Source organism: Pieris napi, chromosome 15, assembly GCF_905475465.1.
Source record: "Pieris napi chromosome 15, ilPieNapi1.2, whole genome shotgun sequence".
NCBI classification, from domain to species: domain Eukaryota; kingdom Metazoa; phylum Arthropoda; class Insecta; order Lepidoptera; family Pieridae; genus Pieris; species Pieris napi.
Window position 1 is genome coordinate 644674 of NC_062248.1, and position 144179 is coordinate 788852.

At 34.1% G+C, this 144179-nt stretch overlaps 10 protein-coding genes and 1 long non-coding RNA gene across 25 annotated transcripts in view; 5 read left to right on the forward strand and 6 right to left on the reverse strand.

The window, feature by feature from the left end:
- Positions 1-7864: 7864 nt before the first annotated feature.
- On the forward strand, positions 7865-17850 carry LOC125056928 (tubulin alpha-8 chain-like). Of its 3 annotated transcripts, none has more exons than XM_047660286.1 (9): positions 7865-8034; positions 8529-8757; positions 9044-9216; positions 10445-10573; positions 11599-11769; positions 12339-12479; positions 13296-13526; positions 15933-16096; positions 17177-17850. In XM_047660286.1, exons 1-9 carry the CDS (start codon positions 8029-8031, stop codon positions 17307-17309), a joined length of 1377 nt encoding a protein of 458 aa, XP_047516242.1. In that variant the 5' UTR covers positions 7865-8028; the 3' UTR covers positions 17310-17850. The 3 variants fall into 3 exon arrangements, with proteins under 3 accessions (XP_047516242.1, XP_047516243.1, XP_047516244.1); XM_047660287.1 differs by having other exon boundaries at positions 8532-8757; XM_047660288.1 differs by having other exon boundaries at positions 7866-8034; positions 13311-13526.
- A 67-nt stretch (positions 17851-17917) lies between these two features.
- LOC125056930 (uncharacterized protein ZK1073.1) lies at positions 17918-70945 on the reverse strand. Of its 12 annotated transcripts, none has more exons than XM_047660297.1 (11): positions 66343-66486; positions 65734-65818; positions 46218-46268; positions 44350-44373; positions 44149-44212; positions 43359-43476; positions 29258-29406; positions 27407-27582; positions 23786-23907; positions 22577-22739; positions 17920-18683 (listed from the first exon to the last, which is right to left on the reverse strand). In XM_047660297.1, exons 1-11 carry the CDS (start codon positions 66354-66356, stop codon positions 18495-18497), a joined length of 1155 nt encoding a protein of 384 aa, XP_047516253.1. In that variant the 5' UTR covers positions 66357-66486; the 3' UTR covers positions 17920-18494. The 12 variants fall into 12 exon arrangements, with proteins under 12 accessions (XP_047516246.1, XP_047516253.1, XP_047516252.1 ...); XM_047660296.1 differs by having other exon boundaries at positions 65683-65818; XM_047660292.1 differs by having other exon boundaries at positions 65734-65899.
- On the reverse strand, positions 19576-21325 carry LOC125056931 (retinol dehydrogenase 11-like). Its single transcript, XM_047660302.1, has one exon. The coding sequence runs from the start codon at positions 20905-20907 to the stop codon at positions 19915-19917; it is 993 nt and encodes a 330-aa protein (XP_047516258.1). The 5' UTR covers positions 20908-21325; the 3' UTR covers positions 19576-19914.
- Positions 66537-67355, forward strand: LOC125056933. Its single transcript, XR_007118135.1, has 2 exons — positions 66537-66662; positions 67321-67355. It is a non-coding gene; the product is annotated as an uncharacterized LOC125056933 (long non-coding RNA).
- A 1976-nt stretch (positions 70946-72921) lies between the features above and the next one.
- LOC125056582 (E3 SUMO-protein ligase NSE2-like) lies at positions 72922-91413 on the reverse strand. The gene is made up of 7 exons (XM_047659752.1): positions 91064-91413; positions 90683-90833; positions 90568-90617; positions 90355-90478; positions 89787-89946; positions 80389-80395; positions 72922-72934 (listed from the first exon to the last, which is right to left on the reverse strand). Exons 1-5 carry the CDS (start codon positions 91253-91255, stop codon positions 89813-89815), a joined length of 651 nt encoding a protein of 216 aa, XP_047515708.1. The 5' UTR covers positions 91256-91413; the 3' UTR covers positions 72922-72934; positions 80389-80395; positions 89787-89812.
- LOC125056583 lies at positions 75329-76809 on the reverse strand. The gene is made up of 3 exons (XM_047659753.1): positions 76591-76809; positions 76049-76253; positions 75329-75520 (listed from the first exon to the last, which is right to left on the reverse strand). Exons 1-3 carry the CDS (start codon positions 76689-76691, stop codon positions 75368-75370), a joined length of 459 nt encoding a protein of 152 aa, XP_047515709.1. The 5' UTR covers positions 76692-76809; the 3' UTR covers positions 75329-75367.
- LOC125056580 (rap1 GTPase-GDP dissociation stimulator 1-B) lies at positions 77860-84748 on the forward strand. Its single transcript, XM_047659751.1, has 7 exons — positions 77860-78128; positions 78200-78952; positions 79071-79238; positions 79598-79780; positions 81138-81392; positions 82398-82552; positions 84293-84748. Exons 1-7 carry the CDS (start codon positions 78122-78124, stop codon positions 84686-84688), a joined length of 1917 nt encoding a protein of 638 aa, XP_047515707.1. The 5' UTR covers positions 77860-78121; the 3' UTR covers positions 84689-84748.
- Positions 91414-101520: 10107 nt separating the features above from the next.
- Positions 101521-117942, reverse strand: LOC125056709 (exocyst complex component 4). Its single transcript, XM_047659987.1, has 18 exons — positions 117698-117942; positions 117308-117469; positions 116759-116928; positions 116258-116411; positions 115744-115867; positions 115287-115444; positions 114685-114890; positions 113666-113762; positions 112089-112248; positions 111281-111416; positions 110128-110277; positions 109117-109247; positions 108493-108653; positions 106235-106366; positions 104885-105037; positions 103823-103978; positions 102752-102988; positions 101521-102072 (listed from the first exon to the last, which is right to left on the reverse strand). Exons 1-18 carry the CDS (start codon positions 117752-117754, stop codon positions 101908-101910), a joined length of 2709 nt encoding a protein of 902 aa, XP_047515943.1. The 5' UTR covers positions 117755-117942; the 3' UTR covers positions 101521-101907.
- Positions 117943-118189: 247 nt separating this feature from the next.
- LOC125056824 (protein Spindly-like) lies at positions 118190-122752 on the forward strand. The gene is made up of 5 exons (XM_047660124.1): positions 118190-118983; positions 119059-119147; positions 119636-119750; positions 121208-121340; positions 122469-122752. Exons 1-5 carry the CDS (start codon positions 118311-118313, stop codon positions 122689-122691), a joined length of 1233 nt encoding a protein of 410 aa, XP_047516080.1. The 5' UTR covers positions 118190-118310; the 3' UTR covers positions 122692-122752.
- Positions 122753-123241: 489 nt separating this feature from the next.
- LOC125056491 lies at positions 123242-141530 on the reverse strand. Its single transcript, XM_047659615.1, has 5 exons — positions 141392-141530; positions 129316-129452; positions 128553-128692; positions 124381-124544; positions 123242-123966 (listed from the first exon to the last, which is right to left on the reverse strand). The coding sequence occupies exons 2-5, from the start codon at positions 129430-129432 to the stop codon at positions 123797-123799; spliced, it is 591 nt and encodes a 196-aa protein (XP_047515571.1). The 5' UTR covers positions 129433-129452; positions 141392-141530; the 3' UTR covers positions 123242-123796.
- Positions 140156-144179, forward strand: part of LOC125056490 — a 14120-nt gene continuing 10096 nt past the window's right edge. For both annotated transcript variants that reach the window (XM_047659612.1, XM_047659613.1), the window contains exon 1: positions 140156-140286. In XM_047659612.1, the coding sequence (XP_047515568.1) occupies positions 140161-140286 (126 nt within the window). In that variant the 5' untranslated portion in view covers positions 140156-140160. The remainder of the gene's footprint in view (positions 140287-144179) is intronic.

A 144179-nucleotide genomic window follows, 5' to 3' on the forward strand; every position in this document is an offset into this window, starting at 1 on the left:
ATTCTTCACTCACACTAACTAGTTAAAATAAAATTAATAGTTTACTAATCATTTAACGTGCGTGGTATTGGTTGTTTCGTCACGCGTCACGATTTCACGCCGAGTTTATACACACAATTTGATGCTTGTCACAAACCTATTAGAAACAGTTTCTGGGGGACACATTTTACATTGACGTAAAATTTTAAATAATATTGTTTCCTGGAAGTAATTGAAAGATTTGTTTAACTTTTTAAGATTTTAATTTGAACAGTTTAATAGATCATCTGATTTTTAATCTATGTAAGTGATTACCTTTTTGTGCCTGCCGATCCAAAACAATTGTAGCAGAACTCAGATCAAGTACATAATACATAATGACGTAGTTATTATAGGTACGAGGAATGCAAAAGAAATCATAAATTATATAGAAGGTAGAAATTATAAAAAGTCAAAGTCAAAATAACTTTATCCATATAGGTTAACAAGTACACTTACACAAGCGTCAGAAAAAAATAATTAATTCTTTCATAAATTAATTCTAAATTTACATTTACTACCAGTTTGCAAGTCCAGGGCGTAGAGTGGGCAAGAAGAACTGGCAAGAAACTTTCCGCCACTCTTTTTAATCGCAAAGTTTTCTTCGACACAAATTGTTTGAACTGGAGCAAATCAATCCCAAGATTTAGGATAATTTAAATATTCGTTAAATTTATAAAAAGCTTTATTGATTAGTTTACGTTTAACGAGAGCTTTGAATTTATTTAGTGATAATTTCGCTAGGGACTTTGTTGTAGAAACTAATACAATTTCCACCATTTGTTTTAAAATCGTTTACATTTTTTTGTACATACAACAAGGCTTCAAGAATATATTGACCAGATAGTGTCATAATATCATAATATAATCGCATATGATTTAAATTCCATTCAATTATTATTACACTTTATTCTTTACAAGTGACAAATGAGTTAATAAACTATTTGAAGTGTCCATGGTGTCAGCACACTCCTGGCACGCGTCTACACTCTGCAATCTGTGGTAATATCATGACGACGGACACGTGGCGGCGTAGAAGCGCTACGGTAATTGCTACGGAAATATTATTTGATATGTTCTTCTTTTAAATTTTGTAATATGCCATAGGATAATTTACTTATTGAATTGCGTTAACGAAATATGTTTTATAAGACAAAAAGGTCTCTCACTCTATACCAGAGACGCACGCGCAGTACAGGATAGATCTGCAGCATGGGAAGACGATATAAAACTAAATGGTAATGGCTTTCCACCATGATGTTGGTGACAAGGCGAAGAAATAAAAGAATAGTTTGGTAAAATCGTAAAGCTACGGAATCAGTGACGTGCGGCGTGTGGTGTGGTCAGTGAATGCTGAATTAACGACACGTTAGCTATACGAGACGTAAATGACGTATACTCCGGCAACGCACCCACTAAAATGGGTGTCAATAGGCTGCTATGCATTTGCCCTTTTCCTATAAAAAAAATAGGAAGAGCTTCTGTCACTGCACTATGTTAGCGAAGGTCAATGCCAAGACATAACACTGACTAAAGTAATTATTACTAATTATAAGTCTAGATCAATTTAATATAACGAACCAAGAACTCTGTATGAAAGGCCAATCATTAATTAAAATCGAGGAAACGTAAGTTAACATTTAACTTAACTAAGGCGAGCAACCAACTTAAAAATTAGTCAAAGGAAAGATTTTAAAACTATATTCCCTTTTTAATATCATAAAAAATAACCCCAATTATCTCTGACACCCGCTGCAATTGAAAGCGTGTTTTTCGGTTAGAAATGCATTTTTTCGATAAAAAGCTCGCATGAATGAACTGCATTGTTCACGAATGCACAGATGGGGACTTGATAAGGGTAAACGGTTTGACACCGCACCGGGGCGATCGGTCAATATTTCGCTTTGAACAAACAATTTTGACATTTCATACAAGTTCTTGTGCTAGTTACATACATCCAGTCGCTTTACAATTCTTTGCCTCTTAGACTAGTACCCATTTATTTCTACACTTTTCTTTATAGCTATGCAACTTATAGGCCGGACACACGTTGACAATTACGTTATCTTAATACCTTATCCAGCAAGCATTAATTTTACGCTAAGAAATATAAACCCATTAATTAGCCGGTATTTAAACTCACGACCTAAGGGGTGATAATGGTACACCAGTCAAATAATTTTTATTTAAAAAACGATGGGAGTTTCTTGCCAGCTCTTATTGCCCCTCCCACGCCCTGAACTTACCGCCATTTTAAATTGACATTTACCACCAGTAAAAAATATTTATTAATATTTTTATAACTTGTTACCTGCACTAATATATATATATTTCTTTCAATTTTAATTTTCAATTTTAATTATCACTTTTAGTATTATTAACAAGTATCTGTAACAATACTACAAAGACGAATAATTATTATTTCAATTTGGTTATAATGATAAATAATAATAAACTCTAAAAGTTTATATTACAATTAGAATTTTATTTTAACTCTGGGCAGAATGTAGAAAATCTTTATTATCTTAATATATATAAATTACGTGTCACGTTGTTTGTCCACGATGGACTCCTAAACTACCGAACCGATATCAATCAAATTTGCACACCGTGTGTAGTTTGATCCAATTTAAAAGATAGGATAGCTTACATGTCAATTTATACCCGCAATATTATTTTATTGCAAAATATTTGTTTATTATTTGATAGTCACAATTTTAACAGATGGCGCTGTGTTGAAAGTACCAACGTTTCACATAAGCTACAATTTAATGGTATTACCACCAAAAAAGCATGGTGGTCCCCATGGCTGGTGTTCTCCTACCGTTTCTCTGGAATAGTTTGCTACTATGTAAAATAACAAAAACCTTATAGCCATTAGCCACAGCAACGCTTGGCCGGTCTGCTAGTATATAATAAAAAAGGATGTTAAGTTAAAAATAAAGTGTTAGCTAGTTTCTTCCATTTGAATTGTTAACCGTACTTGACATAACAATTAAGACATAACACTTACATTTTGTACATGTTGTATTTAAAATTGAGAATATAAAAATTTAAAGATATCTTTTATAAATAAATCAAATTCATCACCTATACGTTACCAAATGCAGCTGGACCATTTCGTACCCTACCCTCGGTTTCTAAGATTTAATTACTGCACATTATTGTTACTGACAGTTATTCCTACCATTCGATTCCTAGTTGATTTTATTATAGAGTCGTAAATGCTAAATGTTCTTCTGTAGTTTTCATACAATGGGAGCAATTTTGGAACTTTCTCGCTCAAACGTTGGTATATTATTTTTAGACATCATATTATGTTTTATGCTATCATTGTTATTAGAGTACTGGAATATAATATATTTTTTTATGTTCTATATGTTAATTTGAATATTTTTATTTTGAATTTGAAAATTAACTTTTCACGGTTTTATCATAAATGTACTAAAAAAAAGTTTTTTTTACAATACAACCTACTTGGCCCTATACAATTAATATGTTTTAGCTTATCCGATATTTATTAAAAATTATAAAGCGATATTTGTGTTAGACAAAAAGCTTTTACAGTCCTTTAAGAAACTTGATATACAGTAATATGGTATTCCCAAATCCCTGTTGATCATGAATATCAAACGGGCATCGCATTGGGGAGGTTATCTGATCCGGATTAAGCCGGTAAAAAGCGGTTATTATTCCGCCTCCCTGGACAAATGGGATTTTTCGTTTGGCCCACACCTCGGGGCATTGTCGCAGGATTGTCACTGAACTGTGTGATTCGAATTTTTGTATGAAAAAAATTAAGACAATCTAGGAATTATTGTGAAAAAACATTTTTTTATTCCGTGTTATCGCCACTTAAAATTAATTTGACACACTCTTATTACACTATTTTTACTTTGTTTTGTCTTTAAATATCACAGCGTTTATTTGTATTAATAAAAAGTAGTATAAGTCTTAGAAAAATAAGTGAAAAGTAGATACATTATTAATTGGATACAAATTGTATGCTTAAACTCTAGCTTGTGTGTATTCGTTTAAAAATTTGTAATCAATGTCTTATTTTAATGACTCTTCTCAAACCGACTTAGTGCCTCGAGACGGTATATTTATACATATAAATTAATATATACGTAAATATTTAGTTATGCATACGTATTGTCTAATTACTATGCTATTTGCTTATAGTACTATACGTATGGATATATTTTAGATTTTTATATAGAATAGTTCGCAACTGAGTCAGTTGTTTGCAACGAAGGTAAATCTCTCCGGTGTTATCTCCCAGTATTAGTGGTAACATAAACGAGTGGCGCTACAACCTTTTTGGTCTGGCTATCTGTTTCGTCATTTTTTGTTTTTTCACAAACACGCCGTTGACATTTTGTGTCTAAAACATAGACAGAAACGCCATTAGTGCACAGGTGAGGTTCGAACCTATGACCTCAGGGATGAGATTTTCTTTAAAAAGTTTGTGTCTGAATTAGACATACTACTATTTCGGCCTTCTATCACTAATTGAATGTATTTCTTACTCTGTTCGTTTTTAAAGTCAAAATATTAATATAATTTATTCGAAAGAGGAAAATACGATTCAATATTTTTCTATCTCAACTTCAATATATTTTTTGTTACTCTGTTAGTTTTAATTGACTTAAATAACTTTATTCTAAAGATAAAAATTAGCTAGAAATTTTAAATGGTTCAAGCAGCGCAGCAAACAATTTTAAGCACAAAAACAGCTTTATAAAAGCTGTCGGCGATGTTATCTCCCAGTATTAGTGGTAATGGAACAGATACCATCTCCCGCTATCTTTGATCTACCCTTATAACAGTTATTTGTCAAGCTTGACAAGAGGATAAGATGAGAGGGATAAGTACGCTAGTTTAATCCACCAGCTGATTCTGTGAGTGTTCTTCCAACTCACCAAACGATTACAAATCATGAAAATATAGGGCAGTCAAATTATAGCAAATTTGAATTGAAATATACGCTTTTTTAACTTGCATTCTGTGCGGAAAGAGAACCGGCGTGGCAGTTAATTAACTTATCACCTCGATAACCGTGGAAACAGCTGCCCACTGAAGTATTTCCGAACCAATTCGACTAAGGGTCCTTCAAGAAAAGAGCGTACCAATTCTTAAAAGGCCGGCAACGAGCGAGCAACGTGAGTGTCCATGGGCAGCAGTATCACTTAACATCAGGTGAGCCTCCTGCCCGTTTGCCTTCTATTACATTAATAAACTATTATATTTTTAATTATTTCATATTATGATATAACGAAGTATAATGGCGTAACAGTGTTGTCAATTACATTTGCTACGTTTTAAAAGTTTACGGAGTGAGTATTATATAATGTATATAATGTCATATACATTATATAATATGTTTTGTGAAAGATACGTAATCATTTTATTTTTTAATTCTTTGTTCGAATATGTTAAGATAAATATTTTATTACACATACTATGTATATTGTACGTTTATATACAGTATACACTATACAATATACATATACATATATTACAAAAAACGTACATCCAATCAATTATGTTTATTATTCGTTATTATTTTTATTATACTTTTATATGTTGCGAGCCAGTAGCGACATTATATATAATTGGCTATGCCTAATATTAATATGGAAATGTATAGAGAAAACACCTTTTGTATGGCAATCAAGGTATATAATAATTTACCAATAACATTAAAAAATCTATATTATATTTCCACTAGAGTTTTTAAAAATCGACTTATGGAAAAAAATATTATTCTATTAATGATTATTTGCGTGAAACATTATAATTAATATTAATTTGATAATTTAATAATATACTTTAATAATGTGATGATGTAGTGATTAAATAATATAAGACATGATAATGATATAACTCATAATGTAATTGTAACTTCTTTTCTACCTTTTAAGACAAATTTGCACGCCATTTTGTATGGTATTTAGATTGTACCACCATAACAGTTTTGTACGATATTCTTGCAAATAAATTAGTATTATTATATGAATAAAGAAATCAATTCTTTGTTCTATTGTGTTATGATGAAAAAAGTTTTTTAAACTAAGGTCCGTTTCCACACTCCGTATCAACCAAACGAATATAATAACCATAGCGAATAGATTGTCACTCGTTTTATTTACACAATGTCATGCAATTAAATATTCAAAATACTTGAAGGGATTACTTAACATATGAATGTGTGTTTACAGGATAAATGCCGCGGTTGTGCGTGACCAACTTAATTAAAACTTAAATTTATTAGTTTGACTTAAAAATATATATTTAATTTAGTATGGTATTTTTTTATAAACTGTTAACGTTATTGGGTTTGCACCTTTTAATACTCGGAGTAGGTAAAAAATTCAATGAAACATAAGATTAACGTCTTTGATTTTATTTTAGGGTCTGAGAGTCTGCTTAAAGGAATTCTTTTGCTTCAACATTTTTTTGGCCAAACTGGCAGGTTTATCTGATGTTAAGGGATACCGCTGCCCATGGACACTCTCAATGCCAGAGGGCTCGCGAGTGCGTTGCCGGTCTTTTAAGAATTGGTACGCTCTTTTATTGAAGGACCCAAGCCGGTTCAGAAATACTTCAGTGAACATCTTTATACAGTACTGAATTAAAAATACTTGCCCATATATAGTTGTACTCATAAAGATTCCATTTTTTTAATTTTTTTCTTAAGGTCTTGCAATAAAAAATCGCATTTATTACAATATATAGAAGAACCAAAAATTCACGCCTTTGAAAATATTTTAGCAATATCACAAAGTCAGTAAACAGAAAAATGCAAATTAACATAGTCTACCAGCATGTCAAAATCCTAGGGAATGAAATGGGGTCGCTATTGTCCTCTAATAGCTCGGACTGTAGGGTGCAACCCCACCCCGGCACCCTTATGACGTACTTGCCACCCTCGTGTTACTATAAAGATTTATAGTAGAATTTTTAAAGTTATACGTAACCTAGAAAGAGTCAACTGAAGTAGTTAATAAATCTAGGACTTTCTGAGGAAAGTTTGCCCTAAATAATATTATTATAAAATAATTTCAAACTTAGTATAACTATTTGTATTGTTGCGCGTACATTGATGACAGACCCGCTAAAGCTATTACTAAGGTAAAAGCCCCAATAGATGATCATGTACCAGTATATGATCACCCTATGTATTTGCATATCTATATTTACACACTGTATACGTGCTAATGAATAAATAAATAAAAAATCTGCGTTTACTGCACAAGACGTTATGCGACAGAATTGCCATCTAAAGTTCTAATATTTAACTACTAAACGAATACATCAACCAATAGCGTGTATTTTTCTCGATTTCTCTTACTCTCTCTCTCAATCTTTCTCACTATAGCATTCTCCCACCTCTCGCTCCATGGCACTATGCTTAATGCTACGTTCGCCCTTTCTCACTCTCTCTTAATTGGTCTCAATCGCTCTCTCCCATTTCTTCGATAAAAACGCTGCACATCTTCGTGACGCTAATATTATTATTATTGCGTTTCATCCGTAAACATTTTTGCCTTCATGCGCCTAAAGAAGTTTCACTTCAAAAATAACCTTATAGAACTTTTATTATTCACAACACAACAATGTTGTTCCTAGCAAACAGTTCATTTTATTTTTATATTATGATTAAATATATTATGTGTAAGTAAATATTATTATACTGTTTGCGTGGAAACTTATTAAATTATGCCTACATTATATATATAACCTTCTTCGTTTTATTTAACCTCCTTACAAACCCTGGCAGTCGAGACATTTGAATCAAATTTCAAAAAAAGAAATTTTATCATGGAATGGAACAATTTTGAAGTTTTTACAATAGATCTGAGCTGCCCATCAGACGGGCGCTGATTTGTATTTTTTTTATCAAAATTTCAGTTCCAACAAAATTTTTGTAAAACTGTTTTAGTTTAATTTACACGAGTTTTTTTATATATTTTTACATCGGATTTACCAAAATTCCTAGTATCTATGATGGTAAGTGCTTTAAAGAATTTATTTAGCCCAAGGATATACGCATAACTGTATTCCTACAGGACCTGTATTGATGGCTCCTGTGACAAAATTTTCGTATATTTGTCCTTTCTTTCTCTGTAAAGAAAATTTGTTTGTAAAACCAACTTCTATACTGTCTTCATTATGGAACTGTTACCAATTTAGTAACTATTATAATTTCTTATTTGCTTTGGCGTTATTCGAAACACATTACCACTAGGAAAAAGAGAAAAGTTTTTCAACATTTTCTTTTCATTGACATGTTAGCTTTATTGACAATGCCAATTGAATCGTTAATTGTTTATAAAGTATTTTTACATAGCATTTGTGGGTAAAGATCGACAGTTTGACATCAAATTATATTTTGTTACCGTCCATCAGAACCATTGCTTTGAACCACTCCTGATTCTATGTTGGTAATTGACATTGGAGCTCGTTTTACTGTCTTTAAAGATAAGTTTGATTGTGTCCTTGAGCAGAGGGAGTGCATCTCAGTCCACGTGGGTCAGGCGGGAGTGCAGATGGGCGTAGCCTGCTGGCAGCTGTACTGCTTAGAGCATGGAATCCGCCCAGATGGGACCCTGCCTTTTTGTGAGACCGACGTCAATCCTTCGGACTCCTGCTTCAATACGTTCTTCTCGGAAGCAGACCGGGGCAAGATGGTGCCCAGGGTTGTGATGGTGGATTTGGAGCCTACTGTAATCGGTAATGCACTGTTGCTATGAAAATTACAATACAATACATCTATCATATTTGTTTGGAAAATTTTACAGCGAATTGGGGCGATAGAGACCAAAAACAGGGTTGTAGTACATAAATATTTGACAGATTTTGCGATGGCGTTTAATACTTTCTAATTCATGGTTGACAAATTAAATTTAGCGCATATTGTCAGTTTGACATTTGACGATTTTTCAGAAATAACATTATTATTGACATTGATATTACAAGTAGCTCCTGAAGCGAAACTAAACCTAAATCTTATGTCTAGATGAAGTACGATCTGGTGAGTACCGACAGCTTTATCACCCGGAACAACTAATTACTGGCAAAGAAGATGCAGCTAATAACTACGCACGGGGTCACTACTCTACAGGACGAGAGGTTCTGGGTCCGGTTATGGAGAGAGTGCGAAAACTGGCTGATCAGTGTACTGGATTACAGGTAGGAATAATTTAGTGTGATTGCAACCTTAGGCCCCTTGGATTAAGAGTATAATAATAATAAAAGCCCGTTTAAAGGTACGGACAGACGTGCTCATTACTAGCACGAAAGCATGCTTTTATTGAGCAAGTGCTCATTAGTAGCACGTGTGTAATGTAATGAGCATGCTTATTTAGAGCGTGCTCAAAAATCAAACGACGTTTGATTTTCGATGATTGAATGATTTGATGTAATTTATTAAAATTAAACCCGCAATATGTCGCGTTGGGGAGAAGAAAAATCTTTGCTTTTTGTGTCACATTATAGAAGATACGAATGTCTGTGGAACACACATTCTCCTTTATATAAAAATAATATTGCACGTAATAATGCTTATTACGTGCGGATAGCACTGTACGGATAGCACTGTCACTATATATACTTGTACATCCATTTTGGCCTAGAGCCTTGTGCCAAATAGCACGTCTGTCCGTACGTTTGCTTGCTTTAAATCAAGCTTGCTTATTTCTGGAAAATGTGAACAGTTTGCAGAGCATGCTAATTTTAAGCAAGCTTATTAGCATGCTTTTTTTGAGCACCTTTATTTCTAATCATCACAAAAAAAAGAATATACAGCTTAGATTTTTTACATATTTATTTCTTGCTATCTATATCTTAGCTGTCTTCACTACCGTCAATTGGAACCCCTTCACGGGTAAAGGCCTCCTCCAGCTTTTTCCAACTGTCTATTGTCCCTCGGCTTCCTTTCTCCATTCGCATTCGCTTCTTCGACCTTTTATTTGTGCAAGTACAGCAATACTGATTGAATCAGGCTTGTTTGCAAACATATATTGAAATCGTCTGTTATCCAATCTTGGAGCCGGGTTGGCCGTCTCATGTGTGTTAAATCCAATGCGTTTCTGATAAGGATAGTCAGTGTTAGTTGCGTCGTTATAATCCAAGATTTGGTTTATTAGAATCAACTGTAGTGTTTTTTTAGAAAATATTTAATTTATCATTTAACGGGCGATATGGGCTTTTTGATGTCCTTTCCTATAAAAATCTATAAGTTCCATCATACTGTTAGATTGACGTAGGGGTGAAAGTATGCTTTCCGACCTAAATGCAACGCGGTTCACTGCCGATAATTGAATCCACGGCTTTAGGCATGATTCGCATAATTCACTACTGAGCTTATAGCTAGCTTATTTGAAATTATGTAATTGCATTTGCGGTGTCAATATTTCAGGGCTTTTTCGTTTTCCACTCGTTTGGCGGCGGCACAGGCTCAGGTTTCACATCATTACTCATGGAGAAGCTTTCTGATGAATTTGGCAAGAAAAGCAAACTGGAGTTCGCTATCTACCCAGCTCCACAGGTAATAAATATTATCAGCACACAGGCCTCTACGTGGCAGTTTTTGATCAGAAGAATTTAATTGAGATTCTAGTTAAACCCAGGACGGCAGTATTGTGATTTTCGATTGCGCGGTAGCAATTGTACTCCAGACTAAAAAAAATAGTTTTTTTATTGAGCGATTCTATGTGTGACATCAGTGCGATGGATATTGAGGGAACTATATCGGGCTTGCATACCAAAATGTCAGAATTAGAATATAAATTGATTTTAATTTAATTTTTTTTAAAAGCATAGAAATGTTTACATACTGACATATAAGCAGAAGCGACTACATTATACTGGATGACTCGTAACAGATATAATATAATGATTCACGGTACACTGCCATTGGACAGGGTTATGTACCTCAAGTAATAGTATTTACAAATTTTGCTCATACATCAAAGTCAAAATCATTTATTCACTCCATCAGCTGCCGCAAACTCACTACCTTGAAGACTTATTTTTTTCATGCCTTACAGTTAAAAGCCGTTATGCCAGCACGTGCAGTTACGCGATTTATGCGAAATGCATAATATAATCGAGTAAATTATATTTTAAAAACCTGCCTATAATAATATTAATAATATTATATAGTAATAATGTTTAATTAGTTATCTACGTCAGTTTACGAATTAAATATTCAATGTCAGATATCGGATCTTTGTAAGTTCAAGGTCTTATAAATTGGAATTAGAATATTGTTAATTAGTTTTGTGAATTGAAATGTTTTTTCTGTAGAAAATACTAACTTCAAACTTAATTGGAACATTGTGTAATTTAATTTATGTTTTTGAATATATTTTTTTAATTCGGATTTGAAGTTAATGTACAGCTTTACATGAAGATTCGTTTCCTGAATCAAAAATTTGTTTATTTCAGTACTTTTAAGTAAACTTATTACGAAACCCAATCTTTAAATGTTGGTCAAACTCAATAGTAAATTTGGATTACTAAGTGACAGGGTAAGCATGCTGACTTCATTGTAACTATTTAAATTTACAGGTGTCTACCGCAGTAGTGGAGCCCTACAACGCAGTATTGACAACTCACGCGACGATCGGGCATTCTGACTGCGCGTTTATGGTTGACAATGAAGCTATATACGACATTTGTAGGCGACGACTTTCGATCGAGAGGCCATCGTATGCCAATCTAAATAGGCTTATATCACAGGTATATTCCATTAACATCTCTAGTACATAGTATTGTCTTTTATTGACATGACCTTTACACATTTAAAGAAAAAACTTTTTAACCGGATTGAACCGTGACCACGCACGCTGTATAGCACGCGTAACGTCGGATTAATTTAAAATTATGTTAAATAATTGTAAATTATAATACAACTTTAATCCGGTTAAAAAGTTTTTTCTTTAAATCTCTAGTACATTAATAGAAAAACAGTAACTGAAACACGAAGGTCGATAAAGTACAGTCCACCAACCACAAGTCATTAATCACTGTTGTGGTTATTACAAAATATACACGAACACTTAAACAGAAAAGGCCGGGTTTCATCTATAAAAACATGAACGAACCTATAGTTTGGAAAGGCCAATAAGGCTTATGTTAAAACAAATTATGCAACCCATGTATTAGGTACTATTCCAGTGTCGTGATAAAATATTGGTTTTAAAGTTGTTTTTGTTATTAACAAATAAAATAAACTCAAATCTAAATAAACGGTTTCTTTCATCGATTTCTAAAGGCATTGGGATAGTTTTGATGAATAATGAATTCAGGTGGTATCTTCAATCACGGCCTCACTGCGATTCGACGGAGCTTTGAATGTGGACCTGACGGAGTTTCAGACAAACTTGGTGCCATACCCGCGGATACACTTTCCTCTCGCTGCCTATGCGCCGGTAGTCTCTGCTGATAAGGTAATACACTATGTAGTTGAATGTTATTTAGTATAGATTCAAATGAGCTAAAACCAAGAAAGGTCCAGAACTCTGTACATGCTGTCATTAGATTTTGATGATTGTGACGCCCTCTTTAGAATTTAGTTAAAATTTAAATTTACATTCCGTGGAAAATGGTTCCAAAAGTTTTCGTGTTAACCACCATAAAGGTCGATTCACACATATCAGTGAGCTCACAGTTCCGGCACAGTACCGCATCAGTGATAATTATTCTTTCAAACATTCTCTATAGATGTATTCACACTTGTCAATGTCAGTGTCGTCTCAGTACCGTCAGTGTCAGTGCCGGCACCGGCCATTACGGACGTGATCGGCGACAACGATATTTTATCACGGATCACTGACGCCGCTGCATCGAAAACAAAATAATTAATATTCAAAATACTTTCTTTCGTCTTTAATTAATTCTTTGTATAATGTCACGAATTCTCCTTCTGTTTCTCTTAACTTCCATGCTTCATGTACCCATTTTCTTTTTTTTCCTCGATTCTCTTCTTCTTCGTCTAAAGCATCTGGCTATCATAGCTAATTCTGTGTTATTGAAGAGTGCCATCAAAACAATCGACGTCAACGCTAGTCTGAAGGGAACGTCGTGCACGAAGACCCGCAGAGATCTGTACTGATATGTGTGAATTGACGCACCACTGTAGCACGGATACGGAACTGTAACGGTACTGTGCCGGAACTGTGGGTTCACTGATATGTGTGAATCGACCTTTAAGCTTTGGTATAAATTAAAGATAGAACATAAAGGCAATAATATTATCACATTAGGTGTCTCAATTCCAGGCATACCACGAAGGGATGTCCGTGTCGGAGATCACGTCCGAGCTCTTCGAGCCCCAGAATCAGATGGTGAAGTGTGACCCAAGGGACGGCAAATACATGGCCTGCTGTCTACTGTACCGTGGTGATGTGGTTCCAAAAGACGTGAATGCGGCCATCGCGGCCATGAAAGGGAGAGCTGGGATACGATTTGTCGACTGGTGTCCTACTGGCTTCAAAGTGAGTGATCTAAATGCAATTTTCCAAATAGTACGTATAAAGTTATGCGTACTATTTGGAAATATTGTTATTATTATATGTTATGTTGTATTCTCGCGTTAAAGATGTGCATGCAATGCCTATGTTTGGAATTTATATCGGTAATATTTTATAATTAAAGTAGCTGATTGATAACACTGCGTGAAGGTTTACCAATGAACTCCTGTCTTATGTTCTGAGATCTCTTCAATGATCTTTTTAATCTTTCCCTCGCGAGGGGGTTCTTTGGACCCGTTCCACTTTTCGTTCCCGAAGGCGACAGCGAAGCAGCGATAGATCACGGCGTAAGAGGCCGGCGACGCGTTCGCTGCAACTTGCGGCGTTCTTTTCCTACGATGTCGGCGATAAGTTGGCACAGGCGGCTCGCTCTAGTGGCGATTGTTATACACTTTATTTATATTTTATTTATTTATTTATACTTCATTGCCATAATACACATACTTATCCATATAGAAAAAAAAAGTAAGAAGGTTACATAAATTATTAGGGAATGGGCGGCCTTATCGCTAACAAGCGATTTCTTCCAGGCAACCCTAAAATGGATCAATAGAAAAAAAAGAAACACCTACAGAGGGTAAAGTACAAGAGATGCATAATTAATTAACAAAAAGATACTAAAAATAACATGCAACTCTAACTAAAATTAATTAAAATAAAATCTAAAAAAAATATTGGTTGTTTGTAAAGTAGGTTTACGATCGAGATGTTTACGTGATAACGTCTTATTGGTGATATAAGTTTTTTATCATAACATAACCTCTAAATTTCGTTTGTTTACACGTGTCTTTTTTCCATCTTTCATTACTTTTACAAGTTTATTCAAAAATGTTAATTGTAAGTAGGCTATTTTATTTTATTCACCTTTTTTTGTTGCAATTGTTGTAACACTTCACTTGCACTTCACATTTTGTTTCACTGTTAAACATTCAACGAAAACTTAACCGTACGAGAAAATCTCCATTCGTTTGTATGCCGCTAGAGTGAGATGAGACGGGAGATCGGTCCGTCTCTCTCTCGTTATACCTGCGATCGCGCTCGTGAGGTTTTGGTGTGACACAAGTTTCTGAACATGTCACCCGACTAAAACGATTTTAAAGACGTTATCACGTCAAAAGTATAAATAATAGTATGTATAAACAGACATGTAAAAGCTCAGCCTAAGGTTAATTGACTCACAATGAATATATATAAGTAGTAGCTAATCACGAGGCAGAAAAAAGATGATAAAAAAGGAGATTTTTAAATAAATTTAAAGATTGAGCTCGTCTGATAGGTAAGGAATTCCATAACAGGATACTTTGCACGGTGAGGTGAGGAGTGATAAAACTCAGTTTTATGAGTGGGAGTTTCAAGAATTAGATTGTCTAAGGAACGCAAATCAAAAATACCGCCAGAGAGGAACATAAAATTTTGCTTTACGTAACTTGGAGTTTTAGGATTAAAAAGAACATTATAGAGAAGACACTTTAATTAATTTTAAAGTGATAACAACTCTTAGCGTATGCTAGATAAGGTGGCAGACGGCTTGCCCTTCTAAGATCCAAAGTCTTAATCTCAGTAGAAGCCATGGCGGTCGGGGTACACGTGCGTCCATATGGTCCATATGGTCAATATGGTCTACCCATTGCTGGTATTTTGTAGCTAAAATTATATATCGTATATAATTACCAAATATACTTATTCGTAAAAAATATCAATCCACTATATTGAAAAGGTTAATAGCCAAAGGTTAATTACCAAAATTTATGCAAAGTACAAAACATTTACTATGAATTTTAATTTGTGTCGCTGCGTGTTAACTATTCGAGTGACATAAATGCTAGTCAAAGTAAATTGTTAGTTACGAGAATGTTTTCTTTCATTGATTTTAATAATTATTCTACATTATTAAAATTTAAATAAAAAAATAAACACTTAAAATTGCTATTATTATTAGTTTAAATTTACTATCACAAATTCAAACTTACGTAACATGAATGTTAAAGTAGAATTCAAGACCAAATAATAAACGATAAATTTGTCTAATTTATATCGTAAACGCGGTAATCAATTGATTTTAAATGAAAAATAATCAAAATTGTTTAAGAACCTGGAGTATTATTCATTGTGATTTATATATATTTAATTAAAAATTTTAAAATATTATGTTCTTTAAAAAAAATATTTTTTGACCTCAAAGGGCTTGAGCTCCAAGATATAGGAACACCCCTTTATTGCAATGTAAAAATTTAAGCTGTATATTATAATTTGTTTTTGTCATGATCGGAAACAAAACGGGCTTTATTATTATTAAGCTCAAAGTTAATTATCCCATAACAGTTTAACTCCAAGCCTGAAGTCCGTATAGAAATATAGTTTAATTTCCAGGTTGGTATAAATTACCAGCCACCATCAGTGGTGGCGGGAGGAGACCTTGCGCAAGTGAAGAGAGCCGCGTCGATGTTGAGCAACACTACGGCTATTGCGGAGGCGTGGGGCAAGCTCGACAACAAATTCGACCTTATGTACTCCAAACGGGCCTTTGTGCATTGGTCAGTATTATTGAAGACCCCATTTGGGACAAACATTAGTATTTTTTTAATTTATTTATTAGTAATCTTACAGCTAAAATACATATTAAAGCTAGCACACACACAAAAAGCAGCTGAAACAAAACACTAACAATATACAAAGTCAAAACATATAACATAGATAAACAATAGAGAAGCACAAATTAACGCGTGTCTTGCGCGCCCTAAATATAATTGCAGGTGAGACGGATATAGTTGCTGAATTCACAAGGATTGCATTATTTATAATTAGTTATAAATAGGTTTAGGTTTTAAGTTTTTACTTGTGTTTATATTATGTTTTTGATAGAAAACATAAGTAGGTACATTAATAGACAAAAATATAAAAAAAGAAAAGAGAACTGAATTTTAACATTAGACAAACGACAATTAATACTTAATATTTTAAATTAAACTAGCTTGTTACTGCTAAACAGTTTTAACAATGATATTGACTCTGTAGGAATATAATATGCATATCGGTACATTGTGAAACAAATATCACCTGGCATAGAACCTGAGCAAATTTTTTTTAAATCCGGTTTTAGACACTTGGAATTGACTAAGGGATGTATCGGAAGTTGATATTAACATATTACGCATGCTGTACGCACAGCATGTAACTATTATATATATATAATTGTTTTTATAGTATATCAAATCTCGTAGGCCTATTCTAAAGGCATATGTTTAAAAAAAAATCTATAGAAATAATAAACGATAACGTTTATACAATTTGACAAATTCACTATTTTTATCTTATATTGCTCGTTTTCTTATAACTTGGTGAAGTAATGTATAACCTACTAGTTAACTTGTTGGAGCCTAGTAGATAGTACCTACCGGTGACCCCAGAGCTAGTGATTTCCTCACTCAACGAATGTGTCGCAAATCGCAATATATCGAGGAAATGCTGCCAAACTTTTTAAATTTGTTTTAATTTTCTTTTTATTATTTTTATTATATATAGGTTAAGAAAATTGTAAATACTGTATATTTCATTGTGGTTTTAATAAAAATTTACTTACTAGATAATAGTACAGTTGAATCTTGTTGCTTCAGGTACGTCGGCGAAGGCATGGAAGAAGGCGAATTCACAGAAGCGCGGGAAGACTTGGCGGCACTTGAACGTGACTACGATGAAGTAGCCATCGAAACATCGGACATGCCGCCCGGTTGTGACGACGAACTATGACGTCATTGTTAAAACTGTGACGTCACTTCCACGCGCTCACCGTTCGACACGTGCTTACGAACACTTGCAACGAATTTGCGTTGCCCTTTGACATTTGCATTTTGCAAGGATTACCTGCTTTCTGCAATTATTTTGGCTCAATGGTTGATTGTAGGTAATTTGGCAAGCGAAGCATAATTGAGCGGTAATAGAGCGTCGACGGCAAAGCGGACGCCAGAAAACCGCGGCCCTTTGGTTATAATGTTAATTATGGCAGCACTTGTTGAAATTTTATTAAAGGTTCGAAAATGTCCGCCGAGGTCGGGCGATGCTCAACTTGCCTCATGTCGATATTCTAGTCTATGGGTTATAACGACCTCTTATAAAAGGATGTTTCTCCCTCTTTTCTCTTTTCCTCATTTGGAAGCACATTCTCGATTAATATTGGATTTTGAGCCGTGGGAGTGCTTATAATGTAAGCGTAATTGTTTTGTATGTCTGTTATCGTGTTGTTAAATTTTTAAAAAGTTTTGTCTGTTTTAATAAATTTATTTACTTTCAATAACTTTGTTTTATATTCTTAAATCTATAGCTTATTGCTAAATTTAACATTAAATATATTTGAAAACGTTATAATTTAAAACGTACATATTTTCAACAACATTTTAACTAAATTAAAAACAGAGGTGACTTCCTTGGGCTTCACAAAAAAATATGCAAATTAACACGTAAATACCGTCTCTGCGTGAGACGTAACAACCAAAAACACGTTTTCTTTAATCATACGAATTAAATAACGTATACAAATATGATTTATAGCTACTAGAACGGCCTTAGCACAAACAATACGCAAAATCAAATGGCTATCGTAATATAATAAATAGGTTTTTGTATAAGACTTCATGGACGCTGTTTAAAAAGAGCGCTTTAAAATGCCTATCGTATCCTAGCTCTACTGCTCTAAACGGAAGCACATCGTTCCAATATAATAGTGTAGTAAACTAAACATATTGTATGGAAAGCCTATACGAATACTCGACACCGTCGCAGTTCACGATAGCTCCATAGTTTAACCAAACATCATATTTGTATGAAAAATCGACTAGTGTTCGAACTTAAGAATTTTCATAGAAACGTGAAATTTTGTACGTAATTTTAAACTTTGCCCATCTCAAGCTAATAAAGGTCTATCTGTCTATAGTAATCCTACACTTTACGTGGTGGTGGAGACTCTGACATATTCGGTGTGAGCGACAACCGCCTAATGTTAGGCTTATCATACTCCTCCATAGACATGGCGCGTGACATCCGCCGCTCTACTCCAGGTGGGGGAAGGGAAGTCAGTAGTCCCTGGCCTTGACAGAAGAGGAGCAGGGACTGGGCGACCTTGGCTGGCTGAAATGAAATCACAGGAAAGCATTACTAACTTAACTATAAATAGAATGAAGTCCCACAGACGTTTCGTTTTTAGTTTTCGATTTTATTAATGCCTGGTACCAGTGCATAGATTAAATTTGGGGTTTCTCGTGCTTTATCAGAGTTCATAAAAACAACTCTCTAGAGTTTACCGAACATTGAAAAACATTTTTTCAGCATATACATAAATTCATCGGTAAGTAAAAACTGGTAAAGCTCATAATAATTATACTTATCTAAAAAAGATTAGATTTCTTCCAAAAATAATCTGCAAGGTCAGTTTTTTGACGCGTGTTTATTACGAAGTACGTGTTACTCAACGTATTAATGATATTTATTATTCCGTTGACATTGCTCTTTTTAAATCAATTTTACCAACTTTATTACCGGTTTGTTCATTCAAAGCGTTTTACCTGAAAGTGGATTTGATTTCCGGCAATATTTTTAAAGATGTATTTACCTTTTAAATTATGTTGTAAATAGCGATTAACTAATGGGATATATTTTTTTATACGTCAATAATATATTACCTACTCAAAGTAGAATAATTTTTTTTATTGACGTTTCTAAGTATTAATATATCCTTTAAACTCATGTAGCAATGAGTCTTGTTGAGACAAATTAGTGAATAAATTTAATAATAACTAGATATGTACATTTTTATACAGCTGTTTAAAATATCATTTTATTGAATGATATTTTAAACAGCTGGTCCATTTAAGCAACTTAAAAACTTTAAACAAAGATAATATAAATCTCTATATTCAGATATCGCAGATAGCCTAAAAGAGGTAGATAATATAGAACATAGTACAAACTAAATATAAATGCCGTGTTTAATGTGGGTCATAAATAATGAATAATAAATACACTGAATTGAAACGTTTATTGATCACAAATTTCCAATATTTAACATTATAAATGTGGACATGCTCGCTTAAATAAAATACATTATCAATTACATCGTCTTAAATTATTATTAGAAACAACATTTCTAACTAACAACGCAAAGAAAATAAATATTATTGTAAACATCACTTAATTGTTTATACACAAAATAACTAATCACCATTAGCCTAGCTATTAGCTTTAGTTACATACAAATTAAGTAACCTACACCATTACTAATTAGCTCGGGTCCTGTGCCTATACCATTCGTAATTATTACGAATCGTTTTTTAATAAAAATAGAGGGGCGTAAAAACACTTGTTAACTTAAAGGTTGTAAACACTGGTACACTTCGTCTTGATCCATTTTCACTAAGCGAATAGATTCCTCCCAAAGTTGTACAGCGATTTTGTCATCATACCCCGCTTGTTTGGCTCTAGACAGTTTGCAATTTTTGAAAAATTGACCGCTAACTTCCCCTGCTTTCTTATCCAACGCCACATGGATCGCGGTCTGTGCACCTTCCCAGGGTGTTTTGAAGAAGTTCTTGAAGAAGTAAGTGATGATTCCGCCTAAGAACCAGCCCACGCAGTTAAATATAGGAGTACCAACTGCTCCAGGGTCCACACAATTAATTACAACGTTCTTGTTGTTTAACCTCTTTGTTAACTCGTGTGCGAATAGAACTAGACACAGTTTGCTGTTTCCATAACATTGTATGCCGTACCAGTAGTTTAAACGATTTATGTTCGTAAAGTCGACTACACCGATGTTGTGAAGAACCGATGATGTATTCACGATACGCGCGGGCTCTCCTGGTTTACCAGTCTTCAGTAACAACGGAAGTAAGAGGATAGTGAGTAGGAAACTACCAAAATAATTAACTTGCATGATAAAATTCATTCCATCCTTCGTGAGATAGTCAAAACCGATACCAACACCGGCGTTATTCACTAGGATATCCAAACGCTCCTCAGTTTGAAGAATCTCGCTGGAGAACTTCCGTATCGATGTTATAGACGATAGATCGAGTAGTTTGAAGATCACTTTCTCATTTCCAGTTCTCTCTATAATATGTTTACGTCCGTTAGTACCTTCATCTATAAAGGGACAAGCAACTATGACCTTTGCGCCTCTACTCGCAAAATCAGTAGCTATCCGGAGGCCCATACCGGAAGTCCCACCGGTGACGATCGCCGTTTTCCCTTCAAGATTCTTCTTCGACTTGCACAGAACATTTGTGTTCTTCTGCCACAGTCCGACTAGGACCGCGACGATCGAAGTTATAAAAATAAAATAAATCAGCCCGAGCATTGCTATACGCTCTATGGTTGGATAATGAATGGTTAATAATTTTAAATGTTTGAGTTGATACTATGACAACATACGTAGTTTTTAATTATTTCGTCTCGTAATCCATGATTCATAAAAAAATATGAATATGTTTACGTTTAGAGTTTGTTACGTCATGTAAACATTACTTTCACTCGCGATGGTCGGTTCTTAACTATGACTTGTGTTCGGTATACACGGGCCTCGGTTGCTCGGATTGATTTCGCGTTTGATTTCTTGTACTTAAGCAATATCCGACGACGAAACTAACTTGTCTATATTTGCAATCGGGCTGTTAATTATTAGGCCTTGAAATTCGAGTAACCGATTACTTAGTACATTTAAGTAAGGCGATAACAGTTTAAATGTTAAATAATGTTAACTTCCGCAAATCATTGCTTTCTATATTTTAAGAATATAGAGCGAAAGATAAGAATATCTATTAAAGTATATAATTGTAAATTGAATAGCTGATATTTTAATTGATAGACATTTTTATTAATACAAAATATTATGGACTAGAAAATATTAGCGCAATTTTATTTTAAATAATCGACAAATACTGTACGTTTATGAGTTTTTGAAGATAATTGATAGTTTTGTAGCCGTGATAAACCAATCAAAATATTTATGACACTAGCACTTAGCAATCAAAGAAAATCTAAATTAAAGAAAGATTAAAAAATGTAATGCGTTTTTTATTTAATTCATTATTAATATTATTATTTATTTATTGAATTTACCATCTTTGTATATTTTTATACATAGTATTATATTAGGGTATCTGGAACACACTAGCATTTTTATTTATTTATTAACACTTCGACACCTTTTACAACAACATACAAATAAAAAAGCAGGTTACATAAATTTTTGGGCAACGGGCGGCCTTATCGCTAACAAGCGATTTCTTCCAGACAACTCTAGTATGGAACAATAAAAAAAAACACCTACAGAGGGTAAAGTACAAGAAGTGGATAAACAATTAACAAAAAAGTACATAAAATAAAATGTAAAATAATAATATAAAAAAATGTAAAACCTTACTCAATGGTTAAGGATCAATAATAAATATAATATATTATATAAAAGTCGTGGATCAAACGCAACTAGGGGATAGATGAGGGCATCAGCTGCAAAAAATTTTACGGGTCAACCCCTGCAGAGTTTTTTTTGCGTTTTTATAAGAAAATTGGACTTTTTTTACTAATTCTTATAAAAATTCGAAAAAATCTACAACCTGTATCTCTTTCATAATATCCACTAGATTGGTACTGATGAGTCCTTGCGTTAGACATACTATTTATAGTTGTTTATTGAGTGTATTGAAAATAATATCCCCTATTTTCGTTTGATCCACGACTTTTTGGCCACCCTGTATATGTATATATAAGTAGCTAATTAACGAGGCAGAAGATAACTGATCAAAAATAAGATTTTTAAATAAATTTAAAGACTCAGCTTTTCTGATATCAAGAGGTAAGGAGTTCTAAAGGAGGACACTTCGCGAATGATAGAATTTAGTTTTATGTGTAGGGGTTTCAAGAATTATACTGACACGGAAACGCTAATCAAATCTAAAGCTTTTTAGTATCCCAAAATAATATACTATTACTAAGCATACAACAGGTTGTAAAACTCAAGTACTTACAGCTTCAGCTAGAACATCACCAACTTTCTCGATCTTCAGAATCGTCACTTTATCTTTGTCCAATTCCTTGTACATTTTTTCCACGACGCTCATGTATGGGCTCAGCATACCAGTTATGAGGAGAATATCAGGTCGACACCCTCGAAGTATCAGGTCTTTGCGGCTTAAAATCAAAATAATTTCGTTCAATATTTCGGAAGCAAGTTCATGAACGCCCTGCCGCGGCCGTCGGGAAGTGGTCATATATTTGTGTTTCCGTGTATCGACATATATTTTTGCGTTATGAAAACACGTTCGTTCACAGCCCTTCCAAATACATTAAAGTAATCTGATAAATAACCATATTTTTTTAATAGTTAACGGAGAACTCAGCACTTCCTGAGTTCAATTATTTAAACTAAATAAATAAATTCTACATTAATTAAGACTGAATGGCCCCTTTCCCTAGACTTTCTCTTTTCTATGTACTTTTATAACGACAATGAACGTCTATGAAGATAATAAGTGGTTGTATAAGTATTAATTTTAACTGCCGGAAATAAATGTATGTACCATAATAACACGTAATATTGTGGGTAATAGTTTGTTACGTCAATACTATATAAATTGGATACTCTTTATGTTTAAAAGAAACATGAGAAAATGTCCTTCCATAGGACAAGTCGTAAAAACCTAAAGAAATTGTTTAATAATGAGCTTATCAAATCGAAACCTTAAAATCTATATATATAAAAATGTTATGTTGGTTTGTGAGTGAAATTTTAACATGATATATAATCCGCATCAAGGATTGTTTTTATCATTTTTTTATTTTTTTTATTTTATCATTTTTTTTCACAAGTATTGCAAAATTAAACTTATATGAAATGTTTTATTTGTTTTGTTTCTCATTTCTCAACCATTCAATCACAATTTGCACAGCAAAGCATGGCAGGACACAGCTAGTATGTTATATAATTGTTAAAATAGGAAAATTAAATTGTCAACACTAAACACACAGATGGGATTAAGTATATGGTTGATTTTTTTTAAACTTATAATTTTTTTTTGCCTTGAATTGCCTAGGATTGCATTAAATTGCCTAGAATTGCCTAGGATTGCCTAGCAATGCTAAGGATTGTATAGGACTGCCTAGGATTGTCTGGGATTGCCAATTCTGATTTGGATAGATACGTAACATAGCACTTATCATGTAATTCTTACACTTACTGTATAAACGCTCGCACATACTGCTTGATATTGTGTGTATTGAGATTCCCTCTCAATCGAGATCTGTATTCTGCAAGCATTCTCTCCCTCTCGGCCGCCTCACAGGCGTCACTTGATATTTGCTAAAAACAAAAACAAATGTAAACATACATACATTTCGTTTGGAGTTTAGAGTTTAGGGTTCTAGTGCACAGGCGCTAATGAAAGATTTAAGTTGGCGCCTGGTTGATAGTACCGGTGACCCCAGAGCTGGTGCTTTCCTCGCTCAATGAATAAGTATCTCAATACAATGAGAAAATGCTGCCACAATGAAAAAAAAAACACACACCATTTTTTTTTTAAATTAATTATTACTATGTAGGTTAAGAATTTTGAAAATACTGTATATTTGTGTAAACATACGTTTAATGTATATGTTACGAACTGGTCTATTATAACTTCGTCTTTACCGTTCTGAAAAAACAGTATATAATTCCACAACTATGCAGGAAAATATACTAATATAAAGATATGGGTAATAATCTTTGTTCACAAAAAATCAATGGTTATTTTTTGTATCAAATGATTGTTATTAATTAATTTGTGTTTTGATTTTAAACCAGGTTTTCCTGTTAGGTACTTAAAATTTTATCATATTTTAATTTCTATACTTCTTAAACGATGATAGCTGTTATCAATTATTAGTAGTCCAAATTTAATATCATTAATTACTTTTAACTTTAAGTAAAATAAAATAACAATAACGGATAAAAATGTCAACACTATTAAAGCAATTTCTTCCAGACATAATTTGTTATTTAATTCGCTTTAGAAATGACTTTACAAACCAAACGAAAATCATGCAAAATACTTTGACCTTGTTCTTAAATATAAAAATAATAATCTACTTGTGATGTCAATAAGGATACAATAAATATTTTATTAATCGAAAAGGTCGTACTTTTGGTGTTACTCGTATTTAAAATGTCAAAGAATCAAAAATAACTTTTGCATTGGAATTTTTTCGATACTTTTAATTCATTTCATATTTTATGAAATGAATAACAAATAGTTCTTTTAGTATTATATCGACCAATACCACTTGCACACATTTCTCAAAATCAGTGATAATGTAGCAGCACTGAAAGAATTCCTGAAATCGATCAAGTAGTTTCTGAGTTTATTCGTTACAAATATACAAATCTTCATAAGATTAGTATAAATATAATTTAAATTAACAGAATACCGCCTGCATTGTATTAGTCATGCAACTATTAGTACAGACAATTCAATAATTTATTGAGTTATGGACACAATGCGTCATTATTCGAAGAAGATATAATGAAGCAAAAATAACAAGTTAATAAAATTAATAATTTTACAACAAGCAAAAAACATTAAAGGTATGGGAATATTCTACAAGAAGTGTGCGAAGACAATATTCTAAGCTAGTGTCAAGACAAGGAAATAAAGCTAAATAACTTTTATGGCTATTGTAAATACTCGCCGAGAGCCCGAGAAGTCGTATCAGTATAGCCGCCACAAGCGAGATTTATTAGACAGCAATTCTGATGCCAAGATTACGACATCAGCGGTACGGATATTGAGAGATCTACATCGAAAAGCCTCGGAAAGAGCTATAAGCGGCAAGTTACTGAGTACGGGCGCAGGCAAGGCAAGTGTTTACAGCCGCCGTTAAAGCGAATACATTGAATAAGGAACACGCTTTGTACTAAAAACATAGAGGAATTTCAATAATAAATGTTAGTTGAATTAAAACTTGTTCCTTACGTAAGTGTTTGGACATTAATTGAATAGATATTTTGAGTGAATAATAAACATCCGTTTCTTATATTCAAAAATATCAAGAGATATTACTTATATTAAGTGCACAAACAATTAAATCATACGGTCGAACTTAGGTTTATTTTTTAATAGTTTTCCACGCAACGTTCAGGCTATTCAAATTGTATATCATAAGATAAGAACAGTATTAGATTTCTAAATCATTTGTTTTTCTAATAGGCAAGTATGTGATCAGCGTGCTGTGCCTGTCACACACCGCTGACTTTTCCACTGATTCCTCACGGTGTTTTCGTTCACTGTACGTACGAGCGACTGCTTAATGCGCTCATAGGCAGAAAGTCTATTGGTGCACAGAAGGGGATTGAATCTAGGATCTCAAGGTTGAGAAACGTACGCTGAAGCCTGCTTATAATAGATAATCCAAGTTACTCGAATTTATTATTTTTTGTATTTTGCTTCAAATGGGACATATATTTCTAAATAAGAGTGTCTATGTGCGCAATTAAATGAACATTTGCTAATACAATTAAGGAACGTCTTGAGGTGTCTTAAGATAGAAATTTAGAGTCGAATTAAGACCTAACTTTTTTTATTTTGTTATTACCCTTAGTCTTCAAATTCGTCGATGTATATAAGATACATAAAGAGTAGCGCCTTATTAAACTTGTGCTCACGTAATACTTTTCCTAAAAATAACTAATTTGACTAAACTGCTTTAAGACAGAGCATTGATTGGAATAAGAATTGTAATATAAAAGACAATTCATACTCATTTGGTAAAAATTAACTTGTTTTTAGTAACGATCAAAATGCCCAGTTGGCATATTATTGCAAAGAATTTATAGTATACAGTATTTAATCATATTTATGTGACCAAATTCCAAATTCAAATTAAACTTCTAAATCAATTAAAGCAATGCTTGCATGCTTGATTCTAGTCAAAAGACTTATAAAAACGTATTTATTGAACTGCCGCCAAATATTATTAATTTTTATCGTGCCGAATGATTGCCGTACAAACGTTTTATATTTTACGTTAATAAAGCTATTTTCATAGTTGTTCACTAAGTTTATAGACAAGATCAGGCGCGCTCTGTGAGAAATATAGTAAAGAAATAACCAAGAAGCTTGTAGTTAAATTATTTTATAAATAGATTTTTTTTAAAAATCCTTTAACTTATCCTTTTGATGATCTTAATCATTATAATAGGCCTTTGCTATGTTTTGATTAATAATAATAAAAAACCGTACAGCTAGAACCCTATATGGGTTAGGCCACAGATGTCATCAGACCACCATTTCTGGGTTCAAATGCTAAATTCGCTAGGTTATTTGAATTTTTTATCAAGTCAAGTCAAAACTCATTTATTCATATAGGTAACACAATGTACACTTATAAACCTCAAAAATGAAATGTACATTAAATGCTTCTAATTTTACATTTACTGCCAGTTCTCAAATCAAGGGCGTAGAACGGAAGAGAAAAACTGGCAATACTCTCCGCCACTCATTTTAATCGCCAAGTTTTTGTTTTACACAACGTTTATAAGGAGCTGCAACCATTACACCATGTTCCACATGACATCTTAAGTAATAAATAATAATAAAATAAATTAAAAATAAAGATTTGTTCTCTATCAGCAGGAGGCATGGTGAAATAGGAGCACGCACTTACATTCTCGTGGGAACAATACGCAAATACGTAGTAAAAATCACCGCATACACGACTTCAAGTATCGACAACATAATTTTAAAGTTTAAATTTCACTTACATTTTCAAAGTATTATAACAATGTCCAAACACCAATATGAGAATTAGTAACAAAAGAGCAGTACCTGATAGCGATAGTGAGGGATCTCTGGTGGGATATAACTCACGTGTCCGAACTTGTGATAGATGAGGAAATCTTCCTCAGACTGAGATATGTCGGTCCCGCGCCAGCGCGAGAAGCGGGAACGGAAAGCGTCAGCCACAGAGGATGTTGATCCCGTGCAGTTAACCAGAATCAGACCTGTTACAGAAATCTATATAAAACTAGCTGACCCGGCAAACTTTTGTTTTGCCATGTATATTATTTCTAGGAAACATATCAGGGGTAGGTTCATCACGTTTAATGGCTCAAAGTCACGAGGGTTTATAAACACCATATCATCAGAGCTGATATTAAAAAGACAATGTGCGATTGTGTATTCAATTGTTCAATACGAACGAAGTTATGCTGTTTAAATAAAATAAAATTAGCCTGGATTACATCAAGTCCGTGTCATTATGCTTAACATGAGTTCACGACCTCCAACGGAGTGAAGGCATCCTCAAATCCTTCTACTTATGTTATGTAACCAGTTATGTTGGTTTATGAATGCAAAATAATCTTATTTTAGAGATAAATTTTTTATTAAGTAATAATGTCGGACGACGGTAGTGATACCAACTTTGTAATTATTCATCGCGTTGAATCTCTGACATATATAAAACTAGCTGACCCGGCAAACGTTTGTTTTGCCATGTATATTATTTCTAGGAAACATATCAGGGGTAGGTTCATCACGTTTATTGGCTCAAAGTCACGATGGTTTATAAACACCATATCATCAGAGCTGATATTAAAAAGACAATGTGCGATCGTGTATTCAATTGTTCTGTACGAACGAAGTTATGCTGTTTAAATTAAATAAAATTAGCCTGGATTACATCAAGTCCGTGTCATTATGCTTAACATGAGTTCACGACCTCCAACGGAGTAACGGCATCCTCAAATCCTTCTACTTATGTTATGTAACCAGTTATGTTGGTTTATGAATGCAAAATAATCTTATGTTAGAGATAAATTTTTGGTACAAAACTGGTATTCTCTTTTTTTCTTATTAGTAAGGTTGCATTAATACTTTCGGCAAACTGACTAAACCAGTTAGACATTTAATTAGAATATCGAGGAGATACATTTTTCTGTAAAAGGTCACATTTTCACGGCATTTAATTAACCAAATAATTAAATATTTGGGTACAATTTATTCATAACCGCACTAATTAGGTGAATTATGTTTTATCATTTTTATGTATTTTTAATAAATCTATTATATATAATATAATAAGACCATATATATATATCTACTAGCAGACACGGCCAAGCGTTGCTGTGTCTAAGATTTTTCTTATATACTACACAGTAGTAAACTATTCAAGGCAGAACACCAGAAATGGGGCCAACCATGCTTTTTTTGGTGGTTATGCCATTAAATTGTAGCTTATTTGAAACGTTGGTACTTTCAACACAGCGCCATCTGTTAGATTTGTGACTGTCAAATAATAAACAAATAATTTGCAATAAAATAATATTGCGGGTATAAATTGAGATGTAAGCTATCCTATCTTTTAAGTTAGATCAAACTACACACGGTGTGCAAATTTGATTGAAATCGGTTAAGTACTTTAGGAATCCATAGCGGACAAACAACGTGACGCGTAATTTATATATATTAAGATAACCTACAAGGCCGGCAACGCACTCGCAACCCATCTGGGAGAGTGAGTGTCCATAGGCGGTGTCAGTTATTATCGGGTCAGACTCCAGGTCGTTTGCCCACATTATATATACATATATATAGGTAGGAAATTAAAGAAAGTATTATGAATTAAACTTAATTATCCAAGACATTGAGTCAAATTTGATTTTTTCTTGAACACACCTAGAAGGCGTCTAGGATGAGCTTGTCCACAGCGAGCCAGGATATTGGCCCCTGCACCTTCACCAAGGCCGACAGCATAACGCACTTGGAGGAAGTCCAGAACCGTGACCATGTCCTCGCCTAATGTCTGCAGTGATGGGAATGGGTACCTGAAATAGAAATTGGATAGGGTTTTTTTTAGAGCGTATCGTCTCATACAAGGTGAAAGAGAGACCATGCAAATCATAAGAGTCTCAAGAGACTTCTGACAGTGTAAGTATCCCTGGGGGTCAGTATCATCCCGTCTACTTACTGAGTTAGGAAAATAGTTTTCGCTTTATGTACTACGTCTAATTATAAAATTTTTAAAAAACGTCACGAAGATGTGCAGCGTTTTGTCGAAGAAAAGCGAGCGACTGAGACCGATTGAGAGAGAGTGAGAAGGGTGAAGTACCATATAAAAATACTATTTTTAAAATTAAAATTTCGTAAAGAGAATTTATGAAATATTAGTATTGTTGGCGACTCATAAATATAAATATAATATAAATAGTAATATAAGTATGAGCTATAAGTAAAATAAGAATATTGTTGATAGCTCATAAGTAGAAATTAAGTATAAATAAGTTAGATAAAAATATGTAAATAATTTAAGGGAAAAATACAGTAAAATAAATTAATAAAATGCTTCGCCGAATAAAAGGGTCGCGTAGCTCTCGTCGCGGTATACGCGCGCAGATTTCTGTAAGCGCAGCTCTCGTCGCGGTATACTGTTTGAGTACTTAAGCTCGGCGAGATTTACGCAAAATCCTCTTTTTCCTCCGCAACGAACTGGGACCCAAGAATAATCGGTGAAGCAAGAAACAAGAACAAGGCGCAGTTTCATTTCAAGACAACATCCTACAATTACGCACTAGCAGGGGTGCGTGGGTTGAGGCGGTGCCAGCGATACGTCGAACCGTCTTGACAAAACGTACGTAGTCAAACCCCACCGGTATTCAAAGCCGCGCCGAGGTTACTTTGGTTACTGCACGGGTGTTCTCAAACGAACATCTATACGTCTAATCCCGTGCAGGACCGAGTCTCTGAGGCGACGTCGGGATTGGCTACGATAGTAGTACGTACGAAGTCAAACCCCACCGGTATTCAAAGCCGCGCCGAGGTTACTTTGGTTACTGCACGGGTGTTCTCAAACGAACATCTAAACGTCTAATCCCGTGCAGGCCCGAGTCTCTGAGGCGACGTCGGGATTGGCTAGAACAGTAGTACGTACGAAGTCAAACCCCACCGGTATTCAAAGCCGCACCGAGGTACTTTGGTTACTGCACGGGTGTTCTCAAACGAACATCTAAACGTATAATCCTGTGCAGGCCTGAGTCTCTGAGGTGTCGTGGGGGTTGGCATCAACAGTGGTCCTTCGAGCGCCGGATCCTGCAACGGTTGTCATCAAGAAGTGAATACTGCGAAAAGAAAATGCCAGTCACAAGGTCACAGAACGGGATGCAGCGAGGGGAATCGACGACGACTGTTACCTCCGCCACTACGTCCGAAGTCCGGACCACAGGCGAAGAGATAACGATAGAGCAGTCCACGTCGACGAGTGCAGCCAGCCATCCAGATCAAGCATTGACTCTGGCACCAGCGGGTTCCACCCGGCGGGCCGCATCGAGAGCCGTATCCAGAGCCAGCTCAAGAAGACAAGCCGAGGCCAGAGAAGAGCTGGCTCGCTGCGAGCTGCGGGAAGCGCAGGCAGCAGCACGCCTGGCCAGATTACGATTAGAAGCAGAAACGGAAGAGGAAGACTCCTTTATAGAAGATGTCAACGATAACCATGAAGAAAAGGTAGCAAATTGGATGCGCTCTTCGGCACAAAGGCCAGAAGAAATAGAAACAAAGAGCGACATTCGAGCAATAGCTGACGCAATAAAGGAAGCCATGACGACACATGTAGCGCCGCAACCGAAGTACATTCAAGAGCTGCCGATATTTGAAGGCGACAGCTCCGAATGGACGGCGTTTCGAGTCGTATATGAAGACACATCTCCGATGTTCTCTGGCATTCAGAATATGGCGCGGCTACGTAAAGCGATTAAAGGCACAGCGAGAGAAAGCATTAAGAGCCTCTTGTACTCAGAGGCGATGCCAGAAGAAGTTATTAACGCTTTACGCCGAAGATTTGGTAGACCCGACGCGCTGGTGCTAGCTGAACTGGAGAAATTAAAGGCGCTTCCCAGAACGACGGAAAATCCCAGGGACATATGCGTCTTCGCTAGCCAAATAAATAACAGCGTGGCCGCCATAAAGGGATTGAAGAGACCGCAATACCTCTACTCGCCTGAAATCGTGAAACTTATAATAGAGAAGATGCCTCCAATTCTCAGATTCAGATGGTATGATTTCACGGCTGCGAGGGAAGAGGAATCGTTCAGTGATATTCAAACGATAAGCAACTTCCTCAATTTAGAAGCGGACAAATGCGGCGCATTCGCGGTACTCGAAGACAGCAAAAGCGTACGACCGAGCGCAGCGATAAGAAGGCCAGTGAAGCAAGTTACGTATAATATCGCTGAAAGGAGTAGACCTGAAGAAATCAAGTGCCCAGACTGTGAAGGTACACATAAACTGAAAGACTGCCAAAGATTCCTAAAAGCGGCAGTCAACGAGAGATGGGAAACAGTTAAGAGGCTTAAGGTCTGCTTCAAGTGCCTCGCTGGGAAGCACCGGAAAGAAACATGCCGAAGACCACCGTGCAAGTTGTGTCGAAGATGGCACCATAGCCTACTACATGTGACGTCGGAGAGCGAACAATGTCACGAAGAGGCACCGCCCGAGACAGCGACGGTCAATACAATAAGCACACCGAAAGCTATTCTTAAGATGCTCAAGGTGGAGATATACGGACCGGCTGGGAGCAAACAAGTACTGGCGCTGCTAGATGAAGGCTCAACGGTGACACTGCTTGACGAAAACGTGGCTTCGAGCATCGGCATCAAGGGTCCTCGCGAAGCCCTGAATATAGAAACTATCGGCGGAGGGCAAATGAAAAATCACGACTCCATGATTTTAGATATCGAACTGAAAGGGATCAAGGAAAGCGAGAAGAGCACACTTAAGCGGGCAAGAACTATCAAGGAGCTCAAATTAACCCCTCAATTCGTAGATAAAAGCCGACTAAAGAAGTGTCATCACTTGCGGGGCTTACTACAAGACGTGTGCTACGAAGCTGAGGCGCCGAAGCTGCTCATTGGCCAAGACAATTGGGAATATATTGTCTCATTACAAATACGACGTGGAAAGCCAGGGCAGCCGGTGGCGTCACGAACGAAGTTAGGATGGGTTCTCCACGGCTCCGACAGCAGTGGCGTGTCGCCAATCAATTACGTGAACACATGTGCACACGCGAGCATCGTCGAAGATAAAATAGATCAGCTGGTGAGGGAACACTTCACTATTGAGTCTTTGGGGGTTCAGCCGAAGAAGCCTTCAACGGATATCGAACAGCGAGCACTGGACATATTGGAAAGAACCAGCCGACAGTTGGAAGATGGCAGATACGAGGTCGGACTGTTGTGGAAAAAGGAAGATGTATGTCTTCCAAATAATTACGCAGCAGCTTTCAACAGATTTCAAGGGATTGAAAAAAAGCTGCGTAAGGACGCTAAATTAAAAAATGAGTATAGCGCGCAGATAGACAATCTGTTGAAAAGCAACTACGCTGAAGAAGCACCAGCCGACTGCACATCGAACAAAAAATGGTACCTGCCTCACTTCCCAGTGGTTCACCCTCTGAAAAAGAAGCTAAGAATTGTCTTCGACGCTGCGGCCAAATACAACGGAGTCAGCCTCAACGACGTTCTGCTGTCCGGCCCGGACTTACTACAGTCAATATTTGGAGTGCTACTGCGATTCCGTCAAGGCCCTGTAGCAATAGCGGCCGATATAAAAGAGATGTTTCTGCAAGTGAAAATACGTGAAGAAGATAGAGACAGTCTCAGGTTCCTATGGCGAAAAGACAAGGAAGCGCCAGTAAAGGAATATAGAATGACATCAGTTATATTTGGAGCTGCGTCGTCGCCTTGCACCGCTATTTATATAAAAAACAAGAACGCAAAGACCTACTTTCATAAATATCCAGAAGCGGCGCAAGCAATAGAGCGGAATCACTATATGGATGACTATTTGCAAAGTTTCCACAGTGTTGAAGATTGCAAACGAGTAATGCAGCAAGTCGACTTGATCCACCAGAAGGCGCACTTCGAGCTACGAGGATGGGCGTCGAATAAAAAGGAGATCGTAGAAGCCGGCGGCGAACAGGAAGTGCACCTAGGTGAAAACGAAGAAAAGACTCTGGGACTGAGATGGCTGACGTCAGAGGATTGTCTTGGATTTAGAAGTAAATTTAGGAAAATCCCTGACGAGGTAGCGCGAGGCATGCAGACTCCAACAAAACGAGAAGTCACGGGAGCTGTGATGTCTACCTTCGACCCACTCGGACTGCTATCACCCATTCTCATCCAAGGAAAGAAGCTCATCCAAAAGATATGGCGCAGTGGTGTTGGATGGGATGACCAAATCACTGAAGACGACACTGAAGCTTGGAAGAGCTACCTAGAGCATATCGGTAGAATAAAAGACATCCGACTGCCGCGATGCATGTCACCATTCTGCACTGAGGGGGAGCTGCATACTTTCACTGACGCGAGTGAGACAGCGTATGCAGCCGCAGTATACTGGCGAACCAGAGGTAAAGGAAAATACTTGATAAACCTCGTCGCCGCCAAGTCGAGAGTGACGCCTCTGAAACCAACATCTATGCCGAGGCTTGAACTGCAGGCAGCTCTATTAGGTAGTAGACTTGCAGACTCAGTGGCAAAAGAACTCGACCTGCAAGTTACAAGGAAAACGTTTTGGACGGATTCGAGTGTGGTACTTTCCTGGATAAAGGCAGATCCCCGAACGTTTAAGACCTTCGTAGCTCATAGAATTGCGGAGATAGAGGATCTGACAAAACCGCAAGACTGGCGATGGGTGCCTACAGCGCAGAATCCTGCCGATGATGCGACCAGGAGTCCACCGGAAGAATTTAACGCGGAACATCGGTGGTTCAAGGGTCCAGATTTCCTGTCAAAAGGCGAAGAAGAATGGCCAGCTCCACGAAGTTTTAAAAAGGAAAAATGCGACGAAGACAGAACGACTGAGCAGGTGAATACACTTCGCCGCAGTGAAATTACTCCGGTTCCCGAAAACTTATCATCGTGGACAAGATTGTGGAGATCGACTGCCAGGGTACTACAATTCATCGACCTATGTAGAGAAAAGAAGCCGTCGAACCTCGAGCGCTGCAATAAAAGTGCAAAAAAGAGGCGAACTTACCTTCCGATCGGCGAGACACACCTATTGCGAGCGCTGGAAGTTCTAATCGCCCAATGTCAGCAAAGCAGCTTTGAACAAGACATTAAAAATCTCAAACAAGGGCGCAAGACGGAGAATCGAAGCCAATTGAAAAGGCTAGACGTCACTATGAAAGACAATCTCATAAGACTACAAGGTAGAGCAAGAACCGTAGCGGGCGTGGACAACGACTATTTAACGCCCATAGTACTGGATGGCAGGAGCGCCATTGGGAGATTGATGATTAAACATTATCACGAGAAATACAACCATGGTAATCAAGCCACAGTAATGAACGAAATACGGCAAAAATACTGGATGTTAGGCCTGAGATCAGTGCTGCGTAGTATACAACAAAACTGCCAGCACTGCAAGCTGAAGAAGGGTAAACCAGCGGAGCATCCGGCGGGGAACTTACCTCAAGAAAGGCTGAGACATGGTGAGCCCCCTTTCACGTGCACAGGTGTGGACTACTTCGGTCCAATGCTCGTGGCGATCGGCAGACGAAGAGAGAAGAGATGGGGAGCCTTGTTTACCTGCCTGACCACCAGGGCAGTACATATCGAAATAGTGCCCAGCCTGACGACGGACTCTACCATAATGGCGTTAAGGAGATTCGCTGCTCGAAGAGGAATGCCAAAGATAATTTATTCTGATAATGGAACAAACTTTGTCAAGGCCAGCAAAGAACTCCAAACAGCTATTGAAGACCTTAAAAGAGAGGAAATCGTCACAGAAGCAGAGAAGGTTGGCATACAGTGGAAATTTATTCCTCCCGGCGCACCAAATATGGGAGGAGCTTGGGAACGATTGGTGCGCTCTATTAAGGTCGCACTAGACGCTACATTAAAGGAGCGCGTTCCACGAGAGGAAGTTCTGCATACGTTGCTGTTGGAAGCAGAACACATGGTTAATTCCAGACCAATAACGAACCTAGCTGACAATTCGGAAGAGGAGGCGCTAACCCCAAATCACTTTCTCATTGGGCGATCCAGTGGAGCTGCACGCGTTGGGCATTTTCCTGATGCAAAGCTGGTGGGCAGAGAAGATTGGAAGACCGTTCAACGACTCTCTGATCACTTTTGGAGGAGATGGCTACGGGAGTACTTGCCCACGCTACTGCCCAGGAAAACGACAGGACGACGGGAAGGCGAGCAGCTGCAGCCAGGCGATGTGGTTCTTATCGTAGATCGCACGCTACCACGATGCACTTGGCCGAGGGGAATCATCGAAACCACGTACCCCGGGCCCGACGGAAGAACCAGGATCGTGGACGTCGCAACGAAAGGTGGAGTGTTACGAAGACCATCGTCTAGGATCGTCATCTTGGTGCCTGCGAAGTCGCCGTGCAGGAATGACGGTGCTACGCACGAGGGGGAGAATGTTGGCGACTCATAAATATAAATATAATATAAATAGTAATATAAGTATGAGCTATAAGTAAAATAAGAATATTGTTGATAGCTCATAAGTAGAAATTAAGTATAAATAAGTTAGATAAAAATATGTAAATAATTTAAGGGAAAAATACAGTAAAATAAATTAATAAAATGCTTCGCCGAATAAAAGGGTCGCGTAGCTCTCGTCGCGGTATACGCGCGCAGATTTCTGTAAGCGCAGCTCTCGTCGCGGTATACTGTTTGAGTACTTAAGCTCGGCGAGATTTACGCAAAATCCTCTTTTTCCTCCGCAACGAACTGGGACCCAAGAATAATCGGTGAAGCAAGAAACAAGAACAAGGCGCAGTTTCATTTCAAGACAACATCCTACAATTACGCACTAGCAGGGGTGCGTGGGTTGAGGCGGTGCCAGCGATACGTCGAACCGTCTTGACAAAACGTACGTAGTCAAACCCCACCGGTATTCAAAGCCGCGCCGAGGTTACTTTGGTTACTGCACGGGTGTTCTCAAACGAACATCTATACGTCTAATCCCGTGCAGGACCGAGTCTCTGAGGCGACGTCGGGATTGGCTACGATAGTAGTACGTACGAAGTCAAACCCCACCGGTATTCAAAGCCGCGCCGAGGTTACTTTGGTTACTGCACGGGCGTTCTCAAACGAACATCTAAACGTCTAATCCCGTGCAGGCCCGAGTCTCTGAGGCGACGTCGGGATTGGCTAGAACAGTAGTACGTACGAAGTCAAACCCCACCGGTATTCAAAGCCGCACCGAGGTACTTTGGTTACTGCACGGGTGTTCTCAAACGAACATCTAAACGTATAATCCTGTGCAGGCCTGAGTCTCTGAGGTGTCGTGGGGGTTGGCATCAACAAGTATTTTATATTTTATGCAAAACAATTGATCGAAATCTCAAATGACAAATTATAAATTAAAATGGAACGTGTTTTTACTATCGAAAATATAAATAAATAAAAATATAATTTGTATTAATTTTAAAGACTTTTAATCAGTAGAACCTCGTTAAGTCGAACCTCGATAAGTCAAAAACCTCCGAATCTCGAAAAAATGTTTTGTTCCCTTCCCTTAAAACACCAAAACCTCCATTACTTGAAATCTTGACCCTCTGTTAATCGAAATAATCACCGAGTCCCTCCAAGCCATTTTGGTACATATTTTCACTCTATAACTCGAAAAATTAAATTTGACCTCTGTATCTCGAACATAGGAACGTTTTATTTTACAACCTTTACAACTTGATCATTTGGAATTTATTATCTCTATTGTTCGAACAAAAATAAGTTACCGACTTTAAGAACTTGCCGACAATGTGAGTACACTATTGTTTCTTAGAAAACATTTTAACAGTATACAATAATAAATTTATGACTCATGGAAACACGTGTTTGCTTGCTTTGTGTCAGGTGTTCAATTTTGATTCCCTTTGAAATTTAGCTAAGCCAGTCATTTGTTTTCGACTTAAATACTGTCAGAAGTAGTTTGGTTCTACTGCAACACACATCAATTTTTAAGAATCTATCAAAATTTATAAGAATAAACCTCAAACTCTTTATGTCGAATCAAAATCCGTCTAAGTCGAAATCCTCCATAAGTTGAAAACTCTATAACTCGAATTTTTTGGCGTCTCCCTTGATGTTCGACTTATAGAGGTTCTACTGTATTTGAATTACAATTAAATTCATTAAATTCCTAACATATCTTCCCTTTTTCCCTTCTTAGAGGGAGTTTCGGAAATCTAGTTTTAGATTTGTATATATATATGTAAAGAGAATGATCTCTTTAATTTGAATATTCGCGCGCACTGCTAGTTCGTGAGTGAGCCGCGTCGTGTCACGTCAAGCTAGCTGACATTGTCAAAAATGTAAAGAGCAAATATGCTGAGATTGTTGAATTGCATTTTAATTTTATTTGTAAATTATTTTAATACTTAGTTATAGCTTAACATCGAGAGGTGATAACAATGAACTTTTATTGTCGTTTCTTTATTTACAGGTAAGATTGTGTTAGTCTTGTAAGGATTGTATCAGTGTGTAACCCACTCGATAAATAAAATTGCATTCTTTATTTACAGAGAAACAAATAGAAGTTTTATTTAGCCTCTTGCTTGCTATTGAAATACAGACTATTGTCTTATAAAACGACAATACTTGTTTATAATGGCACAAAAATTGCAGTTTGCATTTAAGCTTGAAGCATCACAAACTGACAATAAGACGAGTGTAATTGCCATAACCTCAATTACAACAGAAGATGACAAAAAGTATACACTGTCTGAGACTGATAAATACGCGAGTCGTCACATAGCATTAACAAAAACAGAAACCTACAAAAGAGTGAGAAAAAGTTTAAATCAAAGAGGTCAAGAAAGAACAATATGGATGACATGTACAGAAGAAATGATTCAAGCCTATTTTGATGAAGATAATAATTTAATGTTTAACGACCTATATTTAAAAGAAGAAAAAAAACAAACAGATATTGTAGAATCCACACAGAAGAAAAAGGGTCTACTAAATTTGAAAAATATATCAGAAAGATTCATGATTGAGAAATTTGTATGTAAATTCTCAAATGCGAAACAATGGATAGAAATATTCGAGAATGAATGTAAACGATTTGAGATTGAGGAAGATACAACAAAGGTAGAAATATTAAGATTATTTTTGGACAAAACATGTGCAGATTGGCACTCGGCAACATTGAAGACTTTGAAAATCGAGGCTGGATGGTCCGAGTGGAAAAATAAATTTTTGGACACATTTGCCGATAAAGGATGGAGTTCGGGAATGTATGCCATATTTTACAAATATAAAGAAGGATCACCGATGGAATACGCCATTAGAAAAGAAAAGTTATTATTAGATATGGATGAAAATATTGGCGGGAAAAGTCTGGTCACACTTATAGCAGCCGGCTTACCTGAATTTATTAGAAACAGAATTGATCCTGAAAAGTGTGAAACCTCAACAAGATTGCTTCATGAAATAAGTAAATGTGAAAGTTTGGTAAATAATAAAAACTTCAAAATAAAAAAGGAAGAAAAAGATGACAATAAGAAATACAGTTTAGGAAAAAAACCATGCAAAACCTGTCAGTATTTAAATAAGGGTAATCGATACCACCCAGAACAGTCTTGTTGGTTTAAAAAAGAAGGGGCAGATAACAAAAGGATTGGAAGTAATTCGGTTATAGAAGTAAATCTAAGCGAAGAGACAAAAAACGAGTAATCACACCATTGATAAAAATAAATATGTTATTAGAAGACAAAATACAAATAAATGGAGTATATGATTCAGGCTCACAAGTGTCTCTGATAAACAAAAGGTTAGTTAGAACACAGAATGATTCTGTGGATACAAATAGAATATTATTAAGAACTGTCAATGGTGTGACATACACAAAAGGTTTAATAAGAATAAAAGTAAAGATTTTTGATATAGAAGAATATGTTGATGTTTTTATTGTAGACAAACTGGATTTTGAAGATTTCATTATAGGACTAGATATGATAAAAAAATTTAAATTAGCTCAAAATGAAGATTTAAAAATTTTACAAAAGACAAAGAGGGAGATAAATACTATGAATGCATTTGAAGAGATAGAGGAAATTAAAGTCAATTTTAATGAGCATGTGAATAAAAATGACTTCATAACAAATCTACATCACTTGGACAATATCAAAAAGTCCCGAATACACAATTTAATAGAGAATTATAATACTATATTTGCCAAAGACAAATATGATGTAGGTACAGTAACAGATTATGAAGCCCGGATAGACTTAATGGTGGACAAGTACTGTAGCAAAAGACCATATCGTTGCACATTAGAAGACAAAATAGAAATAGAAAAACAGGTGGGTAATTTACTAAAAAATAACTTAATTGAGGAATCATACAGCCCATTCGCAGCACCAGTTACCTTGGCATTTAAAAGAGACGAAAACACAAAATCGAGACTCTGTATTGATTTTCGTGAACTAAACAAGATAGTCATACCACAAGCACAACCATTTCCATTGATAAGCGACTTGATTGTTAAAGCAAGAAATTGTAAATATTTTACCACACTGGACATAAATTCCGCGTTTTGGTCTATACCACTACGTATTGAGGACAGACAAAAGACAGGATTTGTCACACAGGATGGACATTATCAATGGACTTGCCTACCATTTGGATTGAAAACATCACCTGCCATTTTCCAGAGAATTTTATCAAATATATTAAGAAATAATAACTTGAAAGACTTCACAGAAAATTACATTGATGATATCTTAATATTTTCACAATCGTTTGAAGAACATATAGATCACATAGAAAAAGTACTCAAAGCAATAATAAAAGAAGGATTCAGATTAAAATTTAAAAAATGCACATTTGCAGCAACATCAGTGAAATACCTAGGACATATAATAGGAAATAATACGGTAAAACCGCTCAAAGATAACATTATTTCAATAAGAAATTTCCCAACACCCAAAACCCGAAAGAATATTAGACAGTTTCTGGGAAAGATTAACTTTTACCACGAATACATACCAAATAGTTCGATATTATTGGATCCACTACATAAATTATTGAGGAAAGATGCCCAGTTTATATGGTCAGAAGAATGTGAAGAAACTTTTTCTAATATAAAAAATATATTATGCTCACAACCGGAAATATTTGATAAAGACCTGCCTATTACAATTTACACAGATGCCTCGTTGAATGGTATAGGTGCAATATTAAAACAGATTCAAAAAAATGGTAAAGAAAAACCAGTTGGTTATTTTTCAAAAAAACTCAATGATTCACAAAAAAGAAAGAAGGCAATATACCTTGAATGCTTGGCAATAAAAGAAGCTATCAAATACTGGCAATATTGGTTGATTGGAAGAAAGTTCACCGTTTTTTCGGATCACAAACCACTAGAAAACCTCAACATAAAGGCTAGAACAGACGATGAACTTGGTGAATTAACTTTTTATTTGTCACAATATGACTTCAACATCAAATATATTCCGGGGAAGAATAATACGGAAGCAGACAGTCTCAGTAGAAACCCAGTATTGGAAGATAATGATAATGATGAAGAAATTTTAAAAATGGTGAATCTGATAACAATAGATGATATTAAGGCAGATCAGCAGAAAAACGAGAAAATAAAGGAAAAGAAAACCAAAATAATCGAAAGAAATGGGATACTATACAAAAAATATCGAAACAGAGAAAAAGTTATATTATCTGAAGAAGCGAGTGTGAAATTAATAAAGGAAACACACACCGAATGGTGTCATTTAGGGATCAACCAAATGATAAATAAAATCAGTCCTTATTATACAGCAAAGAATTTAACGAGAAACATTAAAAGAATATGCAAAAATTGTGAAACCTGTATAAAAAATAAATCGAGAGGCCAGGATAAATACGGATTAATGTCACATCTGGGACCAGCCGAAAAACCATTTCAGATAATGTCGATAGATACCATTGGTGGTTTTGGAGGACAAAGATCAACAAAGAAATACCTACATTTGTTAGTTGATCATTTTACAAGATTTGCGTTCATTCTGACATCAAAAACGCAAAATGCTTCAGATTTCATCAAGTTAGTAAAAAAAGTTCTGGAGACGGAAAACATTGAGATATTACTAGCAGATCAGTATCCAGGATTAAATTCAAAAGAATTCAAAGAATTTTTGACAGATAATGATGTAAAACTAATATTTACTGCGGTAGATACACCATTTTCAAACGGACTCAACGAAAGATTGAACCAAACACTGGTTAACAAAATGAGGTGCAGAATAAATCAGAAGAATGAAAAGAAATCCTGGACGTCAATTGCAAGAGAATGTATAGATAAGTATAATGAAACCGAGCACACAGTGACAGGCTTTGCACCAGTATATCTATTAGAAGGAAAAGTCACCAGTATTTTGCCACAAGAACTACGACAACCATTAGATACAGAAACATGGGTTCAAAATAGACAACAAGCACTTGAAAGATCAATTAGATCACATGCATATAATAAGAAATTATTTGATAAAGGCAGAACACAATGGGAATTCAACATAGGAGAACTGGTATATGTTGAAAACGGAAACAAATTAAATAGGAAGAAAATGGACAATTTAAGATTCGGCCCATTTGAAATAACAGACAAAATATCGAATACAATATACAAAATAAACACAGGCAGAACAAAAACTAATACAAGCTTATACCATATAACAAAACTTATTCGAATGGACAGTGGAATAAATGATTGATAACGCTGAATAATATGTACGGCTACCATGAGAATTACTGGAGCAATTCTCATCCTGGAGGAGGGAGATGTAAAGAGAATGATCTCTTTAATTTGAATATTCGCGCGCACTGCTAGTTCGTGAGTGAGCCGCGTCGTGTCACGTCAAGCTAGCTGACATTGTCAAAAATGTAAAGAGCAAATATGCTGAGATTGTTGAATTGCATTTTAATTTTATTTGTAAATTATTTTAATACTTAGTTATAGCTTAACATCGAGAGGTGATAACAATGAACTTTTATTGTCGTTTCTTTATTTACAGGTAAGATTGTGTTAGTCTTGTAAGGATTGTATCAGTGTGTAACCCACTCGATAAATAAAATTGCATTCTTTATTTACAGAGAAACAAATAGAAGTTTTATTTAGCCTCTTGCTTGCTATTGAAATACAGACTATTGTCTTATATATATATATATATAAAAACTTAATAAACAAGACTTAAAAAATTGTTTTCCTAAGAAGTTTCACGTCTGACATGTGTACTTTGTACGCACGCACTTTTTTTATGTAATAAGAGGCAAAAGGGCAGGAGACTCATCTGATGTTAAGTGATCACGCTCATGGACACCCACATTGCCAGAAGGCTCGCAAGTGCGTTGCCGGCCTTATAAGAATTGGTACGCTCTTTATTGAAGGACCCTAAGTGGAATTGGTTCGGAAATACTTCAGTGTTCTCCTGGTTCCACATAGTGATGGTGCGCGGAAAAAACTGCCTTAAGAAACGCTCAGTTGTGGAACGACGGACGTCGAGGTGATACGGATGGTTTTTGTATTTTGCCTTGACGGCCGATGATAAAACTCAGCTGCAGGTATTGGTCGAAACAACTCCTCTGAACATTCTCCATGGTAAATGCGGTAGAAGATGCAGAGAGACCCCACATAGAATTGTGCGTGCGTAGAGACGCAACGCCAAGGGATCAAGCCGCTCGAAAAGTGACTGGTAGTCGATGATTCATAACTCATCTCTCAATTAATAACAATTAAAAACATAAATTTAACTTCTGCTTACGATTCCGGTAGGTCTGGTGAGTTTTCTTCATGCCCCGGAACATCAACGTGAATAAAACACGATCGCTCCTTTATTTCCGTCATAGCTGGACAATTCACGAAGTCAACCATCGATGTATCTGGAACATTACATATTAAATGGCTATCAAACTATTTTATCACCTTCCTAGAAATTATAGATCACTGCCGTAATTTTTTTTTTTTTTAAAGACAATTCACACCAATTCACCTAGTCCCATGCAAAGCTGGTGAAGCTTGTGTTATGGGTACTAGGCAACGGATATACATACATATTATAGATAGATATACATATAAATACATATTTAAACACCCAAGACCTAAGAACAACACCAAATGCTCATCACATCGATGTTCGCCTCAGCCGGGGATCGAACCCGGGACCCATGGATTCGCAGTCAGGGGTACTAACCACTATACCAATGAGTCGTAATGCTTTCAAAGGGAAGGTGATTATTTTTAAAGGTGTTTTTATTAGACCATAAGTTTTGATAGCAATTATATTCACTGTGATATTTAATATGACATTTGCATGCCTATTTTTATATGGCTGATTGTGCGTGTTTTTATAATTAATTAATCTAAATATACCACTTTCTTTGTATATAAGCGATATATTATTTAAAAATCGATTCTTTTGTTGTTTTAAATATGTTTTGTATGCTTGCAGAATCGAATTTTTTAAATAGTTAAATAAATTATTGGGATTATCCCGCTGCATCTAATTGTTGATACGAATCCGGGGAAGGTCGCTAGCAATAGATATAACTTACGATTCGTCCCAAGGTCATGAACTGTGAGGAAAACACATCTTTTATCTTGCTGGCTCAAGTCACCCTGAAAAGTAATTAACGAATATAATGTAATGTATTATCAATATGTAATAAATATTTAATTATATATCTCAGTCATATGTTTATTATTATTAATTTAACATTAACAAAGTTGTTTATACAATTATAACAAATACTCACTGGACTATGAGCTGGAATAATTCCCTTTGGTAGCGTAAAATAAAGCGTTATTATTATAAACAAAAATGTATTTGCTTGGCTCAAACTCAAACTACAGCCTGCGGTCTTACACCGAAATTTTAATAAAAATTCAACTCAAACTTAACAAACAAACTATTGCTTGTACCACATACCACCACTTGCTACATCACCGATAAAGATATTAAAAGAGATACATTAAAAGTGGATTTGAACCATTGAACGAACTGTTGGATTGGTAACTTTGTTAGCAACTCATATTCAGCCAATTATTACAAAACGGAAATCTAGAACAACCGTTGGAACCATGTGACCGGACCTTTATAAAGTCATTTTTAAATTAATAGTGTTAAGATTTTTAAAACTATTAAAGGATGATTCACGGTACACCGTGTCGCGACCGGGCCGGGCCTCGGCCGGGACACGTCCACCGTGCGCCGGCCGGGACAGTGGTTCATGTTACACCGGGCTGTTTGGGTGTACGCACGTACGTGTTTGGACGACTATATATGTTTTTGTCAAAAAAAAAACAAAAAAAAATTTAACCTCACTAAGATTTGACGTTGACTGCTCTGCGGGTACCCGGGCGCCTACGTTCATGTTACGACGTGCCGGGGCCGGACCGTGCCGGAGCCGGGAAACAATACCCAACGACAATACAACGCCGTGCCCAGGCCAGGGCACGGCCCGGTCGAGACACGGTGTAGCGTGAATCATCCTTAACTGTCAGCTCTGGTCAATAGACCCTATTTAAGAGAGGTGACTTAAATTAGCATTCAAAACTCCTGTACAAAAATCTTTTTATTGTGTGCTGTTATTTAAAAGCCTACAAATTATGATCACTTAATTAAACAAGTACCATATTGTTGGTTTCTTAAATAAACGTTGTCTGTTTCGTGGAAACTAGGCATTAAAATTTTTATTGTGTAAGATGTTTTCCTTCCGATATCACTCGCCATCACATAGCGTAGTAAATTTGTTGCAATTCTTGTTTACATATTTTTAAAACGTTTATTTTTTTGTCGTTTTATTCCTAAAACCCTCCTTAGAATGCTAAACGAAAGACAAACTCATTAATTAAGCGTTGCACGTTCGATTATCATTTGTCAAAAGTGACAGACGCGCGATTCTTTCGGTTGGTTGTGATTGGTCAACTACACGTCTAGTCTCTTCACAGACATATTTCATCCTGCGTTAGACCAATCACAATCATTATTTAAAATGAAGTATTTATTATAAAAAAAATATTGGTTGTTTGTAAAGTAGGTTTACGATCGAGATGTTTACGTGATAACGTCTTATTGGTGATATAAGTTTTTGCGAAGTAAGGAATTAATGAAGATAACAATTTTTTCAAATTTTAAATTACATCTATCGTTTTATTCACACTATTGATGATAAATTTCGGGTGTAAAATGACAAGTTTACTTATTCGACTATGATATACATTTTTCTTCATACATTCACGGAATGACTGGCAGCGCTCGAGATGAGACGGGAGATCGGTCCGTCTCTCTCTCGTTATACCTGCGATCGCGCTCGTGAGGTTTTGGTGTGACACAAGTCTCTGAACATGTCACCCAAATATTCATAAGAGATTATTATGAAAGCAAAAATCTAATGAAGATTGTACGCCGTAATAACGCAGTTAACAAGTCTCAGGTAACTATATCTTCAAATAGAGTTTATAGTAGCGACATTATATATCCAGTATAAGAATTTGTAATTGTAGTAATAAATATATACATATATATGTATCTCTTTTTGTAAGGAATTTTATTGCATTACGCTCATGTGCTCATGTATAATGACAGTGTGTATATACTTTCATAAATAGACTAAATAAATACCTGAACGTGAACATGAATATCTCCACTCCGGTCTGTACTGACAACATATTTCTGAAACAAACAATACAAAATATAAGATTGTTTTAAAATAAGACCATTATTATGAAATATAAATTCATCTTTGAGGACAAATATGATATCATAAAGCATTAATAAAAACAAACATATATTTAAATTTCGATATGTAAAAATAAATAATTTGTGTCGGTTTTAATCATTCGAATTTATCCAACATTATTGAACTAACAAATACAGCAATACGCTATTATAAATAGCCACTCAAAAGCAAATTGAGTTGTCGGAAGTTTGCTAGCCTAACCCCATTACGTTTTACGGCTTGTATACTGTTTAAAATAAACGCTCAGTCTATATAATCAAGACATAAATAAAATAGAAAAATTTAATTATTAATAAAGATTCTTAGATTTAAAACGTGTCAGCGCCGTTTTTGTATGCAATTTCGATGCTCTCTTAATATTCGTAACGCTGATGTAGCAACCTTGATTGTTTATCATCACTGAAAATGGGGTCATTATATATTAATACTAGCTGACCCGGCAAACGTTGTTTTGCCTTGCCATAATATAGGTAATAATATTCTAGGAAACATTTTTTAGTTCAATAAAAATAACTATCTACTATAATAAAAAATAGGGGTAGAGGGGTGAAAATTTTGGGTTGTATTTATTTTTCAATGGCACATTATAAAAAAATTAAAATTTCGTCCAAAATAGAAAAATAAAATGTTAGGGGTGGACAACCCTTATCACTTAGGGGTATGAAAAATAGATAGTAGCCGATTCTACCTACTGATAAAAATCGGTCTAGCCGTTTCGGAGGAGTATGGTAACTAACATTGTGACACGAGAATTTTATATAAGATATTTTTAATACAAATAAAAAGTGGACCGTATCGCCCTCCTTCTGGTTTCTTCTATGTTTGCCATAGTCATTTTGTATGATGATTTAATATTTTAAAAGAGTACCGAGAGATTTTTACGCCCGCTTTTTCTCTCGGCCTACACCCTCTGTCTTCTTTGCCGATGAGCAGGGATGTCTACGTATTCAAATTTAGTGATACCTGTATCTTATAATCCATAATAAACGTATTTTTTTATTTTATAGGTATTGGATGAGAGTCCAGCGCAGTTCCTTGAGATGTTTTGCTTCACCTAGCGAGCAAATATCGTCGACAAATGTATCTTACTGCGTTCTCAAACGTCTTCTAATAAGTAATTCTAAAATTATTTATCCCCCATTATCCGGCGTACCTACGGAAAACATTGATTAAAATTTTACATTATAATGTTTTCGGAACTAAACAAAAGCATATTGATTTCCTGTATTTAACATTTTATACGAATATTAAGTTTATAAACTTACAACATCTTGTGTTGTATACGAGATCTTAACACAGTGCTGTATAATATTCATATTAAACAAAAACAGAGCTTAAAACAGCATCTCTTAAAACAGTCTCTTATATTCTCTCCAGTAAAACAAAATTCGTTTGTTTTCCGTCTATTTCCGTACGCGGTGCAAGCGTTGCGTTTTCAGTCGTAAACAATGTAAAGGTCATCTACTGATTGTTTTGAGCACAAAAACAGTTATAAAAACACCGTTTTACATACAACAGTCGACTCCCGATACTTTGAAACTCAACGGACACATACATTTCAAATTATCAACAGTTCAACGGGCGTTTGAATAACGACGAGGGGGGATTCAAGTAAATAAGAGTTTGATCAAAATTCGTGATTCATTATTTTTTGAAAAAAAATAGAAATACCACTATGAATATGGTAACAATTACCAAATAATATAACAAATTAATTATTATCATAATTGCTAACTTATATCCACATTTTCTAAAATACTCAACTGGGTCTTAGCAAAAAAGTCTTGGTTCAGCCCTGCGATTCTGTAACTCACTTTTCGAACTCACACAGCGGTTTTCGGATCGCCGGTCGCTTTCAAATCAGTCGTGAAGCAGTCATTTTATGATTTGGCATTCTAATAAACAATAAACTACAAGCTCCCACCTTTTCAGAATGCCCTTATAAAAGTACAAAACCAACAAAATAAATGCTAATTTAGTTACTTAATAAAATAATAATGATATTGATATGTATTAAAAACAGCATCGGTGTTCATGTATGAATAATTGCACCACAATATTATGCTAGCACATCTTTATATAAAAAAAATTCGACAAAAACCTTCGTGACTTTCCGTAAAAATTTTACCCTCATGCGCCAAGTTTCACTTCAAAAATATATTAGGTTTATAGATAAGGAAAAGCACTTTACCTCTCAGTACCTATAGCGATCTCTATTTTATTATACTTATTTTGCTTTGCAATTCATTACGTTAGTACACATTAGTAATTAATCATTTTACATTGACATTTTATTATTTGTACTTTATTGTCATTACATCTTTTTCCCTTATTAGTATGATTGTAAACTAAGGGAGTTCCTAGATTATTTTTACGATTCACGATTTAGTGAAATTTTCTTTTAGTGTTTAATATATATTTCTGGCTCACAAAAACCCAATGGTGTACCTCTGGGTTAAGGTATGCCTTAAAACGTTCACAATATGAATGATAATACAGTGGTGCTACAACCCTGTATCTTGGCCTCAGATTGCAAACGTTTCTTTGGTTATTTTTATTATATCTATCTGACAAATGTCGTCGATTTTTAACTTGATTTCCTAACAATGTTTTCGTTTCCCGTACGATTGAGTATTACATGTGCACATAGACAACAGGTACTTTGAATCATAGCATGGGGTCAAGCCTTCGACCTTAGGGATGAGGGTCGACTGGTGAAGCCAGTACTCAACACTGCTTCAATTTGTAATATTGGCCTTAAACAAAACGTGAATTCGATAAACGTTGTTAAATATTTCATTATTTATTGAAATTACGTAATGAGTTTTACATTAACTTTTTGCGAGATTATAAATCTGTCAAATCTTCGTATGCTTCAACATTATCAATTACTAAGAGTATAAAGAAGGCAACGCACTCGTGAGCCCTCTGGCATTGAGAGTGTCCATGGGCGGCTGTATCACTTAACATCAGATAAAAAAAAGTATAAGAACCACAAAAACTAAGGGAATTAATATTGGTGACTGAAGGGCTACAGCACAGTATACATTTCTTTAAATACTTTGCAAACTAAAGCATTAAGAAAAAGTTAAAAAATACAATCAAAACAAAAAACTAAACGAAACGAAAACAGTAAACACAGTAGATATAATTATCATCTATCTTTCTTAAATTTATGGAACCAAGCAATTGACCAAAATACCGGTGTTGTTTTGAGATTTGAGGGTAAACAATTATCAAGGCGCGGAACAATATATGTATTAGGTCCTCCATATAATATGTACATTATTTGCGCGCACTGTCAGAAGTTATAGATATATCATAGTTTGGATAAATGTTCTTCAAATTCTGTTTTCGCAGGATCAAAGATTTTTATCAAAAATCTATGTTCGACACAGGTTGTATGGTTATATCTATAATTATCGTGATTCATGTACACTTTTTACTTTTTATTTTTCATGTATCCTTTATTAGTTTAGTTTGTGTTTTTGTTCCTGTTTAGTTTTTTCTAAATATGTATTTTTGCTACCTTTACCTTTTGTCTACCTTATCTAATTTAATAAAAAAAAATTCTCACTGTGGTTGCCTGGAAGAGATCGCTCGAAAACGATAAGGCCGTTAGTTGCTCTCCTTTTCATTTAATTATGTTCAATTTTTATATTGTAATGCAACGAATTGTTAATAAATAAAATATTATTTGGTTCTAGCGCCAGTGGCTTATTATTTATTCATATAGATGAATCTTCAGGTGATACAAGTTTCTTTTGTATTTACAGTTGAGTTTTGAACCCAAACGATCGTTAAATTTATAACTGTAGTCGAATTGTTTACTAACACATTTTGTTTTGATGAAAGCGAATACTCTGCGTCATTATATTATTTATGACCGCTGATGTTTTTCGCTACATACATTTTGTATTTTACACTTTCGATACTTACAGTACATGTATAACAAAACATAGATTCAAGATCAAAATTGTAATTTAAAAAAATATATGTATTAACTTTGATATGGAATTAAGTATTTTTAATTTATTATATACGTTTATTTATATATAATAAATACGTATATTAAATATAAACGGCTCAAACATAAGATTGTTTCCTCCAACTTTGATTTTGTTCCCTTTGGAGTAGACTCTTGGGGCCGTGGGTTTCAAGTGCACAGACGCTAATTAAAGAAATAAGTTGGCGCCTGGTAGATAGTACCGGTGACCACAGAGCTGGTGCTTTCCTCGCTCAATGATTTTTTTAGAAACAATTTTGTTTATAGGATACAACCATCACATGGGACGCCATTTCAGTGGGTGCGCTGCCGGCCCTTCAGGAAGGAGTATGCTCTCTTTTTAAACAATGGGAGGTCCCAGGGAAGACTCCCACCGAAATCAATTCCGCAGTTCGCAATTAAAGAGTTGGTTTTGTGCGTGTGTGTCCCTCATTCCTATTTAGTTACAACTTCAGAGTAACACTGTCGACTACACAAACAAGCTTAAAAATAACTAACAATGAAATAATTACTTCCTAAACGTACACTTGGCATTGGAGTTCACCCACACCGTGCATTTTATCTACGTAAGGGGGTCAATTAATATGACACGACATCAGGGCACCCAGTAATCAATTGCAGTTCTGAGCGTCTCGATTACTTCAAGGTCCATTGAGAACTGTCGATACAGGGTAATATAAATCATAGGAAAAACAAATATATAATTTTATATCTTCTATCCCGAATAACCGAAAAAAACATTACAAACATTTGAACATATTATGCTACTCACGAAAGACTATACGTATAGTTTATTTTGAAGTATAAGTTACTGGTATATTGATGTGAAATAATAATTCAATATTTTTCAGAGCCTATTTAAATAGGCTCAGAAAAATATCGTTTAATGTCAAACAATCTAGATAATTATAATTGCCGTCTATCATCCAAAAAATGATAATGCATCCTTAATCTAAGATTATAAAATCTTGGATTGATTCATATCTAATGATCGATCTCTAATTGTTTATTCGATGAAGCAATCTTTTGCGTGATACTTCCCTCTCGACGGTTTCGTTCTATGCAATATGTTTGTTCAGATATACTGAGAGATTGTTGTTTCTTGTTGTTTTTGGAAGGAAATATATGTATGTATCTATAGTTACAAATATTTCCGACCAAGTCCATGTCAAAATAGTCAAAAAAATTGTCAATGCCTCTATTGCCTGAATCTATAAATTGAGGATATCAAATTTATACAAACACATTATCTAATAATATAAATGCGTATGCGTATGACCTTGATGATATCCATTTTTTGTATATTACGACAATCCTCTTAACACTGAATTATTAGTCGAAAAAAGTTATATAAGTACTTAATTATTTTTTTACTTACAAATTACAATCCTTTTAACTATGATCGCTTCAATTAATATACACCAATTTAAATTTTGAATATGATTACTAAATTTAAAAAAGGGTTTAAATTAAATTCACTCATAAATATTATCGTACTCCTTATAGACCAGTCATTATAGACATTCGAAATCGAAAATTTGATAATAATTCCAAAAGTTTTCAAACTTCGGTCAAGTGAATGGTACATTGGGACGACAATAAATCTCATTTTGCAACCTTGTCCGCAGTCCGGAACATTGTTAAAATTGCAATTAAATTAATTTTTGCTGTATGGTCGTGAAAAAAATTCCAAAAGTTCTGCAAACTTGGGGAAGTTTTCGATATAATATTTCATATCACGTATAAAATTTGCAACCAACCTAAGTGTACGGAACATTTTTTGTTATTTATTTTATTTTCGATATATCTGTCAAATTTGCAGAACTTTTGGAACGTTTTCCTTCAGTTTAATAAAGAAAAACATTAATTTTTAATAACAAAAAATGTTCCGTACACTTAGGTTGGTTGCAAATTTTATACGTGATATGAAATATTATATCGAAAACTTCCCCAAGTTTGCAGAACTTTTGGAATTTTTTTCACGACCAAAACTTATTTTTAACAATGTTCCGGACCGCAGAGCAGGTTGCAAAATTTTATAGTTTGTTTTAATACCACTCCCGACCTTACATCAAAATTTGAAAACTTTTGGAATTATAATGAATTAATTGTCTTGACTGACTGGACTATTATAGGTATAAGTATTTACTGATACCACATATATACTTTCTTATATCTAAAAAATATCAACACTAACCTGAACTAACTTCTCGTCAGTCTCCGTCATGGTTAAATAAAACACAAGCGTTTGGCGAGAATGCTCCCGGTGCAATGGAATTGGGAGCGAGATATAGAAATATTTCAATTCTAGATCGGGAATCGTTTAAACGTCCTGTCCCGTTGAAAACTTTATCCAAAACAGAAATACTTAAGCGTCTAAATTAGCAGTTCAATGGTATAGTCTTATTTTATAAAAGCTATGGTGAATATATAATGGAGTTCAAGTTCCACAAATCTCCCACTGGAATCTTACTGAGACAAACAAGTGGGACACAACAAGATACTCTAATTGAGTCTCGTCAATATAATAATTTGGTATTAACTTAAAGAAACACAAAATGTTTGTTCGTACATATTGTTTACCTATATTTCGTACAATTTGTTCGTATAATTAAACATACTCTGGACTGAAATTTGCTAGGCAACCCATATGCATTATATTTATTGAGATATTAAATTAAATATAAAATACGTTTCATTAAATAAGCATCTCGGTGAAGGTCGTTGTATATCGGGATCTTAGACCACGAGGAAATGCTGCGAGCTTTAAAGGTACACTGCCTGTTTTAATTATTACTATGTAGGTTAAGACAATTGTAAATAATGTATATTTTACATATATTACTAAAATTTAAGCAGATTTTCTATTTCTCACATATTACATTTTCCTTATTCTCCATTTAAATTTTTAATGCTAATTAATCTCGACAAAAAATTGTTATTGAGAAAGATCACAGTACAATCATCGGAAACTGATCAATACAATCATACACAATTAGGGGAATGGGTAATTGCTAAGACCTTCTTATCTAGGCTACTTGTACTTGGCATCCATTTATCACTAAAAAGGTGAATGAAAACTAAAGAAGACTTTAATCTTATCTGGTGATGCCCTCGGGACTTTGGCACCTAATTGCTATTTATAGGAATGATATAAAATTTAAAATATAAATGTATGAGAGTTTTTGTAAAGATTTTTTTTCCTCAATAAATTATTTTAAGTAGCACCAAAAAATTATCTATGTGTGATTAAAGTTATTTTGAAGGTCGCTTTAAAACAACATGTATTTAAAATTATAAATTAATTTTTAACTGCTCGCTTTTATTTTCGGTTATTTCGTTCATGCACGTGCACTTAGAAAAGAGTTATATATTCGTAAATGTTTGCCTTGTCTTTGAATATTTATTTAAAAAATACTTACAAAAAAAATACTTTCCTAAATTAATACGATAATGTCGAAAACAACCAAAGAAAATATAATGAAATATAAAATGTGTCCTGTACACACGTCTTACATACAAAAAATATCTTATGTAAATCATTCTCGACTCCACTCGAACACAAAATTTCATCAAAATCTGTCCAGCCGTTTAGGAGTTCAATAACGAACACAGAATATTTATATACATACCAGCTGTTTATTTGCTGTATAGATAAATAATCTAGATAGCTACTGCAGCGCCATCTGCCGGGCTGATTTGTGAATCTAAACAATCCAGGGCGCCACCCAAACGCATATAAAAAAATCATTCAAATGTAGATTTATATATAAGATACACGTTATCGCTACTGAGAACTCACTCTGCCCACATATATATGTCATGTAGGAGACAACATTCAGTGAACTCAGCGGTAACGGGGACCTGTGCAACAGACTGGTTCTGACCTTGGAGAACACTTGGGTTGCTCAAAAGACTTTACGTGGATAGAAGACCAACTGTAGGTCCATTCTTGTTTCTAATTTATTGTAGACCACCATCCCCAAGACAAATAATGTTGGGTACTTTAAGGGATAGTAGGAATAGATCCTATTTAGTATGTAATAAAGAAAACGAGTATGCGCTCCAACATAAGACTGTATTTAATTTCATGCGGAGCCCAAACAGACGATTTACACTAAAACAATGCGTTGTACAAGCTTGAGACGGCCTTAATGTTAGTAAATGTAAACTTTTTTATAAAGAATAATGTAAAATATAGTTGCAACATATGTAAATATGTGAGTAAATAATTTAGTTATCTGCTGCATTGTTTTTTTTTAACACCATGCGCCTATTTTATTTTAGTATAGTCGGTTTTTTGGACATGATCCTCATATATAATTGTCAAATCAATGTATACAAAATATTGAAAAAACTATTTTAAAGGAGTACCTAAGTATGGAGTTTTTTGTCGATTCTTCTCCATATGAAACTACCTTTTGGAAGGGGCAACTAGAGTATTTTTTTCCTTGTGCCTTTTATAATAGGCCTAATTGAAATTTGTATGACTCAATACTTTGCGATTAAAAAGAGTGGCGGAAAGTTTCTTGCCAGTTCTTCTTACCCACTCTACGCCCTTGACTTGCGAACTGGTAGTAAATTTACAATTAATTTAACTTCTTTTTTGACGTTCATAAGTGTACTTTCCTACTTCTTTCTGCTTTCCTACTTCTCTATGAATCTTCTTTAAACTATAATCAGATGCCTATTTATTACTATTTTAAGATAACCTGAGTGACCTAAAAAAAAAATTTAGCCTTTAGATGGGCTAAAATTTTCGTATTTCATAGAGAAGTAAGGAAGGGGATGACAGGTCTGGGCGTTACTGCATACGATTTTTTGCGTTTTCTGAGAAGATTTACTATGGTAATATATAAATATTTTTTTACCATAGGAAAGTAGAGATTTCAACGAACTGAAAGCACACCAACTTTTTGAAAAAAGCTGAAATTTTGACGTCAGAATTTTCGATTGAAAATTAGGGTGTTTTTTCGATATTAATTCAAAATAAGGTGAACAAATAAATATTTTTAATCAAATAAATTACAGTGTATTTGGGACATAGAAAGGTAAGTTTTCACCAAATTTCGTTAAAAACAAAATAGTTTTGTTAAAGATAAAAGTAAAAAACCAAAAACTTGGTTTTTTGAATTTTTCACATAAATTGTGAGGTTATGTGAAAAATGTGTGAATACAAAAGTTTTAGATCTTTTTATTACCTCCTACTTTGCCATTTAACTTTCTTCGATAGGACTTGTAGTTTTGCCGGAAATCGAGATAAACCGTTTTTTACCCTAAAAACTCCCCCCCTACCCCTTCCCGACCTCAGATCGACCGTAATTTATTTTTTCTTTCATTTTGATCATATTCCCCTGCTTTTCTAATGGGTTTCATCCTACTGTAATTTTTTTCACTTTTTATTTATTTTAAAGGCTATCTGCACTGGTCTATTATGGTAAAAGAATAAAGTGAATATTTAGCATTTTTATAATATTCATTCTGTTTGCTAAGACCTTCGTAGTACATCGTTAAAAAGTCTTGGAACCAGGTCACATATTAAATTATTATCTCCGCTTACAAGCGTGAACAAAGTCTTACAATAATATGAATTAAACTTGGCTTACATGTAATATGTTATATTTTTACCTGTATATTTATTTAGCTACCCACCAGTTTATATAAAATACAAATAGTATATGTCATAAAAAAATAATACATATGAAAGTTTAAAATATAGTGTTAAATTTGGTTATATAAATTCATGACAAAAAATCTAGTATATGAATTTGTTATTTTATTTAAGATATTCCCGCGTTAAATTTATTTTCCAACACACAAACCGTATTGACAATATTATTAACCTACATAGTAAAAATAATAATTAAGAATTTATAATTAAAACAACATATTTTTTTATATAGTCGACATGTAAGCCAATGTCAAAACACAGTTAAGTTAAAAATAACTGCGATTTGTATTAATAAAAGTTGTGTCGTTTCTCTAAATAGATGATGTTGTGGGTGTGTCTTTGAAGTATTAATGTTACATTGAGAAAAAAATCAATAAAACTACAAATATAAATGAAGAATTTTGTCTTATTTTCAGATTGTCTACTAGAGTCAGACACTGGCTCTGCAGTGGATTTTCTTTGCGTGGAATTCGCTCGTAATATGAAGAAAGATATATGGAAATCGACAGAACTATAGCTAACTATATACTTCATGTTTTTGTTAATAAAATTCTTTATATTATACAGCCAAGGGTTGCTGTATCTGGGCAAAGAGACAATCCTTGACACATATTAATTTTTGAGTCTAATGTATGTATGTAATGCTTTTTTTGCGAGCTTTTTAATTGCAAGAGGAATAATTTCTATGACAGGTTTTCAATCGACAACCTCAGTGTTGACTCTAAACCACTAGTCGAACGTTATTCTTAGATGTTGTAATATTTGTTAACAGTTTGCCCTCAAATATTAAAAAACACCTTGGCTCCATAAATTTAAGACAGATGTAATATTATGTATGTATATATATATATAAATATATGTATATAAAAACGTCTTTTTCTCCGTTGGTTGTAATGTTTTCAATAAATTTTACAAGTCTGTAGTCAATAAGGAATTTCTTTGTACTGTGGTGTAGCCCTTCAGGCATTAACCAACCAACCCATTAGTGGTGTTTTGGTAATTTTGTACTTTTCATGGACACTCACATGACAGAAGGCTCGCAAGTGCGTTGCCGACCTTTCAAGAATTGCTACCCTAACTCGAATTGGTTCCGAAATACTTCAGTGGGCAGCTAGTTCCACATAGCGGTGGTGCGCGGCAAAAACTGTCGTAGAAAACGCTCAGTTGTGGACGTACGTCGGGTTGATACGGAAGGTATTTTGTATTTTGCCTTGACGTCCGATAATGAAACTCAGCTGCTGGTATTAGACCGAACAACTCCTCTGAACACTGTCCATGGTAAATGCGGTAGAAGATGCAGAGAGACCCCACATCTCTACGCAACGCCAAAGGATCAAGCCGTACGAAAAGTGAAGAATTATAAAATCAGCGACGCTAGAACCTTTTTATTCCTAGGCCTGACATTTCTGTATCTGTTTCATGATCATTTCTGCATATAATAGCCAAGTAGGTGATCAGACTCCTGTGCTGACACACGACGTCGACTTTTTGGGTCTAAGACATGTTGGTTTCCTCACGATGTTTTCCTTCACCGTTCAAGCGAATATTTATTGCGCACATAGAAACAAAGTCCATTGGTGCACAGCCGGGGATCAAACCTACGACCTCAGAAAAGAGTCTCACGCTGAATCCACTAGGCCAACATCCACTGCTTGTTAATATCATATATATTTTTATAGTGTCGAACTGTCACTATAATATATATATATATATATATATGTGTGTATATATATACACAGAACAATAGCCATTGAACTGTTAATTCTTAAATCTAAGATTTACTGAGCATTTAAATTGCGTATTTACAAACGCTTATAGAACAATGACCGATAAAATATATACACACTTGTTTGTCGCTTGTCTGTCTGACGTCTTCGGTATGTTGGCAGCGAGCCTACGCTTACACCATTGTACTACATAAATCTTTGATTTTTTTGTAAAATATACACAAAGAAAATGTCTAAGAGAATAATTATTCAGACTTAATGACCAGCTATATAGTATATTATCTTTCTCATATGATACCACATTTTATTTTGAAGATACGAAATGAGATCTGTTGTATTTTTATTTATTAAAACCTCGTTACATTACAAATAAAAAAAAATAAAAAAAATCAATCTACAACCATTTATTTCTGAATCTGTTTCATGATCATTTGTCAATCTAATAGGCAAGTAGGTGATCAGCCTCCTGTGTCTGACAGCGGATTTTAAATGCTTACTGACAAAGAAAGCCCAGTGGTGCAGAGACGTGAATCGAACCTATGACCTCAGGGATGAGAGTCGCACACCAACACTAGGCCAACAAATAAAAACAAGAAACATAAATAATTACGGATGTAAGGGGCTGCCTTATCGATAACAAGCGATCTCAGGCAACCCTAGTAGGGAAAAGAACTAAAATTAAGAAATACTAAGTGTAAAGTGCAAGAAGTGCATAACCAAGTTAACAGAAAAAAAAACTTACAAATAACACTGAAGAATTATACAATTACCAAACATAATCTAAAATAAAAACTAAAAGCTATCTTTCTTATATTCACAATTCAACATGCAATACAAAGGAATAAGAAAATACTTTAATTACAAGAGTCTCAATTGATCAGGATATTATATAGTTAAGAAGTGTTTATGTAGAAGACTTTTAAAAGAGGTTACGGAGGTAGCCAATCGTATGGAGGCTTTACCATCACGTGAATATCGAATCTATTCAACTTCCTGATACCACGGGCCTAGTGAGAAGATTGAAAGAGAAACATGGCTGTAAAGTTTTCTTATGATCCTTTTTATGATAAGATCTTTATTGGTAAATAAAGTTAGGTCTTAGTCTTAAATTAGGCGAAATTGTAATGCCCAATAATGTCTCGGTAAAGTTAAATTATACATAAAGATTTTATTAGTGGCCGGGAGAACTTGGCAAAGAGAGAAATTGGCAAGAAACAATTCTTTTTGTACGTTCTACGCCCTTGATTTGAAAACTTAATTAATTTGAGAGTAGTTAATGGAAATATAAATATGTTGTAATGACGTTTATAAGTATTCCATACGTTACCTATATTATTATGCTTCAAAGCAATACATAGTTATATGTTGTAAGTAATTTGGTTACGATAACCTTTGTATCGTTTTTTCTACATAATAAATAAATCGAATTAGTAACAAAAAACGTCCTCCTTCATTTTTTTAGGCGGTTAAAAAAGGGGAAGTCCCAATGGTGCTCTGACAAAGGAAAAAATAATGCGTCATAAATAAAACTGGCGCAATTTGCATAAAATCTTGTTAAACTTTGATATCAAAAGGCGACTAGATACAACTGCAAAAACATTTTAAGAAGATTTATTACGCCATTGTCTTTCGTTTAGCGTATTTTAAGTCCGTTACGACAGGTTGTTTATTTTTGTGGCAACTCCGTCCATTATAGCAGTACGAACACCTCACAGTATACGCGAGTAAAATTCTATAGCATAACGTAGCATAAAGATAGGCGTAACTCACTTGACAACTGTTCTACCACTGTCAAGTATAAATTGGCGTAGAGAATGAAGTGATTTTGACAAGTGTCAATTGTCAAAGTTTGGTGATCTTGGAGTTTAAAAATGATTTTACAACAGGCGTGACCCGGTACCAAAAGAATTTGTATTGACATGGTCACGTGACAAAGCGTGAGCTTATGTCATTCCAATACAAATTCGCTGTGATTTTGTCTCAAGCCCTTGGAAGCGTCACTCAGTCTTCAACAAAGGCAACCTTTTAAAAACAGTTACATAAAAATGTAGTTTTTATTAATCATATTATCTAGAGAATCTTACAAAAAGTAGTGAGAATCTTACGAATCTACCATTTGGAAGGGGCAACTAGAATCATCTTTATATTTTATTTGACGTTCAAAAGTGCCATTTTAGGTGGTCTAATTAAATTGAAATAAATTATTTGACTTGACTTGAGTGTTGCGACACAATATGTAGGGGGCTCCGCTGTATACTCGTATAGCTAGCTTTATTATATTTGTACCATGTATAATTCGTTGCTACAAATACATACAAGATTTATAATGATAAAAAAGTAACTACAATGAAAAACTCCTAATTAGATAGAGGATAGAAATACTGACACATTAAACCATTTTATTGGCAAATAAAAACTAATTTCTCGATAAATCAGGCAGGTGTCGATCTATTCCAACTTCCATTAAACGCTGCGATAAAATGTTTAGTCTATAGGTATTTGGGTTAAACACTCTCGTCAAACTAAAACCATCGTTATGATTTAATAATGGTAAAGGTTTACAAATTCTATTCGTTTCGTACATTAAGAAGGAAAATTCAGTCTAGATTCAAAATTATTATAATTTATTGCAAGTTTTATATCCGGCTTTTTACAAAAAGTAATTTCAAAGTTTATTTCTTTTGTTTACTAGCTTAAACTTAAACTAGCTGCTGTGGTCTCTGGCAGAATAACCAGCGCTGTGGTTCTCCTCAGCATAATGCTGAGCCACGGCCAATTACGCAGCACACACGCATTACACAATTAAAGTCAAAGTCACCATCATTTATTCATATAGGTAACACAATGTACACTTATGAACGTCAAAAAAAAAAGAAAGGTAAAACGTACCTTGTTCTTTAAAAGAAAAAAATATTGTTATTTTTCATTCTTTCTGCGTGTGTTTTGTAATAAATGTTGTCTATGTATATGTTTTTTGTATTGAAATTATTGTATGAAAAGCGACATAATATTGAGAATCATAATTTAAATTTGACAATTATTATGCTTTCATATCGAACATGCACATGCAGATTATAGCAATGGTTAGGAGATTAGGATTAAAATAGCAACTTAGTTCAGAACAAACCTATATCATACCTCATACATAATATCATACATCAAACCTCATAATTAGCACCATATAACAAGTAATTGTATAGCGTGGAAACCATACAAAGTGAGCGTAATCAGAAAATCCGATCATCCTCCAAAGAAACTGAAACCTTTCATGAAGGTTGCAAACATATTCCATAATACTGGATATACCATTTACATATTGTTGACTATGTAATTTATATATTATGTATGTTGTTGCGTCATTGGCATCGTTTTCAAATTAAATATACATGTTTCTTTGTTTGTTAATAAGGTGACAAATTGTTTTTTATTTTTAATATTTACTATATTATAATGGATGCAAACAGCAAGGGATAGAGAAAGATGGCAAGCCTTGGAGGAGAGAACCGTTACCGAAGAGGGATCCTGATACATACGAACTGTAATAATTAGATATTAATGTATTAGGAAATAATTTAAGGCTAAAAATAAAATAAAATATTATACAGAGATACTTTTGTGTCTGTATTGGTATAGATAAATATAGAAACAATACAGATTTTAAATTCATTATTTGAAGATATGGAATCGAAAGGTTTCTTTATTAAAATACTGCATACGCTTTTTTTAATTAGATATTTTTCTGTTGGTTATATTTTCATACAAATAAAGTTTATGAAAGAACTTATAAACAGAATTGAACGTATCTGAATCAACGTAGAATAGCTACGAAGGTGCTACGATGCTGACCAACAAAGCCTACACTTGTAGCAGCTATATGGGTAATAGATTTTTATATAAAACTAGCTGGCCTGGCGAACATCGTACCGCCTAACAGTCGATTCTTTATTTTTTTTAAATACTTATTCTGCGGGGGGGTCGGTGTTGGTGGGGGGGTCGGTGTTGGTCTTAGTGGGGCATAATCTATGTCAGGGAATATGCTCCTATAAAAAGCTAAGCATACCGAAGCGCACGCCTAGGCAATGGAGCTAGGCTATCAGGCGCGCACCGAAAGTTCTTCATACACGTCCACGCCATCTCTGTACTATCGCAGTGGTACAAAGATGGGCCCACACTAGTTCTACCTTGTGGGCCGTCTCCTCCGGGCAATGCTGTGATCTGCTACGAGCTCCATTCACAAATACCTCGAGATCGCAGTAGCAGAGTATGAAGAACGAAGGCGAGTCTTCGGCGCCTTAACCGAACCAACTGACTAAGGGAAGACAACCCTGACAGAAAATCACAAAACAAAAAAATGGAAGCAAAACCTAAAAACAGTATACCCCAGGAGGGTACCGGTGTAGCCGGAGAATCCCTCTCTGAGCCTTGCTCAGGCTGTCCCACGTATTCTGGGGGGGACAAAGTTTTGCTAAACAAAGATACACTCGCAGAAGAAACCTGTAAGAGGGTGGGAACCCAGGCCCCCTTACCAGTTAATGCTACTGGTCCTAATGTGAAGGATAAAAAGCTAGTTCAGCAAGCCTTTCATCCTAGCCTATTTCTGGCTCGACCAAGAAGCTCATCTCTAAGTTCAGTAGCAGATGTTAACATCCAAAGCCCGACAGCTCTATTGAATAGAGTGCAGACAAATTCTAAAGACATTTACATAGACAAACAGAATCATCCTAACTGGCAGAGAGCACCGACACTAAGGAACGCCAAAAGGAAAAAAGTTTCCTCACCATCTCCAGATAGGATACCAGTTTCCAATCAATTCAGCGCCCTTCCAGTAGATCAGGAAGCAAATAATGATATAGAACAAACTAAAAAGATATCTAAACCTCCGCCTATAATCCTATATGGTATTGAAGACCTAGCCAAACTTACCGAACTCCTGGAGTGTGCCGTAAACAAAACCGACTTCGTCTACAAAATAATAAACCAAAACCAGCTGCGCATAAATTGCACCAACGTGGTGGTTTACAAAAACATAATAGACCTTATCCGTGAAAAAAGACTGATCGGACATACATTTAACAGGAAAGACAAAAAACCGTATAGAGTGGTTATCAAAAACCTACATTATTCAACTCCTATCCTTAAAATAAAAGAAGCACTGGAAGACACGGGAAACGTAGTGATAGGAGAAATAATAAATGCAAAGTATGGACCTGAAAAGAAACCTACATCTACATTTTTTGCAACCCTAGAACAAAGTCCGAGCAACAAAGAGATAAAAGGTATAAAGTACATAAACCACCAATCGGTCGTTATAGAGGAACCACGTAAAAGGAACTCCATAGTCCAATGCCAAAGATGTCAGCAATATGGTCACTCTAAAAATTACTGTATGAGGCCCTATCGCTGCGTGAAATGTGCGCAAGCACATAGAACAGCAGACTGTCCAAAGCCTGATCGAAGTACTCCAGCAAAATGCGCCTTGTGCCTCGGTGCCCATCCAGCTAACTTTAAAGGCTGTGAAGTATATGTAGAAATCCTATCGAGAAAATCTAAAAGGCAGTATACCCGCGCATCAAGGATAAATAATAATAATCCGGAACGACAACGCAGCTCTAAACAGATGGCACCTGAGATGAACACACTACCACAGTTAGAAAATAATAAACCTATTGGTGACAAAAACTCCCAGTCACTATCACAACCACAACACTTATCTAGGAACAAAGAAATACCTAACCATGGAAATTATCGATCAAGCTACGCCGATGTGATAGGATCTAACCAGAATACTTATAATACACCAAAACCTACAATTGAAGAAATGTTAGTCAAACAAGCTGAAAAGTTTGATCATATCTTACAACAAATGAGCACTTTAATCAATTTAATTTCAACATTAGTCACGAAAATGTCCAAATGACTTCCCTAAAGATAGCTACCTGGAACCCAGATGGGCTATTGCCTAATCTAGAAGAAGTAGAAGTACTACTACACACACACAACATAGACATATTATTAGTGTCTGAATCTCACCTTACAGAAAATAACAGAGTCACATTACGTAATTTTAATATTTATGCTACAAACCATCCCGACGGAACTGCACATGCAGGAGCAGCTATAATTATAAGATCAAACATCAAACATTATGAACAACCACAGTTTCAGAAACCCTACATACAAGCTACAACGGTTGCAGTTATAGATAGAAACGGTACGTTTAATGTATCCGCCATCTATTGCCCCCCCAAGCACACTATAAAAGAAGAACATTTTGAAGAGCTTTTTATATCACTGGGGCAGCGATTCATAGCAGGAGGTGATTGGAATGCCAAGCATGTTCATTGGGCCTCTAGGCTAACGACAACAAGAGGCAGAGAGCTTAAGAAAAGTATAGATAACAACAATCTGACAGTGATTTCAACGACGGACCCGACCAACTGGCCGACTGACTCAAACAGGCTTCCGGATCATACCTGTCTAACAGACTATTCCAAGTTAAAGAAGGTGCCTGCACATCCGGTTTTTACGAAATTTGCGCAGGTGTGCCACAGGGCTCAGTCCTCGGACCCGTCCTGTACACACTGTATACATACGACCTACCACAGAGCCCAGATATTACTATCGCCACCTTCGCTGATGACACGGCTCTACTTACCTCCAACAGAAGTCCCATTCTAGCCTCTAAAATTCTACAAAATGGCTTAAATAAGGTAGAAGACTGGTTGGCCAAATGGAGAATTGCAGTTAGTGTGTCCAAATCGGTGCACGTCACTTTCACGCTCCGAAAGGAAGACTGCCCCCCTGTCACTCTAAATGGCACCCAATTACCACATCAAAACACAGTCAAATATTTAGGAATGCATTTAGACCGCAGACTCACCTGGAAAAAACATATTCAAACAAAGCGAGACGAAATTAACCACAAATACAAGGGTCTCTACTGGCTAATGGGACGAAATTCAAAACTATCCACTGACAATAAGTTGCTCTTGTACAAAACCATTCTCAAACCCATATGGACATATGGAATACAGCTTTGGGGATCTGCTAGTGCCTCAAATATAATAATAATACAAAGAGCTCAAAATTACATACTCAAGCAAATATCAAACACCCCATGGTTTCTCAAAACTACAGAAGTCCATGAATTTCTTAATATGCCCATGGTAAAAGAGGAAATAATCACACATGGGTATAACTACAAACTAAGACTTCAAAAGCACCCCAATCAGCTAGCAGGACAGCTAACTATACCTGAAACTACTCGACGACTAAAAAAGCGGCGAGACATTTTTGATCAGGACAACCCAACAGACTGAGTTTAAATAAGAATAGGCAGGCTCCGCTGGGAGTAGCGCCTAACACGTCAAAAAGCTCTCAACGTATCTACTTATAGTCGCAAAGACTGATTGTATGATTATTAAAAAAAAAAAAAAAAAAAAAAAAAAAAAAAACTTATTCTGCTATTCGGGACACCGGTCTAGTAAGATAAAAAAAATATATATACATAGTATATATAGCTAGTAAGATAAAAAAAAGAAAGATAAATTGTCAAAAAATAAAAGTTTACCTTCCCGGAACCCCTCCATTAACATTTGAACTTTATGTTATGGTATTAAAGTTCAAATTGACTTTTAAGTATTATTACGAATATTTTGTATGGGAATATAGAAAATTTTTGTTTTTAGACTTTTTCACTCAATTTTTTTAATTTTTCTCTCCGTAAGAACCATCCTCGTACTTTAGGGAATATTATAAAAAAAATCAGACAAATCGGTCTAGCCGTTTTCATGTAATGTCGTGACAACGGAAAACGGGTTTCATTTATATATATATAGATAATGACACTCGAACAGAACAATAGAAGAAGTAGCAAACAAAATTTCTACTCCCGTAAAATTTGTCAAGCAGACATAGCTAAAACCGTTGCTTGAAATTTGTACCTGATTACAGCATTTTCTTGGGCAGTGTACCATATGGTAAATGTGGCTCACCGGGCTCAGCGGTGTAGGGATGCTGGAAGTACGGAGCATGCTCAGCTTCCTCCGCTGTTCGGCGCTGAGGGAGGCACGCCGGCTCCTGTCGAGATGGTAGGCCGTGGAATCAGCCGAGTCCACACTTAGACCGCGGAAGAGAGTCGGTCGAAACATTTTGGTGACGCTAGATTTAGTGTGTTATAAGCTGCGATTAATCGGAAAGGTGTAGATTATATGGCGAATGAATGATTCAAATGATCTGAGCTTTTTTGTTCTTGTCTTTAGTTGCTTTTATTTATTTAAATTGGAATTGAGTACTCAGGCGTTTTAAAAAAAGTGTATTTAAACTGAAATATATCTTGTCTTTCATCAAGCATCGCGCAATTACTGTATCGTGCCAACTATCAGTGTTTATAAGATTTTAGTTTACATAATTAATAAATGTTTACATTTAGTAAGTTAAAACGTTTGCCCTCCCCCCTGATAACCCTAAATTTGAGTATTAATTCGTTAATGTTAAAAGAATATTATTTGTTATAAAGATATGTGTGAATATAGTATATGAATTGCAATGATTTATGACGAAAATGACTAAAATTCACTTGATAAATCTTTTTAATTTATAACCTTTTTCTTTCCATTTTCGCTTTCTATTTTCACAATTTTACATAGTAACACTAGCACATTATACGCACGTCACGTTTTGGCGGCAAAAGTGTGAAAAAGTGAACGCGTTAGTTCCGTCAATAGGCGAGCACTGAATTAGTTTCTTCAAAAGACACTCGCAACTTTTGATCTGCAGCCAGTTGGTACATTACACAATTATCTATCTGGCATTTAAAATTGGATCAGACGTAGATTAGCACGATGAAAGCAGAGATAGTAGGATGTTTTCATAACTAACGAGGCACAATGAAGATATTTTATTTGAAATATGGAATTTGGAAGTAAGGCGCTAAAACAATTGAATTTCGAGAAATTACTTCTACACTAATTTAATAATAAGAAAAGATTAGTATGTTACGTTTGTTAAACCAATAGATGTCGCTGTGTTACTTTGAATCGCGACATTATTTTTTTGTTGTTGAGAATCAAGTGTTCAAGTGATTCAAGACATAATAGAATCCGGTCGAGCTATGCTCGTCAAAACAGACCGAGCTGAGCTTTAAAGGACCTTAAGGTCAACAGCGAGTTATCATTATCACAATATCTTCCCTATTACTACTTTATTATTTTAACTATAACACACAGTACAACATAAATGACAATCTGAACGAAGGTCGAACTGTAAACTGTGACATATTATAAAAAGAATATCAGGGGTATTAAAATGTTTTATAACAAAACAATAATCGTATAACATAGGTAATTAGAATTAACATACACTTAAATTACTTATTTGTCTTAAGTTAGGCTAGATAGTAATATTCCATGATATCTTAGTAACGTGTGTATAAAAAAAAACATAATGATAATTTTAAAAATTCAAACTTATAAATACGGACTGTTCTTAGGTAACTCGAATATTAGGGCAGATCCAGTCCCCAATGTTGTTTCACAAACATTATAATATATTATATAGCTTTTGTTCGTGTATATTTTCAGATTCTGTAGAAAAAAAAACGGTTTTTGGTTCCAAACAAAAGGAATTTTATAAGTACATATATTCAAAAGTAAATTTGTTTACAAATTTAAAATAGCTCCTGTATGAACTTTTACAACAATGAGAAGGTAATTTCTAAATTTATACGGAATTATTCATAATTGCCAGTTTAAAGATCTAAACCTGGAATTAGTAGGCAGAGAATTGCCAGCTAAAGAATAAAATAAAGTAATTAAAGTTAATTCAATATATTGTTCGTGATATTGAAATATTTGTTATGTTTGTATTAGATCAATTGAGTAAGTAAATATTTAGATTGAAAGTTTGTAGCGCCACTGATTTCTTTATTTTATTAAACAGGGTTACTTTTAAAACAGACAGAGCACTTTGAAATACAATCTTAAGTGTGTTTAAAATGATTAAAAATATATATATTTGTTACAGAATATAAAAAAAAGTTTCGTCCCTATGGCATTAAAATATGAAATAAATAATTAGGTATTCCAACTATGGTCAAATTTTTAGTATATTTTTTTAATCTTCCCAAATCAAAAAAGGTGGCTAAAATAAATGGAAGCGGTAGAAGGAAGCGAAGGAAGGTAGGAAAAAAATGTTAAAAATCTAAGCTGTTTAGTTTTTTTTTTATGATTGGAAATTAAAGGGGCTTTTATTACTATTAAAATCAAAATATTAACAAATAGTTTACTATATGTTCGAATTCTTCGCGATTTTAACGGATTGAACACAGTTTATTCGGAGCTGGATATATTCGGTAGTGAGCTGATCGGTTTTAGAGAAAGCATTGTGGGGTGCCTTTCTCGAACCTAATTCGCTGTTTTGCTGATGATTTCTTTTTCTGCTTTAAGTACCAACAAATTTCTAAAAATTTTATTTTATTTTATTGAGTACTTATATTATCTTGTTTATGTTTTAATTATACTTTTTAGTTTCTATTTTGTGAAACTTATGTTTACTTTAATTGTTATGCATTTAAGATGGAAGATTTTGTTAAATAATCAGTAGATTTAGTACTATGTATGATGTCGTAAACTTAATAACTAAATAAATAAAATAATATGAAGACATTATCACCTATCGTTATTTGACACATTTCCTATTATAGACCAGTGCAGATAGCCTTTAAAATAAATAAAAAGGGAAAAAAATCACAGTAGGATGAAACCCATTAGAAAAGGAGGGGAATATGATCAAAATGAAAGGAAAAATAAATTACGGTCGATCTGAGGTCGGGAAGGGGTGGGGGGGGAGGTTTAAGGGTAAAAAACGGTTTATCTCGATTTCCGGCAAAACTAAAAGTCCTATCGAAGAAAGTTAAATGGCAAAGTTGGAGGTAATAAAAAGATCTAAAACTTTTGTATTCACACATTTTTCACATAACCTCAAAATTTATGTGAAAAATTCAAAAAACCAAGTTTTTGGTTTTTTATTTTTATCTTTAACAAAAATATTTTTTTTTTAACAAAATTTGGTGAAAACTTACCTTTCTATCTCCCAAATACACTGTAATTTATTTGATTAAAAATATTTATTTGTTCACCTTATTTTGAATTAATATCGAAAAAACATCCTAATTTTCAATCGAAAATTCTGACGTCAAAATTTCAGCTTTTTTCAAAAAGTTGGTGTGCTTTCAGTTCGTTGAAATCTCTACTTTCCTATGGTAAAAAAATATATATATATTACCATAGTAAATCTTCTCATAAAACGCAAAAAATCGTATGCAGTAACGCCCAGACCCGTCATCCCCTTCCCTACTTCTCTATGAATCTTCTTTAAATTATAATCAGATGCCTATTTATTACTATTTTAAGATAACATATATATACCTGAGTGACCTAAAAAAAAATTTAACCTTTAGATGGGCTAAAATTTTCGTATTTCATAGAGAAGTAAGGAAGGGGATGACAGGTCTGGGCGTTACTGCATACGATTTTTTGCGTTTTCTGAGAAGATTTACTATGGCAATATATATATATTTTTTTACCATAGGAAAGTAGAGATTTCAACGAACTGAAAGCACACCAACTTTTTGAAAAAAGCTGAAATTTTGACGTCAGAATTTTCGATTGAAAATTAGGATGTTTTTTCGATATTAATTCAAAATAAGGTGAACAAATAAATATTTTTAATCAAATAAATTACAGTGTATTTGGGAGATAGAAAGGTAAGTTTTCACCAAATTTTGTTAAAAAAAAAATATTTTTGTTAAAGATAAAAATAAAAAACCAAAAACTTGGTTTTTTGAATTTTTCACATAAATTTTGAGGTTATGTGAAAAATGTGTGAATACAAAAGTTTTAGATCTTTTTATTACCTCCAACTTTGCCATTTAACTTTCTTCGATAGGACTTTTAGTTTTGCCGGAAATCGAGATAAACCGTTTTTTACCCTTAAAACTCCCCCCCCACCCCTTCCCGACCTCAGATCGACCGTAATTTATTTTTCCTTTCATTTTGATCATATTCCCCTCCTTTTCTAATGGGTTTCATCCTACTGTGATTTTATTTGGTTTCAAAAATTATCGGCACTGGTCTATTAAGATTTCTAGTGTTAATATTCTGAAATCTAAATTAAGAGGCACTTATTGAATGGCTTGGCGGTGATTCCGACGACATTGTGAACTAAAATAAACACTCAAACACACGACGGAGACGTTCAAAGCATCTCTGTGTTTTATTGTATTTGAGATTATAATAATTTCACAAAAACATATTTTTTAAGATATATGGAAATACAAAATATAATAAAAGTCGGCGTGTGCGTCATTTGTTTTTTCAAAAACAGATACCGAAGTAAACAGAGAGAGAAATTATGCCATAGTTTATAGAAAAAGTACAGTTTTTTATTAAAAATTCTCGCGAAGTCAAATTATGTCAACTAAAATATAAAACGTGTTTCATAATTATTTTTACAATTATTTACATTGACATACACGGTCCTAGGTTCACATGTTTCCAAATCAAACGTCCATACAGTTGTATAATATATTAAGAATATATATAAATTACGTGTCACGTTGTTTGTCCGCTATGGACTCCTAAACTACCGAACCGATATCAATCAAATTTGCATACCGTGTGCAGTTTGATCTAACTTAAAAGATTGCTTACATCTCAATTTATACCCGCAATATTATTTTATTGCAAATTATTTGTTTATTATTTAATAGTCACAATTGGATGGCGGATGTTGGCGCTGATCAGATGGCGCTGTGTTGAAAGTACCAACGTTTCACATAAGCTACAATTTAATGGCATAACCACCAATAAAGCATGGTGGTCTCCATGACTGGTGGTCTCCATGACTGGTGTTCTCCTACCGTTTCTCTTGAATAGTTTACTACTATGTAGTATAACAAAAACCTTAGCCACAGCAACGCTTGGCCGGTCTGCTAGTTATAATTAAAACTAAAATTGTCTTTGAAATATCTAACATGTAAATATTCACAGAACTTACCCTTTCATACACCTGTCTGTGACGCCTAAAAAAATCGGAAATACTATTTAAATACATCACAAAAAACACTAGAAAATCCTTTTTCGTTCACTTGATGGGCTTGATGGGTACAAGCAAGAATAAAGTGTGGCTTAGTTTATTATTCGAATCGCTTGTGTTATACAGGCTGTTTTTAAAACTACCCTCAATATTTTATTTATTTAATATGTTACAATAAAATTTTAAAGGTTAAGCGTGGTTAGTACAATTTTAAATTCAAATTCATTTAGGTTTCACAATGTACACTAATGAACGTCAATAAAGAAATACATATTAAATGCTTCTAATTTTACATTTACTGCCAGTTCTCAAATCAAGCGCGTAGAACGGACGAGTAGAACTGGCAATAAATTCTCCGCAACTCGTATTAATAGCCATTCGTTGTTTTTTTTTCATTTTTTGTTTTACAAAATGTTTGTAAGGAGCTGCAACCATTACCCCATGTTCCACATGAAATCTTTAAAAGATTTGTCCGCTATCAGCAGTAGGCATGGTGTAATATAATCACGCACTTACATTCTCGTGGGAACAACACGGAAATACATAGTCGAAATAACTAACATCACCGCATACATGAATTCAAGTTCGACCAGACACCATAAGTAGCACCCGTTCACGAGTTTGACGCATGGCCAGCCATTGGCCCCTTCGCTATATTTTAGGGAGAGAGACTACCTGACCGAGCTGTAACCTCTAAGTCTTGTGATCTTTTTATTCTTAATTGGCAAGTAGGTGATCAGTCTGATCAGATTAAACCTTCTGTGCATGTGCCTTAGCATATTATGTAAGAAATATGATGTGATAAAACCACTGAAAGTCAAAAAGCAACTTATTTTTGGTTAAGCATCTGATTCTCAAGCTTGAGTTCATACATTCACGTAAACACCAGCAGTGTTTTCGTCCTTGTTCGAATGATAAAGGAATGCACGAGGGAAGTGAAACTAAAAATCTAGTTATATTAGACAAATAAAACAATAGAACAAAATATGCAAAAGATTTCTGCCAAGGTAATAAGGTCATACCACTGAATGTATTATACATACTAAATAATTTCTTATGATTATCGGTGACTTAAAATCTTCTAATGATACCTTATGTCAAATAATTATGGACATAAATCTATCAACGCATTTCAAATCATTAGACACTCGTTGGACATTTTCCAAAATTGTTTTGAATATTATTCAATTGGAATATTGATATCAAATTCTCTTTGCACACATATTGTAAGCATAATAGTTATACTTTACTCAAATATAGTACTTCACCGATAGGTGAATACTTACAATAGTAAGGTAACGACAGTGATATTAACTGTCAGTCGTTAGTAAGTTAGACACATAATTTTTTTAACACTAGCTTGACGTTTGGAGTGTCTTATAAGTACTCTTAATAGTTCTCGCGTATAATTTGGTATTTGTATTTAATTTAAGATTATTACAGACTCAAAAATAACTTCTTCAGAACCAAAGTATTCATAATCATACGATACGGTACGGCACAAATAATAAATAAATTCAAAATAACCTATATTCGAGTACTCTATAAGGATTATTGTATAATATGTTATTATTGTATTTAATATTACGAGTAGTACACGAACTCCGACGGAGTGAAGGTTTCGCCCAAATTCTTCCCCTTGTCTCTTATCTTCGCTACTATTTTTCCACAATATCTCATTTCAAAATCAACCTCAAACTCAAAAAAACTTTATTCTTGTAGGTAACCAAGTACACTTATGAACGTCAACAGAAAATATGTAAAATTGATTCTAAATTTACATTTACTACCAGTTCGCAATTCAAAGGCGTAGAGCGGGCAAGAAGAACTGGCAAGAAACACTCCGCCACTCTTTTCAATCGCCAAGTTTTAAGTCATACAAATTGTTTGAACTCAGCAAATCAATCCCAAGGATGAGGATTATTTAAATAATCGTCAAACTTATAAAAAGATTTATTGATTAATTTACGTTTAACGAGAGTTTTAAATTTATTCAGTGATAATGCTATAATTTTATTTGGGTATTTTTTGTAAAAACGAATACAATTTCCATATAAGGTGTATTTTATCTTTACAGGTTTTTGGTAGGCCACCTGTTCTCTTACCACTGGTCCATAACAAGATTAATAAATATGGTGTTAAAATAGCATTACATTGTTGTAAGACAGTAAAAGACATACCGTATAATAATTAAAGCGGTTAGAACCGCTTCTATCCCGCAGGAACTGAACCAGCTAATTGTTACTAATTTTATATCCACTTGCGAGATCGGTGTAACAAAGTTATAGTCCAATTGCTGGTAATCTGCATTATTGTACTACTGTACTTAGTATACGATAATCCAGATCTCGGTTTTTTAAATGTTTCTGGTCGTTTTTGTATGTATGTTTATATCATATTGTGTTTGTCCTAATTTTGTGTTCCAAATAAATATAATAAATAGAAAATTAAAGCAAATTTAAAATGTTTAGTTCTAAAACCAAAATCTTTAATTAGCGCTTGTGCACTTGAACATCACGGCCCAAGAGTCTCTACTCCAAAGGTAACAAATTCAAAGTTGTAAAAATTTCTTGAATAAAAATATCAATTGTATCCTAGACTACTTAATCGCAACAATGTAGCAAGACAAATTGTTAATTTTGATTCTATTTAGATTATGGAGATATTTCTAAATAATCGATTAGAGTGAAGCTCAATAAGGTAGTATAGTGGATACACAAAAGATACTATTGTTGATATTACAGGAGAGAATGAACTAAACGATGGCGCGTTTCGTTTAGTTGTGATTGGTCAAACGGAAATACAGCTCGTGTCTATGACCAATCAGACACGAGATCTCTAGCACAAACTAAATATATTTTTGAGCAAACACAATCATAGCCAGTACTATGATCCTGGCTCTGCCCTTGGTTACAGATATAGACAGACTTTTTTCAAAAGAAATGAATTGGTAAAACAATCTAAAATTTGATTCAAATTTTCTTTAAAAAAACTCATGCCGCAAAACTTTTAGTGGAATTTAAAAAACTCGAATTTAAAAATTCGATGTGTATTTTTTGCTCAAGCATAATTACTTTCAATATAATCGTCATTAAATTTTCTTCTGACAATATTAGGCATAGTAACACATTGTTATGTTATAAATAAATTTAATAACGGGCAGAGGCGTGTGGTCTGTCGCCACAGACGTAAACAAATAAATTAGCGCTAAACACGCCCTAAAATATATTCTTGAATTTTACTCACAGATAATAAAACTACGAGATCTTCATTATACATGAAAAAATTTCTTTGGCACAAATGTCACGATACTACGCGGTTTTAAGAAATTATATGTTGTGTTAACAAAATTAAAGTGTTTTAATTTTAAAAATATTGCACCGGAATTTATAAACATACTGTATCAAACAATAAAAATCGTATCTCGACTATTTGACCTATAGTTGCACTAAATACTGACCCTTGATTAAAACTCACATACCTACAGAAAACATATGTTTTTTTTATAGCTATGAGTCACTGAACCCTATATTTGCCCGCCATAACTTGCCCGAATCGCAAACATGGCCAAAATCGTTGTCCAGGGGCCTTAGGCCAAAAACAATTTGCGACTGGCGTGACCCACTCAAAAAATTTGCATAAAAATGGTCACGTGATTAAACGTTAACGTAAGTTACTTTTTATTACGACTGTGCGTCGCAGTTCATATGTGTGTTTATTCGGTAAAAGCGTGATTGCCCACAGCGTTCCTTGAATGGCCTATTCAACACAAAATAATTTCAGATCTTCCTGAGTGCCTTCAACAAGACAAACAAACATACTCATTATGGACTTATCGCACTGGATGGAAAGCTAAATTGAAAAATGTTAAAGTAAAAATACGGTGTAGCCTCTTTCCTGTATAATATGACCTTAGTGACGGTTATTTACTTTGTGATGCTGATGCTATTGCGAAAACTCTTGTATGAATTATTGTTTGCGTTGTTTTAAATTAAACCGTTATTGCTTATCTTATGTTTCCTCCTGAATTCCTCCAATCCAGGGCCAGATTTAGAGGTCTGTCGGCCTCGGGGCAACAAAGGAGTGGAGGCCTCAAATTATTTTTCAAATAAAATGAAAAATGAAAATCAGTCGAGTTGATAAATAAATAATTTATTGTGAAACCTAGTATATTATTTTAGTATTTCACAAACATAAAAATAGAAATACAGATCAATATTTCAATTATTATTTGAGAAGAATGTAATCATGTACATGTACAAAGGTAAAACAGCGAAAAAAAATCAACAGAAAAGTTGTTTACATATCGGAATTAAAAAAAAAACCGAAGTATCTGTTGTGGCCCCGGTTGCCCTACCCTAAAGCCGACCCTGCTCCAATCCACAACTCTTCTACTGCACAGTATAAGATCCCCCTCCAAGTAAAAATACTGTTATTTTTAATAAATGAATATGTAATTTAGATTTTAATATTATTATTTGTATTTTAACATCATACTCAAGTAACAGGACCTGTGAAAATCATAGTTTCTATTCACGGGAGATCCGGAGGACAATATGCCCTGACTCTGGCAATCAGCTCGTCTCCAGGCTGTGCTTTGATAACCACAGTGAAGTGCCTGTACCCGACGCCGCCTCTTAGTACAATTGGAGTGTTCCCATTTGTCTCTATAGCTAAGTGTGATATCTGTGAAAAAAACAAAATCCTTAGTGACCGGAGACGGAAGTTTTATTTCCTGCGAACCATCCATGTTTGGTCAGTAGTCACAAAATGCATCTTCTTGCCTGATATGACCAGTGAAATCTGCACAACTAGACTGCAATATATTTGTCTATATCTCTATCTATCTATATATAAATAATTACAATTTGCTACGTAATTAAAAGTTCTTTTGCTCTATAGCCCATTATTTATTGAAGCTGTGTATTGACGACAATTTAACTTTTATTTAAATATTAGCTTCCAGCAGCAGATTTGCCAGCGTGGATTTCGTGTATTTCAGCAAGATGTTTTGCAATCTCTTCAACAATAATCAACAAATTTAAGTTGATATATTACACCTTAACCTATCTTAGGAAGTACACTATCTATTGGTGCAATCTGTTCAGTGGTTAAAGAGTTTATCGCGTTAAGACAGACACACAGATGCGGGGGAATTCATTTTATAATATCTACCTAAGTGTTCATTATATCATGTGCAAGATTCTCACTTACAACACATTCAAAGACTCCTTCACAAGACATGTGATTTCCTGTTGGTGTTGGGGCATATTTGAATTTCTTGCTATAAACTCGTTTATCTTGTTTCTTTCTATTACCCTGGTAGAGATTTCTGTACGGTGATCGAATGTAATAACTTGTAGAAGATGGCAAGGGCTCAGGATATGGATAACCTTTGAACATTCTTCGGTAATTTAATCTATGAGAAATTGTAAAATGTTAATTTTAATTGCGCAGTTAGTCACATTCAATTGCTACCGTATTCTTAGTATTGTTGACTCTTGGCTCGTGGCGAGTGTTTTTTTAAAGAGACGGTGATTCCTAGGATATCGGATATGCCTACACACAAAAAGAAGTCCCGAAAAGCCATGGGCAGACACATTCCTATTTAATTTTTATAGAATAATTAAAGTACCTTTTACCCTTTTGTGTATGGTCAAACAGTTTTATATAAAATATTGTTTCATTATCAAACCTCCGACATCAACAAAACACTAGCATATAGCCGCAGAGAAATAGAAGTTCTAGTGACTCACATTACTGGTCTACCTAATCCATAATTTTGTTTTTGTTCATATTTAAAACTCTCTTCGGTACTAACAGCTACAGCAAATAGTACGCATGTAACCACTTTCATAATGTTCTATAACTAAACATTTTTCAGTGAAAAATCGAGAATTTTATCCACACATCAACTCGTACAAACCGCAATATTGTTGTAAAATTTAACGCAAGGTTTTTGTTAGTAATTGCGTTGTTACGAGTTGAATTTTTTACGACATTAGTTCTTTATCGATTATCGTAGACAAGCATATTTTTAATTTAATATGTTTTTCATTTTATCTACTTTTAGCATTAGAAGATACCAAAAACGCCGTGGATGATGGGAACATCATCCTGCATGCGAAGTTCTTCGCCTCGGATCTGTAGCTGAGGTATATACGTAATACAAAATTCCACCCATATTGCCTAGAGATAAGCATTGTAAGCATAATAGCTAGGTGCGCGACTTATCGACCGTTCACCTGCCAGTAATTCACGATGTGTCTATCTACCCACCAACACCCAAAATTCGATGGCAAGTGCACTGCACTGCAGTGTCAATCATTTGAAAAGGTGGGAGCTTGTAGTTTATTGTTTATCAGAATGCCAAATCATAAAATGACTGCTTCACGACTGATTTGAGAGCGACAGCCGATGCGAAAACCGCTGTGTGAGTTCGTGAAGTGAGTTACAGAATCGCAGGGCTGTACTAATAATTATTAGGTGACCCGCAACGCATTCGCCAATCTTCTGGTACTCTAACTAAGGCCAAATAAACTTTATGTCACGTGAGCCTTTTGCCTGTTTGCACTATGTTGCCTGAACATAGGTACCAATCTAGGTAGTACCTACTACACAGACCAACATTATTATTAATTAATGATGTGGAAGATAAACTTTTTTTATAAAACAAAATTTTATCAATTCGCTACATAATATGTCTATTAACTGATTAAAGAGTAGTAATGTTAAGTGTTTTGGATCATGTTTTTCATCAATAAGTTGAGATAGACTGATATAACTATAATTCCGATACAAAAGTAAATAGTCTAACAATACGCAAAATTTATAATGGTATGTAAAATCCCTTTTTGGTTTTACGTTATGTTGACTATGTATTCATAGTGAAGGATTTTTTGATAAATAAAAAAAAATATGGGGTCTACAGGGTTTAAATGTTATATTATGTCAATGTCAATAATCAGGTTGACAATACTCTGTCAAACTGACTTTTGATATTGCAATTTGACATTTAACTAAGTATATTGATAAACCCCGCTAGGCGCTATTTACTTACGAATTACAATCAATAAAAAAATAGTAATAAATTTTTATCTGAAAAATTCAATAATATTAATTAATATATAGTCAAAGTAACTACATTTTTTTATAAACTTAAATGCAGTCAAAAAATGTGTTATGATGTGAAAGAGAAATATTAATAACGCAGCATTACCGATACCATAAGTACTTTAAATAAACATTAAAACTTATTCGACTTGCTAATTCGTGAATAAACACACGATGGATGGTAAATACAGCTATCACATATAAAAAACATTTAAATGTGAAGTTTTCTACTTAATGGTTTTTATTTTCCAGGCCCATCCACTAAAAAATCTACCTCATTTGAGACTCTTATTATTCAGAACAAAAACAATCTCGACGATCTCACAGCAAAATTAAAAGACATAATTGCAGCTGGCAAAAACTATGAATATGATGTCTCATCTTGTATTAAGTCTTTATTGATAAGTAAAGATGAATCTATCGTATTATTATCAATTCAGGCTGTTTCTGAGCTAGCAAAATGTGAACAGAAACGTGAAACTTACGCACAAATAGAAATCATTAAACCTATACTAAATATTTTATCCAAAGATCTTTGTATGGATAAGTTTGATCTTGTAAAACAAAGTCTTAGAGCATTAGGAAATCTCTGCTGTGATTGTGATACTTCAAGAAACATTGTTCTTCAAAATGATGGTGTACTAATATTGAATACTTTGCTTGGGAATACTATTGTAAATATTGCATTTGATGAATTAAAAATACTCATATGTAAGGCGTTAATGAATTTTGCAATTGGAGGAAAAGAATTTTCTAATTCTCTAGAAAAGTTTACTATAGAGCATGTCAAAAAGATATTATTATCAGAATTGATTAAAGAAGATATGAATGATGATTTGATTTCAACTGTATTGTTGATACTCAGTGTTATAAATGATAATGCACCTGAATTCTTATTTGCTGATGATGTTAATTTAACAGTGTTAAATGTTCTAAAAGAAACAACCAATGTGGATATATCTGAGCTGGCACTTGAACACTTGCATTCACAAGTTCGTGAACATGGTAATTTATTTTTATATCTTAAAACAACTGAAACACAGATTATTATAGAAATTATTATTCACAAAATCTAACATTTACTTAATCATATATATAAAGATATTTTCTTAAATGTCCCCAGATTCTGTAAAAACTCTCCTGGCTAGAGAAGGAGGTGTGCAACTAGTTTGTTCTCGGCTTGAGCAGTTAATTCAAAGACATGAAGTTGGAGATCTCAATGCTGATGGTAGTCAAGTAGAGGTTATTGTGAAACAAGCCTGTTATCTCATTATACTGATTTTGACTGGAGGTAAGTTTTTTTAAATCCAATACAGTATATATTTATATCATAATTATTAAATATACAAATATCTCCAATGCGCCTTGCTTATTATGATGAATTATATGTAAAACTATCATTTTGACTTCAATGACAAAAGTAAGCAGTAGTAATAAACTACAAATGAAAAAAAGATTCAAATTTGTATTGCAGCATGTGTGTATCAGAACGGTTTTTGACATATCAATATATTAGTAAATTAAGATTTTATTTCTATTCAAGCATATCTATAGTTTTACAGACTAACTCATTGTTCAATCTTTATTAAATTTAACTGTAACTTGAACATTAACTATGTACTTGACTAATTTACCAATTACAATTTGCAGATGAAGCGATGCCAATTCTCTACAAAGATGGTGTAGGTGAAGTGTATTTGACTATGGTCAAGTGGCTTGACTCTCCAAACCACCATTTGCTGGGAACAGCATTACTCGCTATTGGAAACTTTGCCAGACAGGATGAATACTGCATTCAGATGATGACTGATAAAATTTTCGATAAACTTTTAGGTATGTCAAATTAGTAATAAGGCTTGATGCTTACCAAAAAATATCTAAATATTAGAAAAGTAGAAGACTATAAAAATGCCTGGAGTATTGCCGTGATACTCATCCTGAGCGCAAACTAAAATGTTCTATGTTTCTGGTGGGATATGTTAACTCTACCCAATGGTCAATTCTCAATTGGTGGGTTTATTAAAATTAAATTGTATGTTTGGTCAAAGACGTGTCACAGATCTGAGTGATGTTGGTCTTTAGTAGAGTGCCGAGAGTGAATCCTGAGGGCATATGCAGACAAGCAATATTTTTTGCATCCATATTTCATTGTCTGCTTATTAAATGTTATATAGTGTACAGTTAAACACATAATATGTTACGATACCTATATATATTATATAGAGCCAAGTATCATTTTCATTTTAAGTATTATGTAAATTGTGCAATGTTAAATGAATGCTAAGCAACCAGGCCATTTCAAACCCCACCTTAATTTCACAAAAGGTCCACATGCATCACTCACTAAATAACAAATAAGATCTATCGGTAAATAAATTGTGTTATTGCAAAATCTTGTAGACCTAAACCGATGTACTAAACCAAGCATGTGCATAACACACAGCAACAAATACATATATTAAAATGTTAGTCATTTCATATCTTTAACAAATTTTATAACATACGCCCCCGCGAACTTTGTTTCTCCTTAATGTGATTTTTACTTAGCCTACTTTTTTAGTACACACCTACGTGGAACATTTTGCTATGCTACCCCAGAGACTGTTCGGTTATCTGGAATGACAACTTTTTAGGTTTTTCTGTAAAATCTAATTAAATATAAACCTCATAAAAAAAAAAAAAATTGTCTAAAAAATAAAAATAAAACATTTTTTTTATTTTTTAATCACTTAGGGGTTTTAAAGATAGATAGTAGCCGATTCTCAGACTTGACTGAATATGCATAAAAAATTTCACTAAAACCGCTCGAGCCGTTTCGGAGTATGGGAACGAACGAGGATTTTATATATTAGATTGTGCATATAAGTATAACATATTTGATTTAAATTGAGGCAGTAATGTTAAAATAAGAAAGTTTGTGTTTTTCTCTTTTAATCTAAAATACCACATTTTTGTTTTGTTTGTATATAACTTTTTTACTTAAAGGGTTCCCAAATCTTACTCATTGTAATTTGTAATGCATATGTACCTAAAATGAATAAACACATTTTTATTTTAATAATAAAGTTTTGTAACACATGGAAATGTTCCTAACCTTGGAATTTCATATTTTAAATAATTCATCTTAGATTTCTGTTTTCTTAATATATCTGATGTTGTGTGCTTTAATAAATAAGTATAAATATTACAGATATATTCGAGGTGTACCACATCCTTAGCACAAAGGAAAAAGACACAATACCTATAGACAAATCTACTTTGAATCAAATCCAGCACGCTGCATTATCAGCCGTGAGGAACCTGAGCGTTCCGGTGGTCAATAAGAGACTGGCATCTGCCCAAGGAAAGGCTGCTCCGCTGCTTTTGAAGGCTCTACCCAGTGTCGAGGATCATCATGTGGCCTATAAACTCATGGCTGCTTTGAGAATGCTGGTAGACGGACAAGGTATTTTTATAAAGAGAAATTGTGTTTTGAAGGTAGGATCAGCCTTTTGTGCCTATCACTATCAATTAGTTATTGCTTTATTAGAAATCAAACCTAGAATGTTTGGCATTAACGATAAAAGTATTTCCAACGAATTATTTCGAGTTATACAGTCGAATTTTTAATTAGACGAAGTCAACTGACGTTTACGGTGTTGTCAGTTTTTAATGAAATAAAAATAGTGTTGTGACAAAGTAAAAACCCGTGAATTAATGATCGGTGATGGCACTAGTCGCCGCGCCGCGCTTTGTAATAAGACGTCAAAAAACTTATTGTAGATATATAGTACTAGTACCTAACTTATATCAGAGCACTTTTAGACAATTTTGAAATAGAAATAATATTCTTTTATTGTTTGAAATGATTGACTATTCACACTCATTGTTCATTCATCTGATTGAACAAGAACTGAACGTATCACTATTACTTTAAATATGGCAACATTATTTTACAAAGTGACATTAGCTACTGTCAGGTGGCTTCGTCTAATTAAAAATACGACTATAATAGTTAATTTTTTTTAATGTAACGGGGCAGGAAGCTCATCTGATGTTAAGTGACAAGCAGCCCATGGATAATTACATTGCCAGAAGACTCGCAAGTGCGTTGCCGGCCTTTTATGTCAAATAAATTTAATGTATAAATAAGAACTCTGGTGGTCATGAGCCGTAATAGTTTAGAATTGTATTTACAGTTTTTTAATTAGTTTGAGTAGGTACTATTAAATATTAGAGGATTTTATTTTTACTCTATATTAACCACTCGGGTACAACAATTGAATATATGCGAAATAATGAAATGTTAATTGCTATGAAACTAATGAATGTAATGTAACTATTGAAGAGAGCGCCTACGTCTGGCTATACTCTAGGGGCGTAACTCCGATGATTTAGGAAATCGCCACGCTTATAAAACCAAGAAAGCCTGGCTCGTACAAATGGGATATCTTAATATTACGTCTTTCAGAAAGCGTGGCCCGTCTAACAATAAGCGACCGCGCGGCCCTAGAGGCCATAGCCCGATGGGGCGGGGCGGGACAACACGCGGGCGCAGCGGGCGAAGCGCCGAGGCTTCTGGCGTGGAGTGTCAGGCACGTCAACGCGAGGGCTGGACTCATACAGGTGAACTCTTACGGCTATTGAGATTATAACACTCGCCCGTCTCTCTTCATCACAGCATAAACACAATTTGACAGAAAGAGACAAAACAGTGGAATTAAATTGATGTGTATGAATAAAGCGGACGGTACACAAGTGCGGTTTTTAAATTTCGACTATTTTCAAGGATTTTTTTTTGGAATAGGTTAGTGATTTTTGATTGATTTAGTTTGTTTTGGTACGTTAAATTATATTTCAATAAAAGAGGTTATCAGTTTGATGTGGATGGAATTGGTTTATAAATGTATCGTGATCTTTTTAGGTTTTTAAACGCGTGTGCTAAAACGTAAAAGTAATACTAAGATAAACAAAATCATGTATCAACTCAAGAACAGTATCTAAATCAGTTCAGTAGTATTTAAGACATGGGTTTGCATTTGTACATGATATGATATTGGTACTTAGGTCTTTAGACAGGTGAACGCGCTGGTATTTTAATAATTAGGAAAAAAAATTAGTTTAGTTGGATGGCTACAATATATTCTCAAATAAAGTAATACTATTTTTAAATATAAGGACTAGACCGATGTTAATTATCTCTTTTTTGGTGGATTCTTCTCCGCTCCGAATAGCAGAATAAATAATAAAATATTGGATAAGTTATCGAATAAAAATAAATAAATAAACAAACTTTACGAATGCAAACAGCATGTGGTGCCATCTGTTGACAAAATTACGCATATAAAAGAAACCTACCACTTGCTTGCGCCGAATAACAAAACAAAAAATGTTGTACATATAATATATCAGAAAGTGGTTTCACAATTCAAATGAAGTATCGAAATATTGGCGATAGAGAGAAGAGGCCTAATGTGTAAAACTGCCATTTTTTTTGGTAATGGCAAGCAATAAAACTTTTCTGTATTTGCAAAAAATGTTATATTAATATTTCCTAAATGAAATCCTAAATTAAGTTTAACTAAAGTTAACACCATATTATTAGACTGTTAGGCGGAACGTAGTTGTTACTTATAAAGCTGTAATTAATATAAAATAAATCAATGGCGCTACAACCTTTTTAGGTCTGGACCTCAAAATTCTGTTTTATGATCATTTGTTAATCTATTAGGCAAGTAGGTTATCAGCCTCCTGTGGCTGACAGACGCCGTCGACTTTTTGGGTCTAAGGCAAGCCGGTTCCCTCACGATGTTTTCCTTTACTGTTCGAGGGAATGTTAAAGTTGCTCATAGAAATTAAGCCCATTGGTGCACAGCCGGGGATGAGAATCGCACGCTGAAGCCACTAGGCCAATACTGCTCTAGTAATAATGTAGTTAATATATTGTATTGTCTTTGATTTACATAACCTTTACACATTTAAAGAAAATCTTTTTAACCCGATTGAAGTTATGTATTATTATAAATTTACAACTATTAACCATAATTTTAAATTTATCCGACGTTTCGAACAATCCGCGAAAATAGAGGACACCGTGAGCCATTTTTGCCAAAACCCTCCATCTTTCAGTCGATACCAACTCCGGGGAAATAAATACAGATAATGCAACTATTTCTACAGCTGTGATACTTTTTTGCCATCCAACATCTTTTGTCTTCAGTCACCGTGACCACGCACGCTGTAAAGCACGCGAAACGTCGGATAAATTTAAAATTATGTTAAATAGTTGTAAATTTAAAATAATACATAACTTCAATCTGGTTAAAAAGTTTTTTCTTTAAGTTAATATATTGGTTTGAATTCCAGGCAAAAGGCTGCCTCCAAAACATCGTGGACATGTTGATAGCTCCGCACTCGGTGATGCAAAACGAAGCCATCCTCGCTCTCACCCTACTGGCCATAGAAATCCTCAACGAGGACCCTCGAGAAGCCTTCGTGGACCAGCTGTTGGCCGCAGAAATCGGTAAGCATATATCCGTGTTGATGGAGACGAATTGCGCGAAGATTCCGGTAGAGGTCGCCGAGAACTTGCTGGCGTTCCTCGATGTCACCTCCAAGTGTCCGAAAATTTTGACCGACTACAGACTGACTAAGGTGAATAATGCGTTGGAGAAACTTGTGGAAGCGAGGAATGATTTTAGTGGAGAGTTGAAATTGTGTGCGAATGAAATTGTTAGGAAAATTGCTGAAAGTGAAGATTAATTTTTTTTTTATTCTCAAATCAATTTCGTCTTGAAATATTACACACTTAGTGTAGCCATAGACGGACCACATGTTGCAGTCAGTGGCGTAGCTAGGCAACCAAGGGCCCTGGGGCAAATTGAAAAATGGGGCCCCCTGCTGTGTAAACTGAATAGGTTTTATCAAATAAAAATATGATATACAAATACTTTAAAAATGCTAAGCTACTTAAGCTACTTTGTGCACTGCAGGGCAGAAAGAATTTAGGGCAATTCCCTAGGCATAACTTTTGAATTTCTCTCAACTGAGTTGTCATGATTAAAGTGGGGTTGCAACCTGTCATATTTATTTTGAAAATGGGAGAAATTTCCAAAATTTCAGTTCGATCGAGATTTCTGGTAAGGATTTGAGGGCCCCCTGAGCTTGAGGCCCCCGGGGCACTGCCCCGCCTAGCCCCTAGGTAGCTACGCCACTGGTTGCAGTCGATACCGACTGCTCTAAGCGGTCGCCGCACGGCGAACTGCAGTTTCCATACTAAATTCATATCCGCAATACACGGACCGCACGACCAGTTTGTGAGCGGTCGGAGCAATCGCTCTGCGGTCGACTGCTTAGAGCTGCCGGACCTACCATACACGGACCGCTACAAGCGGTTGCTCCGACCGCGCGCCACTCCCTCAAATAAAATAATATACTAACTAATTCATCAAATGTAACCACGGACATTCTAAAGTAGTTGAAAAACTTTTTAGTGTCTTCTCTCAGCTGGAGATACAAAGTATGAAATATTCCATGCTGTTCTCTTGATCGTAGTATTGGACGCACCCACATACTACGGTGTCTTCTACGCCTATGCTTGCGTAATAGTAGTACAAGTAGCAGTGTTTCTTCATCGAATTCCATCTTGTAAATGAACTCGCATCAGTATTATTTTGCGGTCGAACACAACTCCTCCAAGCAGTCGTAGTCAACTGCATTATGCGGTCGTGTTGCAGTCGGCCTCGGCTGCGACATGCGGTCCGTCTATGGCCACCGTTACGAAATTAAATTCCCGATTTTGAACATTAGATATATATTTATTTATATTTTTATTGTAATCCAAAAAATTGGATACGACAAACTACTAATTAAATTTATTTACAATCTTAACCTGCATAGTAATTAATATTTCTGTATTTATTTAACCTTTTTAATTTTGACGTGACAACGTCTTATAATTCGATGGAGCCGGCTGCACACACGAAAAAACATGAGTCATGCGGCGTTACCTCGCTCTGAGGCGTTCCATTTAAGGCTTGAAGTGCAAGCGAGAGCGCGAAGCGACAGAGAGGCACAATCGGACTCCGCGCTCTTCAGCGTTCGACATCTGTCTCTCTCCTACTTGAGTGAGCGATTCGTGACGTTGTCACGTTCAACTATCGTCAGTAAACCGACTTTACAGACAAACGATTTTTTTTTTAATGGACGGCGTGTGTCAGGGACAGTAGGCTGATTACCAGCCTATTAGATTGACAAATGATCATGGAAATACAGAAATCTGAGGCCCAGACCTAAAGGTTGTAGCGGCACTGATTTATTTAATATTCCAGCTTAACTTTCATATAAATCCGTTCAGTACTTTTCGGCATATATATTTTTTTATCAATAATTTACTATACGTCTATTAGCTTCTTTAGCTTAAAACTTACGGCTGTAAATCTCGGATATTAACTTCTTGAACCCAGCATAGTATGAACACATAGTTTTAAAAGTTACGCACAATATAGCTTGTATGCCAAAACTTGTGAGTACTAATAATGGAATTGACGTGTTATATTTATAAGGTTAAACTAGACGTTCATTATTTAATCTAAAATCGCCTATTTTGTAATACCGTAGATGTAAGTTAAAGGTAGACAATTCGGCTGGAATTTTTAACACTTTTTTAACACACAATTTTTAACAGCAGGGGCGGATCTACTTAAGCGCTTTTTGGGCTGCGGCCCAGGGCCCCACTGAATACAATATAATAATAATAATATAGCCTTTTATTCAGCTCGACTTAGGCACACACAAATATAGATCATTATATTAAACTAGGCATTAGAAGGTTGAAAAAAAACTATTCTAATATTTGGATCTGAAAGGCCTCCTCCAATCAATTCCATTCGTGTCTTTCTTGGGTAAAACAATATACGATATTTAAATTTTTAAAAAATGTCTCAATCAATCAACCCATGTGCGATGCGCGTCTATCGAACGGAACGGGGAATTCCCCGTTTCGATTTAAATCAATAAATGAATGATTTTAATCAATGAATGAATGAATTTTCATCGATTATTTTAAATACAAAAAACTATTTTTACTTTTAAAAAAATCTATTAAAATCGTTTTTTTTTTCACATCCCTACTCCTCGCCAATCCGTTAATATGAGGGGACCACTGAAGTTTTGAATCCACGGTGATTCCAAGAAACACAGTTGTATCATCCAGACTCATCGTTTATAATTGGTCTAGTATCCATAACCCTTGCATTTTTTGCACAAAATTTAATGCATTTTGTATTTTTTGCATTAAGTAGAAGGTTATTCATACTAAACCAATGGACAATCGAAGATAGAGCATTGTTCACATCGTCAAAATTTGTTATATGTCGATTTTAAAAATCAAGTACATTCATTTTATGTACATTTCGTTACGATTCTGCTCCATTTTCGCTTCTTCTCTCCCGTCGTATATCCTATCTATCTCCATTTAGTTGTCTGTATGTCGTGTATGCGTCTTTAAATTTGAAATTTTATTTTAATATCGCTTAATTTTCATTTTACCTTTACTTCTTGCAATACTATTGTATTACTATAATATTACAATATTATTCTGTAGGACATTAACTAAAACTCTGTAAACTGAGATCTATCAGTTCTAACGTCGTCATTGGAGACCAGTGATTAATTGTATACCTCTTAACTGGGCCCTTAGTCCATCGTCACGATGACTTAAGATTATTTGGAAGCTATGACGTCATCCAAGTTACCTATGAAATCTTATAGGTGAGCACATTTTATAGTGATCACTGAGATGTACCCTGTTGGTGCTAAAAATTCCAGCTGCTTTACTCTTGTGCTATGCAGACGAAGCTATCGATAATAATGCATACAAATATTTGTAGTATGCAGTGTCGCCAACTAGGAGACCCTTTGTCAACTGTAGTTATTACCAAGGCAAATTATAAAGATATGCCTCAATATTAATCTATTTCCACATACATCATTGTATAACGCATTTAAAATGATATAGCAATACTTAATACTCCAAGTACAATGATTATTCATATAAAGAGAAAAAAATATTTTCTATTACTGTATGTAGACTTTTCAATACAACATATTAGCCTCTAGCTGTATTAGTGTATTTAAATGTAAATGAGTAAATCCAATGGCAGACATTTTTTTATAAATCAACTATTCTTAAAAAATATTCACAAAAAAGGTTGGATTTAGGCCTAAACTATATAAATTCTGATATATACACGATTTAGAACTAAGCTTGACTAAAAATTGTGGCCAAAATTAGTTTATCAGTTGCCAACAAATACTTGTGAGAGGCGCGTAATCTGTTGGAAAGACAATAGGGGCTTAGTCAAGATGCCTTAACAGTAGTATTACATACACTCGAAAGTCGAAAACTAAATTTGTATGAAAATTTGTCGACACAAACTGTAATCTTAATATATATAAATTAAGTGTCACGTTGTTTGTCCGCAAATACTCCTAGACTCCTAAACTACCGAACCGATTTCAATCAAATTTGCACACCGTGTGTAGTTTGATCCAACTTAAAAGATAGGATAGCTTACATCTCAATTTATACCCAATGTAATTTTATTGCAAATTATTTGTTTATTATTTGACACAATTTTAACAGATGGCGCTGTGTTGAAAGTACCAACGTTTTACATAAGCTACAATTTAATGTCATTACCACCAAAAAAGCATGGTGATCCCCATGACTGTTGTTTTCCTGCCCTTTCCTTTTAATAGTTTACTACTATGTAATATAACAAAAACCTTAGCCATAGCAACGCTTGGCCGAGTCTGCTAGTATTGATATAAATTAAGTTTCCTACTTTCTACATACATTACTATGCCTTACATCTTGACTAAACCCGTTGGTTACGCCTGTCATATAGTAATTTTGACAACCACAACAGATAAAAAATGATTTTTAGTACACCCATATAAGGAAATTGGAGAGAACACATCTGCTTCACAATATACAAATAATATAATGTTATAGGAAAGTAAAAAGAAATTAAAATAAATTAATTTGTTGATCAGAGATTTTTAGTCTAGTTTAGCACCTACTTCGTTTAGATATAGTATTTTAATGTAAATATTTATACATCCAATAGTGCACTTATATAGCTTAGCCATGATCACATAGCACAATTTTAAAATAGAGCTTTCTAAGCAAATCTTTTTGATTGTTGAAATATTGTTACATGTTTACAGTCTGGTTCGACACTATTTCTTTGAATTTTCTGTGATTCAATAAGACAAAACTAGGTTCATGGACCAAAATATATGTAAAACTACTTTTTCAAGTTTTAGGATTATGAGTTTAACCGAAGAGTATCTAGGTTAGCATTTTATTTTTGTTAATTACTATTAATCAATCCTTTTTGAATTTAAGATATATTTTACATATTTAATAAAAAATTCTTAGGATTTATTATTCAATTATTGTTCAAATTTTATCTAAAATAAAACTCATTGCATTTAAAAGTTGTTTTATTTTCAAAATATAAGTACTTAAATGAAAAAAAAATTGTAACAAGTTATGTCTTGCCAGTACCTGTATATGAAGGTATATATTTTGTATCTTTCAACTTTTTATAGACATAGCAGTATAATATATGACAGTGAATATCACTTAATTGAACCCTTATTAACTGATTTCACTGTTGGCAACTGTCATCTGTCTCTTTTCATCACAGTATTAAAACAATTTGACAGAAAGAAACAAGAGAGTACTACAGTTAATAGAGTGCAATTAAACTTTGTTTCATAAGGAGGTAAGTTTATGGCAATTTCAGTCTTCAAGTCTTACTGGACTTACACAGTTTTCATGTAAACTTATTTGAAATTTTTGGTATGTTATTGTGCTTAATCATTTAATTCCATAATAGAGCGTTCCTGTACCATTGTGGAATGGTGAGTAAGCGTCATTCTAAATTTAAGTTCATCATCAGATATCAAGTGTTTTGCCTTTATCAAGTTCCGGTTACCACAACCGGCAACTGAAAAGAAAATAAACCTGTTAATATGTGATACTGTTATTATTGTGTATGCATTAAACGGCATGCTAGTAGGGTATGGGACAAATTTTGAAGACTTGTCTTAGACACAAAAGTTGTAATTTAAATGGCACACCCCCTATTGGAGGTATACATCGGTCACGTCGGTACAAGGGTCATAGCTCTAGAAGCACAAGCTGGGACTAACACCAGGGCAATGATGTCATACCCTGAAAAGAAAAAAGTGCTTTTGACCAATGTATTTATAATTTTATAGGCATTCAACATGTCGACATTGAGCACCAAGGCTATTGGGCCAGCCAACCAGTGAATAAACTAGTACTTCTCCCTTTAGGTCGAGAAAACAGTACACTTTCCGTCTTCGGCATTGTAATAAGTTAAAAATTATACCTGGGCATTTGATTCCCTTCTTATTCTTTTGTATGATTTTCATAATTACTTCTTTTTCATATATATGTCCACACATTGAGTTTCTTACTGGATCTTCTATTGATTTTTTTGTAAAAGGGTCATTCTACAAGGTTATTTTTAAAATTATATCAATTAATTATATTAAGAATTCTGTAAATTTTTCAAATATGGGATTTCAAACAAAATACTTACATATATTGTTTGAGATTCTGTTATTGCTATGTCTGAATCATCTATGTTACCTAAAAAAAACACAATTAAATATATAAATAATATGTGGTATAAGTATGATTTTCTGAGGACTTACTTTTAGCACTTTGCATTGCTTTTTCAACGTGTGTCTTAAATTCCAACATGTATGGATGTCTATCAACAGCTAAATTGTTTTTTGCCATAATACGTAAGTTAGATTCAAACTTTGTATCTAGGCTGTCCACGTTTGAAGCATCAATTTCTCCCTAAAACACTTAAGCAATTAGTAGATACAAAAAAAGGAAGAAATATAAATTTTTGATAGATAATTGAAATCAGTGTCCAACTCAATAAAAACATGAGCAATAAAGTGTAAATATTGCTTTAGGCATAAAATTAGATATAAGTTTAGACTACGATTTTCCATAAAGATCTGAATAATTAGCGACCTTTAAATAGTACCTATAAATTACTTAGTAACTTATTGTGTATATACCTTGGCTTTTTCTAATGCTTGTGCCGCTACCTGTTCTTGTGCTTCCATCAAACAATATTCTTTCACGTGTGACTTCATTTTTTCAAATTCACTACTTCTTTCAACATCTAAATATTTCGATATGTTTTCCGTGCACGAATATAGACTACTAAGGCATTGTTTTCGTAAATCAGTTAAATTAGAATCCCCCATTATTGTTCATTATTATTCAACTAGTTTCACGTTAACGAGTATTCGTATATTTTATTAAAATTCGATTATATATTTGTGTTCTCAAATGTAAAACCGTTATAATAATGAAGGTATTTAATATTTATTCTCAGCATGAATTAATGTCGTGATTACTCGTGATTAGAGGTGAGGCGTATATCAAATCACTGGTTTTAATACTAGGTTTCGCTTGAGACTTGTAAATACTAAGTACCACATTTGAGCACTAAAGGCGGCCACTGACGATACGTCCATTTAGAAGACTTCCTTTTGGAAGGATTTCCAAATGGAAATGTATCGAGATACGGTACCATTCACAATACTTCCATTTGGATGCATGGCGTCACTTCGAACTTTGCAATCGTACGGAACGGAAATAAATAATACTATGGATAACAATACTTTACTGGTGGCAGCAGTTGTGTGTATTTTATTAAAAAGAAGAAAAAAAAACCTAAGAGAAGGTGGATGAAGGATTGGTTGAAACAAAGAAATATTTTTATTTATTTTATAATATAAATATATTTATTTAAAAATAAATAGAAATACTTTTATATTTTTCTATTACTTCCAACACAAAGTCACGCGCGGACAAAGACATAATAAAAAAATGTGCGTGTACTAGTCTACACACGTTAGAAGTGAAACTTCTTTATGACCTTATTTTTCGAAAAATTATCTATCTGCAACTAACTTTACAGAAATTGGTTAAATAAAGTTAAATTAGATAAAGTTTAACAAAAGGCTTTTAATATCACAGACTTGAATACAAATAATACAATTATTTCATTTTACCTTATTACCACTCAGATTATTACAGAATTTCATTAGTTATTACAGTTCATTTGACACATCACTTATTTGGTTTTGCCAGGGAACAGCTCCTTCGTTATTAAAATAATCACGATATTTATTCCGTATTTGTTGTGCCTCCATATTAGAATGTCTGTGGTTAGTTGCTGGTAGATTCTGCAATCCACTATTATTTTGACGCCATGATCCAGGGAAAACTCGGTGGTCCTCATCCTCATAATCAATTAGATCCCCCGTCACATACCGAGGGTTTGTTTTTTTCAACCAATTATGAATTGCACAGCATGCGAGGACAACTTTGTCTAACGTTTCTAATTTTAATGAAATTGGTTTTTCAAACAATCTAAATTTAGTCGCGAGTATGCCAAAGGCATTTTCCACTACACGTCTTGCTCTTGACAATCGATAATTGTAAATCCTTTCTGCAGGGGTTAAATTGCGTCGACTGTAGGGTTTCATTATATACTTTTTTAACGGAAATGCATCATCAGCCAAAATAACGAAATTATTGGTATGGCTAGTGAGTTTGTTTCTAAAGCGTTGTACAAAGAGCTATTTTGAAAAATTCCCCCATCTGATCCTCTTCCTTTCGCTCCAACATCAACATATAAAAAACAATAATCTGAATCCACCAAGGCCATTAACACAATACTATAACTGTTTTTATAATTAAAATAATCTGAACCACTTCCGGAAGGAGCTCGTATGACAACATGTTTACTATCTAGAGCCCCTACACAACCAGGAAAATTCCATCGCGTTCTAAAACCATATTCAATGTTTTTCCACTCATCTGATGTTGCAGGGACCTGAAACATTATATTATTAAAATATGAATAAGCTAATAATATTAACACATTATTATTTATATTATAGATACTTCCTACAGAAAATTCCTCAGATGCCTCAATAGAAAATAGTCTACAATCAGAACCTAACTTTGAGTGCAGTACTAGCCAAAACTCTGAAGACGTGACACAGATAGCATCGAAAATTGATACGCAAAGATAATCAAAAGAAAGATTGAACCACAACCATCAACTTCAAAAGGTAAAAAATCTATTGGTGATCATGAAATAGGATTTATGACAAGTGCTATTGACAAATTGAATGCAATTTCAAATCGCGCATCACAAGTCGCTACAAATAAAGATGATAGTTATGATCATTTTGGGAAATATATCGCATCAATGTTAAGAAATATAGGACCACCAACAGCAATACGATTACAACAAAACTTCATGAATGAAATTACAAATGCTATGTGCCCACCAGAATATGTTACTGATAATTCAACGGCTGGAAGATCAAGTGGAAGACAATCAAATTTAAGTACTTTTTCGGCTAGTAATGATGACGACTATAGTCGTATTTTTAATTAGACGAAGCCAACTGACAGTAGTTAGCTACTTTTACAAACTGACATTAGTGTCACTTTGTAAAATAATGTTGCCATATTTAAAGTAATAGTGATGCGTTCAGTTCTTGTTCAATCAGATGAATGAACAATGAGTGTGAATAGTCAATCATTTCAAAGAATAAAAGAATATTATTTCTATTTCAAAATTGTATAAAAGTGCTCTGATATAAGTTAGGTACTATAGTACGGGAGGTAGCAACGTTTTCGAGAAAGAATTTCAGGTCAGCTGATTTTGTGATATGTCTTCCTTCTTGCACTTCCGGTTAGAGTCTGGGCAATCTGGCTGGCGGTAGCGGTTGCGTTCATTAGTGCGCATCCTATCTGTCCAGGTAATAATCCTGGATTTTAAAAGCATTTTAAGAAGCGTAATTTTTAATTTTTCGTTTTTAAATACCTCTACCTGACATACTTTTTTTATTGCCAGACATTTTTCACGTTGCTAACTATGTGCCAGACGCGATTTTAAGTTTTATTTTTATAAAAATTTCAAAGCATTTTAGAATGTCTGTAATTTTAATATTATGTTATTTAAATATAAGACAAACTGAAAATGAATTTGCCAGACATTAATTCGGTTGTTAAGTCTTGAATTAAAATGATAAAGTATTGCAGTATGATGAAGCATTGCATTTTAAGAAGCGTAATTTTTAATTTTTCCTTTTTAAATTCGTCTACCTGACATACTTTTTTTATTGCCAGACATTTTTCCCATTGCTAACTATGTGCCAGACGCGATTTTAAGTTTTTTTTTTATCAAAATTTCAAAGTATTTTAGAATGTCTGTAATTTTAATATTATGTTATTTAAATATAAGAAAAACTGAAAATGAATTTGCCAGACATTAATTCGGTTGTTAAGTCTTGAATTAAAATGATAAAGTATTGCAGTATGATGAAGCATTGCATTTTAAGAAGCGTAATTTTTAATTTTTCCTTTTTAAATTCGTCTACCTGACATACTTTTTTTATTGCCAGACATTTTTCCCATTGCTAACTATGTGCCAGACGCGATTTTAAGTTTTTTTTTTTATCAAAATTTCAAAGTATTTTAGAATGTCTGTAATTTTAATATTATGTTATTTACATATAAGAAAAACTGAAAATGAATTTGCCAGACATTAATTCGGTTGTTAAGTCTTGAATTAAAATGATAAAGTATTGCAGTATGATGAAGCATTGCATTTTAAGAAGCGTAATTTTTAATTTTTCCTTTTTAAATACGTCTACCTGACATACTTTTTTTATTGCCAGACATTTTTCCCATTGCTAGATATGTGCCAGACGCGATTTTAAGTTTTTTTTTTATCAAAATTTCAAAGTATTTTAGAATGTCTGTAATTTTAATATTATGTTATTTAAATATAAGAAAAACTGAAAATGAATTTGCCAGACATTAATTCGGTTGTTAAGTCTTGAATTAAAATGATAAAGTATTGCAGTATGATGAAGCATTGCATTTTAAGAAGCGTAATTTTTAATTTTTCCTTTTTAAATACGTCTACCTGACATACTTTTTTTATTGCCAGACATTTTTCCCATTGCTAAATATGTGCCAGACGCGATTTTAAGTTTTTTTTTTATCAAAATTTCAAAGTATTTTAGAATGTCTGTAATTTTAATATTATGTTATTTAAATATAAGAAAAACTGAAAATGAATTTGCCAGACATTAATTCGGTTGTTAAGTCTTGAATTAAAATGATAAAGTATTGCAGTATGATGAAGCATTGCATTTTAAGAAGCGTAATTTTTAATTTTTCCTTTTTAAATACGTCTACCTGACATACTTTTTTTATTGCCAGACATTTTTCCCATTGCTAAATATGTGCCAGACGCGATTTTAAGTTTTTTTTTTATCAAAATTTCAAAGTATTTTAGAATGTCTGTAATTTTAATATTATGTTATTTAAATATAAGAAAAACTGAAAATGAATTTGCCAGACATTAATTCGGTTGTTAAGTCTTGAATTAAAATGATAAAGTATTGCAGTATGATGAAGCATTGCATTTTAAGAAGCGTAATTTTTAATTTTTCCTTTTTAAATTCGTCTACCTGACATACTTTTTTTATTGCCAGACATTTTTCCCATTGCTAACTATGTGCCAGACGCGATTTTAAGTTTTTTTTAATCAAAATTTCAAAGTATTTTAGAATGTCTGTAATTTTACTATTATGTTATTTAAATATAAGAAAAACTGAAAATGAACAATGACATTGCTAACTATGTGCCAGACGCAATTTTAAGTTTTTAGTTTTAGCAACGTGAAAAATGTCTGGCAATAAAAAAGTATATCAGGTAGACGTATTTAAAAAGGAAAAATTAAAAATTACGCTTCTTAAAATGCAATGCTTCATCATACTGTAATACTTTATCATTTTAATTCAAGACTTAACAACCGAATTAATGTCTGGCAAATTCATTTTCAGTTTGTCTTATATTTAAATAACATAATATTAAAATTACAGACATTCTAAAATGCTTTGAAATTTTTATAAAAATAAAACTTAAAATCGCGTCTGGCACATAGTTAGCAACGTGAAAAATGTCTGGCAATAAAAAAAGTATGTCAGGTAGACGTATTTAAAAACGAAAAATTAAAAATTACGCTTCTTAAAATGCTTTTAAAATCCAGGATTATTACCTGGACAGATAGGATGCGCACTAATGAACGCAACCGCTACCGCCAGCCAGATTGCCCAGACTCTAACCGGAAGTGCAAGAAGGAAGACATATCACAAAATCAGCTGACCTAAAATTCTTTTTTTTCAAACGTTGCTACCTCCCGTACTACTAGTACTATGTAACTACAATCAGTTTTTTGACGTCTTATTACAAAGCGCGGCGCGGCGACTAGTGCATCACCGATCATTAATTCACGGGTTTTTACTTTGTCACAACACTATTTTTATTTCATTAAAAACTGACAACACCGTAAACGTCAGTTGACTTCGTCTAATTAAAAATTCGACTATACATGACATTATTTACAGATTTATAATTAAACAAATTTTATAATTATAATTATTATTATAATTAAACAAATAAAAGTTCATTATCTACTATATAAAAATAAGTCGGGTTTTCCTTCCTGACGCTATAACTCCAGAACGCACGAACCGATTTACACGGTTTTGCATTCGTTGGAAAGGTCTCGGGCTCGGTGAGGTTTATAGCAAAGAAAATTCAGGAAAAATTAAAACGAAGCCATCTGGTGGCGAAACGGAGTTCGCCGAGTTTGCTAATAATTGTATTAATTTTTAAATTTTAAGGTACTTACTTGTATGAATTCTGCTAGTTCATTGTATATTGCTTCACAGGTTTCTGGAATAAATTTATTTATTGTGTTTTTTGGAACACGGAACAAGAATTCTAAGATTTTGAAGGAATCACCTATAGCTAAATACCGTAAAGTCACCTCTAATTTTGTTTTTGCACTTATTGCTTGTCTCATGTTAGTGTCAGATTTTGAAATAATATTTGTAACACGCAATAAGCGGTATTCAAACTGAAATTCAGTCATTCGCAATAGGTTTCTAAAATCATCTGGAAAATTGCTTTTTAATTCCATACTAACCAAGTTCGACGCTCCTAACATATTTCTTCGCTGTATCCATTCTCTAACCAAAAACGTATTTTTTTTCGTTTTCTTGTGTCCTGTAAGCGCTCAATATTTTTTGCTACGATAGTAGCAAAAAACGAACTTAAAACAGCACAACTGTCAACAACCAGATCATTCATGATCGATGTTTCGATAATGAATGATGAATGACGTTCACGCTTCGTGTTTCGACTTGAAGCGTGAACGGCACGAAATCCCCCAACCATGTGAACGTTTCATCAATTCACACTTTCGTGAGTGTCACGAACGAAAGTTGACTAGCGTAGTTGACTGTCGTGGTTTACGCTTCGTGGGAACGCCCCAATAGAGTCGGGCAATCTGAGGTATGAAGGGCGTTTACGATGGTAGCAAGTACATCCCGTCACCGAGCCGTCCTATAATCATTAAAGTGTAAACAGACGTAGGTATAACAGTTCGGTTGCTGAGCGATATTTTTAGTCCCACGGCTGAAGAGGGATTCTGATTAATGATATTGACGTATTTTTTTGCCGAGGATCACGAAAATCTAGGTTATTTTGCTCGCCGATGGTAAGTTTAATTGTTATTAACAATTTAATTGTTTAAAACGATATAAATGAAGAAGGACTGATTTGACGGGGAAGTTTATTTGAAAAAAAGTTTCAAAATTAAAAAAACAACAATTTTTTTTGATAAAATGAATATTTTCGGAGATAGCGCAAAAATCAACAAGTAGCGGTCGAACCTCTCTGTATAGTGTCCTAGATGATTTCCATCAGTTTCCTTCCTTAATCTCCGGTGGACACCGAGGATTGAATTTTATTGAATAACGAGGCTTTTTTCTGATAATTTTTTTCTCTTTTGTTGGCTATAGTCCAGATAACGCCATGTGCCATATTTTCTGGTATTCATGCAATAGAATGCTCGCCGTAGGCAATCTTAGACTTAGGTTCACTATATTTCTTTAAAGTTAAGCTTTTAATTTCATTTATCGCTTGAAATTCAAGGCTAGGGCGTGGTCCAGTTACGAGGCTGATAGAAGAATGTTTGGAGTAAATAAATTGATTTTTTTACATTTTTATTAAAATAAAAATAAGTTACTTTTTTATATTAAAGTAGGTGAACTAGTAAAAGTAGTAGAACAACTTCCCAATTGAAGAAAAATCGTTTTTTTTTGTATTTTTTCAATCTTAATACTTTTAAAAATTACCCCCAAAATATTTTTTTCCAAAAATTCTAATTCTAACATAATGAAATTCATGGAAATGTGCGCGCGGTCTAATCTCCGAAACTACCTGACCGATTGCGTTTTTGGTCTTGTGTTATTTGTTGTGACCTTTCGTAAGCTAACTTAGAAAAACATTTTTTTTAAACATTAGTTTAATTTTTTTTTTATTATTGTTACGTCTGATACAGTTGCATTTTTAGTTTTCCGAGTTCGTTTCTACCCATTGATATATAAAAAAACCCAAGATGCACAATCAACGTCTAAAAAACGTCCTCAAAAAATGAGCGCAACATTCTAAATTGTGAGCTAATTTCAAATAGTCTCGCGTCTAATAAGTGGAGTCGATGTTATTTATTTGTGTTTTTTTAAATAAATAAATCTATGTACTTTTGAACTTTTTTGTGTGTAGTTTTTGACAAATATATTTACGCTATATAAAGTGTAGGTCAGGAGGTAGCCAATTTAACATTTTTTTTTAATTTAAAGAAAAAACTTTTTAACCGGATTAAAGTTATGTATTATTATAAATTTCCAACTATTTAACATCCAACACCTTTTGTCTTTAGTCACCGTGACCACGCACGCTGTAAAGCACCCGAAAATTCGGATAAATTTAAATTTATGTTAAATAGTTGTAAATAAAAAAGTCATGTTCGACTCCACTCAATACCTTGTCCTACCGACCACGGTCGGTCGTAAAATTTTATTGCTTTAAGTACGTATACACTGCGTTGTAATAACAACTTTAAGCAATTCGCGTAAGGTTGATTTTGCAATAATATATGCTTGTAACATATACTGTTATAGACATACTGTTATAGAAAGGGACAGAAATAGTGTTTCGGGACACTTTCGAGCGTTACTTTTATTCGAGACTGTGCATCTTGGGTGTTTTGTATATCAATGTTTCTACCTTAATAACAAAGAAATGCTTCTTAATAATATTCGTTGAAAAATCCTTTTTGAATATGAAAAAATCTTTTTTAAGAACTAATAAATTTTTCCATAAGCGTACGTTGCGTTCGGAGAAAACGGACGGGAGATACAAGACGTAGCTACACATAATTAAAAACTCTTCTTTTCATATTCCAGAGTCCCGCCGCGCCAAGATCAGCCTCGAACTAAGTCGATGTCAAGCTCTACCACTACTACTGCACCTCCAAAGGACCAGCCACCAAAACCCAAGAGCTTTTGAAGGGAGCTTAACGTACTTTCTTGTCAAATTCATTCCTATTCACGACCAATCCTATTACAACAGATTTTTTTACAACAGGAAAAACAAAAAAACAGGAAAAATTCCTGTTACAGCAACAGGATTACTACTGTTATTGCGGCTTAATAATAAAATATAGTTGGGTCATTCCATGTCAAATTGACCTACAGTTGGAATTGACCCCTTTTGATTTGGATAAATTTTGATCAGAAATTTTCTTTTATCATTGAATGAACTTCTGCCAGACGAAAAAAAATTTTATTCAAAAGATATGCAAATTCAAGTTGTACTGATCTTAAAAGACCCTAAAATTTTAGAACTGTGTGTTTTTTTTTAAAATATGAATTTTTAAATATAAAAAAAATAAATTTCTTGCTTTTGCAACTTTTAAATAAGGTGAAGTTATGCAGATACATAGAGAATAGTAATTTTTAGCATTAAAAAATTAAATACACGACTCGGAAATATTAAATAATAAATTAATTTCATTTTTTTTTTTTGGAGTAATCTTAAAGTCAGGCTTAACACATATTTAACTCGCTTAATGATATATTTTGTCCGTTTCTAAACATTAATAACAGTATTTAACGTCAAATAACTCAAACAAATTGTTTACTACAAATTTCTGTACATTAATGTTGCTCAATCTCAAATTTCAAATCATTTCCATCTTAAAAAGACGATAAATGGCGTCGGAAAATTTAAATGAAGTAAAAAAAAGACGAATAACAATTATATCATGCGTTAAGCCTGACTTTAAGATTACTTAAAAAAAAATTCATATTTAAAAAAACACACACAGTTCTAAAAAATTTAGGGTCTTTTAAGATCGGTACAAGGTACTATATAAAAAAATTGAGCCAAAATTTTAATGTCAATCTAGATTTTTGACGATTTTGAAAAATTTAAAATTTACAAATTTGGCATTTTTCAAAAAAAAATCCAAAATATTTTTTTTTTTCAATAGCCCCAAGTGTCTCCTATCAAACAAACGAAAGGCCATTCCCGTATCTATAATAACGTTCGAGAAATTACAAAAACAAAATTAAAAGCCGGAAAAAATAGCGAAATTTTGAATTTGCATAGGTATCTTTTGAATAAAATTTTTCCAAATCAAAAGGGGTCAATTCCAACTGTAGGTCAATTTGACATGGAATGACCCAACTATATTTTACTATTAAGCCGCAATAACAGTAGTAATCCTGTTGCTGTAACAGGAATTTTTCCTGTTGCCTTTACCATTTACATTCCTATTTTCCATGTGAGTTGCCAAAGTCACAAGTTCACAAAGCATATTGACAATTCATATCTGACATATTTGTATTCCATTCCATTCCAATTGAAAATGATCACGTGACAAAGCGTGAGCTAACGCTGAGTCACGCCTGTCGGAAAGTGATTTTATTTCAATCCCCTGATTCTAATCTGCCGCTATAGATGGATTTTTGCGGCCAGTCACGCCTTCCCGATGAAGAAACTCCAGAATACAATAATAAAAAATGAAACAAACACAGAAATTTGGGAGCTATCGGCCATTGCAATAATCTAAGGACTTATTATTATAGTTTACAATTCTTGTCCACTTGGCCACGTTTGTTATCAAACGTGTGTGTACACGCGTTAGAAGTTATACTTCTTTGGCGTAACAAGATAAAAATCTTTTCAAAAATTTTAACCTACGTATGACTATAGCTAACTTCAGGGTGTCGGTTCTTTGTGACGGAATGACACACATTGTAAAAATTTACTCTCATCATTTTACCCTAACGCGCCAAAAGAAGTAGGTATAACTTTAAAAATCTTTTTCTTGCTTAGTTGTATCTCAAGTCACATTCTCGTTTTTGATGAATATGTCAAACTTCATACAGAAAAATGGTTTCCCAGCTCTTTGATTGACGTTCTAGAACACGGGCAAGTAATAATGTTATGACGTTTTACAAACAGAATATCGTTTGTGGAACAAAATACATATATTTAATTGGAATAAAAAAAGCTATTATTCTTTAAATATTTATTAAAATATATTAGCGCAATTACAGTTCTTAGTAAATAAATTAACCTAGCAATAAATATGGTTTAACAATTTATAAGGGGTACTAAATCAACTAAGGAAATTAAAAACATGCCAAAACCTTTATTTTTATTGGAAAAGGTGATTTTTTTCATCATTTTAAATAACTTAGTCTTTCCTCCCTAAGTCTTAAGTAATAAACTTGGTAGTAGGCACTTCATTATTAACCGACAAACGATATTATGTCGAGTTTGTTACCATGGCTACCATATTTTTTTTACATCGACAATCGTAACCATGGTAACAAAAACGGTTAGAGACAGGTTGATATAATTTTTAATTTTGTTTGTAGTCTATGATTGACTTTGACTCCTAAACAGTGACCCCAACATGACCCAAAGCAGCCGACAACTGTTTGAGTTGTGCCCTCATCTCAGCTGGAGACATAGATCTACGGGCCCCTATCACTTTGAAGGCATTCAAGTATTCCAGCTCTGAGAATTGGGGACCTCTTTCGCGTACGGCAGCTATTATTTCCTGAAATTTATTTTTATTTTAGACAAGTTGCAAGGGTTTTATTCTTAAAGATAATAAATAAAAACGTGACGATTTGCTACAAAATTTCACCCATACGTCGATAAAGAACTTTCATTCCAACGCCGATAAAGAAGTTTGACTTCAAAAAGCAACATGGCGCGTAACCGAAAAATGTGACGCGTAACGAAAAAATGTTACACTAAATTTTTTTACAACCCCGATAAAGAAGTTTCACTTCAAAAAATATTTAAATTCCAATACAATGTTCAAAGTAAATTCCATAATATATTTTTTTATATTATGGAGTTCCTAGGAGTACATTGTCTTCACATATTATAATTATTTAACTAATGTATACAAAATATTGTAAAACATAATTTAAAAGAGTAAGTATGGAGTTTCTTGTCCATTCTTCTCCACACGAAACTACCTTTCGGAAGGGGCAACTAGAATCATCTTCATATTTTATTCAAAAGCGCCAGTGTAGGTGGTATTTTAGGAATAAATGATTTGACTTTGACTTTAATTAATTTTTTTTAACAGTTTACAACACGCGTGAGTGAATGAGTGCGTATAATGTGTGACTACATGTGAGGTTAGGTTAGGTTAGGTAGAAAGCGTCGTCTTTAAGACATTCAAATAATCATGTTCTATAGTTTAAAAGCTACAGATATCTTACCTCTGGAGAGCATGACAACAAATGAAGATATGCATGCGCTGCATGTAATCCATCATGAGGCAATTGCAACGCTGCGAGGCAATGCCGCAGTGTTGCCAGCCTGTCTCCCGCTGCCCTCCCCCCGATTCCCAAACTGCTCCCTAACCCCCCAGTGGCCCCTAAACCTGCACGTTCTATTCCTTGCCATCGCCATACGACTGCCGATGACATCATCTCGCCAATACCGTTCATTATATACTGTTGAGATAGAATATTTGTCTATAAATACAAGTCTGTGCCTAAGATCTGAGATCTGTGTCAAAAATAAAAAAAAATAATATTGGTTGTTTGTAAAGTAGGTTTACGATCGAGATGTTTACGTGATAACGTCTTATTGGTGATATAAGTTTTTGGGAAGTAAGGAATTAATGAAGATAACAATTTTTTCAAATTTTAAATTACATCTATCGTTTTATTCACACTTTTGATGATAAATTTCGGGTGTAAAATGACAAGTTTACTTATTCGACTATGATATACATTTTTCTTCATACATTCACGGAATGACTGGCAGCGCTCGAGATGAGACGGGAGATCGGTCCGTCTCTCTCTCGTTATACCTGCGATCGCGCTCGTGAGGTTTTGGTGTGACACAAGTTTCTGAACATGTCACCCGACTAAAACGATTTTAAAGACGTTATCACGTCAAAAACAAAAATCATTTATTTATATAGGTATTAATATAAAGTGTAGAGAATTAATACAAATAATAAATTTATTTCTTCGATTATAAAAACACGTGGCATTTTAATTTACAATTCGTCAATTATTTTTCAATTATTTTGCATAAAATAAAAATACTAATATTTCATAAATTCTCTTTACGAAATTTTAATTATAAAAATAGAATTTCTATAGGGTAATTCACCCTTTTCACTCTCTCTCAATCGGTCTCAATCGCTCTCTCCCTTTCGACAAAAACGCTGCATATCTTCGTGACGTTCCGTAAAATTTTTACCCTCATACGCCTAAAGAAGTTTCACTTCAAAAGTAAAGCAGTATTTCTAATGTGAACAAAGGAATATGACTCACCGCAAGCCTGACAGGTGCCAATATAGTGGAGGCCCTCTCGTGGAACCTCAAGAGGCTCGAGGCCAAACGGGCCACTCCCCCCGCCTCCCCACTCTCCCCCCCGTCGGGCCTCTCCTCCCACTCTTGGCCCAAGTAGTGGAAGCATTCGATGCGCATCTGGTACAAGTGTTATCAAATGATGTAGAATCATATCAGATTTGGAATAACGTAAATCTAAATTTGTGGAGAAAAATTAAGTGTTTTTTATTCACGTAAAACTCTTTATGCTTCCGGGGCAACAATATACAATGAAAACTTAACATATATACAAATATAAAGTGCGGACGGAGAGCGGCTTTTCGAATTATGAGTTATGCTTTGCAAAAGACATAATTTCAACTAAACTATTGCGCTGGATTGTATCAGTATTGACTGGAACAAAAAAAGCGAAGTTCATAATAGTTTCGCTGTGCGTTGTAAGTTATTTGGAGACAAAACAGGAGCGAAATTGTCTGCTCTGACGTAAAAAACTGACTATGATGTTGTCTCTTTCTACTCTTCCGCTCATTTCCTCAGGTGCCGTCTCCATCTCCGCCCGTCTGTAGCAATCGACAATTTAACAAGAGCGAAACAAGAAAGATGTCGTAATTTTCTTCCGATTGTTATTTCTCAACTGGTTACGCTTATAATTTCGCATAAGTTAAGTTTCTGCTTCTCAGCGGAGGTGTACCAACAGCGTAAAAGTGTTGGCATTGGTCGTCACCGAATAATGGCGCGAGAACACATCACATGAAAGCAGTTTTCGAACAGTTCCATTTTTTTTATAATGTGCAATTAAAAAATACATACAACCCTAAATTTTCACCCCTCTATCACCAACCTTTATTTTTTATTTGTTAATTAAAATATTATAACATGAACTCTGAGGTTTATATATAGAGAAAAAGGTAGGCTAAGTAAAATCACCTTGAGGATAAACGAAGTTCGCGGGGGCAGCTAGTATTTATATATAAATTACTATAGTCAAATAATATTTGTAAATGGACGCTAAAACGTGCTGCAATTGAAAATAAACATATTTACCTCCAAATGCAAGAAAAGCAGACACTTGTTTGCGATCTCATCGAAGATGGACGCGGCCGCGTAGAGATCATTCACAGATTTATCTCCGAGATGTAGAACGCCACCCGCACTTAACACATTTGGAAGATTACGGATGTTCGAACTGATCCATTCCTGTAAAAAAAAATGGGCTGAGTTACCATTGAATTGGCATTTTGCATACGTTTTGTCCTACGAGATATACATCACACACAATGCAAACCTACATATAAGCTTAACGGAGCATTCAAGTATTACGTAACGAATTTTGGGAGGGGGGGGGGGGTCATTTTGTAAAACGTTACGATGCGGGCGGGGATTGAATTACACGTTATTGTTAATATTATTTTCGACTTACCCCACATAATAGTAACTGAAGAGTCACTAGGTGGTCACGAAACGTTTTACTATACTTAGGTACAGTACTGTACTTGGGTACTGAAAAACGTTACGGCGAGTTACATGGGGGAGGGGGGGTCAATAATCTCCAAAAATTGCGTTACGTAATACTTGAAAGCTCCCCAGTACCTAAAAAACGCAGTCAAAGCTTCTTCTCTTTCAGAGAGCCTTTCTTTAACCACTTTCTTAAAAACAAAATTTTCACTATCGATTCAAAACTTTATACATTCACTAACAATTTTAATTAACATCTCAACCTGTTCTATGTTGCAAGGGAAAATATTCGTATAGTGCAATAATAGTTTAATTATAAAATGTATGTACATGCCAAGACTGTACATTTTGCAGGCTTTCTAAGTTTTAAAAGCGTGGCGATTTCTTATATCCTCGGAGTTACGCCCCGAGAGTACAGCCAGACGTAGGCGCTCTCTTCAACTGTTACATTGCATTCATTCTTTACATAGCAATTAGCATTTCATTATTGCGCATTTATTCTATTGTTTTAGTGAGTGGTTAATATAGAGTGCTAAAATCCTCTATTATTTAAATTACCCCAATGACCCAGGAAACGTACAAAGTAAGTGTTATACGGTCAACATGTCAAAGGAAGAGACTAGCTGCCCACGACATTATTTTTTATTATGAATAAAGTTTTTTCTTTCTTTCAAAAAAGATAAGCTAAGTTTAAACTTGTGGTGTAAAGACCAAATGAAAGAAACAGCAGGTGGTACATGGCAGAGAGGAATGGCGGGATTTGGAAAAGGCATTTGCCAAAAAAGGACACAGAAATACCTATAAGGACATTGAATTAGAAAGGTGTTTCAATGTATAAGTATCTGAATTAAAAGGCTATTATTATTAAGTCGGCTCCTGCCCGGTTGCCCTCCTTTCTATGAAAAGAAGAAAGAAGTCAATATCAGCCTCTAATCTTACCATAGTCTCAGCGAGCACGGCCAGCTCTTCCAGCAATTGGTTATCCACAACCACTTCCCTAATGCTGATTTCTCCATCTCCCAAAGAGGTCCCCAAAATCTCCGCTTCACGCTCATATGCCGCTTTCAACTCCTGGAATTAAAAATATAATGTTTATTTTTGATCTGTATGTTTTAGTACTCGGGTTAAGGTCGGTGGCGGTTGTTGGGATATGTTCTAATGTATGATTTTTTTTCATGTAACAGGAGGCAAACGTGCAGGAGGCTCACCTGGTGTTAAGTGATACCGCCGCCCGCACATTGCCAGATGGCTCGCAAGTGCGTTGCCCGCCTTTCCAGAATTGGTACGCTCTTCTCTTGAAGGACCCTAAGTTAAATTGTTTCGGAATAGAGAGTGAGCAGCTGGTTCTACATAATGTTAAATGAAACTCTTTGTTGAAAGCTGGATGACAACTGGCTTTATTTGTTACAACAAGAGCTTATAACTAACATAAAATTAGGGGTAGGGGGGTTGCGACGCTAAGAAAAATCTAACTTTTCTTATTGGACGGTTCTTAAATCATAACACTTGTTTTACCTATAAGAATATAAGTGAAGGCGACCAATTGGTCATAATAAGAAAAAAAAAATAATTAGCCATTTTGTATATCAAATGTTTTCAAACTCTATGGTCATCAGAAATAAATCTACCAAATTTCAGATCAAGTCCTCAAAAGGAAGCGGGTAAAATTTAAATAACTAGATTTAACTAGATACTTATTGTCGATCTATAATGAAGTAATAGTAGTAATGACTGTCAATATATAGAAAAGGACCTCAAATCCCATGATGGTTCTCTCTTCGCACCGACTCTACCGTGCTAAATCCCACATCAAAACAAAAGGAGTGGCTGTTATTCGACGATATTATTCTGAATAGGTTTTTTTCTCTTTAGAACAGGGGGCAAACGGACAGGAGGTTTACTTGATGTTAAGTGATACCAATGCCATGGATATGCTCGCGAGGGCGTTGCCGGCCTTTTAAGAATTGGTACGTTTAAGATTTTTTTAGAAATTTAAAGTAAATAATAATAGTTGTGTTGTTGTTAAGTACTTTTGAATCTTGCTGATTTAGGAGATAGATGAGGTCATCAGCTGCAAAAAATTGTTCTACGGGAGGTCTCTAAGCTCAACCCCTGCAGAGTTATGATTTATTTTGGTTTTTATATGAAAATTGACTTTTTTTACTAATTCTTATTGAAATTCGAAAAAATCTACATCCTGTATCTTTTTCACAATATTCACTAAATTGGTACTGATGAGTCCTTGCGATAGACATACTATTTATAGTTGTTTATTGAGTGTATTGAAGATAATATTATGTTATCTACTATATAAAAATAAGTCGGGTTTTCCTTCCTGACGCTATAACTCCAGAACGCACGAACCGATTTCCACGGTTTTGCATTCGTTGGAAAGGTCTCGGGCTCCGTGAGGTTTATAGCAAAGAAAATTCAGGAAAATTTCAACAGAAAAGCGGGATCACCAAACGAAATGTTACATAAAACGAAGCCATCTGGTGGCAAAACGGAGTTCGCCGAGTTTGCTAGTACGATATAAAAATTTCTCAAATCATAACTTTTTGTTTACTTCGGACCTAACTGTGAAAAAAAGTTACTCTACCGAAAAGTGCCCCTGGGAATAGGGGTTCTGGAAACATTACACATAGCCATGAGTGGTTCTGGAAACATATTACACATAGCCATGAGTGGTTCTGGAAACATATTACACATAGCCATGAGTGGTTCTGGAAACATATTACACATAGCCATGAGTGGTTCTGGAAACATATTACACATAGCCATGAGTGATTCTGGAAACATATTACACATAGCCATGAGTGGTTCTGGAAACATATTACACATAGCCATGAGTGGTTCTGGAAACATATTACACATAGCCATGAGTGATTCTGGAAACATATTACACATAGCCATGAGTGGTTCTGGAAACATATTACACATAGCCACGAGTGGTTCTGGAAACATATTACACATAGCCATGAGTGGTTCTGGAAACATATTACACATAGCCATGAGTGGTTCTGGAAACATATTACACATAGCCATGAGTGGTTCTGGAAACATATTACACATAGCCATGAGTGGTTCTGGAAACATATTACACATAGCCATGAGTGATTCTGGAAACATATTACACATAGCCATGAGTGGTTCTGGAAACATATTACACATAGCCATGAGTGGTTCTGGAAAATCACCTTTTGTATGGGCGTATCCTTCTGATCGTGCAACAGACGATAGTTGGGCAGGGCCTGCAGGAATCGCACGATGTCGTCGTCCGCCAACCAGCGCGCTGCCCGCGAAGGCGGCCCGGGGGTCAGGCGGCTGTGGGCGCTGCGGGCGTGGACGGCTAGGGAACCTGGACGAGAAATAATATTAAACATTTGTTTGATAAACTACTTCAGAAATAAATATTGGCCAAGCGACTCTCATCCCTGAGGTCGTAGGTTCGATCCCCGGCTGTGCACCAATGGACTTTCTATCTATGTGCGTATTTAACATTCGCTCGAACGGAAAACATCGTAAGGAAACCGGCTAGCTTTAGACCCAACAAGTTGACGGCGTGTGTCAGGCACAAGAGACTGATCACCTACTTGCCTATGAGATTGACAAATTATCATGGAACAGATACAGAAATCTGAGTCCCAGACCTAAAAAAAGTTGTAGCACCACTGGTTTATTGTATTCATTTATAAAAAAATTAGATCGATTGTTTATGTAATTATGTACCTTAATATGTATTTCTAGAATTATTCACTTTTATATTCGTTAAAGAAGTGTTATGTATGGCTGAATATTAATTACCCATATACGCAACATACCTATAGCGGCTTCGGCGGCTCGAACCAAGGCCAAGCCGCCACAAGCGCCTGCTCGTCGAGCAGCCGTCGAGCAGACCTCCACCGCTGCCCAAGCACGCGAACAACTCGCAAATACTACGCGCTGTTCGCCGCTGAATTGACAATTTATAATTATTATACGAAATATTTGTATAAAGCATTACATTTTAAATTTAAACCTTATCGAACTTATTATAGTATGCTCTTATACATTTATTAATTTACAAAAATACAGTAATCCTTTCAGTAATAAGCCAATACGATAATATTGAAATTAGAAATAATATATATATATAATACTAGCTAACCCGGCAAACGTTGTTTTGCCATGTATATTATTTCTAGGAAAAATATTTTTAGTTCAATAAAAATAACTATCTACTATAATAAAAATAGGGGTTGATCGTAGAGGGGTGAAAATTAGAATTTTTGTATGCTGTATTATTAAAAAATAAAACCAAAATTTTTAAAAAAAAAACAAAAACAAATTTTTTAAACACACGCTTATTTAATTAAAATTAAATTAAGGCAAAATATATCAAGTTTGGTTAGTTTTTAATTTTTATTAAAAAATATAAACAGTCACAAACTTTGATTAAGATTAAAGGTTAAGTTATTAATATTAAGAATTAAGAGTAGTAATTTAACGAAATTAAAATAAATAACTATTAATAATTAACATTAACATTGATAAGATTTTTGTAATTCTGTATTTTATTTAATTTGGTATCTTACTACGCGCAATAGCAGTTAAAAGCAAACTAAAGTGTCTAGCGAAATACAATACGCGGGGACAAAGCGCGGGAGCGGGAATAAAACGCCAAGATTCCCCGGGCATAGATAGTCCGTGCCTCGTTTGCAATTTTTCAAGTGCGAAAAGTATCGTTGTATCGGCATTATCGGTATCGAGTTTCGGATGCATCCCTAGTTAATACCATATAAGAATTGTCATTGATCTATTTATAATGACTACCAAATAAATAGAGGCCTTACGCGGCGTTGGTCACGAGGGTCCTCTCCCTCCAGGCAGAGGCCTCCCTCATGGCAGCCTCGATGGTGACGCGAGCTTCGGCCACGAGGCGCTCGCTCTCGCCCCAACGCACGTAGTCCGTTATGAAAGCGCGAAGGGAGCACTCGCCTCCGCTGAACAAGTTTCACATAACTATGTTAGGGAGCGTTCAAGTATTACGTAACGATTTTGGGGGGGGGGGGGGGGGGGGGTTCCTTTTGTACAACGTTACGAACGTTAACTTTTAGGTATAAAGATGGTCACGAAACGTTTTACTATACTTGGGTACAGAAAAACGTTACGTATGTTACGTTACGTTTGTTTAATGAGGGGGGGGGGTGGGGGGGTTTGTCGATAATCTCCAAAAATAGACGTAATACTTGAACGCTCCCTTATATGCCTCCAAATATGTCCACGTTAACTTTTTAATTTTACGTGATATTACAAGCATTTTAATCTAAATGAAATTATATGTAATGATAATAATACAAAACATATTATGATGTTTACAAAATTAATTGTTACCCTACTTTTAATTATAGTATCATTTTTTGACATGTCAGGGATTACAAACCTTTTTGGTTGGGCACATTTTTCAATTTCAATACAATTATGAACATCTGAGTCTATACATACATTGTATTTGTTAGTGAATGTATCCATTTTATTAAGTGCTCCACAACTCCAAATTAAAAGTGGTTTTACGGCGAGCGATAATTACGTTTAATTTTTTTTAAAGGTTTACTAAACCAAGAATTAGTGAACAGAGATGCCAGCTAAATAATAAAATCAAGTAATTAAAGTTAATTCGTGATATTGAATTTTTTTTTGTATTAGGTCACTTGAGTAAGTAAATATTTAGATTTACCTTTTTGTAGGTAAAACATAAAAATACGTTATTTTATTTTTATTGTCCTCAAATAGGACAAATTTGCCCCTGTATTGGTGGAGAAATTTTTCATTTCGTAGAATTCTGACATTTCGTGATTTCATTGTGAGTTTGTTTCAGAAAATAAGATTCTTAGATTATTATTATCAATATATTTTTTTTAAAGTCTCTTTTTGTAACTTTCTCTTGAAATATTTTAAGTGTATGTATTTGTTATGGTGTGTTATAAATAATAATGAGCAACTCACCCAGGTTTCTCTAGATTGGTACACAAGGCGTGCAAGGCTGGCAATATCGCGTGAAGTAAAGCCGGGTGTGGAGTGCACACCAAGGGGTAGCGCTGTCTGCGGGTCAAAGGACCACTCGACACCGGAGTTGCGGCTGCTGCAATAAGCATCATCAGTATTTCAGAGTTTGAGAAAGCGAAAACCAGCCTAATAGGAATGGAACGTTACAAGTTTGCGATCGCAATTGAGTCAAGGCCCATGATCAAACGCACCAATTATACTATTGTTTCTTAACCAACTTAGGGTCCGTCAAGAAAAGAGCGTCCATTTCTTAAAAGGACGGCAACATACTCGCATTTCTGGCAATTTGAGTGTCCATTGGCAGTACTTAACATCAGGTGAGCCTCCAACTCGTTTGCCCGTTTTTTATATAAAAAATCTATTCTAAAGCACGCCTTTTCTGGAACGCCGTTGATATTTGCCGATATTGTCAACAAAAATAAAAACGCAATTAAAAATAGTCTGATAGTGAAAATATAACTGTGGTTGCGCCGAGTGGTTGCCATTAAGCTCCCACAGACACCCCTTATCGCTTAGGGGTTTGAAAGATAGATAGTAGCCAATTCTCAGACTTACTAAATATGCATAAAAAATTTCATAAGAATCGGTCGAGCCGTTTCGGAGGAGTATGGGAACGAACATTCTATCTTATTCTTATTTATATCTTTAGTATAATTGATTTTAGTTATACATATATATAATTTATTCAAAAAAAAAAAGAGACGAGACTTATGACTGAAAACATTTTGATAAAGAGGCCACAACGTACCAGTAAGTCTAAACAGCTTGTCGCGGCGCCTCTGCGGCCTTTTCTTAGCAAAATAATCAGATAGCTTCAATTCAGGTACAGCCGTTTCGGTGGCCAATGTCCGCGCACCAGACAAATTCACGCTCTCTATCTCTAAATATTCCGTTAGGAGTAGTTGCATCTGAGAAAATAATAAATAATTTAGAGAATACCACAGACAAATTTTACTAGAATATCTATCTTAAAAACAAACTCCTAAGTGAAATAAGACAATTATCAGTGAATTAATTCAAAGGCTCTCATTCAACGTAAATTAATCAATAAAGCTTTTTATAAATTTGACGAATATTTAAATGATCCTAATCCTTGGGATTAATTTGCTCCAATTCAAACAATTTGTGTGACTCAAAACTTTGCGAAAAAGAGTGGCGGAGAGTTTATTGCCAGTTCTTCTTGCCCGTTCTACGCCCTTGACTTGCGAACTGGTAGTAAATGTAAATTTAGAATCAATTTAACATCTTTTCTGTTGACGTTCATAAGTTTGTTTACCTATTTGAATAAAGTTATTTTGAGTTTGAAGAATGGCTCACTTGTCAGCCGTCGCAACTCACTACGAAATTATAAAATTGAGGACGTAACTAATAATAAATATAATTGGCAAAAAAGTAAATAAAATAAAAATGCGTCTAGCATAACACAAGCGAAACATAAAAGAACAAATATGACGATGGGCCGAGTTAAATATCTTTCATGACAATGTACGAAAATAAAAATATGTATTTCGAACAGATATTTCATATTGAAACGGCGAAATTGCAGCTTCTAGAACTTTAAAAGGAGTGGTGGAGATGTTACTTTGGTAGAGAACTGGCAGTAAATGTAAATTTTGTATATTTTTAAATCACATTCATTTTTTTTATAAAACAACTTTTATAACATAAATGTTAGATTTAATAATTAGCTCAACAGTTTTCACAACATGGGTTTTTTGGTGGGAGAAAGGGCACTTCTTTATGAGCTAAGTTAACTTCAATTTAGAGAATATCTATTCGACTTAGGGACCTTGAAGAAAAGAACGTACCAATTCATAAAAGGCCGGCAACGCATTTGCGAGAGTGTCCATGGGCGGCGGCTCCCCATCTCATATTTCAAAGATATAGCACTTTTTTATTTATTAGGATTAAATATTTTTTTTAAAGACAATTCACACCAATTGACCTAGTCCCATGCTAAGCTGGTGAAGCTTGTGTTATGGGTACTAGGCAACGGATATACATACATATTATAGATAGATAGACATATAAATACATATTTAAACACCCAAGACCTAAGCACAACACCATGGAACCCGGGACCCATGGATTCGCAGTCAGGGGTACTAACCACTAGACCAATGAGTCGTCAAAACTAATAACTTTGTTGTAAATCATGCATCTTAATGCCAATATTTTTGGAATACATATTTAATATTACATATTTTTGTTTTGTCTCAATTCACATGAATCCAAATTCCAGCAAAATCGGTTTAGTAGTTTTTGGGTATCTTCGCATTCCAATTCGTATTTGTCAGATAAGTGAAGAAATGAGAGTTAACTTACCACTTGCTGCACAGCGCTCCAGTAGTGATGTTCCGTGTGAAGGCAAGAGTCCGGGATTTTGTGCTTCTGAAGCGACGCACGCCAGACTTGGATTAATCTTTAACACAAAAGTTCATTAAAGATAGCTTTTGAAGTGAAACTTCTTTAGGCGCATGCGGGTACATTTTACAGAAACGTCACGAAAATGTGCAGCGTTTTTGTCGAAGAAAAGGGAAAAAAAAAATTTCGTAATGAGAATTTATGAAATATTAGTATTTCATATTTTATGCAAAATAATTTATTGAAATCTCAAATGACGAATTGTAAATTAAAATGCCGCGTGTTTTTATTATCGAAGAAATAAATTTATTATTTGTATTAATTTTCGACACTTAATATTTTAATGACAGTTAAATTCATTAAATTCCTAACATATTTTCCTTTTTTCTTCCCTCTAAGTCTCAGAATTTTTTAGATTTGTTTAAATATGAACAAGACTTAAAAATTAGTTTGCCAAAGAAGTTTCACTTCTGACATGTGTACTTTGTACTCACGCACTTTGTTAATTATTTATAACCACAAATGAGTCATGTATTCACGCAGCCAGCTTTCATCGATTTATAAGACGTTATCACGTCAATAATATCCTCTATTATTTTAATCACCCGTACAGTACACGGTAAATAACAAGCTTTAACCCCTAAATAAAGATCAAATTCCTTTTATTATGAAGAATAATTTGTATGTTTATAACGAATAAACTCAAAAACTGTATCGATTTCCAAAATTCTTTCAACATTATTGCTACATGCTCTGATGCTATATTTATTTCCAAAATAAAAAAATATCCAGACGAAGCTGGGATAGGTCACTAATTATATTAATAATGTTTATAGAGAAAAATTTAATTAGAAGTCAAACTGTTTGTCGGTTTGTATTTAATAAATAAAAGTTAGATTAAAACAGTCAAACTTAATGTTATAAAGTGAAACAGACTAAAACCGACTACGTTGCCGGCCTATAATTAACAAAAAAAATACCTCTTATTCCTCATTCCACAGGCCTTGAACTCATCTCCCAAACAAGTAACGAGCCTCGCAAGCGGTCTACCCCTCTCTGTCACACCTTCCTCGCAAACGTCTCCGTCCTCTTCCCCCTCGAAATCCTCAAAGTCATCGTCGATTATACGACGCGACACAGAATCAATTACTTCCAGAAGTTCCGTCTGAATTTGAACTTTGAATTTCTGCAAATGTTTTTCATAATATGTACATTGTTCTGAATGTACAGGCTGTGTAGGTACAGGCTATGTGTAAATTCATGCAGATATAATTGTAATAAGACCTTAGCCTTTAGCCATTACTATTCTAGTCTAACTAGGAACTGGTCAAAAAATATCTATCACAGAAACAGGAAAATTTTAGAAAATCGTTTAAAGTTACCCATTATGTACAACGGAATTGTTATTATTAAAAATAACATAATGTCTATCATTTTAGCTTGAATGTCATTTTAAACCAAAATTTTATGAAAAAGGTTTTTTATAAACCTGATTAACTATTATCCAAATATACCATGAATTTTGATAAAATTGCCCTCGATTCAACTTTAATATAAACATCATAAATTTAAAACATCTGACCTCAGTGGCTTCTTTTAGTTGTTCCAAAACGCCAAGTGCTTCCAACGACATCATTACCGTTGTTTCAAACGTGCGATCGTCTTCTGTGAGCGAAGCTTCATACTCCGGTGTGATGTCTTGCAAGTGCGCATCTGTCAATTCTTCGCTCTTTGTTAATTCTGAAAAAAAAAAACAAATAAAAATAAACGTCGCAGCTCGTAAAAACAAACGAAACACTAAGTCCGCCTTTGCCTTTCACCTGTGGAATCCCACAAGGTTCGGCTTTGGGACCTCTATTGTTCCTCATCTACGTAAATAATATTCATGACTTAGCTTAGATTACTCAGTATGGAGATGATACGTGCCTATTCCATTGTGGACCCTCAATACAAGTATTTCTAGGCACATTCTTTCAAAATGAGTGACAAATATATTCATAGATTTAAAAGTTAAGAGTAGTAAAAGGAATTGTAGCAACCTGCTAATAAGAGAGTAGTCCTGCGACGAGATGATACTCTTCTATTTAGCGGCGTTCGCTCATCCTTGTACACCGCATCACTCAGTCTCCGAACTATCATGTCCACGAGCTCCAACTTCTTGGCCTAAATTTAATTCAAATTATTCAATGAGATGAAAGAGCACATATTTAAAAAAAAAACTCTGTAATACCTACGATAATTTAACTTGACGATTCAAAAGTGTACTTGGTTACCCACTTGAATAAAGATATTTTGAGTTTGAGTTTGAGTTTGATAATTTCTTGAAAAACTTCTAACAGAACTCGTAATTATTTAATGAAATCAAACCTAGGATCTCCAATATAAAAACATTAAATGAACTGAATTTCAGATTACTGACAGTGAAGAAAGAAGCACTAGTCACCAAGTCAGCAAAGCAAAGTTGAAAATTGTTTCAAACAATAAAAAAATACCTGACTATAGTAAATATTACATCAATATTTATGGTCAGCGATATATTATTGAAAACCTTACTTCCAAATTCTGCGTAGTCGTAGAGAGGGCGTGAACGTGCGGTAGATGCGTGCCTGCCGTTCTCAAAGCGGCCTGCAGTGCGTGCGCGCTCGCTACTACGCGTCCGCGACTCATCAACTCACGCGCTTCCCGCTCGCAAACCACCACACGTTCGCTGTTACGTGAATGTCAATGGGAATACAATACTTTAGTCATTGCAAGCCAGGAATATATTCTTATAAATCTTTTTCTTTCTACATAATATCAATTACAAGAAAATGAAATTTCATATATAGTGGGCAACCATAAGTATAACACTAGTAGTGTTCAGTGCAGACATCTTTTATTTATTGTCTACAGGGAATATGAAGTGCCCTAAAAGATAAGGATCTATTATGTAGCAATGAAAACAATTGGAGAATAATAATCACCAGCAAAATATTTATAATCTATAATCAGATACTAACTTTGATAACTGTAATATATTTTGTAGTTCTAAAATTATCAATGGTTTAAACTTACATATCTGTCAACATCTGCAGCGCATGATGATGTGTTCTGGCATCAGTCCACAGGCGTCTCAAGTCATCTCTTCTGACTCGAAGCAAAGCTCTACAAGCAGAGAGCCTCGCTTCAGCAGCCGAACAATGCTGGCCCCATGCACTGAGGGCAGTGCCCACTGCAGCGAATTTCTAAAAATAATTGGGTTGAATCATACACCAATAAAAATTTTAATGTGGATTGAGCCAAAACTCCAAACCAATTAAATATGTAAAGCCATTAAATAATTCTAAAACACTTCAAATTTTAGACTTTGTGGGTAACCTAAGCTTGCAGTATATTCATATTTAAAAATTTATAAAAGTTAGTAATAAGAAATAAATGTGTACCATAAGTACCAGAAAATGGTATTTATAACATTATGTTTAAGCACACTTTTTATAATTTATTGCCATAAGTTTTTGAATAAACTCCAATAAATACATTAAATAAAAATAAAGATCTTAATTACATTATTTCTACTGCTGATAGATGTCAGATCTACTTTCTTTAATAGAGTGAAATACGTACTTGCATAACTTCTGTAATCTCATTAGCATGTTCAGCCACTAGCTCATCCAATCTTGCATCACTTTTTTTATATTCTTTCTCTAATTTAGCCCTCTCTTTCTCTCTTTGTTCATTTGTTTCGCTGCCTGATAATGTCCGAATAACAGACATCAACAAGCCACTCTGAAAAGATTATGCAGAAGTAAAACTCTTTCTTAACTGATGTTTAGTATTAAAAGAACTTGGTATGTTATCTTTGACTTGACATTGAAATGGGGTGGTACAGAAGTATTACTAATAAAAGATGGATAACTGTGTTTTGTAAAACCGTCATTGTATATAAAATATTTTTTATATACAGTCAGTGCTTTACTAAAAACTATTTCATTAAATTTTCTCTTTACAACTTACAGTTTCTTTGCCCTGTTTTACGCCTCTGGGAGGTTTAGTTGGAGGAGAGGATGTCATTTTTTCTTCGGGATAATATATACCAAGGATTAGATTAGTTTCGTTAACTAAATATGAAGTGCAGTAATTTTCGAAATTAACAATAGTTTCATTTTAATTAATATCTTCCGCCTCCTCAATTCTATTTTGGCTTTCCCTAAATATTTGTTTTCAAATTTTATTTATTTCTGTCATATGCCATATGCTAGTTATCAAATATCTGTCAGTTTTGGTTCGCATAACCTGTAAGAATGAACAATCACAGAATGTTTTATTGTATTTTAATTTTTTTTAACAGTTAAACACACCCACAAAAATATTATATTTCATGTATTTCATTAGGTGTTAAATAATAATAGATAAATAAATCAATAAAAATATTTCTTTTACGTGAAATTTTTGCTTGTCAATTGTCAATGCCAAGTTATAATTCAGTGATTGATATAATATATCTGTGAATGAAATTTTAAATTTAAATATTCTTAACCGCTTTAATTTAAATTTGAGGATCAATATTCAATAGTATACATAATTCATATGTTATCTTAAGTCTATAATATTAACGTTATCGATAACCATGGATGAATCCAGTATAAGTAACAAAACTGAAGCAGATTTATCAGAAGATGAATTAAGTGAACGATATAATTTACTAAAAAAACAATACGATGAACTTACTAGTAACTATGAAGCAATAAATCAAGAAGTTCACGAAACAAAAAGAACCTATCAAACTTCACTTGAAATGCAAAGTTTTCTGCAAGCAGATTTGGAGGCTTGCAAGCTTGAGGAACAAAAACAAAGACAAGAAATTCTTTCTCAAATTTCGACATTGCAAGAGGAAATAACGATGTTGCAAAATCAAGGGTCCGAAATATGCGATCGTAACACAGCTGAAATTACAAGATTAAAAAATGAAAATCGTCGGTTGAAGGAAGAGAAAGCTATAGTATGTAGAACCACTCCAGAGCGTGACACCAAAGAAGTTGATGAGATACAACGACAATTATCATCAGTTACACATGAAGCAGCTTCCGTGAAAGCAGAGATAGAAGCAGCAAGGTTAGAAATTGAGTCATGGCGAATGAGGTTTGAGGAACTTGTAACTGAAATAAATGAATTGCGTGCTGCTGCAGATATGCGGAGAGAAGAAATAAAGAGTATAAATGACAATGAAGCAGTGGCATTAGCCGAGCTAGCAGAAATTAAAGCTATGCTCCATCAAGTTGATTCAGGGGAGCAACCACTAGGTAAAGTCTTATTTATAAAAAAATTTATAATTTATTTATTTCTTATCAGTTTTATATTTCTATTTAATTTTTCAGCTAAAGGAAACTCAATATTTGCTGAGGTAGATGATAAACGACAAGAAATAGCTAAAAATATTCTTCAAATGAAACAAAGTAATACAAAGGTATATGATTCGGTTATTTATCTTTCAACTTGATGGGTCATAAGGCAGTATGTTTTACTGCTTGAAATACCTATATTATTTAAACATATTTGAAATATGTAATGCCATAATACCATAAGGTTACAAATACAAGCTTGATTGAAACCTTGTGGCTCTTAGAAAGTAACATTGACAACATCTTTCAAGGACAAAAATCTCCTTGTCTACCTAAAAGAAAATTACTCTGTTGTGTATACTATATTATAGAATAATTAGACTTTTTGGTAAAAAAAATTATAATTATTAATTTTCTTTTTATTATTAATACAATCTCTTTATTTTCTTTGTTGTAATATTTTTAATATAATACAATTTAGGAATTTTAATTGTATATTTGACAATTGCATAGGCTTAGTCTAAAGAGATAGTGTGTTTGTGTTTTGAATACATAAGTCATTTTCAAATGAACAATCCCTCGTTAAAATTTGAACTGTCCTCACAATTTTCAGTTGCGCCAAGAGATAGCAAGCAGACAGTCAGAGATTGAGACTCTCTTGCATGAGAAGCAAACAATCTGGGAGGAGCAAGCTGGAGCCAATTCTCATTATGATAGAGAATTAATAAGTATGTTCTTAAAATAGTAGTTTATTTTAGCTATATATATACAGGGTGGCCAAAAAGTCGTGGATCAAACGCAAATAGGGGGTAGATGAGGTCATCAGCGGCAAAAAATTATTCTACGGGAGGTCTCTAAGGTCAACCCCTGCAGAGTAATGATTTATTTTGGTTTTTATATGAAAATTGACTTTTTTTTACTAATTCCTCTTAAAATTCGAAAATATCTACATCCTGTATTTTTCTCAAAATATCCACTAGATTGGTACTGATGAGTTCTTGCGGTAGACATACTATTTATAGTTGTTTATTGAGTGTATTCAAGATAATATTAAGTGATACGATATAACATTTTTTCAAATCATAAATTTTTCTTTACTTTGGACCCCACTGTAAAAAAAAATTACTCCACTGAAAAGTGACCCTGTACTACAAGTTTTGGCGCATTTAATAGGGATTCTGAAAAGGTATTACACGTGGCCATGAGTCGCTCTAATATCTTTCTAGGAAGAATTACAAACAACGATTGTGAAATAATAATTGTATTAAAACAATTATTTCTCAATGGTTGTTTGTAGGAAACAAAATATTTTACAATAAAATATGCTAAAAATTCCTGACTCTGACCATGATACTTAATTTGCACCGTCTAATCAAATTCCTACGTAACCCTCCAGCCATCTGTCCAATTTTTTTAATCTAGTCCGATTCACACAGTACTGGTCACAGGTAGGTAAATAATCTATCATAAGTCCGAATCGTTGTTGTTTTTTCGTCCCAGAAAGATATTAGAGCGACTCATGGCCATGTGTAATACCTTTTCAGAATCCATATTAAATGCGCCAAAACTTGTAGTACAGGGTCACTTTTCGGTAGAGTAATTTTTTTTCACAGTGGGGTCCGAAATAAACAAAAAGTTATGATTTGAAAAAAAATTATATCGTATAACTTAATATTATCTTGAATACACTCAATAAACAACTATAAATAGTATGTCTAACGCAAGAACTCATCAGTACCGATCTAGTAGATATTATGAAAAAAATTCAGGTGTAGATTTTTTCGAATTTTAATAAGAATTAGTAAAAAAAAGTCAATTTTCATATAAAAACCAAAATAAATCATAACTCTGCAGGGGTTGACCTTAGAGACCTCCCGTAGAACAATTTTTTGCCGCTGATGACCTCATCTATCCCCTATTTGCGTTTGATCCACGACTTTTTGGCCACCCTGTATATAGCTCTATTATATATATGGCTATATATATAGCTATATTATATTTATATACAAAAAGTTACACATCCAACTTGTAAAACAATACATGTCCCATAGATAATGTATGGAAGGTTTTCTTGACATTTTCATTGCTCCTGGACACACTTTAATGCATTTATTGATGGAAAACTTTATTTTACTCACAATGGAAAGTTATATACGTTATATTTTTATAAGTATCTGGATTGCAGATAGCTATGAAGATCGCATCACACAACTAGAAGCATTGTGTGAGAGACATCGACGTGAGTTGTGCCATTGGTTTGCGAAACCTGCTGATCCAACTACGCCAGGGTGGCTGCCGGAGCTGATTAATCATTGGAAGTAAGTTTAAGTTGTAAGGTTTTTATTTAAACAATTTATAATTGTGACAAATTGTAACAATACCTACGCACGTGTTTACTAACAATAATAAATCTTTCAAACAATACAGACTGCATTTACAAAAAATTTATAAGTAAATAACTTTTTATGTAGTAGGTACATATTCTTAGAATGAAATATATTCAAAATTGAATAGTTATATTATTATTAAAAATATGTTTTTGTCTGGAAAACTTAGGCAATGTTCCATAAATGTATTTGGAATTTATCAGAAACATAATTTTATAATTGTAAAGAATCTGTTCAAGCTGTCAAACTGACATCGTATTTATCGATATTTGACAAAATCTCCAAAACTTGTCTCTTTTTTACTATAGATATTCTTACTCCTAATCTATGATGCCGTCTTACAAAATGACCTTAGTTTTAACATATACATATATCTAGATTAAATATTTGCTTTGGAGTAATTTAGTAATTTTTATTACCATTTTTTAACTAAGAATTTTCTACCTCGTTTACTACGCATTGCCCAAAATACGCAAGCAACTGTGTCGGTAAAAAATTACAGGCGTTTTCTAAGCTTATGTATAAATTACCTTTTTTTCTTAAATAAATAGTATCCACTAAATCTCTTTATCACAAACATCTCGAAGAAAGAGATTGATGGTTTTCTTTTAATGACGCATCTAACGTTCCCTTACAACGTTATATCATCATACAACGTGTTAATCTATATATATAAAAAGAAAATGGTGTTCGTTTGAGGCTCTTTCACGCTTAAACCACTAATCGTATCGACATGAAACTACCACCATTCGATGCGAAATTTTTCCTAGATGGTTTATGGCTATTTATTTTTTATATAATTCCAACGTTCCTTCATTTTTTTATTTCTGTTTTACTTTTATGAAAATTTTTCCCGCTAATAAAAACAAAAGAGGCTTCCTAGAACCGCAAAACGTCAACATCTGTTAAAAACTCGATTTTCGAAATATTTCAATTTTCTTAGCGGGAAGTTAAAAAGAAGAATAATGAAACATAAAATTTATTTTAATTCGTCCAGCAAAGCGGGCGCGAAACGGCTAGTAAAACATATATTTTTAAATAAAATTTTGATATTTTTAGGTCAGAATGTGAACTACTTCGTGGCGAGTTAATGGCTCAAACCCCAGCCAGGATATCCAGCACAGGTCTCATCAAAGAGCTTAGAAGAAAAGTAGCTCTTTTAACATCAACACAGAAGCAGTCGCCCCAAAATGACAATGACAAGAGCGAAGTTTCAATATACAGAGTGCCGGCTAAAGAAATTAAGAAGTCGGATGTCAAAAAGAAAGTGGCGTTTACCTAATGGCTAGTCAAATTGAAAAAATGTACTTTTGTTTTTTTCGTACATTTATCCGCATTTAAAAATTTTAAAAATAATTTATAAGAACAATTAAATGCCAAATTAGTATTTTTTATAATTTCATAATAAACTGTGATAAATGAATTCTATATTCGACTTTTACTATCCCGAATAATCCAAAGGAACTGCTATACAAAACCACATTTTATTTCAGGAGAAGATTTTAGAATCTTTAGGAGGGATGCCCTTTGCTTTGCATAAACTCCCGTTTATTTGCTTTTTATAAATGATTTTATTACAAGATTCAATCTACTGTCTGAGGTATCTTTGTATGCTAAACTAAAGATTACAACTAGATAAAAATAATTTATTCAGCACTTTAAAGTTTATTCTGTTTTGAGCACTATTCTTGACGTACAACATAGATAATATTACAGTACAGTACGGACTAGTACTTTTACTGGGCGTTAGAAAAGACATTGTTACACACGACAACGCTTTCCTAACGCGATTTCAAGTTTCTAGGGAACTTTGGAAATGGAGTCTTAGTCTTAGTCTAGTAATTGACAAGGGGAATGCAGACAAGCACGGCAATCAGTAAACAAGTAACAAACACATTTATAAAGTTATTCTGGTAAGAGTCGATTGGCCATGGCATCAACGGAAATTGAAAAGTCATAGCAAGCCAAATTCGATGAGATAAAACGAAAACAACGACTAACATGACAACACGGCCAAACGAGTCCCAAGAAAGCCAATACCTAGATATATAGACCTAATTTAGTTTCAGTCATACAATTTGTATGGCAATTTATAGAATTACAATGACATGACAAAAATATTTGTTTTTATTTAACGATTTAAATACTTGAAAAATACTAGATGATACCAATATGTGTTAAAAGTATTTCACCGGTACTAATAAAGGTTGTTAGAGTGGGTTTAGATCTTCTGGGACAATTAGTTCCTAGATATCGTTGTGTAGTCTGACATAGGTTCTTTTTCAACGTTTTTCTAACGTCTGAACTATCTAACCGTCCGATCTTTACTGTCTTCACACCAAGATCGCTTCATACTCTTTTTTGATTTAAATTGTGTAAATCGAATGTCATCGTTCATAATTAGGAGAATCTCCGTGAGCTCCCGAGAGTTCCTTAAGAGCGTGTACCCTTGCATGTGCCACGTGACGCGAGCGTCGCTCTTGATCGCGTGCATCGCGTTCTGTACGTGCACGCAAGCGGTCTGCGCCTGCTTCTTGCACGCATTGAGTGAAGGCACCTGATAACACAGTTAAAGAGTATATATATTGAAATAAAACTTTTTTAACGGATAAAATTTCTCGTTTCAAATACTTTTCAGCAATTTAGATCAGCGATAGATAGCGAATATAACAAAAAGAGCCTGTAGAGCTAGTCATAGGATTTAACATTTAAGGTAGCTGCAAACCTGCAGTGATAAATTCTCTTTTTTATGTTGACAACACTACGTGATTATAGTTCGATTGAAACATCTTTATACTTTATATGATTTTTTTAAAATAATTATTGTGAATAATTGAATAGCATAGCTGAAGTTTATTAGTTCGTATAAATACCGTCGTATTTCTCAGCACGATTTAAATACACAGTTTTAGGTCTCTTATAATTTGTGATTTTTTGAATTAGAGACTAATAAAATTATTAAAAAACTAACCGACAGCATCCCAACACTCCGCTGCTTCAGATGGGGAACTTGTACTGTTGTAGCAGTCTATAACAATTTGTTTGTAATCAGCGCATACTGGCTCAACGCTAACCATATTAGCTGTACGCATTTCTATACGATTAGTCATTGCTTTAACTTCGTCCACTGTTATCCTAAAATAAATTATTGTTCTTAAGGCCGATTTACATTATCTTAGTGTTTAGGAGAGTGCTTTAGGATAGTACTTTAGTTGAAACATGTAAACGCTACTTGCTTTAGAAAACGCTACGCTAAAGAACTTGCCTTTCAAGTTGTACTAAAGCACTCTCCTAAACACTAAGATAATGTAAATCGGCCTTTATGTGAAGCTATGCGTGGAAGTCGTAAACGTTATTCTTCTTATGTACAGTCGACCCTCGATAATTTGAAAGTTGAACAAAATTAAATTGAAGAGTTTGATCAAAATTCGTGATTTACAACAATTATTCGTAAAATATATATTTCGAAAAGAAGTCTGTTTCTCATTGTCCAAATAATTTTCGATAATAAGACTTTTCCTTGCCCCACCTAATACGACAGGGATTGATGGTTCTTCTTCTTCGTTGCGGCGTGTGTATGATAACCGCTTCAAATTATAGACAGTATGGAAGCCCAGACGTCAAATTATCGCTTGTTGGCGAGCTATTCCTTCAGCTTTAAATTACCGAAGGGACCAATTAACGTATGTTTACAGAACTGGAAGGTTTCAAATTATCGAGAATCGCCTATAGTTTATACGGTTAAAATTATTAGTCACGTACTAGAAGTATTATGATCATTTTGTAGTTCATTTTATAGCTTTCAAAACCTTTTAAGTTTAAAAATAACACTGAAATGTATTACGAAACCTATATTGATAATAATAGGCAGTGGTGTTGGCCCAGAGGCTTCAGCGTGCGACTCTCATCTCTGAGGACTCAGTCTACTCGTATGTGCGCATTTAATATTCGCTCAAACGGTGAAGTGAACATCGTGAGGAAACCGGCTTACCTTAGACCCTAAAAGTCGATGGTCTGTGTCAGGCACAGGAGGCTAATTACCTACTTGCCTATTAGATTGACAAATGATGAAATGAATGAACTAAAAAGGTTGTTGCGCCACTGATTTATTTTAATTTTATTTATAATAATAAAAGGACATTCATACGAAATACGTTTGAAGTGTCATATAAATAAAACATAATTATCGAATAAAATAAATGCATTGTCACCTTAGCTATGACAAGGGCCAATTAATTATTAATATTCAAGTCTTGGGACACGTAATTTCCTAGCACTATTTTTACCAACTACTCGGCTATAAGGTAAAACGATGTACAGCCAATATTAAATTGTTGTTTTTGTTAGCGATATGGTACAAGTTTTTACTTAACTATAAATATAAATGGTATCTCAATAACCATCGTATATCTTGATCCGGGTTCGATACACGTTGGTAATTGGCTGACTTGACAACGTGTATTGTTTATAGTAGTTAAGGAAAAAGTCCAGGAAACATGTTTAATATGTCTGTTCGTTAATTTAAATCTTTGATTATACTATAGACAAATACGTGCGACGTGCTATCACAATATTATCGGATTGGATGGCTATGGTATTAGCTCAGATTTGGTCACGTGGCCATATGGAAATTTGGTTGGTGTCTTTTACAATTTCTCTCTAAAGGCCAGCTAGCTTGCTTGATTATAGTAAAGGCCTTATTATAGTATTAGAGCATAATATTAGATTATAGTATATCCTGAATAATATTAGATTATAGTATATCCTGACTGTATAAATAGCCTAAACAGTTATAGATAAGAAAAAATATTCTAACCTAACCAAGGCAAGTTTAATTTTTCTTACTTTTTGAAGTGAAACTTCTAATGCGATTTCCAACAAGGTTTCGGTAAACGTTTAACACTCCTGGGGAGGGGAATAGAAAGAGACAGAGTGAGAGTGAATGCTTCCTATTTTCATTTCCACATTATGAAGTTTCACTTCTTCCGCGCGGAGGGACTCCACGCACTATTTTTTATGTTAAAATTTAAATCTATAAATGTCACAACGCATCAATAGATTGGCATCTATAACATACTCTTTTGTTTCTTTTTAAGTCGGTTAAAAATAGTTATCTTTTTAAACAAAGTCACAGGCGTCAGCCACTTATAAAAACCACCGCGTGCGCATTATTTCCCTCATAAAAACACATAATTGCAATGATAATGTTATTTAGTACCTATCCATTGAATTTTTCAATTACGTGATAAACCGAAAGCGGAAGAATCCGGCAGCGTATTTTAATGAATTTTTATCGGGAACTTTAATGCCTTCCTTGAAATTAGTCTGATGTGTATGATAATTTCCTCTCAATAGGCTATCTCTGATATTTATAACTGTGTATACCTACTTTAAAAATACAAGTCGTTCTATATACCTAGGGGCTACCTAAGGGGTCCACTCTAGGCGACTAGAGTTTTGCATTGCAATGCATGACTGCCAGCAGTTACTTCTTTGGTGTCCGTACCTGTATTTGCCCTAACACTATTTTTATCGAGTGTAATTGCCTTAGTGAAATGTTGGGTCCATTTATCACTAAACTTCTGCTAACCGGATGAGTTGATGGCGATACAAGTTTTGTAGACATCGATCTGATATTTACTCGACTCGACTCTGAATCGTACCCTACGTACCAAGTGTTTAACAAGTTTTCAAAGCCTGAAACTATTTCAGCGAATTAATAAAAAAAAAAAACAGTGGCGCTACAAACTTTTTAGGTTTGGGCGTTTGGCTTGTTAATCTAAAAGGCAAGTAGGTGATCAGTCTACTGACACAAACCGTCGCCTTTTTGGATCTTAGGGAAGCCGATTTCCTTACGATGTTTTCGTTCACCGCTCGAGTGAATGTCATGCCGCATTTACATTCAGCCGTAGCGAGCAGGGAAGTGGGCAGAGAAGTGGGCAGGAAGAGTGTGAAAACGCGATACTTCATATGAATGTAAATGCGGCATTAAATTCGCACATAGAAAGAAAGTCCATTGATGCACGGGAATCGAACCTACGACGTGAGGGAGTCGCACGTTAAAGCCCCTAGGTCAAGTGGCTGGATTAATTAACGATTAAGCATACTATAATAATTTAAAAGAATTTAAAATAAAAAATAAAATTAGCATACTAATTTAAAAGAAATATTATTCTATGAAATAAAACAGTAATGATAAAAGACAATCTTAAAAGCGAATATTCATGTTCATTCTAAACATATTTTTTATGCTTACGCTAATTTACATTAAGACTCAAAAATTTGAAAACAAATTCTAGGGAATCAGGTTATATAACTTTGAATTAAATAGACGCAAAACGAAGATAACGTTTAAATATTTCATTTACGTCTTTTAATGATTATGCGCAGGTCCGTATTGATCAGGAATGTTAATAATTATAAACGCCATCTTATTTTTATTTATAATAAGGTCTGTATAATAATTTAATTCCTTGTTCAAATTCTGTTAAAGGTGTAATATTATTTTGAAATCTGTGATCTGCAGGGCTATTCTTACTTTGTTAATATTAAATAGCTTTAGTTATAATAACTGAACCAAGTTCTTGTTAGTCGAGTTAGTAAATCTAATTTGTATGTACAAAACATTAATCTCTGGTATCAAATGCATGTGCGCCGCACTAAAATATAAACTAAGATATTTTTAAAATTAATTAATTTATGCTTTATTACCTTATTCACAAACATACACATAACAAAAATTTAATTTAATTTATTAATTTTTTTTTAAATTAAATGTTAACAACATTTATAGCGCCATTTATATTCATATGTTATTTCGTTGTTCACATTCTAATTTGTGTATATTGTATAGCTGTACAAAACATAATAAGTCCATTCTCAACCAACAAAAGATCACCACAACTATCATTTACGAACGGGTGCTTAGTTACTTTGGCCATATTGCCAGGAGAGAACCGAATAGTCTCGACAAGCTGGTAATGGTAGGGCGGAGTGATGGCAGGATAAACTAATCTGAGTCTCAACATACAACACTGAGACAAGGTGAGGATGGAGTGGCAGCAAGTCGACGTATCGGTTAGGGCTTCAAGACAGCCACGGCCTTCAGTACTGAAGAAGAAGAAGATAAACCATGAGACATACCCAAGCCGTTCTGAATGCGTGTCATCCAGGCACTTGAGTTTTTCTATATAAATCTTTTCTTTAAAATCCCCAAACGTAGAATTTGGACTTGTAGGGTGCGCAGATCCATTCAGTGTCGCATCTTCTACTAAACGTTCTACCTGTAGGTAATAAAAATAGTCTGATACAATACATAATATAAATGTGTGATTTTGTTCTTTGCTTTTAATTTAAATATCTACTTTTTCTTGTAAAGTAATTTTTCAATATTGCAAGAAAGTCCTTTAATGAAATATAAATCGATATGTTTAAAATTATCTAGATGTTCTGGGAGGGTTTTAGGAGGTACATTTAGTCAGGGAATTCTTAGGGGGTACTTTATAAAATATTGTTTTTTATTTTGAACGTAACCAACAAAGTATTAATAAAATATCAAAAATCCTATATATTATATCGAAATTTTATTTTATATTATTTATTTTTATTTGTTTAAATTACCTCTCAAACCTAGTATACGACAAAAACTTTGTTTTTTTTAAATCGATATTTAGGGGTATATGAAGTTGGGGGAATATTTTGTAGTGGTTGACTTTACTGATTTATGCTCGTTTTATGGTACACTCCACACGCAGTGTGCGACGCCTAATTCTAAATTCCGTACGCAAAAAATGTATTGAATTTTGCCTTACGGGAGGCACTGAGTATTGATTTTGAATCTCACCACAGGTAACACAAAGAAAGATTTGAAAAATAAATAGACTGAAGAAAGAAATTCTCATCATACCATTTTATTTGAAATGCTGATTCGGTTATCATCTAACTCCTCTTCATCAACCTTCGGTGGTTGTGGATTTGGAGGACGTTGGAAGTGCGTGGCTCTGGTAGACTGATTACTTCCCATATTAATAACTGGTGAATTTTCTGGAATACAGTTCAGTTAAACAACTTGGGTTTTTGTTAAAGATCAGTCAAAGATGTTGTGAGAAAGGATACATCAACACTTTGTTATGAATGGTTTTTTTATGTAATATGAGGCAAACGGGCAGAAGGCTCATCTGATGTTAAGTGATACCGCCGCCCATGGTCACTCAGATTGCCAGAAAGCTCGCAAGTGCCTTTTCTTGAAGGACCTTAAGAAGAATTTGTTTGGAAATACTTTAGTGGACAGCTGGTTCCACATAGTGGTGGTGCGTGGCAAAACTGCCTTAAGAAACGCTCAGTTTTACAACGACGGACGTCGAGGTGATACGGATGGTATTTTGTATTCTCCCATGACGTCCAATAATGACTCAGCTGCAGGTATTAGTCCGAACAACTCCTCTGAAAACTCTCCATAGTAAATGCGGTTAATCACCGGTTTTTGAATATATATTTTTTAAATTCTTTTATACGTAGCCGAACTGGCCCAAAGGCATTCATCGCTTAGGCAAATAATTAAACTTTTTTTAAAACTATTAAATAAATGTAGTAACAGTTTGACTCAGAATATTTTTTTTTAGAATTTTTGATGCGTCTCGGCATGTAACTTGCCAGATTATTTAGGTGAACAAATCTTTTAATAGTCTAGGGATGAGATTTAAACAGACATATTATATACGTTTGTGACACAGGTAAGTTACTTAGCACTATTAAACCCTGAACTTTGTTCTAATGAGGCTTGCAAGCGAGAGCTTTTTAACGTTGGACGTTGCCCTTCTAAGTTTTCATATCGTTTGATGCATAAACGTAACGAAGGATTCAATCAATAAATAATACAATAGGCGGAGAAAATCTTTATAATTGTTACGGAAATCAATGCTAAGCATCAACTAATCATTAGCTAGGGTGAAGTTACGTCTGCTTTTTAACCTTGAACTTTAAGTGCTTGCGGTGAGTAGCGATGTTGGCATTGCGTGGAATTTAATTTACATAAATTTAATACCGGAACAAGAGAAATGTTGTGGCAATCATTTGAAAATATATATGTATGACTTTTTTGTTAACTAAGATGGTAACGTTGCATGTAATACTTAGGTATGTCGACCTCACACAGAGGGCTTGCGAGTGCGTTGCCGGCCTTGTAAGAATTGGTACGCTCTTTTCTCGAAGGATGGAAGGGTTCGGAAATACTACAGTGGGAAACTATTCCACATAGTTGTGGTGCGCTGCAAAAATTGCCTTAAAACGGCTGGAATTTCGTATTCTCCCTGGACGTCCGACGATGAAACCCAGCTGCAGGTATCCATCCGAACAACTCCTCTGAACAATTTCCATTGTAAATGCGGTAGAAGATGCAGAGGGACCCCACATATCTACCAAGCCGCTCGGAGAGGGATTGGTCGTCGACTATTCGAACGGCTCTTCATGAAGTGATTGAAATGAGTGCCTTCATTCTGCTATTAAAAAAACCGATTGAGCTGTACCCACTAAAATAACCGAATCCTTGATTACTTTGAGTATTCTCTTACAAGCAAACGCTATCCTAAGATTTAGTTTAGAAATAATTTATTTCTGGTTGAGATCACAAGAGATTTAGATTGGAGAAATAGGTAGTTGAAGTTTTTCAACTATAGGTAGTATATATTAAACTTTAAAGCATTTTATAATTTATTATACTTACTTTTCTTGGATTGTCTAGAAGATAGCTAGCGTTTGATAAAAAAATAAGTTATTATTTTTCATTATTTTATATTTATAAAATAAGTTACTAGACAACATTTCATCTTAATATACAAATAAATAGTTTTTAAACATTGCCAAAACTATTCATGAATTATACTAATCTATGTATTTATCTTAAGGCTCTATGGGTTTTTACCATTGTATATATTTCAAATTCAATCGTGTAATCCGAAACCGTGAAATGGATTTAAATATTTAGTAACAAGACTTTATGCATGGTATCTTCAATAAATCAACGCAGCTAAACTCTAAATTGTTTAATTTTTATTTCAAGATCGTTATTTAAATTTCTTTTTTTCTGTGAATCGTTGTTTTTATGCAAAACAGTAACATGCACATGGACATCTCTGGTATAATAAGGGAGTTTGCAAAACGTATTAGAAAAAGAGTATATTTAACTTAAACGAAATATAATACATATTCAGGAAACTAGCCAACGTCTCGTAACTAACAGCTTTATTTAACTTGTTTAAGAAGCTTTGGTTTTTCAGTATCAGTGCATTAGGGGTTGTAACGAGGGAACTATTAAGCAACTGTTTTCCATCGTGATTTGTGAGCAATCAATAATAGTGATATTTACAGTGATTAGGCCGTGATCGATCAATTTGCTAACCGCCATACTGCCTTGGACATTCCTCGTTTGGCTGTAGTTTAAATATTATTATAATCGTTGCATAAAACTGAAATAGTACAGTGAAGTGATTTTTAATAGTGTCTTGTGGTCATCAAGTACTTTATAACATACAGAATATTTTTTGAATCTAAATCTTAATTTGTGTTGTATACGATTTATTCGGCATACAAATAAATAGTTGGTTGGCACTTGGCAAGTTGTTGACAGCATCGTGCACCTGGTTGCTGTGGATCGAGCCTTGACGCGCACATAACTACCATCCGAATATTACGTCTTATAGCATATATATTGTTTTTTTTTTTTTTTTTTTTTTTTTATCAATCTACATTTGAATAATCATAGTTATATTTCATAATGCCTAAGTGTATTGCTTGCTCCAGGGATCTAGACGTAAGCAAACAAATCAGATGTACGAAATGCTTTAGAGGGTGTCACAATAAGTGTGCGAATATAACGTCTGATGTAGAAATCGATTCCTGGACGTGTCCGCCTTGTTCACGCAGAGAACATCGCGGTCAGAGTACCTCTCCTGACAAGGTTCAGGCAGCAACGACACGACGCAATAAAAAGGATACAGGGCTTTGTGACCGCTTCGTATCGAGAGACGATTTGCAAAAGTTAATCACTGAGGGTATTAATCAGGCTATTGATTCCAAACTTGGTCACTTCGAGTCACTGAAAGTGTCTCTCTTTGTCGAGATAAGGGAAGAGATCAATTCTTTCATCAACCCCTTCTTGAAGGAAACTGAGTGTCTAAGAGAAGAAGTAAATAAATTGAAGAATGATATTCAAAGTAATAATTCTATTATAGACGATCTACGATGCCAAATAAATAAGCAACAACAGTGGAACAGAATGAACAATTTAGAGATTGTTGGGCTGCCACAAACCAAGAATGAATCTACTTGCGCCTTAGTAAAAATAATAGCAAAACATGCAGACGTAGTATTGCGGGATGATGAGATCGAATTTGCTAACCGCATACAGCCGAAGCAATCTATGCCAAGCAAAGCAAAAACAATCGTGGTGCGCCTGAAAACACGCGAAATAAAAGACAAAATATTATCTGGCTTACGTAAAAAACGGGGAATCCATACATCTGATATAGGAATGTCAGGGGATTCAAAAAGATTCTATGTAAATGAGCATTTGACCCCAGATAATAAGCATCTTCTTAAAAAGGCGAAAGCGCTGGCAATCGATAAAGGTTTTAAATACGTATGGGTTCGTAACTGTGGAATTTTTTTACGCCGAAACGAAGAGTCCCCTGCTATAACCATAAATTTCGAACGGGATTTGGAAAAAATAAATTGATAAACCTACTTTTATTTGTTAATCATATATATCATTGGGGAGTAGTTGCGTGTTTCATATTAGATTTAAGATATTTCCTTTGTTTTTGCCTCTTTAAATTACTACACGTGATTTTCTGGTTCCATATGGGCAAAAATTTTGTGATGATTTTAACGATACATAAGTTCAATATTAATCTTAGTATTATAGACTACTTAAACTGTTCATTTCAAAACCTAAGATTTCATTGTTCATTGAAATATAATTATAGCACCTTAATAACAAAGCCAAATAACAAAATTATATTAAAAGTTTACACTAAAGTTGGTACAATCTCTAGGTATTTCGATGTTTGACAAAAGTTTAACTTTATTTTATCAAAACGTTCGTGGCTTGCGTACAAAATCAAACGAATTTTATCAAAATCTTCTTACTTGTACTTTCGATGTTATTTTAATAACTGAGTCATGGCTTAATAGCAGTTTTTATGATAATGAACTGTGCAGTGATGAGTACCAGATGTTTCGACGTGACAGAAGTAAAGAAACCTCCAGTAAAAATATAGGCGGAGGGCTGCTGATCTATGTATCTCGTTATTTAAAAGCATATGAGAGGGCGGAGTGGAACTGCAATAGTGTTGAAACACTCTGGATAACTATACCCCATAATTCATTGGCAGTCAACGACCGGCGCAGTCTCCATATCGGTCTTGTCTATATACCTCCAGACTCTATGCAGGCTGAAAGACTTGAAACGTTTATTTCCTCGTTTAGCCACATAATGGACACAAATATAAGTGATAACTTTATAATAGTCGGTGACTTTAACCTCCCAAATATTAATTGGACGCCTTTGGGACCCATTCTATTAAAAAAAGGAACATCTAAAATACAAAATGTCTCCGAAATATTTTTAAATGAAATTAATATTTCAGGCCTAAAACAACATAATGTGTCGTCTAATAGTAGCAATAATGTCCTCGATTTAATTTTAAGTAATGTTTCCATCGACAGTTCGACAACTGATATGGCGCTAGTTAAACCAGACATATATCATCCTTGCTTAAAGATCGATGCTACCGACTTAGTTCTATGTAAAACCATCCCAAAAGCACAAATAAAATATAACTTTCGTCGTGCTAACTACGAGGATATTAATAAAGCGTTGTCGAATATTGATTGGGTAAAAGTTTTAATTGGAGGTACTATTGATGAAGTGACAGGTAGTTTCTATGTAATATTAGATAAAATAATTTCAAGTTTTGTCCCTAAAAGCAGGAGTATTGGCAGAAGCAAATTTCCTATTTGGTACTCAAGCTCTTTGAAACATATAATAAAAGATAAATTAAAAGCTCACAAGCGTTGGAAAACTTATAGGAATCCAAGAGATTATGATGAATTTTCGCTGTTACGCGCTAGGCAAAAACTTGTATCTAAGAAGTGCTTTGATATGTATGAGAAGAGTATCCAAAATAATTTGAGTAAGGATCCCAAAGCGCTGTGGTCATATCTGAGAAACAAACGCCAATGTAGCCCAGGCTACCCTAACACAATGATTCTCGGAGATGAAGTCTACTATACAGAAGCAGACGCTTGTGAAGGGTTCAACAGGTTTTTTAAAAGTGTTTTTCAACACCCAGATGATAGTTACAATCTTCAACACCTACCTGAATCCGATTATACATGCAACCAAGTAGTACTGACCGAGGATGAAGTCTGTAGAGAGTTGAAATCTTTAAATATTAATAAAGGTTCAGGGAGTGATGGAATACCTTCAATTTTTCTCCAAAAATGCTATAGACAACTCTCTAAACCCTTGACAAATATATTTAATCAGTCGCTTAATGTATTCTGTAGTTTCCCATCCAAATGGAAAGAAGCCCACATTGTTCCGATCCACAAAAAAGGGTCTAGAAATAAAATAGAACATTATCGACCAATTTCAATTCTAAATTCGTTTGGTAAATTATTTGAAAAATTAGTTAACAAAACGTTGAGTCCTCTTATCCTAAGACAATTACCACATCAGCAACATGGTTTTACAAAAAATCGTTCAACTGTCAGCAACCTCACCGTTTTCACCGAGTACATTTTAAAGGGAATGGATGAAGGAGAACAAATTGATGCGATCTATACGGATTTTGAAAAAGCTTTCGATCGAGTTGATCATGTCATTCTCCTACATAAGCTATTAGCGCTAGGAATCCGTGGGGATCTATACAGATGGATCAAATCCTATGTGACTAATAGAAGGCAGGCGGTAGTAATGGGTGGACATAGGAGCACATTTATAAATGTGACATCCGGTGTACCTCAGGGCTCTATACTGGGTCCGCTGTTGTTTAATGCTTATCTTTATGATATACAGAATTGTTTCAAGTATTCAGAATATCTTATGTTTGCAGATGACAAAAAAATATTTCTAAAAATTAAATCTATAGAGAACTGTGTTCAACTTCAACAGGATCTTAGTAGATTGGAAATTTACTACGAAAGAAATAAACTATCTTTAAATATTGGAAAATGTAGTAAAATTACTTTTACTCGCAAACATAAGAAAATACAATTTTGTTATAAGATAAGAGATACAACAATTAAACAGGTGAATTTGGTTGGAGACTTGGGGATACTACTAGATGATAAGATGTCTTTCTCAGAACATATAGATAATATAACAGAAAAAGCATATAAACAGCTTGGATTCGTCAAACGAGTATGCAAATCTTTCAGGAATATAAAATGTATAAAATGCCTGTACTTTGCTTTTGTTAGGAGTACACTGGAATATGCATGCACTGTTTGGTCCCCAACCTACAAGAAATACATTGAAGCAATAGAGAACATTCAAAAAAAGTTTCTTAAGTTTTTAAGTTTTAAGGATTTCCGAAAGTACAGTAGCTATATAGATTCCTGCAAGTACTTTGGTATTGAATCATTGGAATGTCGACGTAAACAATATGACCTTATATTTTTACACGCTATTTGCAATGGTTTAATTGACTGTCCTGACTTATTGCCGCTTTTACTTTTTCACGCCCCTTCTTCACACAATACAAGGCAAACGCAACTATTTAAAATTCCTCGGTTTAATTCAAACTATTTGCGTAACTCAGTCATGCATCGTATACCTTCAGATTATAATAGGAATTACCAACAAATAGAAATATTTAATGTATCTAAAAAATGTTTAAGAAATGATATAAAAAATCTAGTATCTTTTATTAGATAGAATGGCTTTGTTATTCCTTCTTTATAATAAATGTGTTGTAATGAACTGTGAATCGTAGAATTTAGAATTTACATACATACATATATTCTTTGTAATTTTTTTTTTGTTTTTTTTGTATTTGTATAGGTGTAACTGTGTTTTGTGTATGTTTAAATGTGTATTCCATTTTTGGCTCTTGTGTATAGTGTAATTTTTTGAATATAATAGTACTTGTAAGTAGCTGTAGGAATACCATTAAGAAAATAAATAAATAAATAAATAAATAAATAAATAAATTATAGTAAATTTACAGGACGTAGTTTAATAGGCATTAAGTATTTATATAACATATACAAAAAAATATATATTTATAAACTGTGTCGAAATTCGAGGCCCTCTGCTGTGACTTCGTAAAATTACGACAGTACCTATAGTAGAATGCGAGAGTGACGCAGAGGCCTCCTTAACGCGGCCCTTTTTTTTTTTCGTGGTGAAATGCTTTACGCATACCCTCCCGCGGCATGGTTGATCTGGTGGGGTTATGTGGGACTCGCTGTTGTGCATACCCACGAATTATGTGGAATGGACCTTGGCACAGCAAGGGCCTTTCACGTCGGCCAATTCGTCCTTAACGCGGCCCTGTAGGAACTACTCTAAGTGTTTGCCCTGTCTCTGAGCAGCAAAGATCCTGGTGTGGCCAAGCCCCACCTCTCCAACATGGATCACAGGGTGCACAAATGGCAACCTCGGATATAAAAAAGGGAATATGTACAAAAAATACCATAGCTTTTGAAGTTTTGATTATTTATGCTACGTATCGATCGTATGCTATTTACCCATTAGACCTTCAATGATTAGCGGATGTTTACATAATCAAATTTGTAATATTTGGCTAAACCCAACTCAGAACATTCCGATCTAGTTGTTACGTTTTATTAGTTGGTTTTGACTTCACTTAAAACAAGTAAATTTGTAAATTCTTGTCTGACTCATTATAGGATCAACTGACGAGTCATTGTAGGTCCTTACTCACGATTCCTATGTTTGATCAGAGTACTGTCACTACAGGATATGGTTTCTCAAAATCTGTGATTGGTAAATCAAATTGTCATTGGTGTATATGTCGTATTAAGACTACGAACTATTTTAATTTTATCTACACTAATATTTTCTAATACATATTATATAAATTCTCGAGTCATAATGTTCGTTCCCATATGCCTCCGAAACGGCTCGACCGATTCTTATAAAATTTTAATGCATGTTCAGTAAGTCTGAGAATCGGCTACTATCTATTTTTCAAATCCCTAAGTGATAAGGGGTGTCCACCCCAAACTATTTATTTTTATTTTTTTGACAAAATATTTTTTTACGATACAACATACAAAAATACATACAACCCTTAATTTTTATCTACCCTCTACGATCAACCCCTATTTTTTATTATTGTAGATAGATATTTTATTGAACTAAAAAAATGTTTCCTAGAAATAATATACATGGCAACAAAAACGTTTGCCGGGTCATCTAGTAATGATATATAAATAAACAGAATGATATTTTTAATTCTAATGCTGATTCAATTTTAATAATTTTTCAACATAATTCATTATCAATAGGTGCGTAGTATCAAAGACAAATGTGGCAAAGACAGGTAAAATATTATTAGAAATTAAAATTAAAGAGATTTAATTAAATATAAAATATTGTCGTATAATATATATAAATAATAATAAGCTAATGTTAGGGTAAACAATGTTTTAAGTAGTTATTTTCTTATATAAAAAACTATTTAATTGGTTAACATTAAAATGAGATACAGATACATAGATAGGTATCTTAAGATTATGGATGGTTATGGATACTAGACCAATTATAAACGATGAGGAATTGAATCTGGATGATACAACTGTATTTCTCGGAATCACCATGGATTCAAAACTTCAGTGGTCCCCTCATATTAACGGATTGGCGAAGAGACTTAGTTCTGCAGCCTACGCGGTTAAAAAAAATTCGCTCACTAACTGATGTCGATACAGCTAGACTTGTTTATTTTAGTTACTTTCATAGCTTAATGACTTATGGCTTATTATTATGGGGTCATGCTGCTGATGTCGAAACTATTTTCATCCTGCAGAAGAGGGCTATTCGTGCAATCTATAATTTAAAATGTAGGGAATTTCTTAGAGATAAATTCAAGGAAATTAATATACTTACCTTTCCCTCGCAATATATTTATGAAAATATTATGTATGTATACAAAAATAGTGATAAGTTGACTAGAATAGAACATACGCACAATGTTAATACACGGAACAAACGCAGGCTGCAATTTCCCCGTACTAGACTATCCAAAGTTAGTAATTCTTTTTTGGGGAAAGGGATACTCTTCTTTAATAAAATCCCAGAGGCTCTTTTATCTCTGCCTTTCAATAAATTTAAGAAATGTATTAAAGAAAAGCTGTGTAAAAAGGCTTACTATAAAGTCAACGATTATCTAGTTGATAAAAGGGCCTGGGACTAGTGCTAAACAGGCTGCCTCTAATTAATTTGCGATATTTGATTTAAAATAAGTGTTATTTGATGGTTTGATATTTTAAAAGAGTACCGAGAGTTTTTTACGCCGGCTTTTTCTCTCGGCCTACACCCTCTGTCTTCTTTGCCGATGAGTAGGGATGCCTACAAATTGAAATTTAATGACGTGGAATAAGTGATACATGTATCTTATGTTCCATAATAAACATATTTTTTTTTATTTTTTTTTTTTATTTTTATTTTTAAGATATCGGTAACTTGGCCAGATAGAATGTGTCATCAGCTTTCTGTGATAAAAACTAAAAAAAATATATTTGTTTCTATGTTTTTTTTACTTGTCGAAATCCAATTAATTGCAGTTGCTTTCATTTATAATCTCTTGATAGAGTTTGACACATCCAGATTATGAAGCAATTCAGTAAAAATGTATTCTTAAAAATAATTCTAAGGTGACGTGTCGCAAAATAAGCACAAGGATACTTTACATAAAATATTATGAAATGTGTCTTCCGCGACGAAAAACCCTCAAAACCAGTATAAAGGCCAAAAGGAAACTCGAGAAAAATAGTTTTATTTGGTAATAAATTCTCTGATTATAAATTTTATTCAATATTATTAAACACAGACTAATACCACTCAAAATCAGTTCAGTGGTTCCATTGCTGTTTTACATTCTCCTCATAGTAATTGTATATATCTTTAAATAATACGAAAAAATGTAGTATATAGTAGTATTCTATTGATTGATATTAAATAATTAATTTAGCGATATATTTAAATAATAAAATGCGGATAAACCGCAAATATAATTACAAGCTAAAAACTTGAAACCTTTAGATAAAATATTGATTATCTATTAATTGTATGAGACCATATCTCTACTTTCGTCTGCGACATCTGACCAAGGTTATTACTAGCTTCTAGAATAGCGTCGAATTTAATAAATGACGAAACAATATTATTTATTAATAATACCATCCGAACATTAAGACGCAAAATATTTTTTATATTTTGCGTCGTTTTGGTTTATACAAATATACAGGCTACCTTTTTACGCGTAAAAAGTCCAGAAAGCTCACTTGTTATTGAATTAAAAATACAACATATAACATTTAACATTCCCGACTTTACAGGAAAACAACTTGACTACTCCATAGTAGACATAAATGTGTAACATACATTGATTGTTCAATGGAATACATCTTGAATCATACATAGAAATTCGTCGATGTAAATGTCACAGAGGTCAAGAGTCGTGTAGATGAACAAGTTTCGCGTTTGGTCACTGCGGGGCGGGGGATGACGTCATTGGAGGCTGTGTTATATAGAAGATGCGCAGGCGAACACCTTACTGTTTTGACTAGTGTTTTGTGTGTGCGTACAGATATCAAAATGCTGAAATTCGGAACATTTTTAACTTTCGCTGTAAGTGTTGTTTCTTAGGTTTCTTGTTTCATAATTATTTGACCAATATAAAAGTTAAATTAATCAAAATATACGCCATTAATTAAAGTATAATATACTTCCTTAAACAATTCAAAGTTCAAAACAGTAGTTTTTTAAATTATCATTATGTTTTTGTTCCATACTTCAAACTAAGACAAGGGACTCTCCTTATATATTAAAACACATATATATAACGTTAGTTACCTATGTCGTCTTCAATGACCTTATGAACGTCATAAATGTTCAATTGTAAAATGTGTACTTGTTAGTGTAAACAAGATATTAAGTTCATAAATAGTACGGCGTTGGTATTTTGATGGTATTATATACATCATGGAGAAATAAATCTTATTTTTATTTAATATATTGTTTAAATTGACCTTTGTAGGAGAGACTTTATACGTAAGTTTGCTTAGTTTGGACTACATAATTAATCTTTGAATTTAATTAAGGTTTTTTGTAAAGTAAAATTAATTTCGATATTATACAAGAAATTGCAGATATAAATTATGTGTTAAGGCCGATTTACATTATCTTAGTGTTTAGGAGAGTGCTTTAGGATAGTACTTTAGTTGAAACATGTAAACGCTACTTGTTTTAGTAAACGCTACGCTAAAGAACTTGCCTTTTAAGTTGTACTAAAGCACTCTCCTAAATAAGATAATGTAAATCGGCCTTTAAACACACAAGTTTCTATATAAATATAAAGTTTTGGTATGTTTGTATTTCTGCGTAGTACAAACCCAGTATAATATTAAAAATAAAGAAGGTAAAACTACTGTATATTTTTAGGCAATATTAGAGGTACTCAACCCAAAACTTCTATATATCAAACTGTTACTAGGATATGCCCTAAAATTGAGCTATATTCTTACAAGTTAAATATTAATAAGATAGTATTATGTTTTACTTATTTATCCAATGGTAATTTGCGCTGATAAAGAATATAATTTGATAACAAAATACAATAAAACTAGACTTTAGATTTGAACTTTTGGATTTTTAAATCGGAGGTACACTTAGTCCCATATTTCAACGATTAATACAATAGATGAATTGAAAAGTATGAAAAATACTTACTTACAAAATAATTGAAGATAACTAAACACAATAATTTACGTTTTCACAAAACATTTTAGGTTTAAATAAATATTATTGACAGGAATTTGATGAGATCTTTTGGCAGAAATTTAGTGTGATTTTTTGCATAGACAAACTATAGAATTATTAAATAGTTTATCTTTGAAAAAGACTCTGGCATGGTCTATATTTTTAGTACTATACTACTATTATTATAGCATAAATTGGGAATCCAAAATATCTCCGTTAATGATCGGCGTTGGAAATCAAAACTGATATATATTGGTGTTGAAATTAATAATTTATTTAAATTATTAAATATAAATGAATAAATGGCATTGTTCGTACTTCATAAATTAAACGTACAGTTAAATTCGTCCGTTCCAAGCGTTATCAAAAGCTCCTTTTTTTACTAGGAAATTCTTATTGTCTAAGGAATTATTTTTTACTTGCTAACGGGTTCTTAAACAAGCTCACGTAGCATTACCATAAGTAAAACTTAATTTTAACCCAAACATGAATCAGATGTCAGCAACAATCCTTTGCAGTTTGTGAGACTTATTCAATTGAATTTTTTCAAATATCTGTGACCAGATCTTAAGATTTTTAATCTACACCGTGAAAATTTACATTTTAGATTGCGATTTGGTGTCTCAAACATATTTAATTCTCGTATCACGATCACAAACTCTGGAGCGGTTTCACTTTTATATACCTCTTACACAAATATATGAAATAAAACCTTATAATACTTTAATTATTTGTGAGGTTTTGCTGGTAATTTCTGGGAATGATATTATAATTCGACGGGAATGTTAGGAACTTTTTCGGATTAAAATTTTTTGTCTAGATAGTCCATTTATCGATAAAGGCTATATAAAACTTTTAGACCGAACGCTTAACCTAGTAAGTTATGTGCCAGAAATAAGTCAAAGTCAAGTCAAAATCATTTATTCATTTAGGTAATTCAAAGTACACTTATAAACGTCAAAAAAAATATATATACGAAATGCTTCTAATTTTACAGCCACTTCTAATTTTACTGCCAGTTCTCAAATCAAAGGCGTAGAACGGAAGCGAAGAACTGGCAATAAACTCTCCGCCACTCTTTTGAAGTACCTAGGTACTGTACTGCAGGTCTTGTAAGCAAGTCTGCAATTCGTAATTCGACAATACTTGCGGCCTTGACCACAACATTTTTAGGACCGAATCCGGGCTTGTATCAATTTTCAAAGAAATTACGTGAATAATACGGATCGCTTCTGACGTTTCATTAGTGCGGTCAGCGTGACTACAGATATATTTCATAATCTTCTAGTGGGATGACCCAGCTTCGAACAGCTGGAGATTTGTTGTGCAAATATTTTGAAAATGTATATACCTCACAATTTTAGCACAGTATATGAGTTTATATGTTACAAACATACAAAAATCTTTCTTCGTAGAACCGCTTGATTATAGACTTCACTAATTTAGTTTCTTAGCTCAGTTCACAAAATATTCTCATCGCTCGTCTCTTATAATTGACGCACGCAAACTGTTTCTAGAGGCAATTCTTTTGTTATGAACCTTATAATCAAGTATACAGATATACAGATATATACAGATAATTACTTCGATGGGCGAATACCGATATAAAGATAGCAAAAAAATATGATCTAAGACTAAGTTACTTAATCAAATTTAAATAGTATCATATTGTGTGAATTAATTCGCTTGAAATTAAATTCAATACAAAACGCGGCTAATTCCACGCACTTAAGATTTCTAATATATAAAATCAACTCTCAAACACACATATACGTATGCACAGACACACCAATATTTATTGAGGCTATTCATAACAATTTATTAGTCCTTATTATACATTAGGTATCGTAATTTTACATAAGCTGTTGGCTACCTAAGAAAAAATAAAGCTATAAATGGCAATTGTTTTTTGATTAAAAATTGATAAAATTTTAAGATACACGGTCGTTTTCGTTAGTTTTCCCCGAAGGTCATCGTGACCGGTTTCATACATCTTTTGACCTAAAGCTTTTTTACAATCCAATAATTAAACTAGATATAACATGTTTTTGTTCCTAATATATAACTAATTAGCCGAGCAGTGTTGGCCTCGTGGGTTCAGCGTGCGACTCTCGTCTCTGAGGTCGTAGGTTTGATCCCCGGATCCCACCAATGGGCTTACTTTCTATGTGCACATTTAACATTCGCTCGAACGGTGAAGGAAAAGGTCGCGAGGAAACCGGCTTGTCTTAGACCCCAAAAGTCGACGGCGTGTTTTAGCACACTTATATATTAGATTGAGATATCTTGAAACAGATACAGAAATCTGAGGCCCAGACCTAAAAAGGTTGTAGAGCCACTGGTTTCTTTATTATAACTCATTAACTACAAGAGGATAAGTAAAAATGCATCATCATTCAGGACGCAATGGTGAACGGGTCACGAATTGTAATCTAAAAATGTAAAGAAAATATTTATTTATAAACACGGATGGATCTGATGCAGTCTTTCTAGCAATCCAATATGGATTCTTTGATACGTTGTTTACACTGTCAAACGTCTTCCAAATTGCCTTCATTTCTCTGACGTTCTTTTAGCCATAATACTACCTAATAATCTTATACAGGCTTTTTTATATGCATAAGGATGCATGTTGTGTTGTTCCAAAAACATCTATTGCAACTTATTAAATCAACTACTATCATTCGACGTTTTCTACGTAGTCCTGCAGAGCAATAGTACTTAAAAGAAGGAATGATCTAAATATACAAACATCTTCATAA

What these genes read in the sequence shown, in the direction of transcription:
- LOC125056931 (XM_047660302.1), bottom strand. Translation starts at nt 20,907, where the DNA reads ATGCTCGGGCTGATTTATTTTATTTTTATAACTTCGATCGTCGCGGTC.
- LOC125056824 (XM_047660124.1), top strand. Translation starts at nt 118,311, where the DNA reads ATGGATGAATCCAGTATAAGTAACAAAACTGAAGCAGATTTATCAGAA. An exon ending in TTCAGGGGAGCAACCACTAG is followed by an intron (nt 118,984 to 119,058) that starts GTAAAGTCTTAT and finishes TTAATTTTTCAG; the next exon opens with CTAAAGGAAACTCAATATTT. An exon ending in GAGCTGATTAATCATTGGAA is followed by an intron (nt 121,341 to 122,468) that starts GTAAGTTTAAGT and finishes TGATATTTTTAG; the next exon opens with GTCAGAATGTGAACTACTTC.
- LOC125056928 (XM_047660286.1), top strand. An exon ending in GGTGTCCTACTGGCTTCAAA is followed by an intron (nt 13,527 to 15,932) that starts GTGAGTGATCTA and finishes TTTAATTTCCAG; the next exon opens with GTTGGTATAAATTACCAGCC. An exon ending in AAACGGGCCTTTGTGCATTG is followed by an intron (nt 16,097 to 17,176) that starts GTCAGTATTATT and finishes TTGTTGCTTCAG; the next exon opens with GTACGTCGGCGAAGGCATGG.
- LOC125056930 (XM_047660289.1), bottom strand. An exon ending in CAAGAAAATGCTGTAATCAG is followed by an intron (nt 46,269 to 65,682) that starts GTACAAATTTCA and finishes TGTTTGTTTCAG; the next exon opens with AAATATGTTGTCAGTACAGA. An exon ending in ATATTCATGTTCACGTTCAG is followed by an intron (nt 44,374 to 46,217) that starts GTATTTATTTAG and finishes ACGCTACCAAAG; the next exon opens with GGAATTATTCCAGCTCATAG.
- LOC125056491 (XM_047659615.1), bottom strand. Translation starts at nt 129,432, where the DNA reads ATGGGAAGTAATCAGTCTACCAGAGCCACGCACTTCCAACGTCCTCCA. An exon ending in TCAGCATTTCAAATAAAATG is followed by an intron (nt 128,693 to 129,315) that starts GTATGATGAGAA and finishes TATTACCTACAG; the next exon opens with GTAGAACGTTTAGTAGAAGA. An exon ending in ACGCATTCAGAACGGCTTGG is followed by an intron (nt 124,545 to 128,552) that starts GTATGTCTCATG and finishes AATTTATTTTAG; the next exon opens with GATAACAGTGGACGAAGTTA.
- LOC125056583 (XM_047659753.1), bottom strand. Translation starts at nt 76,691, where the DNA reads ATGAAAGTGGTTACATGCGTACTATTTGCTGTAGCTGTTAGTACCGAA. An exon ending in GGATTAGGTAGACCAGTAAT is followed by an intron (nt 76,254 to 76,590) that starts GTGAGTCACTAG and finishes AATTTCTCATAG; the next exon opens with ATTAAATTACCGAAGAATGT. An exon ending in AAGGAGTCTTTGAATGTGTT is followed by an intron (nt 75,521 to 76,048) that starts GTAAGTGAGAAT and finishes TTTTTTTCACAG; the next exon opens with ATATCACACTTAGCTATAGA.
- LOC125056709 (XM_047659987.1), bottom strand. Translation starts at nt 117,754, where the DNA reads ATGACATCCTCTCCTCCAACTAAACCTCCCAGAGGCGTAAAACAGGGC. An exon ending in CGACTACGCAGAATTTGGAA is followed by an intron (nt 115,868 to 116,257) that starts GTAAGGTTTTCA and finishes AATTAAATTTAG; the next exon opens with GCCAAGAAGTTGGAGCTCGT. An exon ending in AGGATACGCCCATACAAAAG is followed by an intron (nt 106,367 to 108,492) that starts GTGATTTTCCAG and finishes TTTTAATTCCAG; the next exon opens with GAGTTGAAAGCGGCATATGA.
- LOC125056582 (XM_047659752.1), bottom strand. Translation starts at nt 91,255, where the DNA reads ATGGGGGATTCTAATTTAACTGATTTACGAAAACAATGCCTTAGTAGT. An exon ending in AAGCATTAGAAAAAGCCAAG is followed by an intron (nt 90,834 to 91,063) that starts GTATATACACAA and finishes TAAGTGTTTTAG; the next exon opens with GGAGAAATTGATGCTTCAAA. An exon ending in CAGAATCTCAAACAATATAT is followed by an intron (nt 90,479 to 90,567) that starts GTAAGTATTTTG and finishes ATAACCTTGTAG; the next exon opens with AATGACCCTTTTACAAAAAA.
- LOC125056580 (XM_047659751.1), top strand. An exon ending in TTCACAAGTTCGTGAACATG is followed by an intron (nt 78,953 to 79,070) that starts GTAATTTATTTT and finishes AAATGTCCCCAG; the next exon opens with ATTCTGTAAAAACTCTCCTG. An exon ending in TATACTGATTTTGACTGGAG is followed by an intron (nt 79,239 to 79,597) that starts GTAAGTTTTTTT and finishes TACAATTTGCAG; the next exon opens with ATGAAGCGATGCCAATTCTC.